At 42.7% G+C, this 118,761-nt stretch overlaps 3 protein-coding genes across 10 annotated transcripts; 2 read left to right on the forward strand and 1 right to left on the reverse strand.

The window, feature by feature from the left end:
- Positions 1-19,448: 19,448 nt before the first annotated feature.
- LOC139538801 (insulin-induced gene 2 protein-like) lies at positions 19,449-81,113 on the reverse strand. 7 transcript variants are annotated; one of them, XM_071341243.1, is made up of 11 exons: positions 80,597-80,835; positions 74,876-75,154; positions 74,670-74,763; positions 73,919-74,043; positions 73,365-73,531; positions 72,301-72,400; positions 25,463-25,585; positions 23,842-23,907; positions 23,568-23,629; positions 20,532-20,596; positions 19,449-20,361 (listed from the first exon to the last, which is right to left on the reverse strand). In XM_071341243.1, exons 2-10 carry the CDS (start codon positions 75,047-75,049, stop codon positions 20,593-20,595), a joined length of 915 nt encoding a protein of 304 aa, XP_071197344.1. In that variant the 5' UTR covers positions 75,050-75,154; positions 80,597-80,835; the 3' UTR covers positions 19,449-20,361; positions 20,532-20,592. The 7 variants fall into 7 exon arrangements, with proteins under 7 accessions (XP_071197344.1, XP_071197343.1, XP_071197342.1 ...); XM_071341242.1 differs by lacking the exon at positions 80,597-80,835 and adding an exon at positions 81,042-81,113 and having other exon boundaries at positions 23,568-23,907; XM_071341241.1 differs by having other exon boundaries at positions 23,568-23,907; positions 80,597-80,836.
- Positions 81,114-90,944: 9,831 nt separating this feature from the next.
- LOC139538803 (coiled-coil domain-containing protein 93-like) lies at positions 90,945-99,247 on the forward strand. Of its 2 annotated transcripts, XM_071341252.1 has the most exons (23): positions 90,945-91,221; positions 91,395-91,508; positions 91,666-91,760; positions 91,857-91,968; positions 92,064-92,162; positions 92,307-92,363; positions 92,499-92,599; positions 92,768-92,785; positions 93,012-93,048; positions 93,293-93,394; positions 93,504-93,554; positions 93,807-93,893; positions 94,020-94,136; positions 94,267-94,403; positions 94,523-94,604; positions 96,207-96,281; positions 96,371-96,442; positions 96,592-96,700; positions 97,808-97,890; positions 98,000-98,037; positions 98,151-98,235; positions 98,397-98,510; positions 98,685-99,247. In XM_071341252.1, exons 1-23 carry the CDS (start codon positions 91,138-91,140, stop codon positions 98,739-98,741), a joined length of 1,926 nt encoding a protein of 641 aa, XP_071197353.1. In that variant the 5' UTR covers positions 90,945-91,137; the 3' UTR covers positions 98,742-99,247. The 2 variants fall into 2 exon arrangements, with proteins under 2 accessions (XP_071197353.1, XP_071197354.1); XM_071341253.1 differs by lacking the exon at positions 92,768-92,785 and having other exon boundaries at positions 90,948-91,221.
- Positions 99,248-99,501: 254 nt separating this feature from the next.
- LOC139538802 (zinc finger protein 654-like) lies at positions 99,502-111,462 on the forward strand. Its single transcript, XM_071341250.1, has 13 exons — positions 99,502-99,676; positions 100,572-100,717; positions 100,870-100,951; positions 101,049-101,184; positions 101,289-101,491; positions 101,613-101,749; positions 103,216-103,357; positions 103,457-103,738; positions 103,988-105,214; positions 105,324-106,093; positions 106,299-106,706; positions 109,314-110,272; positions 110,689-111,462. The coding sequence occupies exons 1-13, from the start codon at positions 99,554-99,556 to the stop codon at positions 110,691-110,693; spliced, it is 4,620 nt and encodes a 1,539-aa protein (XP_071197351.1). The 5' UTR covers positions 99,502-99,553; the 3' UTR covers positions 110,694-111,462.
- Positions 111,463-118,761: the final 7,299 nt, after the last annotated feature.

The following is a 118,761-nucleotide window of genomic DNA, read 5'->3' on the forward strand; positions in this document are numbered from 1 at the left end:
TGAAACGCATAAGTACAGAGTGCCTTAGAAAATGCTTTGTTGTTAACGGACAGTGTAAAGTCATCTTGCTTTAGTTGAAGTGAATCATTAATTGGAGAAGGGTGTACTTGTATGATGCTATACATGATCAATAAAATACTGTTACAAAACATTAAAGACTCAGTTTTATGAATTTTATACAATCTATTATTAATTCATATGAATTCATTACTCAATTATGAATAATTCATAAGACAATTATAATTCATAACACAATTGTAATTATGAATTGGTAAGTTGGTAGTTGATTGGTAGTTGATTACAAATATTATATTATCCTATGGCACCTTAAACTTTTCTTTGTCTCACTGTCATAATGGGACAATAAAATAAACTATTCAGTCTAAGTGCATGACTGTTGAATAGCTATTTACAGTACATTCAGAAAGTATTCTGAAGCCTTGACTTTTTACACATTTTGTTACGTTACAGCCTTATTGTAAAATGGATTAAATAGTTTTTTACCCTCATCAATCTACACACAATACCCCATAAAGACAAAGCAAAAATAGGTTTTTAGAATGTTCGTAAAATGTTTAAAAATGAAATATCACATTTACATAAGTATTCAGATCCTTTACTCTAGTACTTTGTTGAAGCACCTTTGGCAGTGATTACAACCTCGAGTCTTCTTGGGTATGACGCTACAAGCTTGGCACACCTGTATTTGGGGAGTTTCTCCCATTCTTCTCTGCAGATCCTCTCAAGCTCTGTCAGGTTGGATGGGGAATATCGCTGCACAGCTATTTCCAGGTCTCTCCAGAGATGGTCAATTGGGTTCAAGTCCCTACGGTGAAGCATGTTGGTGGCAGCATCATGCTGTGGGGATGTTTTTCAGAGGCAGGGACTGGGAGACTAGTCAGGATCGAGGGAAAGGTGAAAGGAGCAAAGTACAGAGAGATCCTTGATGAAAACCTGCTCCAGAGCGCTCAGGACCTCAGACTGGTCTCTGAATGTCCTTGAATGGCCCAGCCAAGCCACCCCTCAGTAAAAGGCTGTCATGTGCCTTTTACTGAGGGGTGGCTTGGCTGGGCCACTCAAGGACGTTCAGAGACCAGGTGCCAGGTTTCCTCCAGACGTGACGCTTGGCATTCAGGCCAAAGAGTTCAGTCTTGGTTTCATCAGACCAGAGAATCTTGTTTCTCATGGTCTGAGAGTTTTTAGGTGCCTGTCATGTGCCTTTTACTGAGGGGTGGCTTCCATCTGGCCACTCTACCATAAAGGCCTGATTGGTGGAGTGATCCAGAGATAATTTGTCCTTCTAGAAGGTTTTCCCATCTCCACAGAGGCACTCTGAAGCTCTGTCAGAGTGACCATTGGGTTCTTGGTTACATCCCTGACCAAGGTCCTTCTCCGCCGATTGCTCAATTTGGCCGGGCAGCCAGCTCTAGGAAGAGTCTTGGTGATTCCAAACTTCTTCCATTTAAGAATGATTAAGAAGGCCACTGTGTTCTTGGGGACCTTCAATGCTGCAAAAATGTTTTGGTACCCTTCCCCAGATCTGTGCCTGGACACAATCCTGTCTCGGAGCTCTACGGTTTTTGCTTTGACATGCACTGTTTCGAGTCTCATAGCAAAGGGTCTTTAAAAATCTATTTTCGCTTTGTCATTATGGGGTATTGTGTGTAGATTGATGATAATTTAAAAAAAATGTAATCCATTTGAGAATAAGGCTGTAATGTAACAAAATGTGGAAAAAGGGAAGGGGTCTGAATACTTTCCGAATGCACTGCATATAACAAATCATTAGCCAAAACTGTTTTCTGAAGAGTAGCCAACACATATTAATTTATTTCCTATAATGTATATGTTCACTTATTTTTAACTAAATAATTTGTTTAAAGTGTCAAGTAAGTTTATTATATACAAATATTTGTTAAAATTGTATTAGTGGTTATTGATGACCTTTACCTAAATGACAGATCATGTGATCATGTAGTATTATCCAAAGAGTAATGTTTACCCTATTGGAGAATCTCAATTGGATTTCCTAAATTCCTCGCATCCTCTCCTCCGTCCTCTCCTCGCCTACTACTGAAAAAGGTCAAAGTCAAAGGTAATAGAGAAGAGGAGGCGAGGCGAGGATAGAAAACATGGAGGAGAGGAGCAAACTCCTCTGAACGAATTGACACTCCTACTGTACATATAGTATGGTGACCACTTATCAGTTTCCGGGTGACGGAGGAGAGGAGGAGGAGGAGAGGGCAGGAGAGGGCAGACGGAGGAGAGGAGTCGAGGAGAGGGCAGACTGTTGCCCAATCGCCCCATGACAGATGAACCCTGGATCTGAGAGCAGCACAGGGACACACACACACACACACATGCTCATCCCATGTGTTCTTCAAAGAGTTCAGGTTACAACTGGGAGGCATCTTGGGAATGGAGCTCGGCACAGACCGTGGATAACTGCTTTAACACAAGCCAGCATCATGTGTGGTCCCAACGGAATTCTCTCTGTGTGTATGTTTGTGTGTGTGGTGACAGATATCAGAAGCCAGTGCCAAATGTGGCCCAAAACTAATTGCATTGATATAAATGAATCTTAATATTTCATTGTCATATGAAGTTATTAGACATATTCAACTGTAGTGGGGACTACTACATTTGTGATAAAAAAAAACAATATGTGTTAGTATGTGTGGAGCAATTGGCTTTCACAGCTGGTCATGTGGCTGTTGTGATGTCATCGGCAATATCTTTTGCCCGAAATGCATCTGGGCAGGGGTGAAAAAACCCATTGGTGTGTTTGTGTGTGTATGTGTGTGTGTGTGTGAAGTCAAGGTTTTCCTTCATTAACTGAAAGCTTACGGTATACTGCCAGCTTATGGAATCAATGCCTGAGAAAACTTGTCATAATCATTCATTCTGAACTACAGTTTTTATTTGCCCTTTTGAAAAATTAATTTAACGGTGGTAGTGGCGCCTTAATTAAAGGGCCATTCCATGTAATTAGACAAGGGTGGGGATGGTCAATACATGGCTAATTAAGCATAGCTATGTCCATTCAACTTTTCACTGGGCAGTTTACTATTAAGGAACAATGCTTACAATAATTAATCCCAGTAATGACCTTGGTATATCTGATGATAATATAATTGAATGGTACCACACAACAGGTAAAAACAAGCGCTACAAAGGAGTACCCTTTTTGGCTCATGGTAGAACCCTTTTTGGTTCCAGGTAGAAACCTTTCAGATTGCATTTAGAACCCTCCGTGGAAAGAGTTCTACATGGAACCCAAAAGGGTTCTAACTTTAACCAAATAGGGGTTTTCAAAAGATTCTCCTATGGGGACAGCCAACCAATCCTTTTAGGTTCTAGATAGCACTTTTTTCTTCTAAGATGTATGGCATATTAGCAAGGGTTCGGCCTCCTCTCAGTGGCTGATACTGGTGAGAGTGAGAAATGCAGATAACTGAGGGATAGCTAATGCTCATACATCGCTCATTTCACACATCGGTTCTGGGCTCTTTAGCAAGGACTGAATGGTTCCTTTGTTGAACTACTATTTGTAATCTTCCCTCTTCTAGCATAGGGGGAAATGTGCAGCTTTACTCGAGACCTCCAGTGTGCACAGCTGGTCTGTATAATCTCATCCAGACACTGACTGATTAATTTACTGCAGGTGCATGGCCAGTCTGCGCTGCCCGCCCGCCTGCTCAAACCCAGCAGTCACTCTCTATCACCCTATTATACTGCAAGCTTGCCCAAGCCTTTACCATTCACTTTACTGTATGTTGTTCTAGATACAGCAGTCACACACAACCAAGACATGATGTGGAATTGGATGGCACCGAGCGGGGATGTCCGTGCTTTTTGGAGCGCATAGTCAGTCACATGAATGGCAGTGGAGTAACAAGCTAATTATGTTGGTTTGAAAAGTAAGACAGCACTGTCCATAGCATAATGTTGTACTGTATAAGAGTATATGACAACAAACACTTCAGACTACTCCTCTTTTTCCCCATCTGCCAAAGTGAAACCCACCCACCCAGACACTAGATCTACACTCACAGGCCGATGAAGGTCTATCACTTTCTATCACTGTGCCTTGATGATACACTCGGGTTTAAAGCCCCGATCTATGAATACCAGTACATGTGCACCTCAAAGGTTGATAGACTGCCTCAGCCTCGGTGGTGGACTTGGAGTCTGCTCACACATGTGGAAGCCATTACACAGTTGCTCCTCTTTTGGTGTTGAGGAGAGAGAGAGAAAGAAAGGTCAACTACGTGTTTATGTGCCCTGAGGTGTTTGCGTGTACACAGACTAACCATATCGCAGATTAGTTTGTGGAGTTGTAAATCATGCTTACCTATTTCTCAGAGCTGGTCTGTTGTTCGTAAATGAGGTTCTGTGTAAAATGTGTTATTGACGGTTGGACAGAGCAGAGGTTAAGATGAGAGTCTGTGTGGTCTGCTAACACCTTACATGTGTTTGAGAAGAACCTCTGCTCACAGGGCTGAGTCGAAAGGAAAAATACAAAGATATCCAATACGGAGGTCTATGTACTGTTAACAGACCTTACGGAAAAAACACATGATTTCACATGTGGAAAATCACATGATTTCATATGTGATATTTCCACATGGTTTGCACATGTGAAATTATGTGAAACCATGTGTTTTTGGAACACTTCATGTGATGATATTTCACATGCAGTTTCACGTGTGGATTTTCACATGATCACGTAATCTTTCACATGTGGATTCAAATGTTCACATGAGATTTCACAGGTCATGCCCTGCAAACAAAATTAGTTGTTATGATACACAGACAATGCTTTTAACGTGTAGTGTTCTCAACGTACATATCTGACACACATGACTACGCTGTGCGTGTTTATTTAGTATTCAGATTTTCCTACTACGCCACCATGTCTGTGTTAGAACCTGATTTCACCTATATTCCTACGCTTTGGACTTCAAAGTCAATCTCAGCTTTGTCCAAAATACACTCAAGAAAAATGATTCTATTTATATTCATCATAGGTGTAACGGCTTTCGTCTTCCTCCTCTGACGAGGAGTAGTAGGAAGGATCGGAAGACCAATGCGCAGCGTGGTACGTATCCATATTTATTTGAATACTTTTCAAGTATGAACAAAAACAATAAACTGACGAAAACCAACGAAGCTACAGTCCCGAACTAGTGAACACAGAAAACCAGGAACACACGAACAGGAACACATCACCCACAAAACACACTACAAAACAGGCTACCTAAATATGGTTCCCAATCAGAGACAATGACTAACACCTGCCTCTGATTGAGAACCATATCAGGCCAAACAAGAAACCCCACATAGAAACAGAAAACATAGACTGCCCACCCCAACTCACGCCCTGACCATACTAAAACAAAGAAAAACCAAAAGAACTATGGTCAGAACGTGACAATAGGGAGTCAGGAGGAACATTAAACAGAATAAAATGCCCCAACAAAATTAGGGCACCTATCCAGGAAACTCCTCAAATTGCTGAAATAAGTTAATAAAATCAATGATGAGAGAATAGTCAGAATAACTGATACTGATATAACTGATACTAAAATAGCTATTTTGCTAAATACAGAGATGTATGGTATGTATTTAATGTGTAGAGGAATGCTACAGACTTTGTGGCGCAGCAGAAAGATCAGTGTACCTCAAATCTAGAGGTGGGGTTATATTTTAGCTGAACAGTGTACCACTTACTTTATTAAAAGCCCCATACCATTTCATTTCATCACTTTACTTATACAAGTTTGGGATGGTTTGATCTGATGTGATGTTAATGTGTTAACATGCTACAACATGATTTCACATGTGAAATGTCCCGTTAAGTGTATCAAAAATGTGTTCACGTGAAATGTCACATGTGAAGTGTTCCAAAAACATGTGTTCACATGTAAAATGTGACTTTAAATGTAAAATGTCATAATTTCATAATTAATCAACATTATCTCAAAAACCCAGAGAAAATCCGGTGTTTCTATGTCAAACGGTTTTGTTATATTTCAGTCTTCTATGATGTATATAAAGTGTAATATTGGGATGCAAACTAAACCTTTTATGCATTTAAAATCTATATCTGACATGGTACAGGTGTCTTTTTTAAGCCCATAACCATGTGTGTGAGGTGTATACTTTTGTTTTAAAGGAGATTTGTATAAGACTACCAAGAAACTCTCTTTGTGACCCTGATTTAGCCCACTGCAGTAAAAGGTTTTAAATTAATGCAGCTCCGTGCAGCAAATGGCAATGTCCGCTTTAGGTATAACGCTGGGAGCCGTTTGCGGATTTGACAGCTGTAACATTTCCACCTCCAAAACAACTGCTATGCGGGTGTCCGCTAGTGATAGAATCTAGACCTAATTTAAACTTGCACGCTTTTGGTCTGGAGTGCATTAATGTCAGAGCAGTGCCACCAGATGGTTATTTGTTACTGAGAACATACGCTGAGTATACAAAGCATTAAGAACACCTGCTCTTTCCATGACATTGACTGATCAGGTGAATCCAGGTGAAAGTTATGATCCCTTATTGATGTCACTTGTTATATCCACTTCAATCAGTGTAGATTAAGGGGAGGAGACAGGTTAATGAAGGATTTTTAAACCTTGAGACAATTAAGACATGAATTGTGCACCATTCAGAGGGTGAATGGGCAAGACAAAAGACTCCCTTTGAATGGGGTATGGTAGTAGGTGCCAGGCGCACCGGTTTGTGTCAAGAATTGCAACTCTGCTGGGTTTTTTCACAGTCAACAGTTTCCTGTGTGTATCAAGAATGGTCCACCACCCAAAGGACATCCAGCCAACTTGACACAACTGTGGGAAGCATTGGAGTCAACATGGGCCAGTATCCCAATGCAACTCTATATTAGGGAGTTGTTCCTAATGTTTGGTATATTCAGTGTATATCCACACACTCTCAAATATAAGAGTACGGTTATGGTATAGTGTTGTTCCCTGGTGTACAAAAAGTTTAAAGGTACACATAAGGAACCTTCAGAGGTACACACAGGAACTCACATTGTACTGGTCTGTACCATTTAGGGTACATGTGCGGATAATCTAGTATAATGGTAAATTTTCTGACCCAATATATTACATTTAAATCTGCGTTCGTAACCATGTGGGGGGTGGGAATACCAGTTGGATGCATTTATGTGCTTTGAACTCATCAAGAAATGCCAATTGGAGTTCAAAACCACATCAACAGATTGCATTTTATTAATCATGTTTTGTTGTTACTCCCGAAAATGCTGTTAGTGAGGTCATTTCCTTAGTAAGTGACATCAAAGGTCAGCATGTGGGAGAAGTTGGAGCTCAGGGATAATTGTGCTTTCAAGACAACTGGGAACTCTGACAAATACGACGTCAAATCATGACGTCAGTGATCTTCAGGTTGGAAAGTCTGAGCTCTAGAAAGAGGCCCAAGTTACAGACATGGAATTCCGAGTTGGATGACCGTTCAAAAAGATTTTTCCCAGTCGGAGCTCGTTTTTCCCCAACTCTTGAATGCATTGAAGTCGGAAGTTGTTTTGAACGTGGCATGATAGACACGTTTCCAACTAGTAATTACCAGTTGGAGGGCCGTTGTGATAAATTCCCACTGTCACATTGGTATGAAGAGTCGGGAGACAGGCGCAGGAATGCGTAATAGTTTTTGTTATTATACCCCAAATTACGGCGTGCCGTGTAAAGGCACGGAGACGAAGACCAAACAAACACTATACAAAACACAGGGTTGAAACCCAAACAAAAGAGCGGGGAGTACCTTGAATAAATAACACAAGCGTACAATTATTAACACACGGGATGAGACCCGCAATCATCTGCGCAATCCACAATGGCACGAAAGCCAAAACACACAGCACTCGTACTCACAAGCACCAACAGACATTGTAATAATAACCGGCAGCCCAATGGAAACCAAAGGGCACATATATACAAATACAATCAGTGGGAATAGGGGCCAGGTGTGCGTAATGAAAGTTCCGGAGGGATCCATGACAGTACCCCCCCCTCCCCCCCCCCCCCCTCCCAGCGCAAAGACACCGTCCTCGAGGGCGATCACAGGAACGCAGTGCAGGTCAATCAGGACCCGATGTAGCTGCCGAAGTTGCATCGTCGTAGGACGGGCCAGTTGCCGCTGTCGAAGTTGCGGCGGCGTTGGATGGACCAGTAGCAGTGGCGTCGGACGGACCAGTTGCAGCTGTTGAAGTTGTATCATCGGACGAACCTATTGTGGCAACGTCGGACGGCTCAGTTGCAGCTGCCGAAGTTGCGGCTGCACCGGACGGACCAGTCGCAGTGGCGTCGGACGGACCTGTTGTTGCGTCGTTGGACGGACCCATTGTGGTGACGTCGGACGGCCCAGTTGCAGCTGCTGAAGTTGCGGTGGTGCCGGACGGACCAGTCGCCGCGTCGTCGGACTGGCCATTCCTGCTGTCTCCCTTAATGGTTGATTATTCTGTCACATTGGTATGAAGAGTCGGGAGACAGGCGCAGGAATGCGTAATAGTTTTTTTTATTATACCCCAAATTACGGCGTGCTGTGTAAAGGCACGGAGACGAAGACCAAACAAACACTATACAAAACACAGGGTTGAAACCCAAACAAAAGAGTGAGGAGTACCTTGAATAAATAACACAAGCGTACAATGATTAACACACGGGATGAGACCCGCAATCATCTGCGCAATCCACAATGGCACGAAAGCCAAAACACACAGCACTTGTACTCACAAGCACCAACAGACATTGGAACAATAATCGACAGCCCAATGGAAACCAAAGGGCACATATATACAAATACAATCAGTGGGAATAGGGGCCAGGTGTGCGTAATAAAAGTTCCGGAGGGATCCGTGACACCCACCAGGTTATGAAAGCAGTTTCAGGTACAATCATAGTGCACTTTTGGTGCATTCGTAGGAGGTGGGAATTTACCAGTTATGAAGTCATAAATATCAGTTGGATGTATTCACGGGCTTTCAACTTGTTGAGAAACAATGATTGGATGATGGCCAATAAGCTGTGTAAACCATAAATTAAAACTACATGCTTGTAAAGAACCTATAGTGTTCAAAAACCATATGAATAGATTGCTTTTTATAAATAATTGTTGTTGAATTTAACTGCCGTAAATGCTTTTATCAAGGTAATTTTCTTAGTAGGTGACTTCAGAGGTCAGGATGTGGGAGAAGTGGGAACTCAGGATGATAGATACGTTTCCCACATCTAATTACCAGTTGGAGGGCCGTTCAAGTGGATTTCTCCCAGTCGTATGTAGTAAATTCCCACTTGGTTACGAAAGCAGCATAAGAAGTGTAAGTGGGGGCAATGAGCTGGTGGGTGCTCATTAGCATATTTGGGAAGCATTGGAATCAACAGGTGCCAGCATCCCTGTGGAATGCTTTTGACACCTTGTAGAGTCCATGCCCCGGCGAATTGAGGCTGTTCTGAGGGTGAGAGGGGGTGCAACTCAATATTAGGAAGGTATTCTTAATGTTTGGTACACTCAGTGTATGTTTCAAGCAATAAGTATGAACCTTCTGGCACTGCAGAAACATTGAATGCACGCCCAACCAAGTGGTTGCAAGTTCAAATCCACAAAGAATTGATGTGTACTCTATGTCAAGCGTTCTTGAGCACTGTTACATTGGTGGTGATAATTGGACAAATATTTACTTGATTTTGGGCAGCTTTAAGCAAAGTGCAGAAATGCATTCTTGCCAAAAGTCTGTGGCCATATCTTTTGTGCACTCATAGATCTGGTGGTGTAGCTGCACTGTAGCAGGACATTTCAGTTTGCTAGCGACCAAGAGGTTATGAGTTCAAATCCCATTAAAGGTTGAGTCCCACTTGTGGTCATAGTACAAAATTACAGAAGATTTTACAGTAATTTAAGTCAGTCTACAGCAGCATACTGTCCTTTTATATAAATACCACAAAGTTGTTGTATATATTCACTTTATTTTTAATGTAACTTTAGACAAAGTGCAGAAATCTATATAGTGAATCTCCATTATGCCCACAGACCTGGTGGTGCAGAAGGAACTTCAGGTAGCTAGCAACCAAGAGATTGTGAGTTCAAATTGCAAGTGAGGTTGGATCCCAAGTAATCAGCATACAGCAGCATACTGTCCTTCAACATTAACACCTTCATTTAACTGTAAAAATACAGAACTTGTCGTAGATTTAACATGTTTTCACCGCAACTAGACAAAAACCTCCAGGGGACCATGACACAACGTCCTTGGGGACGTCCCTGGAACAAACCGGTAACTAGACAAAACCTCCAGGGGACCATGACACAACGTCCTTGGGGACGTCCCTGGAACAAACCGGTAACTAGACAAAACCTACAGGGACCATGACTATATCAATTAAATTAACTTACATTAGGCCTTTAAATTAAAATATTCAAAATGACATTTGTCACCTGGGCTTCTCAAATGTTCTCAAATGTTGTCACAATTTCATGGTATCACGTTGACATTTTGCATCCCCATGTTGTCACATTTATTTCACATGAGATCATGCTCTCACATGTTGTCACGTGTAGTTTTATGTTATCACATGATGCTTCACTTGTTTTCACATGTTGTCACGTGTTATCACATTAACTTCATATTAAATGTCTGGAACCAACAGGAGGACCCTGAACAGTTTCTACCCCCAAGCCATAAGACTGCTAAATAGTTAACCAAATAGCTACCTGGACTATCTGCATTGACCCTTCTTGCATCACATATGCAGCTGGTACTGTTTATTATTTATGCTGTTGCCTAGTCACTTTATTCCTAGTTATACAGTTGAAGTCGGAAGTTTACATACACTTAGGTTGGAGTCATTAAAACTCGGTTTTCAACCACTCCACAAATTTCTTGTTGACAAACAATAGTTTTTGCAAGTCGGTTAGGACATCTACTTTGTGCATGACACAAGTAATTTTTCCAACAATTGTTTAGAGACAGATTATTTCACTTATAATTCACTGTATCACAAATCCAGTGGGTCAGAAGTTTACATACACTAAGTTGACTGTGCCTTTAAACAGCTTTGAAAATTCCAGGAAATGATGTCATGGCTTTAGAAGCTTCTGATAGGCTAATTGACATAATTTGAGTCAATTGGAGGTGTACCTGTGGATGTATTTCAAGGCCTACCTTCAAACTCAGTGCCTCTTTGCTTGACATCATGGGAAAATCAAAAGAATTCAGCCAAGACCTCAGGAAAAAAATTGTTGACCTCCACAAGTCTGGTTCATCCTTGGGAGCAATTTCCAAACGCCTGAAGGTACCACGTTCATCTGTACAAACAATAGTACGCAAGTATAAACACCATGGGACCACGCAGCCGTCATACCGCTCAGGAAGGAGATGCGGTCTGTCTTCTAGAGATGAAAGTACTTTGGTTTGAAAAGTGCAAATCAATCCCAGAACAACAGCAAAGGACCCTGTGAAGATGCTGGAGGAAACAGGTACAAAAGTATCTACATCCACAGTAAAATGAGTCCTATATCGACATAACCTGAAAGGCCACTCAGCAAGGAAGAAGCCACTGCTCCGAAACCGCCATAAAAAATCCAGACTACGGTTTGCAACTGCACATGGGGGCAAAGATCGTACTTTTTGGAGAAATGTCCTCTGGTCTGATGAAACAAAAATAAAACTGTTTGGCCATAATGACCATCGTTATGTTTGGAGGAAAAAGGGGGAGCCTTGCAAGCCGAAGAATACCAGCCCAACCGTGAAGCACGGGGGTGGCAGCATCATGTTGTGGGGGTGCTTTGCTGCAGGAGGGACTGGTGCACTTCGCAAAATCAATGGCATCATGAGCCAGGAAAATTATGTGGATATATTGAAGCAACATCTCAAGACATCAGTCAAGAAGTTAAAGTTTGGTCGGAAATGGGTCTTCCAAATGGACAATGACCCCAAGCATACTTCCAAAGTTATGACAAAATGGCTTAATGACAACAAAGTCAAGGTATTGGAGTGGCCATCACAATGCCTTGACCTCAATCCTATAGAAAATGTGTGGGCAGAACTGAAAAAGCGTGTGTGAGCGAGGAGGCCTACAAACCTGACTCCATTACACCAGCTCTGTCAGGAGGAATGGGCCAAAATTCACCCAACTTATTGTGGGAAGCTTGTGGAAGGCTACCCGAAACGTTTGACCCAAGTTAAAGAATTTAAAGGCAAAGCTCCCAAATACTAATTGAGTGTATGTAAACTTCTGACCCACTGGGAATGTGATGAAAGAAATAAAAGCTGAAATAAATCATTCTCTCTACTATTACTCTGACATTTCACATTCTTAAAATAAAATGGTGATCCTAACTGACCCAAGACAGGGAATCTTACTAGGATTAAATGTCAGGAATTGTGAAATACTGAGTTTTAATGTATTTGGCTAAGGTGTATGTAAACCTCCGACTTCAACTGTATGCACATATCTACCTCAATTACCACATACCCCTGCACAACTTCTCAGTACTGGTACCCTGTGTATACATACAATGTATCTTTACTCATTGTGTATTTATTATTACTTATATTATTAAGTGTTATTACTTTTCTATATTTTCTCTATTTTCCTTCTCTCTGCATTGTTGAGAAGGGCCCGTAAGTATGTCACTGTTAGTCTACACCTGTTGTTCACAAAGCTTGTGATAAATAAAATTTGATTTGATTTAAATCACATGTTCCCTTTTGAAATTCATGTGTTTTTTCCGTACGGGATATGGAATTGTTTTAAGATGGTCACACCAGAAAGAGTTTAGCTATTTGATTTAGAATTTTAGGACCCCTTTAGGTTTAAAAATATTTTTACAACAATATTTTTAAAAATATTGAATTTGTCCTTTACTACTATAGCCAACGCATTGAATAACACATTCATAAATGGCAAAAAAGACCGACAAAATAAATCATAAGGAGTAAGGCTTTGAAGTGTCTGTCCTATATCTAGGAGATATAAGAAAGCTCAGGGAATATTTTTGGACACATATTTAACCCCTTATTTTTGTTGGCACAAAGCTATCTCCATACTTCCATTAATTTGTATGGATTACCTTTAGATGAGTCCCGTGAAACATTAGTTTGTAGTCCAAACGGTTCGGAAGCTACAGACAGAAGTTGGCACATCAGCGTTACCGACTTCAGACGAGTCCCTTGGGGCTTGTGGGGGAAAGTGGTCATATTAGTTTTCTAGGCCAAACCATTCGGACGCTACAGACGTTTTTCGCGAGAAGACCAATTTTCGGGATGTCTCATGGTCTGACAAACACCGCTGTAGCTCAGCCACCTTCCACCGCAGATGCAGAAGGCCGACATAGGTGGATGCGGTGGGTTGAGACCAGCCCATGCAAAAAGATCTCTAGTTTAAACTGACAGATTTGGATGGGGATTTCTTTATAATATTACTTAGACTGACAAATGGGTACATCAATAGACTCTGAATGATTTTAACACTGTCTTTACACTTTTAAAAAACAACAGTTGAATATTAGTTGTAGTGTTGAATGTACTTTAATATTTTCTTTACAGTTTCAGTAATTGATTCAGCAATTGTGATAGATTTTTCATAAATGATGAAACAGTACTTTTTCATAAAGTAAGGTTACTCACACTAACGACAATGTAACACGAGCTAAATCATTTGGCAGCATTCTGTACATTCACTAAACCTATATGTTTTGTGATGCCAAAGTTGCCTAGTGGTTCCTGACAGGAACATTGTCAGCCATATGTGCTGCCATACTGTTGGCAATGAAACTTCTGTTGAAACATCAGGTGAAGGACCTGCACCTCATTTATTTTCACAAGTAGGTACTACATGTAAACACACTGTATGTATCATTGAATCAAACCTCTTCTGACTTATTGTGGAAATTTCACATTTCGCTTTTACGTTTACATGTTTTTACATTATTTAGTATTTAGAAGTTTCATTTACAACAGAAATATACTTGAGATCCTTGTCTTTGTCAAAACATCACTCTAGGATTGATTAAAAAAAATGAAAACAATCTTCGACTTCAACTTTAGCAGTCGACCTTCAGCTACTGGGTTAAAAAGGCAAAGGTCAAACAGAGATGGAGTGAGTTTTAGGCTTGTAAAACTGGGCACGTCTTTCCCAAACCCTGTCTAGTAATCCTCAACCCTGGAGGATGGCCTTTATCTGTCTACCTATAGACCACACTCATGCATGCGCACGCACATAAACACACGTGCACACATGCACACATGCTTAAAATAGCCCTATTTTTACACACACCAAACACACCTTTATACAGTCTCAACCTAAGGTTACAGCCAGGCATATATGAGGACTATACTGTAATGATCCCTTGTTATCAAATACATGCGCACACAGGCACACACGACAGGCATTTACATGCTCACAGAGATACTCACTTTGATGGACAGCAGATAAGGCAGATGCCACAGTCTAGTTCTAACTTCACCTGACGGCTTTGAGTATTCCACTCCACTCAGTCACACAGTCAAACGCATGACAAGGGGAATGTCTCAATTCAGCTGAATAACAAAATTGGATCTGAAAGTTACCCGAGTGTACGTGCATGGTAGTAGCCTGCCTCCATTGTCGAGCAAAGGTCCCAACACCCTGAGTTTGCACTCACTGGCACAAGACCATAGTCAGTGCCACTCAGGTACAATAAGATATCTTACTGGTCTGTCTTTCTGCCTGATGTCAGCCTCTCAGAGTAAGGCGCATACGCTCCACACACACACACACACACACACACACACACACACACACACACACACACACACACACACACACACACACACACACACACACACACACACACACACACACACACACACACACACACACACACACACACACACACACACACACACACACACACACACAAAGAGAGAGTGACGGAGTGACAAGACTGTCACCTGCTCCTGAAGGATTGAGAACAATTTGCATCCCACTTACCAGTAATCAGACAGAATGATGTGTGCCAATGTAGCTTTGCCTCTTACCTGACTCACCGTCACAGACAGACCTTTGAACAGAAAATATCAGCTCAGCAGCACAGAACTCTCAGCTCACCACCACCTCTTTCAATGCTCAATCTTAGAAGCTGCTTTCCATTTAGCATAAATCAAACACATACATTTTTCTAAGTGAAAGGCATATCAATGTCCATGTCTACATTCCTAGAAAAATACAGAGAACGTATTTTATAATGAACAAAATCATTTTTAGACCACGTTCTTTTGCAGTGGTCTGCTGTACATTATGAAAAATACATCACATGCGATGTTAGTCCAAATGAACTCTGTTAATGTTTAGATACCTGATGCCCTGACACCAGAAATGCATACATGCCCCTAAACTATCTCTCTGTTATTCAGAAGCTGTAGAGGTTTGGATTCCACAGTATGCCTGGTTCTCATAGATACCCTGTTCAAAGTGAGTACTTGGGCAGAAAAAAAGACATTTGATGAAAAATGCTGCATCAAGCTCATAGGTATTTTTCATATACACCCATCATACACAGTCCTATATGAGGTAGATATCAGCAGCCTCATGTTTTACTCCCCGTGTGACTCCCCAGATAGCATGCCAGAGTTAGCAATTGCCCGAGTTTTGCCCATACAGAGTAAAAGAAGATGTAATGAGGACAAGATATATGTCCAGTTCAAGACACATTCAGAGTTAACATTGGAGAGGGAGATGGGACCAAGTGCCACTCTGCGTCCTTCTCAGGAACCTTGAAAGAAACTCTTATCACCGACAGAAGATAAGCCAATTAGGGACATAAACTGGCCAATTTCGCTTCCACAAAATTTACACTGATCTAACAGACACTTCTGGTCCGCACTTAGAGCTAGCCAATAGTAAAAGTGGACCTGTCGTTCACTGCCGTTCTCTTATCAACACATAGAACTCTTTGCCAACCATTTGCGAATTTAGGCTGACACTTATCCAAGTTACTTGGCCACATCCAGGGGACACGTCGGTCAATGTCCATAGAATAGCCATACCAGAGCCGTATATACGTGTGTCTCTTACACCTACTAGATTACGTGAAGTCATTCAAACCTGTCAGAGAGGGTGTTTAGCATGACACTATGTTGACATCATAGATGCAGAGAGCTGTTTGTAAACTGGTGAGGGCTCATACTGTGTCATACTGTGTCTGTCTTATACATACAATATATATCATCTGGTAAAAATATTATTTATTCTCTTTTTTTCTTGTACTTTTTTGTATATTTTCTCATATGGTTTCAGATTTTTGTGGTTACGACCCCTTTTGGCAACTGAGAATTGTTGGAGAGAATTTCTCAATCACATCAAGCATCATTTCACATAATGAAAAACTGCAGCGCCAGCCAGTGTTGGTTCAAGTGCACTCAATGTTAAGAGTAGCGGGGGTTCCAATAGACTGTTCTCAGAATCAATAAAAGCTCTGGCGTAGAATTCCCGTGACCCTCGCTCATGTGGAGAGAAAATATATGAAAAAAATCTAAAATGCCAGCGAACCTTTGGGGACTGTGTGTGTGGAGTCTAATAGCCAGCGTACTTTGGTGGTTGTGATTCAAAGCACATCGAACTCGAGCCAAAAGCAGCTGTGAACATCCCTTGATCGCAGTGCCGTTGCCTTTCATTAGATTTAACATTCAGAGGTAGGTCAAGAGCTCTATGTAGAGGTGTGTGTGGTAGAAAGAGATCAGGTTGAGAGGGACATGTACATTTTCTCACACCAAATATGCCTGGGGTGCGTTTGAATATGGGCTAGCTAAGTATGGCATCATATTTGATGAAAACATTATTGTACATTATCAAGTCGCAAAACGTTGGGATTTTTAATTGAAAAAATATATATATAGTAGAGTCCAAAAAGTATTGACAGGGAAAAAATACATATTGTAAGCAAAAACATGTATTTTTTCCCTCTCAATACCAGTGCACCGGTGTTGTATTGAGGTGTTTCCCATTGTGAATTCCCAATATATATATATACAGTGAGGGAAAAAAGTATTTGATCCCCTGCTGATTTTGTACGTTTGCCCACTGACAAAGAAATTATCAGTCTATAATTTTAATGGTAGGTTTATTTGAACAGTGAGAGACAGAATATCAACAAAAAAATCAGGAAAAACGCATGTCAAAAATGTTATGAATTGATTTGCATTTTAATGAGGGAAATAAGTATTTGACCCCTCTGCAAAACATGACTTAGTACTTGGTGGCAAAACCCTTGTTGGCAATCACAGAGGTCAGACGTTTCTTGTAGTTGGCCACCAGGTTTGCACACATCTCAGGAGGGATTTTGTCCCACTCCTCTTTGCAGATCTTCTTCAAGTCATTAAGGTTTCGAGGCTGACGTTTGGCAACTCGAACCTTCAGCTCCCTCCACAGATTTTCTATGGGATTAAGGTCTGGAGACTGGCTAGGCCACTCCAGGACCTTAATGTGCTTCTTCTTGAGCCACTCCTTTGTTGCCTTGGCCGTGTGTTTTGGGTCATTGTCATGCTGGAATACCCATCCACGACCCATTTTCAATACCCTGGCTGATGGAAGGAGGTTTTCACCCAAGATTTGACGGTACATGGCCCCGTCCATCGTCCCTTTGATGCGGTGAAGTTGTCCTGTCCCTTTAGCAGAAAAACACCCCCAAAGCATAATGTTTCCACCTCCATGTTTGACGGTGGGGATGGTTTCTTGGGGTCATAGGCAGCATTCCTCCTCCTCCAAACACGGCAAGTTGGGTTGTTGCCAAAGAACTCCATTTTGGTCTCATCTGACCACAACACGTTCACCCAGTTGTCCTCTGAATCATTCAGATGTTCATTGGCAAACTTCAGACGGGCATGTATATGTGCTTTCTTGAGCAGGGGGACCTTGCGGGCGCTGCAGGATTTCAGTCCTTCACGGCATAGTGTGTTACCAATTGTTTTCTTGATGACTATGGTCCCAGCTGCCTTGAGATCATTGACAAGATCCTCCTGTGTAGTTCTGGGCTGATTCCTCACCGTTCTCATGATCATTGCAACTCCACGAGGTGAGATCTTGCATGGAGCCCCAGGCTGAGGGAGATTGACAGTTCTTTTGTGTTTCTTCCATTTGCGAATAATCACAGAAACTGTTGTCACCTTCTCACCAAGCTGCTTGGCGATGGTCTTGTAGCCCATTCCAGCCTTGTGTAGGTCTACAATCTTGTCCCTGACATCCTTGGAGAGCTCTTTGGTCTTGGCCATGGTGGAGAGTTTGGAATCTGATTGATTGATTGCTTCTGTGGACAGGTATATTTTATACAGGTAAGAAACTGAGATTAGGAGCACTCCCTTTAAGAGTGTGCTCCTAATCTCCGTTCGTTACCTGTATGAAAGACACCTGGGAGCCAGAAATCTTTTTGATTGAGAAGGGGTCAAATACTTATTTCCCTCATTAAAATGCAAATCAATTTATAACATTTTTGACATGCATTTTTCAGGATATTTTTGTTGTTATTCTGTCTCTCACTGTTCAAATAAACCTACCATTAAAATTATAGACTGATAATTTCTTTGTCAGTGGGCAAACGTACAAAATCAGCAGGGGATGAAATACTTTTTTCCCTCACTGTATATATATTGAACCATTATTTAACTAGGCAAGTCAGTTAAAACAAATTCTTATTTACAATGACAGCCTAACGTGGTCAATTTGTTCCATCCCATTTGATTTTATTTCAAGTTGGATAGCAGCCTACACAATAAATAACTTTTAATATTGGTAGTAAACTCCTGGATGCCACCATGATACAGTCTACAGCTCTATGGTGAGAGTATGCTGTGCAGGCCAGTGTTGTGCCAAAAAGCTCCCCCCTGCCAGAATTCTCTGCCCCCCCCCCCCCCCCTTCACGTGAACGCACTCAATTCTTCATTGCTGCAACTTGCTTGCTAGTTGGGGTTTCTGATCACGTTAGGCTGCGTTTCATTTTTTTTAAATGTCGGTTTGATGGCGGGGGAGGCACTAGTAATGTCTGCAGTTTTTGGTTTGGCTATTTGTTTCAATTGTATTAGTCTATAAATACATATATTTTCCAAAATTCGTCATCTCTCCCATGTCTTATTCAATTACTAGTTGTTCTGGAAACGTTATTGTTTACCTACATTTTACTTTTTCCTCTATGTTTAATATAACACACATATATTAACTATTCATTTTGGTTGCCTATCCTGACGTGAAGTTTGTACTATAGAGAGTATTTGACTCTAACCACAAAATTAAGGAAATTAGAAGGGGGGGGATTTCGGCAAGGCCATTTTCTTGCCTGCCAAACCCCCTTCTATCTTAGGACTGCAAGGCCTGGCACACTTCTGAATCATATTGGTAGCTCATGTTGAACAGTAGTCTGTGCTACAGAAAGCAAAATTAGAGTATAAAGAAACATAAACATTTATTTTAGAAACATTTTGTTATGTTTAAGAAAATTAAGATAATACACAAATATTATCACAGAATAACACAAAAACATCACAGAAAGTTACGTTTGTTAACAAACATTAAAACGGAAATATAAATTTCGATCTTTGCATAATAAGATATGAAATGACGGGCCTCCCGGGTGGCGCAGTGGTCTAGAGCACTGCATCGCAGTGCTATGCTGCGCCACCAGAGTCTGGGTTCGCGCCCAGGCTCTGTCGCAGCCGGCCGCGACCGGGAGGTCCGTGGGGCGACGCACAATTGGCTTAGCGTCGTCTGGGTTAGGGAGGGTTTGGCCGGTAGGGATATCCTTGTCTCATCGCGCTCCAGCGACTCCTGTGGCGGGCCGGGCGCAGTGCGCGCTAACCGAGGGGGCGGGTGCACGGTGTTTCCTCCGACACATTGGTGCGGCTGGCTTCCGGGTTGGAGGCGCGCTGTGTTAAGAAGCAGTGCGGCTAGGTTGGGTTGTGCTTCGGAGGACGCATGACTTTCGACCTTCGTCTCTCCCGAGCCCGTACGGGAGTTGTAGCGATGAGACAAGATAGTAATTACTAGCGATTGGATACCACAAAAATTGGGGAGAAAAGGGGATAAAATTTAAAAAAAAATAAATAAAAAAAAAAAAGATATGAAATGACAATAAATCAAATAATAAAAGACAATAAATAACATAAACAAATATTGGAAAGCTGCAACAGCTCGACTGAACATTTATTCCACTTTTTATGGAAAGTTTTCCAGGTGATACCGTCGCCTGGAACTCATGCCTAACCTAGTCCTGACAGGCAGCGCAGACATAATCCTCCAATGATGTGATGGTTTTCATACAGGACTGGTGGATTCATCGTGGGCAACGGTCACAACCAATCTGAAATTTATGATGAAAAATTATAATATATTTTACACATTAAATACATTTTCTTGAATTACAATTATTTCAATATCAGACAAAGTGGATGATGCTACCTCTAGAAATATTACTACTTATACAAATTTGTATTCCTAAAAATGTGCTTTTAGAAGTGAACAAGCAAATACCCAGTTAGTGTTTTCCTCATTATTGTCCACCTCCCCACAGAAGTGGCACAGTTGGCTCAGGTCATCTGGCAAAACATAATGTCAAGTAGTTTATACATCTTTACATGTATTTTTCTGAGTAAACAGGGAACAGGGAACAAGGGAATAGTATAGGTTTTTTGTAACACAGTTATTTAAATACATGTGTTTTAGTGGCAATCTAGTCAGAAGTTGGATCAAAGATAACCTTGAAATATCCATATAAATATTTTATTTTTTTAAATCTACAATTATATTAAATTAGAAATTGAACATACCAGTGTTTTGGAGGATAGTGACTGCTATTTCTTTTCTCATAATGTTAACATCTTTGTCTGTATTTGAAAAGACAATCGACTCCTTCAGAACACATTCAGCAAACTGGGATTTTTTTTAATGGTGTTTCAGTCTTCCCCAACAATATGATGTTACACTTAAGATTCTAATTCACAAGTATACAACGACACAGCTATAATATAATTTGACAGTTTTGTTATGCCTTTTAGTCAGTAAACTTTCAGTAGGTTAATTGTGCATTTCTTATACTCTCATACTTACTTTCAAGGCAAAGACCCCACACGAAGTAAGATATTTTTGGCATGGGTGAGGAAGGGTACCACATGCCCATCTGGAGATATTACACCCCTTCTCTCTCAGGAATGATCTGAACATGTATGTTACTACAAGAACAGCATTTTGAAACACTTTTGTCACGTTCTGACCATAGTTCTTGTGTGTTTTGCTTGTTTTAGTGTTGGTCAGGACGTGAGCTGGGTGGGCATTCTATGTTGTGTCTAGTTTGTCTGTTTCTATGTTTGGCCTAATATGGTTCTCAATCAGAGGCAGGTGTTTTGTGTTGTCTCTGATTGGGAATCATATATAGGTGGCTTGTTTTGTGTTGGGTTTTGTGGGTGGTTGTTTCCTGTCTCTGTGTTTTCTCTGCACCAGCTAGGACTGTATCGGTTTGCCACATTTTGTTATTTTTGTAATTGTTAAGTGTTCACTGTTATCATTATTAAATATGTTGAGCACCAACTACGCTGCGTCTTGGTTCGATCCTTGCTACATCTCCTCTTCTCTTGAAGAGAAGGAAGGCTACCGTTACAGAACCACCCACCAATCTCGGACCAAGCAGCGTAGCAACGGGCAGCAGCGGCAGCAGCAGCAGCAGCGGTACCAGGAGGAATGGACTTGGGAGGAGGTGTTGGACGGAAAGGGTTGCTACACATGGGAGGAGATCCTGGCTGGTAAGGATCGCCTTCCATGGGAACAGGTGGAGGCAGCTAGGAGAGCGGAAGCAGCCGCGAAGGGGAACCGGTGTTATGAGGGAACACGGCTGGCCAGGAAGCCCGAGAAGAAACCCCAAAAATGTCTTGGGGGAGGCTAAAAGGGAGTGTGGCGAAGTCAGGTAGGAGACCTGCGCCAACTTCCCGGGCTTGCCGTGGAGAGCGAGAGTACGGGCAGACACCGTGTTGTGCGGAAAGGCACACGGTGTCTCCTGTACGTATGTATAGCCCGGTGCGGTACATCCCAGCTCCACGTATCGGCCGGGCTAGAGTGGGCATCGAGCCAGGTGCCATGAAGCCGGCTCAACATATCTGGTCTCCAGTACGTCTCCTCGGGCCGGTGTACATGGCACCAGCCTTACGCATGGTGTCCCCGGTTCGCCAGCACAGCCCAGTGCGGGCTATTCCACCTCGCCGCACTGGCCTGGCTACGGGGAGCATTAAACCAGGTAAGGTTGGGCAGGCTCGGTGCTTAGGAGCTCCTGTACGCCTTCACGGTCCGGTATATCCGGCGCCACCTCCTCGCCCCAGCCCAGTAACACCAGTGCCTACACCACGCACCAGGCTTCCTGTGCGTCTCCAGAACTCTGTTCCTCCTCCACGCACTAGCCTTGAGTGCGTGTCTACAAACCGGTACCACCAGTTCCGGCAACACGCACCAGGCCTACTGTGCGCCTCAGCAGGTCTGAGCTGCCTGCCTGCCCAGCGCCGTCTGAGCTGCCTGCCTGCCCAGCGCCGTCTGAGCTGCCTGCGTGCCCAGCGCCATCTGAGCTGCCTGCCTCCCCAGTGCCATCTGAGCCATCCGTCTGCCCAGCTCCATCTGAGCCATCCGTCTGCCCAGCTCCATCTGAGCCATCCGTCTGCCCAGCTCCATCTGAGCCATCCGTCTGCCCAGCGCCATCTGAGCCATCCGTCTGCCCAGCGCCATCTGAGCCGCCCGTCTGTCCCGAGCCATTAGAGCCGTCCGTCAGTCAGGAGCCGCTAGAGCTGTCCGTCAGTCAGGAGCCGCCAGAGCCGCCAGCCAGTCAGGAGCCGCCAGAGCCGCCAGCCAGTCAGGAGCCGCCAGAGCCGCCAGCCAGTCAGGCGCCGCCAGAGCCGCTAGCCAGTCAGGAGCCGCCAGAGCCGCCAGCCAGTCAGGAGCCGCCAGAGCCGCCAGCCAGTCAGGAGCCGCCAGAGCCGCCAGCCAGTCAGGAGCCGCCAGAGCCGCCAGCCAGTCAGGAGCTGCCTTCCAGTCATGAGCTGTCATGAGCTGCCCTCCAGTCATGAGCTGCCCTCCAGTCATGAGCTGCCCTCCAGTCATGAGCTGCCATTCAGTCCGGAGCTGCCATTCGTCCGGAGCTACCTCTCTGTCCTAAGTTACCTCTCGGTTCGGAGCTGTCTCCTCAGTCTGATGGGGCCCTTTGTGAGGGTTCCTAGGCCAAGGTCGGCGGCGAGGGTCGCCACTCAAAGGACGCTAAGGAGGGGGGTACTGTCACGTTCTGAACATAGTTCTTGTGTGTTTTGCTTGTTTTAGTGTTGGTCAGGACGTTTATCACTGTTTATCATTATTAAATATGTTGAGCACCAACTACGCTGCGTCTTGGTCCGATCCCTGCTACACCTCCTCTTCTCTTGAAGAGAAGGAAGGCTGCCGTTACAACTTTACTGATTACTATATAGAGATTAATAACAGTATAGCATTTCAAAGACTATTGATTCCATTGTAATTTTTTTTATTGAAAACAGTTTTTACCTTGTCACTCTTTTTATCTTTCTGGCACTTTCCCCCATTGGGTCGAGGAACAAAGCCCTCTTCTGGGATGGCAACATAACATTTCAAGTTTAGACAGACAGACACACACATACATACAAACATACATACACACATAGTACATTCACACATATTACACACACATAAATACACACATATGGCACACACATATTTTACACACGTGTATGTGTTCACATGTATATACTGTATTATGTATGCATTTCTTAGTTCTTTGTACTGCCTTAGCGGCTCTTACTGTCACAGTCCAGTGGTTGTGTTCATTGATGATGCCAATAATGTGCTTGTACATCATTGGATCAATCTGAAATTTAAAAGAGCAAGGATACAGTTGATTGAGTTCAGAATCTGTCAAATATAAAATAACTAAACAAAAAAAGAAACGTCCTCTCACTGTCAACTGCGTTTATTTTCAGCAAACTTAACATGTGTAAATATTTGTATGAACATTACGTTCCACAGACATGTGACTAACAGAAATTGAATAATGTGTCCCTGAACTAAGGTGGGGTCAAAATCAAAAGTAAAAGTCAGTATCTGGTGTGGCCACCAGCTGCATTAAGTACTGCAGTGCATCTCCTCCTCATGGACTGCACCAGCTTGGCCAGTTCTTGCTGTGAGATGTTACCCCAATCTTCCACCAAGGCACCTGCAAGTTCCCGGACATTTCTGGGGGGAATGGCCCTAGCCCTTCCCTCCGATCCAACAGGTCCCAGATGTGCTCAATGGGATTGAGATCCGGGCTCTTCACTGGCCATGGCAGAACACTGACATTCCTGTCTTGCAGGAAATCACGCACAGAATGAGCAGTATGGCTGGTGGCATTGTCATGCAGGAGGGTCATGTCAGGATGAGCCTGCAGGAAGGGTACCACATGAGGGAGGAGGATATCTTCCCTGTAACGCACAGCGTTGAGATTGCCTGCAATGACAACAAGCTCAGTCCGATGATGCTGTGACACACCGCCCCAGACCATGACGAACCCTCCACCTCCAAATCGATCCCGCTACAGAGTACAAGCCTCAGTGTAACGCTCATTCCTTCGACGATAAACGTGAATCCGACCATCACCCCTGGTGAGACAAAACCGCGACTGGGACTGGGAAGCGCACTTTTTGCCAGTCCTATCTAGTCCAGCGATGGTGGGTTTGTGCCCATAGGCGACGTTGTTGTTGGTGATGTCTGGTGAGGACCTGCCTTACAACAGGCCTACATGCCCTCAGTCCAGCCTCTCTCAGCCTATTGCGGACAGTCTGAGCACTGATGTGCATTCCTGGTGTAACTCGGGCAGTTGTTGTTGCCATCCTGTACCTGTCCTGCAGGTGTGATGTTCGGATGTACCGATCCTGTGCAGGTGTTGTTACACGTGGTCTGCCACTGCGAGGACAATAAGCTGTCCGTCTTGTCTCCCTGTAGCGCTGTCTTAGGCGTCTCACAGTACGGACATTGCAATTTATTGCCTTGGCCACATCTGCAGTTCTCATGCCTCGTTGCAGCATGCCTAAGGCACATTCACGCAGATGAGCAGGGACCCTGGGCATCTTTCTATTGGTGTTTTTCAGAGTCAGTAGAAAGGCCTCTTTAGTGTCCTAGGTTTTCATAACTGTGACCTTAACTGCCTACCATCTGTAAGCTGTTAGTGTCTTTAAGACCGTTCCACAGGTGCATGTTCATTCATTGTTTATGGTTCATTGAACAAGCATGGGAAACATTGTTGAAACCCTTTACAATGAAGATCTGTGAAGTTATTTGGATTTTTACGAATGATCCTTCAAAGACAGACAAGGTTCTGAAAAAGGGACGTGAAAAAGGGAGTTTATAATATAATACTATGATATTATGAGAATAATCCAACCAACCTTAAATGTTGATTTCTTGCTCCCCAAAATGCCAGTAGTTTCAAAGGTGTCAATGTAGAAAGTTTGCTCGGTTGACTGCCTGTTAAATTTCCGCACCAGATGGAACATGTAGGCATTGATGGTCTGACAGAAAAAAAGAAAGACAATGAAGGTAAATCTGTTACATGGAAAAACAACAATTTAGGTTTTCCTTATAAATACACAGATTAACACTAAAATTAAGCACTCTTTCACAAAAAAAGAGGCTTTAGCAACCCACAGAAAGACCCCCACGTTTATATATTGTTTTGCAAAACACATGGTGACATGTGTAAATACAAACTTATCATTACAGTCTTTATAATCCACAACTGTGACGCTGATAATATACAGTATGTTTTTCATAGCAGTGTAGCCATATTACCTTATAGTCATAGAAGAATGAGTGTGTCTGTATGTGTATGTGGTATACGTTGGATTTTGGACAAGCCACAGTGATGGAAAATAAATCAGTTCATTCTGTCTTTATTGTATATCATGATATCTGTGAGGCAAGACAATACCATATGTTATGATTAAAAAGACAAATCAAACCTGTTGTGTCATTTGAGGTTAACAAAATGTAGAAATAAGAACAGGGGAGAATAAAGAGGATCAGGGGAGAATAAAGAGGATCAGGGGAGAATAAAGAGGATCAGGGGAGAATAAAGAGGATCAGGGGAGAATAAAGAGGATCAGGGGAGAATAAAGAGGATCAGGGGAGAATCAATGTACCTTTAGCGAATCTAATTTATTTTAAAGTTATCAATTTGTACAGTATATGCTGAAACCATAAATACATGTTATGGTAGATGTCGTATTACATGATGGAATCTACCATATTCTAAAATGTAACATATACAGTATATTATATGCAATATGATGAGTAGAAAACTGCTACCTAACCTGTTCACTGCTAGAGTAAAAGCACAACAAACATATGTTTTTATTATAAACATAGAGAAACAGGTAGAAGTGTATTCCTAGTACAAAAGTAAACCAGTATCAAAGTGCTTTTTGAATAGGTGGTTATTGAATCAGCATTTACAAATAACAAGAGACTTTGCAGTTATGATGCCTGCAGCTCAACTCAATCAACCAATTAGGCAACAGTACACAGCGAAGTACTGGTGGTTGTCCACTGAATCCTTAAAGAGAAGACAACTTCAAGAATGTCACAGTTGTAGATCACAGAAAAAGAACAACAGTACAGCACTTTATCCAGGCCAAGAGGTATTAAGGAGCTGGTCATTTTCTGGCCCTATAGGTTAGAATTATAATCCTGAACATAATGTGAGCTGCAATAGGGAGCCCGTCCTGGGTGCTAATCAGTGGAGGGGAATCTGAGAATGCAGGGACTCCAGCAGGGTGTGAGATGAAGTAGTCAAATCTGGAGCTGACAAGGCTCTGACTTAGCATCTTGGGGGCATCGCTGGGTGGTGTGGAGGAAGAAGCAGAACGTCCAGGTTAGGGCTGGAATTAATGTAAATGACATATGATCATCTGGGATTATCTAACATCTGAGAATGGGCAGGCATTCCCTCGGATGAAGAGCATCTCTGTCTTGCTGATTAGGTGCTGTCATCCAGGTGGAAATGTCACCTGCATATCTGATGTAGGAAAAGAGATACGAGATAAGTTGAGTGTCCTGTAAATATGTTTATGTATATGTACTGTACATCTGGGTGTATGTGTATATATATCTTGGTATATATTTTTTATTTTTTTATTTCTATTATTATTATCTTTAGTTTGTTTTGTGCTTGAGGGGTGGGGGAGGTTGATGGGGAGGGTGGAGGTGCTGGGGGCGTCCTATTGAGGGAGAAGGGACCTATTGGGGAGGAGATTCTTCATGGAGGCACATTCAGTCATAGTTTTGTTTATTATATTATTATACATTTATTTATTTATTTTTATTTTTTATTCTATTATTATAACAGTTTACTGTGATTATGGATATGCACTTATGTTGACTTATGTATTTGAACTTTCTTTTTCGCCCAGAGCACATACTTTTGATTTATTATTATTTTATTATTACTACTGTACCTACATTCATAAAAACTAAAAAAGAAAAAGTGTACAAAAATGTAGGAAAAGCCATAACAGGGAAAAGCACGGTGGGATGGGGGATTGAGGGCTGGGTAGAGAGAACAGTAGAGGGCTCTGAAAACTGTTATTACTGAAATAACCACTTCCTTTAATGACTAGAGTCTAATACATCCTGTGGCACACATCAGAGGGCATGATAGGTCACCAAAATTATTCTGAAGTGTGCCAGGCCTTGATGTCTCAAGATAGAAGTGTGTGTGTGGGGGGGGGGGGGGGGGCTTCGGGAAACAAGAAAATGGCCTTGCCCGAAATCCCCCCCCCCTTCTAATTTCCTTAATTTTGTGGCTAGAATCAAATCATTTCTGTGGCACACACTACTGGTCAACATGAGCTACCAAAATTAATCTGAAGTGTGCCAGGCCTTGCAGTCCCAAGATAGGAGGGAGAGAATTTCGGCAGGCAAGAAAATGGCCTTGCCGAACTCCCCGCCCTTTTGTGGCTAATACCTTACCTAATAAATACTTTCTCTGGAACACATCAGGATCAAATACTTTCTATAGAACAAACTTCACATCAGGATAGGCAACCGACATTAATAATTAATGTATGTGTGTTATATTAAACATAGAGGAGGGAGTAAAATGTAGGCAATAAACATTTCAGAACAACTACGAGTCAAATAAGACATGGGAGAGATGACACATTTTGGAAAAGAGATTTATTTATAGACTAATACACTTGAAACAAATAGCCAAACCGAAAACTGCAGACATTACTAGTGCCTCCCCCGCCATCAAACCGACATAAAAAATAAAATGAAACGCAGCCTAACGTGATCAGAAATCCCAACTAGCAAGCAAGTTGCAGCAATGAAGAATTGAGTGCGTTCACATGAAGGGGGGAATTTCTGGCAGGGGGGAGCTTTTCGGCACAACACCGGCAACAAGACACCGGGGCACAGTGTCTTTCGGAGTGTCCTTAACAAGTAGCTAGGTAGTGGGTTGACAGCGTTGATGATGTGTTCTGAAGGTGTGGTTGTTGAACTGTCACTACAAATATATTGACCAATAGTAACCGATTTAGTTCGCCCCCCAAAATATGAAAGTGTGTAGAAAAAAAGATAGTAAACGTAGAAATGTGATTCGAAGGGAAGACCCGAGAAATGCAAGAGTTGGGCCCATATCCTATCAGTTTCATTTTTGATCATTGATATCGTTTCTTTTTGGTTTGCAATACCTTTTGATACATTTTTTGTTAATAAGTTTAAAGTTGTTTCTTACAATATCATTTTTTTCTTCTCAATGTCATTTTTTTTTGTTTAAAATTCTAAAAGGTTTTACAACTCATGATTATTTTATAATAAATTGGATGCCATAGATACATACCAGAGAAATAATGTAGACACAACAAATGAAACCCAGACAAAACATAAACAGCAAGCCAAAACAAAGCAGTTCATTGACCAAAGAGCAGCTAAATACAAACACAAACATACAAACAAAACTTTACCACCTTCAATCAAAACAGCGCCAAAAATAAATGTATCACATGCATGGTTTTCGTGATTGGTGGCACATATGAAGACTACCTCGGAGGACTTATCTGGGGCGAGCTGGAGGGAGGACGGGCAATGGTGGGGGAGAGGGGCTACGATGGGGGAAGGACGGGCGACGGAGCATTCAGACATACCGAGGAGGCAGACAATGGGGGTCTGTCTCCTCCCATGGCGTATGACAGTGCTGCAGAATGGCGGCTCACAGCACAGCCGAAGCCAGAAAAACACAGACAGGCCTTCCTTCGTCAGGAACCATTGGATGATATGATTAGAGCACCATTTCCCCTCGGCGCTTCTCTATCCCCATGTTGGCCTGTTTGTCTTGCATCGCTTCTCGACTGCGTCACATACATCTGTCGTGGCATTCACACTGCAGCTCATCTCTGTTATTCGATCCAATGATGCAAGTAGAGTCTGTGTGTTGCTATTTGGTTTTGGGCATTTGGGTAATTCAACTAGGTTGGGTTTGGAGATACAGCTATGGTGTCTGTCTGATATTTGAGCGCTTTCAGCTCTTGCTTTTGACATACACACTCATCAAAAATATCCACTGTCACACAACCACAATACAATAAATGACAAAAAGTATGTGGACACCTGCTCTGCAAACATTTCATTCCAAAATCATGGGCATTAATATGGAGTTGGTCCCCCCTTTGCTGCTATATCAGCCTCCACTCTTCTGGGAAGGCATTCCACTAGATGTTGGAACATTGCTGTGGGGACTTACTTCCATTCAGCCACAAGGGCATTAGTGAGGTCTGGCACTGATGTTGGGCGATTAAGCTTGGCTTGCAGTCGGTGTTCCAATTCATTCCAAAGGTGTTCGATGGGGTTGACGTCAGGACTCTGTGCATGCCAGTCAAGTTCTTCCACACCGATCTAGACAAACCATTTCTGTATGGACCTCGCTTTGTGCACAAGAGTATTGTCCAGCTGAAACAGGAAAGGCCCTTCCACAAACTGTTGCCACAAAGTTGGAAGAACAGAATCATCTAGAATGTCATTGTATGTTGTAGCATTAAGATTTCTCTTCACTGGAACTAAGGGGTTTAGCTCGAACCATGAAAAACAGTCCCAGACCATTATTCCTCCTCCACCAAACATTACAATTGGCACTAGGCATTCGGGCAGGTAGAGTTCTCCTGGCATCGTCCAAACTCAGATTCGTCCATCAGACTGCCAGATGGTGAAGCATAATTCATCACTCCAGGGAACACATTTCCACTGCTCCAGAGTCCAATGGCGGCGAGCTTTACACCACTCCAGCCAACACTTGGCATTGCGCATGGTGATCTTAGGCTTGTGTGTGGCTGCTTGGCCATGGAAACCCATTTCATGAAGCGGGTGCCGCTGATATAGCTGAACCAACTATTTTGAAGGGGTGTCCACATACTTTCAGTGATGTAGTGTATGTTGTACATCTGAGGTTTAACCCTGGTCTGTACGGGGGTAACAGGGCCAGAGTGGAAGATGTCTGTGGCTCATCCTTCTTTCCTTATCAGTACAGTATCAGTGCAGGTAATTCAGGCGTGGTAATGTCTTCCTGGTCCTGTGGTAATGACAGACCTCCAGTTCTTCTCCACAGAGGTCATGACTAATACCCTCCATCACACACCCTGACACTAAACATACACAGGAAGATAGATAGAGGACTCCTCTTGACTGGGTTTCAGGCCACAAGGTAACGTTGCCTCACACTGGCCTCTGAGGAAACTTCCTTTGCGGAAGAAGACTTGCTTCAGCTGTCTGGAATTTTCATAGAATAAGCCAAGAGAGAAGGATTGTTTCACTCATTTACTGCCCTTTTGGAATCTGGTACTTCAGTTCACTATGATCTCAGTGTTGGCCTCATCAGAGTAGGTCTGGAGGACAGACCCAAGTTGTCAGAAGGGTGTATATCAAAGATCACACCGGACAGTTACAGCCGAGCCGAGCATCTTGCCCTCCCTCCCCTTCATCCAGACAGCAGCAGATAATCGCTTTTCCTCTGTCTGCAGACGATGCCACATCCTACGCTGTTGATGTCCCATAAATCACCTGGCTGGGATTGGCTGTGTCGATGAAATGATAAACAACCTGCTCACTCAGAAACGGTTCTTCTCAAAAAATGTGATGGTTGGGGGCTTTTCTCTGTTGCTGCAGTTAAGAAATGGACCTAGCCTACAGTAACAGTGGTTTGTGTTTGAACCTTGTCATTAGGAAAGGGACCTAGCTACTGTGTGTTTGTGCCTTGTCTGTCGTCAGAGGTAACTGTTTGGAACCAACATGTTGTAATACTCTGCTGGACTAATTAGAATATCACATGTTATCTAACTTGTTGTCTACTGTCTGAATCACAATACAGCTAGTTAATCGAGCAACATGTTGCCTGGTGTCACTGTTAAATCAACAATGAACATTTATGGAGTGGAGCAGAGATGAATACACAGTCATTTCCCTCTGTGTTGTCTATATTGAGCCTCATGAGTACTTCCTATGGCTCAGTCCTCTGCCAGCTGTTGTAAGGTCATAACGATTCTGAATCTTATGAACCATAGTAGACTAACATTTTAAGAGTCAGGGTGTGTTCGTCTGCCTGTGGCACGTGACTTGACACATAGCCTGCAGCCAGTACTCTGTTCAGTGTCAAAATAGCAGCATGACATACTGTAGTGTAGGCTAGACTCACCTCACCTCCAGGGCCTGAGCCGGGTGGAGATGCTATCAGCCTTCAGAACAAGCTGAGCTGTCAGGTACACATGATTAATATTCAAGGCCAGAGAAGAGATATCCTCAGTCAGTCTAGACTTAAAGGCTGCATTTTGACATAGATGGCAACACCGTTTCTCAGGAAAGTCTACCTGGGCAATTTGAACTTACACCTTTATTTTTTTGTGTCTTCCAGGAATTGGTGTTTTGTATGTTTTCTAGAACTATGAGCTGATAACATTTTCTCAGAGATTTTACACTACATGACCAGAAGTATGTGGACACCTGCTCAACAAACATCTCATTCCAAAATCATCGGCATTAATATGGAGTTGGTCCCCCCTTTGCTGCCTCCACTCCTCAGGAAAGGCTTTCCAATAGATGTTGGAACATTGCTGCAGGGACTTGCTTTCATTCAGCCACAAGAGCATTAGTGAGGTCGGGCACTGATGTTGGGAGATTAGGCCTGGCTCGTAATCAGCGTTTCAATTCATCCCAAAGGTGGTCGATGGGGTTGAGGTCAGGGCTCTGAGCAGGCCAGTCACGTTCTTCCACACCGATCTCGACAAAACATTTCTGTATGGACATCGCTTTGTGCACGGGAGTATTGTCATGTTGAAACAGGAAAGGCCCTTCCCCAAACTGTTGCCACGAAGTTGGAAGCACAGAATCGTCTAGAATGTCATTGCATGCTGTGGAGTTAAGATCTCCCTTCACTGGAACTAAGGGGCCTAGACCGAACCATGAAAAACAGCCCCAGACCATTGTTCCTTCTCCACCAACCTTTATAGTTGGCACTTTGCATTCGGGCAGGTAGCGTTCTCCTGGCATCCGCCAAACCCAGATTTGTCTATCGGACTGCTCCAGAGTTCAATGGCGACGAGCTTTACACCACTCTAGCCGGCGCTTGGCATTGCGCATGGTGATCTTAGGCTTGTGTGTGTCTGCTTGGCCATGGAAACCCATTCCATGAAGCTCCCGACAAAAAGTTATTGTGCTGACGTTGTGGCTTATCACTTCGCTACTTCGCTGTTGTTGCTCCTAGACGTTTCCACTTCACAATAACAGCACTTACAGTTGACCGGGGCAGCTCTAGCGGAGCAGAAATTTGACGAACTGACTTGTTGGAAAGGTGGCATCCTATGACGGTGCCAAGTTGAAAGTCACTGAGATCTTCAGTAAGGCCATTCTACTGCCAATGTTTCTCTATACAGATTTCATGGCTGTGTGCTCAATTGTATACACCTGTTATCAATGTGTGTGGTTTAAATAGCCCAATCCACTCATTTGAAAGGGTATCCATATTATTTTGTATATATAGTGTACCATCTGAATGATATGTTTATGTTCATGGAGAGAAGAGAGAGAGACAGAGGATATTTAATGAAGTGCCTCCATGGTCTGAATACAAATGGGCTCTCATCTTCTCTACTCTCGCTACTGCATGGCTAGTGGAGTGTAGGGTGACAAGGCTGGCTACATGGACAGTAAGAAGCTAATCGTTAGCCTATCATTGGCTATCAATCAAAACCCTGATAATCTCCCTGTGTCTCCTCATGATGGATGTTATGGTACCTCTAATTCCAGATCACTCATGCACGCAGAGGGATAATCATAAAGGGAAGTGAACACATATCTCATAATTACAGTTAAGATCTATACCACCATATTATGACCGTGGGGATGTGTTCGGCATGGCTCTGATGTCATCCAGTGATAATAGTGGATATCCTAGTGGTGATGACGAATGAGTTATGGCAGAGAGCTGTAAGATGGATGGGGAAGGCTGCAGTATAGGAATGAAAGGACACAGTGAGGCTCCAAAAGTATTGGGACAGTGACACGTGTTGTTGTTTTGGCTCTGTACTCCAGCAGTTTGGATTTGAAATGATACAATGACTATGATATTGCTTAATTTGTTTCATTTGAGGGTATTTTCAACAATATCGGGTGAATGGTTTAGAAATTACAGCACTTTTTGTACATAGTCCCCCCATTTTAGGGGACCAAACTGAGAAAGTTACAGACGCACAAATATCATAGCACCAAGACATGCAAACCTCTCACCATTACAATAACAGGGGAGGTTAACATTTATGGGGGGTATGATATTTGTGCGCCTGTAACTATCTCACTCATCATTATTCCAGATTCATTCAGGATTATCTGTAATCATGGTAGCATCCACATTAATGCAGAAGTGTTTACAAAGATACAGTTGAAGTTGGAAGTTTACATACACTTAGGTTGTAGTCATTAAAACTCGTTTTTCAACCACTCCACAAATGTATTTTTAACAAACTGTAGTTTTGGCAAGTCGGTTAGGAAATCTACTTTACAGACAGATTATTTCACTTATATATCACTGTATTACAATTCCAGTGGGTCAGAAGTTTACATACACTAAGTTGACTGCGCCTTTAAACAGCTTAGAAAATTCCAGAAAATTGTGTAATAAAAGACAAAGAAATAAAAGTTTAAATAAATCATTATCTCTAATATTATTCTGACATTTCACATTCTTAAAATAAAGTGGTGATCCTAACTGACTTAAAACAGGGAACTCTTACAAGGATTAAATGTCAGGAATTGTGAAAAACTGAGTTTAATGTATTTGGCTAGGTGTATGTAAACTTCCGACTTCAACTCTACGCTATTCTTATTTAAAATGACACAATACATTATTTACCATTCATTTCTATTGGGCACAAAATAATCTGAAACACAACAAAAAACAAACAGCAAATACATTCAATAAGTTTTTAGTCACAAGCTTGATGAAGTCATTGTGTGCTAGGAATATGGGACCAAATACTAAACTTTTGACTACTTTAATACACACAGTGCATCCGGAAAGTATTCAGACCTTTACTTTTCCCACATTCTGTTACATTACAGCCTTATTCTAAAACCGATTCAATAGTTTTTCCCCCTCATCAATCTACACACAATACCCCATAATGACAAAGCAAGAATTGTTTTTTAGACATTTTAGCAAATGTATATATATAAAAAATTGAAATATTACATTTACATAAGTATTCAGACTCTATACTCAGTACTTTGTTGAAGCACATTTGTCAGCGATTACAGCCTTGAGTCTTCTTGGGTGTGACGATAAAAGCTGGGCACACCTGATTTAGTGATGGCGCCGATGGGTAGGACTGCCGTTTTATCGGCCCTCAACCAATCATGCTACTTTGTTTGTTTTTTCGCGTTGTTCATAACTTGTTTTGTACATAATGTTGCTGCTACCATCTCCTATGACTGAAAAGAGCTTCTAAACATCAGAGCTGGGATTGCTCACCTCAAACTGGACGAAGAGCTTTTCTTCAATGAGTCGGACGCGAGGGATATACTGTTAACACCCGACCAGGCCCCGATCCCCGTGATTCGCTGGAGAAGGAAACTGAGATTTCGAGGCAAAAGATCAGGGTGCCTTGTGAGGACCAGGTGACGAGTGGCTAATCTGCCCATGCCCTCCATTCTGCTAGCTAACATTCAATCGCTGGAAAATAAATGGGATGAACTGAAAGAACGTATATCCTGCTACACCGAGTCGTGGATGAACGACAACATTAAGAACATAGAGCTGGCGGGTTATACACTCTATCGGCAAGACAGAACAGCAGCCTCTGGTAAGACATGGGGCAGGGGCCTATGCATTTATGTAAACAACAGCTGGTGCATGATATCTAAGGAAGTCTCAAAGTTTTGATCACCTGAGGTTGAGTACCTTTTGATAAGCTATAGATCATACTATTTACCCAGAGAGTTTTCATCTGTATTTTTAGTAGCTGTCTACATACCACCACAGAGCGAGGTTGGAACTAAAACTGCAATAAATGAGCTGTATTCCACCACAAGCAAACCTGAAAATGCTCATCCAGAGGCGGCGCTCCTAGTAGCCCGGGACTTTAATACAGGGAAACTTAAATCTGTTTGACCAAATTTCTATCAACATGTTAAATGTGCAACCAGAGGAAAAATAATTCTTGACCACCTCTACTCCACACACAGAGGCTCGTACAAAGCTCTCCCTCGCCCTCCATTTGGCAAATCTGACCATAACTCTATCCTCCTAATTCCTGCTTACGAGCAAAAATTCAAGCAGGAAGCACCAGTGACTCGGTCTATAAAAAAGTGTCAGATGAAGCAAATGCTAAACTACAGGACTGTTTTGCTAGCACAGACTGGAATATGTTCCGGGATTCTTCCGATGGCATCAGTCACTGGCTTTATCAATAAGTGCATCGAGGACGTCGTCCCCACAGTGACTGTATGTACATACACCAACCAGAAGCCATGATTTACAGGCAACATTCACACTGAGCTAAAGGGTAGAGCTGCCACTTTCAAGGAGCGGGACTCTAACCCGGAAGCTTATAAGAAATCTCTCTATGCCCTCTGACAAACCATCAAACAGGCAAAGCATCAATACAGGAATAAGATCGAATCGTACTACACCGGCTCTGACGCTCGTCGAATGTGGCAGGGCTTGCAAACTTTTACAGACTACAAAGGGAAGGACAGCCATGAGCTGCCCAGTGACAAGAGCCTAGTAGACAAGCGAAATAACTACTATGCTCGCTTCGAGGCAAGTAACACTGAAACATGCATGAGAGCACCAACTGTTCCGGATGACTGTGTGATCATGCTCTCCGCAGCCGATGTGAGTAAGACCTTTAAACAGGTCACCATTCACAAGGCCGCTGGGCCAGATGGATTACCAGGACGTGTACTCCGAGCATGCGCTGACCAACTGGCAAGCTTCTTCACCGACATTTTCAACCTCTTCCTGTCTGAGTCTGTAATACCAACACGTTTCAAGCAGACCACCATAGTCCCTGTGCCCAAGAACACTAAGGTAACCTGCCTAATTGACTACCAACCCGTAGCACTCACGTCTGTAGCCATGAAATGCTTTGAAAGGCTGGTCATGGCTCACATCAACACCATTATCCCAGAAACCCTAGACCCACTCCAATTTGCATACCGCCCTAACAGAGCCACAGATGAGGCAATCTCTATTGCACTCCACACTGCCCTTTCCCACCTGGACAAAAGGAACACCTATGTGAGAATGCTATTCATTGACTACAGCTCAGCGTTCAACACCATAGTGCCCTCAAATCTCATCACTAAGCTAAGGACCCAGGACTAAACACCTCCCTCTGCAACTGGATCCTAGACTTTCTGACGGGCCACCCCCAGGTGGTAAGGGTAGGTAACAACACATCTGCCACGCTGATCCTCAATACGGGGGCCCCTCAGGGGTGCGTGCTCAGTCCCCTCCTGTACTCCCTGTTCACTCATGACTGCACGGCCAGGCACAACTCCAACAGCATCATTAAGTTTCCTGATGACAGTGGTAGGCCTGATCACAGACAACGATGAGACAGACTATAGGGAGGTCAGAGACCTGAGCATGTGGTGCAAGGACAGCAAACCTTTCCCTCAACGTGATCAAGACAAAGGAGATGATTGTGGACTACAGGAAAAAGAGGACCGAACACGCCCCCATTCTCATCGACGGGGCTGTGTTGGAGCAGGTTGATAGCTTCAAGTTCCTTGGTGTCCACATCAACAACAAACTAACATGGTCCAAGCACACCAAGACAGTCGTGAAGAGGGCACGGCAAAACCTATTCCCCCTCAAGAGACTGAAAAGATTAGGCATGGGTCCTCAGATCCTCAAAAGATTTTACAGCTGCACCATCGAGAGCATCCTGACTGGTTGCATCACTGCCTGGTATGGCAACTGCTCGACCTCCGACCGCAAGGCACTACAGAGGGTAGTGCGTATGGCCCAGTACATCACCGGGGCCAAGCTTCCGGCCATCCAGGACCTCTATACCAGGCGGTGTCAGAAGAAGGCCCTAAAAATGGTCAAAGACTCCAGCCACCCTAGTTATAGACTGTTCTCTCTGCTACCGCACGGCAAGCGGTGCCAACCATGGCTCAGGTACCAAGACTAAACAGCTTCTACCCCCAAGCCATAAGACTCCTGAACAGCTACTCGACTATACTGCCCTCACCATGCTTCACCGTAGGGATGGTGCCAGGTTTTCTCCAGACATGACACTTGGCATTCAGCCCAAAGATAATCTTTTTTTCTCATGGTCTGATAGTCTTTAGATGCCTTTTGTCACACTCCAAGTGTCGTGTGCCTTTTACTGAAGTGTGGCTTTCGCCTGAACTCTATCATAAAGGCTTGATCGATGGAGTGCTGCAAAGATGGTTGTCCTTCTGGAAGGTTCTCCCATCTCCACAGAAGAACTCTGAAGCTCTGTCAGAGTGACCGTCGGGTTCTTGGTCACCTCCCTGACCAAGGCCCTTCTCCCCCTGATTGCTTAGTTTGGCCGGGCGGCCAGCTCTAGGAAGAATCTTTGCGCTTCCTAACTTCTTCCATTTAAGAATGATGGAGGCCACTGTGTTCTTGGGGACCTTCAATGTTGCAGACATTTTCTGGTACCCTTCCCTAGATCTGTGCCTTGACACAATCCTGTCTTGGAGCTCTACGGACAATTCCTTCAACCTCATGGCTTAGTTTCTGCTTTTATGTAGACAAGTATGTGCCTTTCCAAATCATGTCCAATCAATTGAATTTACCACATGTGGACTCCAATCATGTTGTAGTAACATCTCAAGGACGATCAATGGAAACAGGATGCACCCGAGCTCAATTTTGAGCCTCATAGCAAAGGGTCTGAATACTTATGTAAATTATGTATTTGTGTTTTTTATTTTTAATACATTTGCAGAAATGTCTAAAAACCTGTTTTTGCTTTTGTCATTATGGGGTATTGTGTGTAGAGTGATGAGGATAAAAAAAAAAAATGTAATCAATTTTAGAATAAGGCTGTAACGTAACAAAATGTGGAAAAAGTCAAGGGGTCTGAATACTTTCCAAATGCACTGTAAGTGAATTTGTCCCAATACTATGTACAAAAGTTAATGTCATTTTTAAAAGGTTCACCCAATATGGATGACAATACACTCAAATTAAAGCTGTCAGTCTGCACTTTAAGTGATGGAGTAAAGAGACAAAACAACTTCAAAAAATGTCACTGTCCCAATACTTTTGGAGTTCATTGTATTTTTCTGGTTTACACTCTGTTTTGTTTTGTCTGATAACATGGGGATGCAAATTATGTCTGTCCAGGGTTAGCTTTTGGTTCATATTCTTTAGTTGGTAGGTCTTGACTTGAAATATCCTCATCCCCTCAGTAATAACAGAAGAGTATTTACCAGAGAGAGAGAGAGCAATCAAGCCAAGCAAGCCATCTCCTCTCTCAGAACCTGAGCCATGGTTGCTAGCTAATGCTAATATCCGGGCCATGCAGTTTGCTCTCTCTGTGAGCGTCTTGGGGATGCAATCGTTGGCCTTTTCATTGGCCCGTAATGATTCTGCAGCGCGGTGGCTAATAGGGCATTATCAGAGCCTGCGCCTCAGAGGACAGCTGATTAATGTCAGTGGAGAAGACAGGGGCCCAGCCGGGGCCTGATAAAAGGGTGTAGGGATTGGAGGGAGCAGGATGATGAACGAGCTACAGGGCCCCATGTCCCCATCTCATTAGGAGGGCCCGGCCCCCGGCGCTGGACGCTCAGCTAATGTAGCGAGGCAGCACTGTGGCTGTGGCCAGGAGCTCTAGGGAGAAGGATTCTGCAGGGTGAGGAAAACTGATAGCTGGGAAAGAACTATTCAGAGGTGTGACCTGTCTGATAGCAGCTAGGGGGATTGGTGCAATTTACATATAATATGAGATTATACATGAGGGTGATATACCTGACATGTATACTGACCTTAAGAGTCAGTTCTTGGTTGTGTATATTAAAAGATTCAAGACAATTCTGTCAGTAGAGGAAATGTTAAAAGCATGTCATGATCAAGCATTTACTGAACTACTTTGAGCAAATTTTTGACCAACACACTTCTCTCATTGTAGCTCCACTAAACCAGTAATGATTTTGTTTGAGGATCTGAAGAGCAAGTACCCATTATTTATTTTAATTTTATTTCACCTTTATTTAACTAGGCAAGTCAGTTAAGAACAAATTCTTATTTACAATGACGGCGTACCGGGGAACAGTGGGTTAACTGCCTTGTTCAGGGGCAGAACGACAGATTTACCTTGTCAGCTCGGGGATTCGATCTAGGAACCTTTCGGTGACTGGCCCAATGGTCTAACCACGAGGCTACCTGCCACCCCATTAGATACTGTATTATTCTCCATCCCATCATTCCTTCACACACCTTGAGTTTGGTGTGTGTGTCAGCTCAATCACTGCCACCACCTGCACTCCTCCTCTGTCCATAAAAAGTCAATTACATCCAGAGCTATGGAGCTTATTGATAACTAATTTGATTATTCTTAAGAGGGCTGTCGCCGTTCTGGTTGACAAAGGGTCATCTAACGGGGTCTGAGTGACATAGAAGTGATAGGGGGCGTTGTAATAGGCTGCCCTCCTGACCGCTTCCCTCATTTAGAGGGCCAGGGAGCAAACCAGATGGATTCAAAATGCACTGCTTGAGAGGAGAGGGGAGAGATAGGGGACCACAAACACTTTCTCATGCAAATGTGCCTCCGTCTGGTCCCCTCCACCCCCTCCTCAGCCCAACACCAGGGCTCAATAGATGAACAAACGACGAGGATGAACAAATGTTCCATCAACAACTAAATAACAGGAGAGTGACCCATCTGCCTTCTGTTTACTCTATTTTAAGTGAGGGTTAGATACAGGGACTAATGTGCAGGTAAGGAGAGGAAGCGTTTGCAAACAACACCGTCTTCTTGGAACAGGATTATCTGAAATGGGTGCACGCTGTAGAGCATTTTTCTACCCAGTTTACTGTATATTCAATCGTTTATACAAGGTTATTAGGTCAAATCTGATATTTCACCCATACAAATCTGATATTTCATTACATCCTGCAGTTAGTTAGACAGCATAATAATACTTGGCTCAAGCACTATTTGACTTGTATTACTGGAGAACACTTGTAAGAAGATAAGACAAGACTGACAAAGGTTCCTTATAATTATAGTTTATTATGTCTGAGTTTATCTTTAAGACAAGAAGGAATGTGACTAAATGTAAGACCATCATAATAGTAGGGAATCATTGAATTAGGCAAACAAATAGCATAAACAGTGCTGTGGTGCTATATAATCATGCTGGGAAAGATATATGGCCTCACTGTATAACAATACATTACAGTACACAGTATGCATGAGTGTAAATACCCACATTTTTATAGGAGAGCAGATGGTTGTCCAGTTCCACTCAACATGTGTCACGGCATTCATCGAAAGAAGAAGAGGAATCGTCAGACCAAAATGCAGCGGGGTACGTGTTCATCTTTATTAGCTTAACCGAATGAACACTGAATACAAAATAACAAAAAAGAATAGCCGAAACAGTTCTGCAAGGTGCAACCAACACTAAACAGAAAATAACAACCCACAAAACGCAGGTGGGATGAGGCTACCTAAGTATGGTTCTCAATCAGAGACAACGATAGACAGCTGCCTCTGATTGGGAACCCTACCAGGCCAAACACATAGAAATACAAAACATAGAACTACATAGAACACCAGACATAGAATGCCCACCCAAACTCATGCCCTGACCAACCAAAATAGAGACATAAAAAGGATCTCTAAGGTCAAGGCGTGACAACATGCAGTAAAGGAGCAGGGGTTAAAAGAGAGAGAACCACTTGGTACCATAACACCACTAATTATATGAGGGCTCAAGGGTATTGGGTAGAGTGCAGTTGGTGGGTGACAGAGTCTCTCCTCTCTGTGACTGTGACTGTGACAGCCAGGCAGCAGGCACTGTGGGTGGCAGGGCTGCACAGTTGTTTCGGGATATATGACCCCATGGGGGGGTCAAAGATTTATTAAAGAACCAGTAAGTATGTGTTCAAAACAGAGCCGTGGCCCTAACCCTAACCCTGACCCTAACCCTTCTCCTCTCCCGACCCCCCACCTGCTCCCTGTACAGCTGCTGTGGAGAGGAAGGGACACCATGAAGAACAGACACGAATGCACGTGAAGGCACACAGACGCACACACACTGTCAATTTGTGGTGGAGAAGACACACACACTGTACATAGAACAAACATTGCCATAAACATTATATTTTCATAGCTTTGTACCAGTGACCACAGAATGTGATTTGAGATTCATGTAGATGTTGAAAGTATAGCTGGGTCCAAATACTATTTACATTATTCAAATTACTTTTACATACATTTTTATTTGAAAATACAAGTAGTTTAATATTGGCATGGATTTGAAAATACAAATAAATACTCCCATGCATTTGAACCCAGGTCCTAGGAGTATTTGAAATAGTGTGTTTGGAAATAATTATTTGAAAATATGTTCAAATAGTAGGCTTTATGGGCATTATTTGAACATGCTTTCAAAAACTTCCAATAGAAGTAGTTGATTTTGACCATATTATTTGAAAATACTGAAAAACACAAAAAATAAGTACTTAAATAACAAATAATGAAACACACATTTATTTGAACCCAGGTCTGGTTAAAAGTCATTACAGTTTATATTTTACAAAAATACAATTAAAACGTTGCTGTCTAAAAGGGTGCTGTCATTTAAATCTAGAAAAAAGTATTATCTTGTAATTCCCTGTAACTCAAACATGCCATATGAAAACCGTTCAATCCAACAGCAGTTATTATTATTTAGCAGTGCATAGAGACAGTGCATGGTGTCACATGTAAACAAATGATAATGACTGTCGTCAGTGAACCTACATCTTGTTATACCACTAAGGTCAGGGTCTATTTCAATCCCACTGATCACTGACTCTGACCCCCACCTATATTTTCCCAGCAAAGAGTTTCTCAAAGTCATCTTTAAAAGAGGCCCTGCTCTCGTGTGGAACATTGATGTCTAGACGGCTCCTCTCAATGAAAGAGACGGAGGCCTCCGCCCTCACGCTCATCCTCTCCTCCTTTTGTCCTTCCTGGTGTCTCTCCATCTTCCCTGCTGGCCAGAGACAATCCCTGGCCTCCGCCACTTCCGAAACGTGTCGGAATAGTGAGATGCCCCGTTGACCCAGCAGCCCAGGGTCGGGGGCGGACCCCATGATCGCTCATGCAGGGCAGGAACACAAGAGAATGCCTGGCTGCACTCATAGGGCTAGCAGATGCAGCTGTCAATCATACAGAAAACAACATCATGACTGCAGACTGAATATATATTTGCTGCTATCATGGCCGACATAATGTTGACATGGCATGCATTCCTACAACACACACATTTGCCAGGGTAGTGATTTTATTGAATGCTTCACTCAAAGGTGAAATCGTTCAGGATTCTGGTCACAAATCTGGCATTCAAATGACTGCGTTAAAGTATAGTGTACCTGAGCATTAGGTTGAGATTCACTGCTTTCCTCCTATATTCCAGTCAGAGCCAGCTCTGTTCCAGTAAACATCCCCCTCTCCTCCTCCCTGCCTCCTTGTTGTCCTGTCTTATCACAAGCTAATGACTACACGGCCACACCAGCCAGAGGGAGGAGCCACAGTGTTCCTGGCTCTATTCACACTAGAGGGGCTCCCTCTACAGAGACCCCCGCCCACAAAGGCCGCTCTCATTCTCTCATTATCAACACCCATAATTGTTTGTGCTGCCTGATAATAGCTCTCAAAGCCTCTCCATATCAGCAATAACCTTCTGTCTGTAATGTATAGGAGGCCGCAGTGTATCCTCTCTCCGGTTCAGAACCATTTCCCCAAAGTGCTGAAGGACTTGGCTTTGGGCTCTGTCTGCTCTCTCTATGTAATCCGGTTTGGTGTTCTCTCTCACATTTCAGAGAAGAAGAAGCGTTCTGTGTTCATTAATGCACTGTGACTGTGATTGTGTCAGAATGGTCTGGCCCTCAGGGGCCATCTGGGTCCCTCTATTTCCATATTGTTTATTAGTGGCTTTGTACATTAGCTGCATGGGTTTGCCGTTCGCATTCCAAACCACGGCACTGCACACCGATATTGTTGTCTTATTAATTACATTGCGGGGGTGTAATGAAAATCTCCAGATACATCAGGCTTGCGGCCTTCAGTGCGGTGTTATATTATGTGAAGAAACGTTAGCCTTAATTAAACGACACACTTTTATTAACGTGGGCTGCCACTTTTATTAACGTGGGCCTTTAAGAAATGAAAACCGACTAATCCCTTTTCAACTGCTGTAATTAGACAGACTGTAAGGATCATTAGTCAGTCACAAATTAGCCGCTTACACTGGCTTCTAAATATTTGAGAGGCACTGCTTATAAATAGCGAGGGGATTGAAAGGATTTAACCTGAAAGCAGATTATTGTTTTTATAGTTGTTGATGTGGAGCCATCAGACCAATGTTATTCTCCTGGTATTCACTCACAGCTGTAGAAAACTGTCTGACTCCATGTTGGTTTGGCATTGAGAAGAGTTTACAATAAGCTTGTAATTACATCTATTAGGAATACTCTCTCTCCCCCCCTCCCTCTCTCTCTTTTCTCTCTCAAACAGACAGACTAAATGTGTCTTCTGAGTCTCGACAGTGACATCAGCATGGCTGTTATCACTCTGAATATTGTCGGTCACCCAGCCAGACAGTTCCAGCAGGGGGCCAGGGCTACTATTGGCTGCTGGACACTGGGCTGAGAAGAGAGGACAGGCTGTTGGTGTGACAAGGAGAGCAGCAGTGAACAGGTCTATTTGTGGCGTCCGGTAGGACTTTAGAGGAGCATTTCAACACTCTGAATAAGTGAAGACAATCTTCAGGCCATTCAAACTTCTCTACTCTCTGTTTAGACACTAACCAAACTATGGTGACAGCTCTGCCCACTGACTATTTCAATAACTCTGATGATAGGTGGGTGTAAACCCCAAAAATACTTTCAACAATGGGTATTGACAAGGTAACACTATGGGTAGAATGGAACCTGTTTCTCAGACATCCTGGTTTTTAGGCCTAGAGTAGGCCTAGGCTTAATCTGTGTATTGAAAACTGGTAGTAGGCCTCTGTCTGTCTGTATGGAGTGGAGTGAGGCTCACCCACTTGTAGAGTATGTGTGAGCCCTGGCCTGGCTTAATCCCTGACCTAGTCCCCGACCTCTCCATATTCTTCACTCTCTCTATGACGCCACAGTTTCCAGGGCTGCCCCTGGCCTTGCTACTCCTGTGTGCGTGCGTGCGTGCGTGCGTGGCACTGGATGACACAGCGCTGTCAGAACAAATCAGGTCATAATCTGTAAGTGTCTGTATGCATCGCCAAAGAGATGTAAGGTGCGGCTGGTCTTCCCTTCCATCACATATACTGTACATAGCACACACTGCGTGGTGTAGAGTGGCCTGCAGTCTGGACATTCCTCACATATCCCCTGCCTGCCCCTGCTGGTGTCCATCCAGACTGGATAGGCTGCTGACCACTCTCCCTGACCCTGGCTGGCTGCTCACCACACCCATAGTAAAGACAGAAAAACCTGCGCATGGTATTCATGGCAGTATATATTGCTCCCATGCTATTCCCCCTCCACAAACATGGACAAGGTTTTCAGCTGCAATAGTCTTCATCAGAACACCATCATCAAGTTTGCTGACGACACCACCGGGGTAGAACTGATCACAGATGACGATGAGGCAGGTTAGAGGAAGGACGTCAGAAAACTGGAAAATAATTAAATTTTTCAAGGAACAGAAACAAAACCTGGAATGAAAGTGATCCAACAGAACCATTATCTTTAAAAGCATGGGAACAGGTTAATAACGTTATTTTACGTTCAAGGCACTTTTTTCTAGTCCCACAACAAAACGCAACAAAGCGCTTATGCAAAGCCCTCACTCTGTCACTCATAAACTTATTCTAGTGTCTGCCTGCAAGCTGAAAGTATTTGCTTGTGCGTGTTTAGGCTACCTGCCCCTCCCCCCTCTGAAGCACAGGCTACTGTACTGACATTACAGAAGATAGGGAGAGAGATTTTTAATTAGCTAGCGAAGAATGGATTAACTTTTCAAAGCTAGTTAAGGGTACTATAGGCCTAATTATCTCGTTTCATGTTGGATTTATTAACTACAAAAAGGTAAGATGTGTTTTTTATTCTAGTGCTGCTCTGCACACACAGGTTTGTTAGGTAGTTAGCTCAAGCTTGTTGGCTAGCTAGCTCAAAGGACATTCAAAGTTCCTCCATAGAAGCGGTTCATCCTAGGTATAATTCTGTGGACCTAATTTATATAATGCATGTCATAACAAGATGCTCAGAGCTTCAAGCCTTCTCCTCAACCCTCTCTCGCTCTCTCTCCACCTGCAAAATTCTGTCGCATCTTGGGCCATAGACTACACTTGTCTGTCCATCATGCATGTAAAGAACTAGCTTGCCTGCTCTATCCGCACTGATTGGTGAAGTAATTTAATGAGCTAAACGTAATTTTTTATTTATTTCACAGGTTAAAAAAGTAACAGAAAGGAACGATATAAACCAATACTTGTTTTAGGTTCAAACCGCTTCAGAACTTTTTGCTGGTTGAAACAGTGGAACGGAACAAAACAATTGTGACATCCCAACACACACACACACACACACACACACACCACATACGTTGCTGCTACTGTCTATTATCTATCCTGTTGCCTAGTCACTTTACCACATATCTATATAGCTACTACCTCAATTACCTCGTACCCCTGCACATCAACTCGGTACTGGTACTCCCTGTATATAGCCATGTCACTTTTACTAGTTATTGCTATTCATTATTCTCTGTGTATTTATTATTTGTGTCACTTTTCAAATGTTTAATTTATTTTGCCAGACACCAGTCTAAAGGACCAGTAAGTAAGTGATGTAAGTAAGCACTAACACCAGTCTAAAGGACCTGTAAGTAAGTGATGTAAGTAAGCACTAACACCAGTCTAAAGGACCAGTAAGTAAGTGATGTAAGTAAGCAGTAACACCAGTCTAAAGGACCAGTAAGTAAGTGATAAGTAAGCAGTAACACCAGTCTAAAGGACCAGTAAGTAAGTGATGTAAGTAAGCACTAACACCAGTCTAAAGGACCAGTAAGTAAGCATGTCACTGTTAGTCTACACCTGTTGTTTACGAGGCATGTGACAAATACAATTTGATTTGAATGTACTGTTCCATAGTGAGGAGGCTTTTCTTTTAGTATCAGTATTTTTATTGTCCAGCATACAGACAGACACACACTCTTCCTGGCACATCAAACCTCCCAGACTCAGGACAGGTGGCCAGAGAGGAGGGGGAAGAGGAGGATACTACCATTATAAAACAGACTATGTGACCCCTCTGACCCCCAGCTACAGACCCCTGGCCCTTGACCTCAGAGGCACCTGCACAAGCTGGTCGTGAAATGTGGTCAACATGTTGCCATTGACTGCTGTCCGCTGACTGGTAGGTCACCACTCAGGCCGCTCTGGACACCGGAGCTCTCTGGGATGACCTCCAGAGACCAGGTGACTGAGCTGTCCATGACACCCTTAACACATTGGCATGCTCTGTATGTGTACACAGACAGTACACCTGCAGTACTGGAGCAGTATTTCACATGGACTACATGTAGCAGCAGTACCAGTCAAATTGGAATTGAAGTAGAATTTGAGGCTTAAACAACTATTTGGATTTGATGAGACATAAAACTGAATACTCCTGAAGAGTCAATATAAAAATGGTTATAACCAGTCTTTCTCTTCAGGTTCCACATATCAAATGAATAAATCCAAACAGAGAGGCCAATTCCATTGCCAAGAGATTCCCCGCTGTCTTTCTCATCCCGACTCATTTGGATGTGTGACTGAGAACGAATCAAAGAGAATTACTTTTTACTCAACTGATAGGCATCTCACACACAGATGCAAGCATGCACACACGCACGCTCACACTCACACATGCATGCTCATGCTAACACACACAAGTATGTCCACACACATGTATACGTGGTACACTACTAGCTAATGTCTAGGCTGTAAGTGGAGCCTACGTGTTTCTCCAGCAGCAGTCTGATCCCCTGCTGATAGACAGTGTATTTACCTGGCAGGCCTGTTGTCAGAGGTGGGAGGTCAGACACTCATGCTGAGCTGCACAGAGCTCTAGTTTCTAAATTACTTCTCTTCTCCTTCTCTCCTCTTTTTCTTTTCTAGAGGTTACTCAGGCAAAAAGCAAGTTTAGCTATAAAAAACGGATAAAAAAAACTTACATCACAGAGCCTCTCCTCTATCTAAAGATCTAATTTAACTGCACTGTATATACAAATATCAAATCAAATCAAATTTTATTAGTCACATGCGCCTTACAGTGAAATATGAATATGTATAGTGTGTAAATAGTGTCGTTCCTGGTTGTCTTTCCTATATGTACACTGTAACTCTTATATTATTCTTTATTTTGAATTTAATGTAATATTTTAGGTTGTTCTTGTCTATTAATGTTCTGTACTGAGTCATGTATTTGTATGTTTGATGTGGACCCCAGGAAGAGTAGCTGCTGCATGTGCAGTAGCTAATGGTGATCCTGCTAAACTGAACAAAACTTCCAACCAGTCCTCCATCTCTTTGATGTCAGGGTTGAAGCCCATACACTGTTAACATGGTAAATTGTCTGTACTCCTATCTGTGGCTAAAGCCAGAGGCAGCTGTGCTCATGCATACGCTCTCAAATCTCTCATGAGGAGTAAAATAAAGAAACTTAGCAAACACGCAAAGATCAAACGCTTGAAGACCAAACTCTTCAAAATGACTTATTATCAGGTCCATTCCAGAACCTTGTGCCACAACTTCACGTTTCCTAAAGCCATCAAACTGTTACCCGGTGTCACCTTCTCATCTCAGCCCAATGACAGACAGACTGTCACCAGCCGTAGCGACTATGCAGCGGGCCCCTTCGGAGAGAGGGCGTGATTTTCCACCCTTTTTCCTGAGATGGATTACACACCATGCATTTTCTAGAGACTTTTGGCTCCTCGGTGTGTTCCTGTTGATGAAACGGCGCTGGTAGCTATGCCGTAGGTACCCCCTTCCCTCCAATAGTGACAAATTCTTAAACCCCCCCACCCACCCACCCCATCTCGAGGTATCACAGTAGGCCCACATGCTCAGACAGGACACAAGCTGACTGAGGACACTGCCATGTGGTCATGCTTTCATTTTGGTGTCACGCTGATGTCCCTCACTCAACACTAGAATGATTAGGCACCCTCTCATTGGAAGACGTTACTGGTTTTCCTTGCTATTCCCAAACACTGCTTCATGCAGCCACAAGAAGGGAATGGTAAAATGTCCTTGAAGGAGATGAAGTCGATGTCCCTTATTAATAAGCTAAATGGGATTTGAAGATCTCCGGTCATTGACCCCAACTCATTGCCTGTTACCAGCTCATTACAGCCATGGCTGACTGCTGTTGGTTAATTGAGTAAATTGTCTACCAGTGAACAGTGGGCTGATCAGCTCAGCACTGAGCTCCCCTGGATGCTGTAGTTGTTAGAGCTGCTTCTCTTGACAAAACCAGCTTGGCCTCTCAGTGGCAAGATAACGATCTGTATGTCTGACAGGTGTGTCGAGATTAGAGAGGGCTGTTACCTCACTCCTCCTATACCCCCCCCCCCCCCCATCCCTCGTACAGTAACACCCCCACCAGCCTGCCTGGGCCTGGCCACTCAAGAAAGAAAGAGAGCATGTTTGACATAATTAATTGGCTCTCTCTATAAAGTGAGTCAAAGAGATGAGAAGGGTTATCAGGCTGAAATAATGAACTTGGTCCGAATTCACTGACAGTTGGCTTCTCTCAAATAATTCACCTTTTTACATTTTCTTCATTTATGCATTTCTAGAATGAATGGTGTAGGTCCGATACTGGGAGAATGAGAGCAATTGAATCAAATATGGCTAAAAAGGAATTTAATTAATTTGAACCTGAAGAGACGATCTTAGAATTATATATATTTTTTATATATATTATTATATTATGAGGCTAATGTATTCCAATCAATTCCAAATAAAAGAGGAACTTATGAGTTTTAATAATGGTAAGGGTGGTTACACACATCTACTCAATTACCATCCATATAGTCTCATACCCATATCTTCTCATCAGAGTAATTAACGGGTTGTGAGAAGGGCTATTATGCAAGTCAGTGAAAGACCTAGGTATCTCTGCCTGAAAAGGGATGAGTCATTCAGAATGAGAATGAAAGGAGATCAGTTAGGTCGCTGATTTTAATCATTGGCTCTATTTTGTAATTCCCAGAATTATGTGTAAAACTGAAGTGATTTTGCCAATATAAGTATTGAAAGACTTTCCAAGTATTTCTTTGTCCATCTTCCGTTTTAACTGTCGTTGATTCAAGATTCATAGGGTAAGTGTGTGTGTGTCTCTGTGTGAGTGTGCTATAACCATTAGCACAAATTATGCTCTTTGTTGAGTGGACAAAGGAGAGGTAATTGAATCCATCAGCACATTTACTGCTTGGAGTCTGCCACAACCAGACAAAATGCTGCTTGGAGCCTCTACCACAACCAGACAATATGCTGCTTGGAGCCTCTACCACAACCAGGCAATATTCTGCTTGGAGCCTCTACCACAACCAGGCAATATTCTGCTTGGAGCCTCTACCACAACCAGGCAAAATGCTGCTTGGAGCCTCTACCACAACCAGGCAAAATGCTGCTTGGACCCTCTACCACAAACAGGAAAAATGCTGCTTGGAGCCTCTACCACAACCAGGCAAAATGCTGCTTGGAGCCTCTACCACAACCAGGCAAAATGCTGCTTGGAGCCTCTACCACAACCAGGCAAAATGCTGCTTGGACCCTCTACCACAAACAGGAAAAATGCTGCTTGGAGCCTCTACCACAACCAGGCAAAATGCTGCTTGGAGCCTCTACCACAACCAGACAATATGCTGCTTGGAGCCTCTACCACAAACAGGCAAAATGCTGCTTGGAGCCTCTACCACAACCAGGCAAAATGCTGCTTGGAGCCTCTACCACAACCAGACAATATGCTGCTTGGAGCCTCTACCACAAACAGGCAAAATGCTGCTTGGAGCCTCTACCACAACCAGGCAATATTCTGCTTGGAGCCTCTACCACAACCAGGCAAAATGCTGCTTGGAGCCTCTACCACAACCAGGCAAAATGCTGCTTGGAGCCTCTACCACAAACAGGAAAAATGCTGCTTGGAGCCTCTACCACAACCAGGCAAAATGCTGCTTGGAGCCTCTACCACAACCAGGCAAAATGCTGCTTGGAGCCTCTACCACAACCAGGCAAAATGCTGCTTGGACCCTCTACCACAAACAGGAAAAATGCTGCTTGGAGCCTCTACCACAACCAGACAATATGCTGCTTGGAGCCTCTACCACAACCAGACAATATGCTGCTTGGAGCCTCTACCACAAACAGGCAAAATGCTGCTTGGAGCCTCTACCACAACCAGGCAAAATGCTGCTTGGAGCCTCTACCACAACCAGACAATATGCTGCTTGGAGCCTCTACCACAACCAGACAATATGCTGCTTGGAGCCTCTACCACAACCAGACAATATGCTGCTTGGAGCCTCTACCACAACCAGGCAATATGCTGCTTGGAGCCTCTACCACAACCAGGCAAAATGCTGCTTGGAGCCTCTACCACAACCAGACAATATTCTGCTTGGAGCCTCTACCACAACCAGGCAAAATGCTGCTTGGAGCCTCTACCACAACCAGACAATATGCTGCTTGGAGCCTCTACCACAACCAGACAATATGCTGCTTGGAGCCTCTACCACAACCAGGCAAAATGCTGCTTGGAGCCTCTACCACAACCAGACAAAATGCTGCTTGGAGCCTCTACCACAACCAGACAATATGCTGCTTGGAGCCTCTACCACAACCAGACAATATGCTGCTTGGACCCTCTACCACAAACAGGAAAAATGCTGCTTGGAGCCTCTACCACAACCAGGCAAAATGTTGCTTGGAGCCTCTACCACAACCAGACAATATGCTGCTTGGAGCCTCTACCACAACCAGGCAAAATGCTGCTTGGAGCCTCTACCACAACCAGACAAAATGCTGCTTGGACCCTCTACCACAACCAGGCAAAATGCTGCTTGGACCCTCTACCACAACCAGGCAAAATGCTGCTTGGAGCCTCTACCAGAACCAGGCAAAATGCTGCTTGGAGCCTCTACCACAACCAGGCAAAATGCTGCTTGGAGCCTCTACCACAACCAGGCAAAATGCTGCTTGGAGCCTCTACCACAAGCAGGCAATATGCTGCTTGGAGCCTCTACCACAACCAGACAAAATGCTGCTTGGAGCCTCTACCACAACCAGACAAAATGCTGCTTGGAGCCTCTACCACAACCAGACAAGATGCTGCTTGGAGCCTCTACCACAACCAGGCAAAATGCTGCTTGGAGCCTCTACCACAACCAGACAATATTCTGCTTGGAGCCTCTACCACAACCAGGCAAAATGCTGCTTGGAGCCTCTACCACAACCAGGCAATATTCTGCTTGGAACCTCTACCACAACCAGACAATATGCTGCTTGGAGCCTCTACCACAACCAGGCAAAATGCTGCTTGGAGCCTCTACCACAACCAGGCAAAATGCTGCTTGGAGCCTCTACCACAACCAGGCAATATTCTGCTTGGAGCCTCTACCACAACCAGACAATATGCTGCTTGGAGCCTCTACCACAACCAGGCAATATTCTGCTTGGAGCCTCTACCACAACCAGGCAATATTCTGCTTGGAGCCTCTACCACAACCAGACAATATGCTGCTTGGAGTCTCTACCACAGCCAAGCAATATGATGCATTAGTGAAAAGGATTCAGTACATTTATAATTCTGAAATACCTGTAAATTCTCTCACCTACCCTATCTGAATAATGAAAATGAACCTATTGATCTAAAGCTTGTAATGAATAATCAATCAATTTCTATTGTCTGCCTGACATTCTTTGCTTTTTCTTGTCTCTTCAAAAATTGAAAATGACTAAACTGAAAGTCCTATTCCAAATACAAGCATTGCAAGAAGTTCTCCTTGTCTTTTGTTTTTTAAACATTTTATTTTTCAATTAACTGCAATCTGGCACTCACTCTGTCTTTTGAGACTAAGAACAGGCCTCTTTTGTAGAGATTCAACCCCAGTCTGTTACCGTGACTCCATGGGGAGACCCAGTGCTCTCTAGGGGCCCTGCGGAGGCCCCTGGACTAATCAACCAGGACCCAATGGAGGGAACACCCTAACACCTCTCTCTCCCTGAGGACCACACCTATACTAAAATTCAATGTTCACTAAAGAGTTCAGAGCTTGTTAAATAGTCTCATTAAGTAGGATGGATTGGCCATTATAGGTCAGCAGACATGACACCTAAAACAGATGACTCCTAATGGTGACTCAGTCTACCATGACTCCCTAATGTCTTCTTGATGTGTCATTAACATTTATTTCACTGTCGAGATACGGGGTCGACATGCACACACATTTAACATTCTTACAAACACACCCCATGCATGAAGGTCCTGATATATATGGACACGGATAGTCCAATCAGAAGGGAGGTTATTGATGATGTCAGAGGTTTGTTCAGGGTTGTTTTTAAACGGTTAGTGAACACACACACACAATCAATGGGTATGTACTATGAGCATTGATGTATGGTATAGGTGGTCTGTGACACTGTATGTCTCTGTGATTTATTCATCCTGTGGGTTTTCCCCAGACCAGCCCTAAGACCCCCAGGATACCCCTGAGAGTTTGTGTGTGTTGATGGTACGCTGCTCTTCACAGCTCTAAATCACATTCTTTCCCTCCTCCTTAACAAATTAGAAGCAGAGCTTTGTCTTGAAGGTCTGCAGAGAGAGAGAGAGAGAGAGAGAGAGAGAGAGAGAGAGAGAGAGAGAGAGAGAGAGAGAGAGAGAGAGAGAGAGAGAGAGAGAGAGAGAGAGAGAGAGAGAGAGAGAGAGAGAGAGAGAGAGAGAGAGAGAGAGAAAAGAAGAGAGAGGAGAGAGAGAGAAGAGAGAGAGGAGAGAGAGAGAGAGAGAGAGAGAGAGAGAGAGAGAGAGAGTGATGGGAGAGAGAAAGAAAGAGTGAGTGAGAGTGTGAGAGAGCGTGAGTGAAAGAGTAACAGAGGACTAACATGTTGGAGCTGACCAAGCGCAAAAGAACCTCCACTCCAATATTTTTGTCTTCTCACATGGCTTATCTTTTCAGATACATCATCACCTCAACAGGGTCATTCACCACTGTATAGCCCTATCAACCTAACTGCAATCCACATCCAAGGACATTGCTTATTTTATTCAGGGGAAGTCCTGAGAAGTCCTGAGAACTTACAGTATATGTTCCCCTTCCTGTGCTGTCTACGCTGGTCCACTCTGTAAAAATAAGTTATTGGATATGGTGTCCTCTGCCAAACCAGGGACAGCAACAACATAAATCTAGATTCATAATGCATTAGTCTTCGGCTCACAATGGAGCCAGTGAATGGAGCTCTGCTCTCTGGAAGTGGCGATTGCTAAGAGAAGATAAATTATAAATTGCTCCATGCTATTGTGTATTGTCATGGTGAGAGGCTACATAGTGCGTTGGCTATGTCATCCTCAGACCCTTTGGTGTGAAATCTGAAGTTTGGGACGCTAATATGGCTGCCAATATGGCAGCTATGGCCGAAGCAGTGTTGGTGTAACCAATGTCCTGATGTCCACTGACTGGCTGAACACGCATCCAGAAGCAGTATTAACAAGACAGAGAACACATTGAACTCGAAATGAACAGTTCAAAAACATACCTCTCTCATTTCTAAACAGAGACCTTGTTCTAGACAATATTGTAACGAAATAACATTTAAAAAGTAACATTAAAATTATTCATGTACAAGACTGTGTCGAGAATGTAATTCCAGTCCTAACTCAGAAATGTAGAATGGCTCCGAATATATTTGTCCACGCAAATCAAGACTTGTACCACTGTGCCAGGCATTTTCCTTTGGTACAGTTGTCCTCAAGGGAAGAAGACCTCCCAACACAGAGAAAGAGAAAAAGAGAGAGAGATTTTCAGCTGCTGTCAGCGATGCTGTGCCAAGCCTATAAAACAGTACACATCTGCTAATTACACAGACTGCTTCTGTTCACCAGCTCTCAGATTAATATAGCTTGTAAGTGCTTACAAGAAACAACAAATCAATGAAGGGATACAACTATTTTTTGGACAAAGAAAACATGTGTATATATATACGAACGACAACTTACAGACACACAAACAATGCCTACATGTCATCTGCCCAGACCCGCCTGCTCATACCCCCATCCCTAGTGTTGTCATATTTATGAAAGATTTTTAACCATGCATTGTGAAATTATAATTTAACTCAATTCATATGGTTGGATAGTGACAACATTTCATTTTTTCACCAACAAACATAGATCTGGGAGGATTAAATAGGTGGAAGCAGCATGGTGGCATTTCTACCAAGCCAATCAGAAGGTAAAATGATGCTATTACTACAATGTTGATTTCTATCCACTCCTTTCAGGTCTAAAGTAGTGCCTATGGGTGTAAGGGCTGGGGGTCGGTTTAGAATTTAGCACTAGGCATCTATGACGTGGCAGTGTCTTTTCTTTATATTATTATTGGGAAAAAATGTGATTAGAGTAATTACATTGACGCACGAGCAGACTGAAAGTCCTACTTCTATGTATTATGTGTCAGTATATTTAGGACAAATCTTCAGATATGCTTCATCGTGTGGCACCCAGTTATTTACTCCTATTTCGAAAGGAAGCTCTGAAAATGAAGTAACACTGTTTGCCTGTCAGCCTGTACATCGTTCCTCCTCAGGTAGTCATGTAACCAACCTGCACCACAGACCCCATAACAAAAGAGCTGTGTTTCCACCTCACAGCACCACACACACGCATGCACCCATGCACACACACCCATGCACACACACACACACACACACTGTGCCAGTTAGAGAGGCATTCTCTCCATGCAGGTTTGCCTTCTAATCGGGGGTGTCAGAAAAAGTGAGAGCATCTCACAGGAGACACAGGCTGCACAGACTCTATATATGAGCAGCCGAGTGTCGCAGAGACAAGCTACCTGTCAATCTGGAGGCACCCGCCTGTGTAAGGCTGGCTGTACCGGAGGAGGAAAAGACCATGTGCTCTGAGATCGTTTACACACTCCAGTGAGAGAGACTGGTACGTCTGCAGCTGGAACAGATTGTTATATGTGTGTTCTGAAGGGTAGGAATTATTTGCAGTAGGAATATCTGTTACCTATGCAGCAGTAGCAGCCACGGTTGGTCTAGTTCAGTCCCTGTTCTGAATCAGCTAGCTAGGCCATGGCATCCGTGGTTCACACAAAGGGTTGGTCTAATGCTGAGGTTCTTCCTGGTTCAATGTTACTAGACTTCTAAATAAAGTAGAAACATAACAAGAGAGAAGAGTTCAAGTTGGATGGAGAGCTTCACCACATGTCCTCAGAGAGACAGCAGAGCAACAGACAGTTCTCATCAAGAGTGAAATTAACAAGACAATAATTAGATAGGCTTACATTTAAATCAATAGTTGTTGTGTGGCCAATCTCCAAGCTCTACACACACAATCACGATTTTCCAATTACCCATGGTCTTATAAGTGTGTTTCAGTCATCAGTCATCACCCAAAAAGACAGCACCAGTATAACTATATTATGTTGTTGTTCAAAACAGAATATGAATCAAAGCTCTTGAGTGGTCGGCCATTTTGTACAAGTTATCTGATCAAATGCCCTGTTTTGGCAACATCTGTTGAAGGGTGTATGTCTTAGGTATGATCAGGCACAAAGATTAGCCGATTTGTTTAAAATTTAGGCTACCTCATTGTAATAATCCGTACATTCTGTGAGTCAAGGTACAGATCAAGCCTAGTTAGCAGACAGATATCCCCATCTATCCATCCATCCATCCATATCTGGAGAAAATGATTGACAGGTTGGGGCTTTATTTCCCTGGTGGTACCCCTCCAAACCCCCCATCCTTCTCTCCACTCTCTACGTCTCCCTCTCACTACAGCCTTATCTCATCTCTGTGCCCTGTTCATAAGGTTTATCTTTTTAATTATGTCAAAGCTAACCGGCTGAAGAGGCTTGCTGAGGGCCTATCAGGCCTATCAGTGGCCTGGTCTCTGACCTCTCTGTCTGTTCTCACCCCCAGTCTCCTAGCACTGCTGTTTTTACACATACAGAGCAGCATCTTTGTTTTTGGAGATCTATTGACTGGAGATGATCACCTGTCTCTGTCACAACCTCAATTATACAGATTCTCTCTCTCCTATCTCGCCAAACATTCTTAATTGTTAATTTCTCAGAGGGGTGTAGACAGCATTTCAAACAACGAGGTGCGGTCAAGGTGCAGCCAAAAATCACAAGAACATCAGTAAAGATCGTCAGGACTCTCAGGCTCACTATTAGAAGCTGTTGTTTTCATTACAAGTTTTATTACACAAGTGTGTGCTACTTGAGGCATTGTGGGGGAGCTCGCGGCACTCGGCTCACAGTTCACAGCTCACAGTTCAACATCAGTCAATCCTTTCCCTTCAGATACCTCACATTTATGTGGACAACTTGTGGCTGCGGTGGCACCTGGTTGGTGTAAGGGGATCTAGAGCAGGAACTCTGACTCAGACCCTGTAAATGTGGGCTGTCCCACACATACAGAACATACGTTACCATAACAAACACACCCACACAACAACTAGTTCCTGGAAAACGTTACCTATTTTGACCCTGTGTTAATTTCCCTCTCAGCCTGATGATTTGTGGGACCTGCAAAAGGTGTTTGAGCGCCAAATGAGAGTTGAGGCCAAACTGCTTGCCCATATGTTTAGTTTCAAGGCCTTTTGCACTCACTGGCTCAACGTTTTATTAGCCTCAGCCTCATTGAAAAACTCACAACACTGACAACGGTGCGACATGACATCACTGTTGAACCGGTGCTCTCAGGGCAGACAGGGTCAATTGCAATAGCTGCAAAGGGAACATCTAAAACCCCTCGGGCCCCCAGGCCAAGACCAGTGGATCTCCTGAGGGTACAGAGGCACCCATGGGGCTTAATGTCCGGGGTTTAGAAACACTGCTGGGACTCCATGGGGCTTCCAGGAGAACACAAATCACAACCTACTCTATAGCCGTGTCTGCCACAGAGTTCCTACAATCCTCTTTAGACAATATCAATAGATAACATAAACATAATAATGTTAATGGATATATATACAGTGGGGCAAAAAAGTATTTAGTCAGCCACCAATTGTGCAAGTTCTCCCACTTAAAAAGATGAGAGAGGCCTGTAATTTTCATCATAGGTACACTTCAACTATGACAGACAAAATGAGGAAAAAAAATCCAGAAAATCACATTGTAGGATTTTTTATGAATTTATTTGCAAATTATGGTGGAAAATAAGTATTTGGTCACCTACAAACAAGCAAGATTTCTGGCTCTCACAGACCTGTAACTTCTTCTTTAAGAGGCTCCTCTGTCCTCCACTCGTTACCTGTATTAATGGCACCTGTTTGAACTTGTTATCAGTATAAAAGACACCTGTCCACAACCTCAAACAGTCACACTATGGCCAAGACCAAAGAGCTGTCAAAGGACACCAGAAACAAAATTGTAGACCTGCACCAGGCTGGGAAGACTGAATCTGCAATAGGTAAGCAGCTTGGTTTGAAGAAATCAACTGTGGGAGCAATTATTAGGAAATGGAAGACATACAAGACCACTGATAATCTCCCTCGATCTGGGGCTCCACGCAAGATCTCACCCCGTGGGGTCAAAATGATCACAAGAACGGTGAGCAAAAATCCCAGAACCACACGGGGGGACCTAGTGAATGACCTGCAGAGAGCTGGGACCAAAGTAACAAAGCCTACCATCAGTAACACACTACGCCGCCAGGGACTCAAATCCTGCAGTGCAAGACGTGTCCCCCTGCTTAAGCCAGTACATGTCCAGGCCCGTCTGAAGTTTGCTAGAGAGCATTTGGATGATCCAGAAGAAGATTGGGAGAATGTCATAAGGTCAGATGAAACCAAAATATAACTTTTTGGTAAAAACTCAACTCGTCGTGTTTGGAGGACAAAGAATGCTGAGTTGCATCCAAAGAACACCATACCTACTGTGAGGCATGGGGGTGGAAACATCATGCTTTGGGGCTGTTTTTCTGCAAAGGGACCAGGACGACTGATCCGTGTAAAGGAAAGAATGAATGGGGCCATGTATCGTGAGATTTTGAGTGAAAACCTCCTTCCATCAGCAAGGGCATTGAAGATGAAACGTGGCTGGGTCTTTCAGCATGACAATGATCCCAAACACACCGCCCGGGCAACGAAGGAGTGGCTTCGTAAGAAGCATTTCAAGGTCCTGGAGTGGCCTAGCCAGTCTCCAGATCTCAACCCCATAGAAAATCTTTGGAGGGAGTTGAAAGTCCGTGTTGCCCAGCAACAGCCCCAAAACATCACTGCTCTAGAGGAGATCTGCATGGAGGAATGGGCCAAAATACCAGCAACAGTGTGTGAAAACCTTGTGAAGACTTACAGAAAACGTTTGACCTCTGTCATTGCCAACAAAGGGTATATAACAAAGTATTGAGAAACTTTTGTTATTGACCAAATACTTATTTTCCACCATAATTTGCAAATAAATTCATTAAAAATCCTACAATGTGATTTTCTGGATTTTTTTTCTCATTTTGTCTGTCATAGTTGAAGTGTACCTATGATGAAAATTACAGGCCTCTCTCATCTTTTTAAGTGGGAGAACTCGCACAATTGGTGGCTGACTAAATACTTTTTTGCCCCACTGTATATATATATATATAGCACTTTTCCACCAGATGTTCAAAGTGCTTTACATTTTATGGGGGAAACTCCCCTCATCCATTCCCAACATGTAGCCTATAATCTACCCATACACATATGGTCATGACTCCATGGCTGTAATATTTGTTTATAATAGTATATGACCTTTCAAAGTCCACTGTAAGCCTTTCAGCACGTTTCTTTACCTTCAATATTTTTTGTACAACACCATATCTGTAGTTGATAGCACAGCGCACCATAGTTGCACACTATATAAGGGATGCATGTGGAAAGTAATTGATTTGACTTTGGCAGCGAGAGATACCCCAGAGGTTTGAACCTGAACGGAGGAGGAGCAGCCATGTGGTATGTAATCACTTGGTATCCATGACACCACAGACAAAACCCCCTCTTAATAACCCTAATATCCATTATCAGAGGGCCTGTGTGTGTGTGTGTGTGAGTGTGCGTGTGTGGACACAGGAAGGCTAAGTAAATGCAGTTATTTTATGGAAGCTAAATTAAGCAGTGTTAAAGGTAGACTCAGCGATATGACGTAGAAAGTAAACAGCATAATGGGTCAATTTTCGCAACAGCTAAGAGTGTTGAAGCGCGAGGTTCAACTTCTCTGCTGTTTTGGTCCCGTAGCTACCACGCTGTAACAGCGTGAAGCGAACCTGTGCACATGAGCAGATACTGTGTGAGAGTGAAGTCTAGCATCTCACTCATCTCAATATCTGTGATCCTGCTCGTGGCAACGTCATTTCACTGAGTCTACATTTAAAAGTTCAGGAATACCAAGATATTCATGAATGCAGGACATACACACTGCATGTCTATCTGTGTGTGGGTAACTAAGTAATAGCATGGTAACGCTACGTGAGAAAGAAGACCACTACTGCAATATTAACATTGTCCATATTTTTCATTTAGAGCTATTAAGAAAATATAACTATGAATTTGTTAAAAAATGTTGCACTGTAAGTTGCAGCAGGCCTCTGAGCTCAAGTGCTAGAGTGGACCCTGACTGCTCCTCTCTGCTGTGGGTTAGCTCATCCCATGACCTACGGCCCGGCCCACACACCACCACCGCTCATGTATGTATGGCTGCTTTAGTACCTCTGCTAGGCTGTGATATGTCGGACCACACACACAGTCTCACACACAGCTAAGTGGATTACACACTGATGATTTGTGTTTGACCAAAAGCATTTAGTCACGGAGCGCACAGCAATTCAAACCCAGGATTAGGATTCTAGCATGTCATCCGTTTGGTCAGCAACCATGGCTAATGGTGGGGGTGATTTAGCATGTCAGATGTGTCTGTCAGCGTGTAAACTAACAGGATGGGATAGATGGAGACTGTGTACTGTCTGTAATGTATGAGAGAGAGAAATATGAACTCAATCTGAGGGAGGTTGAATTGAAGTGCTCTGCTCTGGTCTTCAGTTCAAATTGACACCAGATGTAATGATGTGCCGCAAAGACAGAGTCAGTATGAAAAACTCATATAAACTCAGCAAAAAAAAGAAAAGTCCTCTCACTGTCAACTGTATTTATTTTCAGCAAACTTAACATGTGTAAATATTTGTATGAACATTACAAGATTCAATAACTGAGACATAAACTGAACAAGTTCCACAGACATGTGACTAACAGAAATTGAATAATGTGTCCCTGAACAAAGGGGGGGTCAAAATCAAAAGTAAAAGTCAGTATCTGGTGTGGCCACCAGCAGCATTAAATACTGCAGTGCGACTCCTCCTCATGGACTGCATCAGATTTGCCGTGAGATGTTACCCCACTCTTCCACCAAGGCACCTGCAAGTTCCCGGACATTTCTGGGGGAATGGCCCTAGCCCTCACCCTCCGATCCAACAGGTCCCAGACGTGCTCAATGGGATTGAGATCCGGGCTCTTCACTGGCCACGACAGAACACTGACATTCCTGTCTTGCAGGAAATCACGCACAGAACGAGCAGTATGGCTGGTGGCATTGTCATGCTGGAGGGTCATGTCAGGATGAGCCTGCAGGAAGGGTACCACATGAGGGAGGAGGATGTATTCACTGTAACGCACAGCGTTGAGATTGCCTGCAATGACAACAAGCTCAGTCCGATGATGCTGTGACACACCGCCCCAGACTGTGACGGACCCTCCACCTCCAAATCGATCCCGCTCCAGAGTACAGGCCTTGGTGTAATGCTCATTCCTTCGACGATAAACGTGAATCCGACCATCACCCCTGGTGAGACAAAACCGTGACTCGTCAGTTAATAGCACTTTTTGCCAGTCCTGTCTGGTCAAGCGACTGTGGGTTTGTGCCCATAGGCGATGTTGTTGCCGATGATGTCTGATGAGGACCTGCCTTACAACATGCCTACAAGCCCTCAGTCCAGCCTCTCTCAGCCTATTGCGGACAGTCTGAGCATTGATAGAGAGATTGTGCGTTCCTGGTGTAACTCGGGCAGTTGTTGCTGCCATCCTGTACCTGTCCCGCAGGTGTGATATTCGGATGTACCGATCCTGTGCAGGTGTTGTTACACGTGGTCTGCCACTGCGAGGACGATCAGCTGTCCATCCTGTCTCCCTGTAGCGCTGTCTTAGGTGTCTCACAGTATGGACATTGCAATTTATTGCTCTGGCCACATCTGCAGTCCTCATGCCTCCTTGCAGCATGCCTAAGGCACATTCACGCAGATGAGCAGGGACCCTGGGCATCTTTCTATTGGTGTTTTTCCAGAGTCAGTAGAAAGGCCTCTTTAGTGTCCTAAGTTTTCATAACTGTGACCTTAATTGCCTACCGTCTGTAAGCTGTTAGTGTTCCACAGGTGCATGTTCATTCATTGTTTATGGTTCATGGGAAACAGTGTTGAAACCCTTTACAATGAAGATCTGTGAAGTTATTTGGATTTTTACGAATTATCTTTGAAAGACAGACAGAGTCCTGAAAAAGGGACGTTTCTTTTTTTGCTGAGTTTACATGTACACTCTTAGAAAAAAAGGTGCTATCTAGTAATGGAAAACATTTTCTTCAGCTGTCCCCATAGGATAATCCTTTAAAGAACCGTTTTTGGTTCCAGGTGGAACACTTTTGGGTTCCATGTAGAAGGGTTCTACATGGAACCCAAAAGTGTTCGACTTGGAACCAAAAAAGGTTTCTACCTGGAACCAAAAAGGGCTACTGATAGTAGGCTAAACCTAAGACAGTTAACGATGCCAATCCATGATGAAAAGGCTGTGCTAATTACTAACCAAAGAAAATTCAAAGATGGAATGAAAGCAACAACATTTTGTCATGATGAAGTTAGAAATGGAAAACTATCTACAGGGTAAACAAAGTGTCTGGGGTGTGATTTTTATTTTTTTTAAATGGTGTTGTAATTCTAGTTTGTCATGTGTGGTTGCAATATCCCTTCTCATGTGGACCTATTGGGCTTGAAGACTAGTTTTGTAACCACTACCCTGCATGCTACCCATGTCTTTCCTACAATGGAGAGCTTTATTTTCCCTTGAAATGTAGTTTGTATCTTTCCTGAGGGAGATGTCGTATCACCAAGGGGACCATGACAGTGCTTTGAATCTTCTGAAAATTCTGTTTGACCCCGTGACAGAATCACTGTAGAGTCTGTGTAAGTGCAGGAAATCACTGTATGATGACAATGCCATATGTGATTAGACATAAACTCACTGTCTCTGAGCTACAGAATACAGCCTTTGTCCTCAGACAGTAACATTATTGACTGTTATAATGGTGGTATGCCTCCCTTGAAAAGGGGATTTTAGTAAAGTATTTATATAATTATAAATAATAATCATTAGTGTTAGTGTGAATGTTTTGATAGTGAATTTCCCATAGTATGATTGGTTTCCCATCAAATTCTTTCAATAAAAACAACATTTGCATAATTATTTATATTCTGTGTGTAAATGTGTGTGTGTGTATACATATGTGCATGTGTGAACCAAGCGTGGCTGGAGAGCCACTTCCCCCCCCAAACTGTTAACCTTGGTCTTGATCTTAGTCAAAGTATCCCTGCCTGTTGGCCTCTAGCAACTGTGTTTCCATGGAGACTCAGCGATTCACATCCAGCACAATACACAGACCCTCATGTGTGACGCCGATATTGTTCCTCTCACACAAAGTGCTCACTTTGATGTGCGGTCCTCTTTGCTCAGTGTCCGTCTCAAAACCAACTGGGCTCTCCATACTATGCTGAGACCCAGCTATCACCATGTTTTGTGAATGGGACCTTACCTTAATAAAGATAATTCATTCGATATTAAGGGCTGATTCTCTGTGAAATGTTAGGGTGGATTTAAAAAACACACCAAAGTGCTACCCAACTTTGATCATCATCTATGTTGATTTGTGTTGGGCAAATACATTCAATTCATTCAAAGACCTCTGAATTGTTTCAGCTATAGGGGTGGAGTAGCTAGGGCCCCCTTTTCCCTACAGCGTTCCAGATGCTACCCAGTTGCCATGACAACATGGTGCCACATACAGGAAAGCCTTTGATTGACAGACATGCTCCCTGCCAACGGCAGTTAGCGGCCACAAAACAATACAAGGAGGAAGTCAGCCATTAGTCTGGTTACAAGTCTTTAACCTCTCCTTGATCTCTCCAGGGATGCAATGTTTAGATCTAGCTATGCTTGTGTGTGTGTGTGTCAAGAGCAACACATTTTGGTAAGCTATATTATATGACAGCAGCCAATTCACCAGAGTGGATGTGTAATTTATTGATAATGATGATGACAGTGAGGGGAAAGAGAGGGAGGAGGGGGAGGATGACTTAAGATATTTCAATCCACACCATTGGAAAATGTATGCTTTCAATATATGTTATATTATTTTATATATTTACAGAAAAATATTTTAAAAAGTGGAACAGGGTAGTATGATTTTCATCTAAGCTCATTTTTTTGTGTAGCCCTGAACAAATGTGACATTTTAAATAAATGAAATTACCATTCTATACATAGGCCTATATACATCTATAATAAAAAACTAGATCTACAGGGAAACAATACACACACGAACTTGACCACAGAGCAATTGAGTATGATACAGATCAAGGTTGGTGTAATAATCCTGTAGTTTTGTGCCCCCTTCTGGTCATTCAGGTCCCATTCACAAAACATGGTGATAGCAAAATGAATCACTATAATACTAATGGAAGACCATAACATGTATCAATATATGTGGAATATTGTAAGACAACCACACTTGTATCATCCCAACAATGTGTTAATTTTGTGCTCAGATATTTTTGCAGTTGACTTAAAAGCCCTTGTATCCATAGCATAATGAAATCAAAACAATTAGTTGCATTCAGAACTAAACATCAACCTATAATGTCCCACTTGACAAGGCCAGTTTTCATAATTTCACTCCCTTGGTTCAAGGCCTCCTACGAGTCTTTCTTTCACTGCCTTTTGTGTCACCTTGAAGAGAAGCTGACTAAGCAAAGCCATTAAATTCCACAGCTGTAAATATGATACGCCACAAAACTCCATTATTACCTGTGCTGTCTTTGCTACAGAGCTGATAGGTAGATGGGAAGAGTGGATCAAGACACTGGTGAAATAGTGTGATTATGATTGATGGCTTCCCATTAGATAGTGTGTTATCGCTGCAGGTGGAGAGAACCATCCAGCCACTGGGTTATAACACAACACATTACCTGCTACAGTCTCCAGCAACCTCAGATGTTTAAATAAAATATAGACCCTCAAAAAGAAAGGAGGACCAAGGCACTCTTCATATAATTAATTAAAATGCCTTTATTAGTATGGCATGTTCAATAGAAACAAAGTTGTTTAAAAACCGACGCGTTTCGGCTGCATGGCCTTCGTCAGGGAGTACAGAAAAAGGAGAATACAATGTCCTCTTTTGAAAGGCTTTTCCAATTAGCCCTAATTAGAAGAGGGAGTGGTTACCAAATTGGACACACCTAGTAAGCAATAATATACACATGAAAAGGTGAAATACTGTAGCTATGTTATCATGAGCATACAACTCCAAGCTAGAAGCATCAGAACACCCAGAGAGGCAGTTCCAACCCTAACCATGACTGGGAGAAGTGTCCAGAACAAGAAAGCAATATATTCCACAGTACTCCAGACCACAGCAAAACATGAACAACAGTCCAAACATAGCTAGAGGGCAATTGAGCAAAATGTCCACTAGATGACAGCAAATGGACCCATCACGACCCTACAGGAAGGGTGAGAAATCCATATCTTCATTTAAACCAGGGTACTTAGTGGCCTGTAGTTTGTAAATCCAAAAACTTTCCCTTTGGTTTAACTGTTTAAGACGGTCCCCTTTTCTAATAGAGGCCGGAACATGATCAATACCCATAGCTTGTAGGGAGGCAGGGTTACCATGGTGTAAGGACTTGTAGTGCCTTGCCATGGGGTAGTCTTCATTGCCTACCCGTATGGCGTACTTGTGTTCCGCCAAGCGATCTTGAAGGCGTCTCTTTGTCCGTCCAATGTAGAACACCTTGCACTGTGGACATTCCAGTCTATAGATGACATGAGTGGTTTTGCAGTTAATAAAATGCTTGAGGTAATACTCCATTTTAGAAGCTGTGTCAACAAAATACTTTTTCTGTGCAATATTACTGCAATGGTTGCACTGGTAACATTTAAAAGAGCCCTTGGGTTTGTGGTCAAGCCAAGTTTTTTGAGAGTCACCCGGAAGATAACTGTGGACTAATTTGTCATTTAGGGTAGGACATCTCTTAAAGCTTATGACTGGTGGTTCAGGAAAGACTTGGCGTAGTAGCGTATCACTTTGGATGATTCCCCAATTATTTTTAATGATTCTTTTAATGTTCTCTGCTTCAGTGCTGTATTTTGTAACAAAATACACTCTCTCTGATGTATCACGAGGCACTCCTCTTCGTAACAAGTTCTCTCTGTCAAGTAATCCAGCCCTTATACCTGCATCTTTCAGGACCTGAACGGGGTAGCCCCGATCCAAAAAGCGATTCTCCAATTCAGCAGATTTGACACTGTAGTCTGTTTCCTGATCGCAAATTCTACGGACTCTTTGGAATTGGCCATATGGAATATTCTCTTTTAGCCTTTTGGGGTGAAAGCTGTCTGCCCTCAGAATGGTATTCCCATCTGTAGGCTTCCTAAAGATTGATGTGTGCAAACAACCTTTGTCATTTTTACTAATGTCGAGGTCCAAAAAATGAATGTTATCCTTGCTGTATTCCATAGTTAGTTTGATGTTAGGGTTAATGCTGTTAAGGTATTGGTGGAAGGAAATAAGTTCATCTTCTGAGCCGGACCAAAACAGGCAAACATCATCAATATAGCGTCCCCACCATATAATCCGGTCAAAGAAATGGTTATTAGAAGGATCCAAAATGAAGTCATTTTCCCATTTACCCAAGTACAAACCAGCGTAGGAAGGGCTGTAGCAAGCTCCCATGGCACATCCTTTGACCTGTTTGAAAATACGGTCCTGGAAGATAAAGATGTTATGATTAAGAGTCCATTCTGTAGGAGGCATCTCAGTTTCAGGCCGGGTACTCAAGAAATGGTGCATCGCTGCCAAACCTTGTTGATGCTCAATGGTGGTGTATAGAGACTCCACATCCATGGTGACTAAAAAGGAAGCTGTACCTATATTCTTCAATTCCTTAATTTTGTTCAACACATCTTGTTCAACACATCTGTGGTATCTTGAAGATAGGCTGGAAGTGACAACAGAAAAGGCTTAATAAAGTAATCAATGTACTTAGAGATGGGTTCTGTCAGACTTTCATTACCACTAATGACTGGTCTGCCTGGGGGGTTTTCAAGATTTTTGTGGATTTTTGGAAGAAGGTAAAAAGAAGCCATACGCGGACTGCCATTGAAAAGAAATTTGAACTCATTGTCTGAAATGTAACCATTTACCTTAGCTTCTGTGAGGATCCCTTTCAATTCAGTTTTTAGGTCCTCTGTAGGGTTGAAGGTAAGAGATTGGTAGAATTCGTCATTGTCTAATTGACGGTAGGCTTCTGTCACATATTTGTCTTTACACCACACTACTGTAGCACCACCTTTGTCTGCTTTTTTAATTACAATCCGTTCATTTTTGGACAATGATTCAACTGCATCCCTCTCTGTCTTAGAAAGATTACGTCGTGTTTTGTTGGAATCAATTTTGCCCTTAAACAGATTCTCCACATCAAAATTAACTTTCTTGGCAAATGTATTTAGTGTGGCATTCTGGACTATAGGACAAAAAGTGGACTTGGGCTTAAAAGGTGTTTTTGAGGGAACAGAAACTGCCTGACCTGAGACACTGGCGTCTGTAGTTGGAGAGATGGTTTGCTTGTACCAGGCCTTCAGATGTAGATTCCTGTAGGGTTGGAACTGCCTCTCTGGGTGTTCTGATGCTTCTAGCTTGGAGTTGTATGCTCATGATAACATAGCTACAGTATTTCACCTTTTCATGTGTATATTATTGCTTACTAGGTGTGTCCAATTTGGTAACCACTCCCTCTTCTAATTAGGGCTAATTGGAAAAGCCTTTCAAAAGAGGACATTGTATTCTCCTTTTTCTGTACTCCCTGACGAAGGCCATGCAGCCGAAACGCGTCGGTTTTTAAACAACTTTGTTTCTATTGAACATGCCATACTAATAAAGGCATTTTAATTAATTATATGAAGAGTGCCTTGGTCCTCCTTTCTTTTTGATGACCAATTTACACCTTTTACCAAAGAGCACCTTCTATCTACCAAAATATACTATAGTGTACCTTAGTAGCGCTTCCCTTCCTCCTCTTTCTAAAATATAGACCCTGTCATGAGATCCTCGTTCCCTGCTCCAGGCACTCTGACTAGCTGATTTCATGTCAGCCTTGATTTTCACAACATTCCCACTCAACAAACACATCTAGTATTCATATTATCTAGCTGGAGTTTCAGTTCCCTGCAGGAGCTCTCAGCAATGTACTGTAGCTCTCTGTTCAATCATCTCAGTCGTGGATAATATCTGATGTAGCCTAGCAATTGTCAATTTTTATTTATTTTCTTCCTGGTGCTCCCGGTCAAAGTGATAGACTGTGACTGGTGCACGGTGTCCTGCATTACCTCAACAAATAATCTGGCCCTCGATGGCAGACCTTGACCACAGAGAAATCAATATCTCACCATTAAAATCTATCAGAGTTAGGGCAGCAGCTGTCAGAGGTTCCACTATCACGCGGCCACAACATTAAAATCTTACACTGGCCGTACATGAGTAATCAATATACAGTGGTTCACAGATCATTTGTGGTCACTTTCGCAGCCGTGATGGATGTCTGTGGAGCCCGTGATTCATGTGACACCGTTTAACAGGATTCTGCTCCGATTTAGATGGTCATTCCTCAGAGACATACAGGCGACGTGGCAGTGGAGCCCACACACTTTCACTGAGACATTATGGATTTTGTGCCCTGCCATCTGTGAAAACACCTCAGTGTGCAAGGTTAAATCTTGTCCTACAGTTTTCAAGCGATGAGCAAATGCAACAACCATAGTTAACAGCAGTCTTGCTTTGAGGGGTGTTGGACACAACTGTACCATACTGGATCAGTGCAATATGGTACTACTGGGTTCAATACCAGCTACACTGGTGTCAGAAGTGGGAATAGCTAATATGTGGGCAACGCAAGGTGAACGTTCCAAAGGAACGTGTTATGACAACAGCTCTCTACTACTCACTATCCACTACCATGCTAAGCCTGTTGAATGGTTGGAAAAAGAGCCATCTTACTTTTTCCTTGCAGTGTATCGGATTGCTCTCAAACTTGCCTCCTGACCCTCAGTCTCTGAGAGGAGATAATTACTTGTCAGGAATAGATAGATATTAATGAATTCATTAGCAGGAAGGAGTTTAGCTTTCACAGCACCACTTTCTGCTATGACACATCACACCTATTGTTTTAGCTAGTAAGCCTTGAACAATAACATTCACACAGTAAATTGCCTCATACAGGACCGTAAAACCCAAGAAAAAAATATCCATAAATGCTGGAATTTAGCAACCATGCAAACGAAGGATTCTTAACTCCAGATTATTCCTTTTGTATGTCTATATAAGCCTGTTATTGTGGGAGGCTGGTGAAGACGGGAGACATCCATCCACATTAGCAGTATACACCACTTAGATTGGATAGCCTTGCTATAGCAGGCACTGTATATTTGGACTGCAGCACTGGTACAGTATTTTCACGTCAATACACATTTATCTAACCATGTAGAATAGCCTAAGCATCATGATCAAGTGTTTCTGTTAGAGGTGAAAACATCCCAGTTCAAACAGTTAAACCCTCCACTTCCTGAAGAGATGCATTAAATAAAACCTGTTCCATCATATTTATAGAAACATTCACCATAGCTTTAACGCTGACATGCTAGGACATTCAAGTTAGTTATTGTAATATTGATCGCGTTCTTAGTCATTGGCAGGTTGTTCGCATATTATCATATCCAGTAAATTTAATCTTTTACAAAAACACTGCAGACACTTATTTCTAAAAACATTGAGCTTCCTTTAAATCAACCCTTCGTGTTAAATATTGAATGTTAAGGTTTTCCAAAAGTATTATTAAAAAAAAAATCTATTTCTTGCCACAATTTCGAGATATAGGAAGCCATCCCTTATTTATTGCTGTCTATTTCCAATAAGACTTGGAAACAAGAAGTGAGGTTCCTCAACTCTAATTCAAGTACAACTGCATACAGGAACGTAACACTGTATTATATCCTTATAGTATATCCGTTTAATGAATCAAATGTTCTATTTTTTCAATGCAGAAGTCAGTTCAATTATTGTCTGTGTGCTCAATGCGCAGTTTTTCTAGAGATAAATCAGATCAAGCCCAAACTGTGCTATGTAGTAGGGAGTTGTAGTTTCCAACAGGCCAATATTTTACATAGTTTAATGCAGAAAACTTGGTAATTAACTACAATGACCCATTCCACACCTACTTGTCAGGTTTGTGTGTTTATTTTACCCGCTATGCTATGTTAGTGTGGGGCAGACACGGAGGGAGAATGGCGATTGAGAGGGATAGATAGCAGTTGCTTCGGGAGGTATCTTTTCCTTAAAATACATGATCTAAGTGACTGATAGTTGGTATTCAACAGTCATAAAAGTATGCCTTATTTACTTTGATGAACTACAAAAATTGTGATTTTGTTAGACATCAGCTCTATACAGATGAGATGATGCTTGGAATGAAATAAAAGTCATAAAATAAAACAAATGCAATATACACAACTAAAATATTATTGTAAAGTAATGTGGAACTTTTTTAATATGCAGTAATGGGCAGCCATCAAGGGACATTTAGTATTTTATTCTGTGTTGTTACAGCATTCAACCAATAACGCATTTAACATTTAAAAATAATCATCAAACCCGAAAACTTTGATTTTTTTTTTTTTTTAAACAAACAAACCAAACTCAATAAGTACTAATAGCTTATCAGCAGTACCTCTGACCCAAGAACCCACTGCTGATGTGGATACTTGTGTGCACCTGCTGGATGGACAATGAAATGGGAAGCCTGGTCTCTGACTTGAACTGATCAGGGTTTAGGTCAATTCGGTTTTCAATTCAGGAAGTAAAATTTGCCCATAAACTTCTATGAGCATTTTTTTTAAACAAAAGAACCATTTTAATTTAACATTGAATGGACCCAAAATGGGCAGGTGTAGAAAAGCAGGGGCAGGTAAGGCTGTTTGAAATACCAACTGGACCCTGTATGCCAGTTGCCTTGATATCCCGCTAGGATGTCACAAATAAGTACAACAATAAACACTTCACCCCTTCTCATGTGTGCCAGCAAATAGACATTATCCACATGTAACAAATTAAAAAAAACTACTATATGTATGTATATAATTGTATATTTTAAAAGCATGAAATAAATGTATCTACACATATATTGGCTATATAGATTCTACTAATGTATCACGGATATAAGGAATGGATGAATAAAGAAAATAATTCAGATAATCCTGTGTGTAAGTCTGTTTGGCACAATGGAGCCAAAGGTTTCACACCACTGGTGCTGAGGTGCCCTGAACAGCAGCAGAGCGACACTAATATTGGTGCCTGTTGAGTTGCAATCACAGATTGCGTTGTAGATTGGGCCTACCTACCACACACGACATCGGCAATTCTTGTTATTCCTCTCATTAGGCCAGCCATTGAATGCTTATAATAAAGCTAGCTGTTGTCCGTCCACCTAGGCCCTAAAGAGGCACAAAGGAATCAACCAATCGAAACAGTCTTGTCCTACAGCACTCAGCAAAACAGTAGCACATAATTGTGCATGACTGCTCCGCCTCCGCCAAGATTGACCAATCCCCATCAATGCTGCATACAGACGTCCTTTTACATCCTCCTTTTGGCTTTTTGTTGCAATTTCTTTTTTTAATATTTTGAGCAACAGTTTGATATAACCAGAAGTTATTTTAGTCTTGATGAGTCTTTCCTGACATACGTTTGCATTCATACTGGAAAAAAGAACAGGGATAATGTAATGTGCCAGTTGAATAGTCAGAGTAAAAAGCTCTGGTTTGAATGAATATATACAACCTATGACAAACTTCTTAATTCAGCATAAAAAAGATCCTCACCAGGGCTAGCTGCCGTCCTATGTTCCCCATGGTTATCACACCAGCGAAGAAGATGCAAGGCAACCAGGAGCGAATGTACAGGAAATCTGGAGAGGTATACCTGAAACAAAACAATAGAACAACTATTAAAACATAGTACAATCCCAAAATGAGCATGAAAATCAACAGAAATATCTCCCGTCTCTTGAAAAACAAAAACATGAATTGCAATTTTGACTCTAAAGAAAGATTATTCCATTTAAAATGCAGTGTATACCATGCTTTGATTGTAATGGAGGAAACAAAATGCTCCCAATGTTTAAGTAGGCCTACTCCCTCTGATCAATGTTCTTGAAGTTTAACACACACACACATTTAAAGCTTCAGGCATTCTAAAAAAAATAAAAATAAAAATGATTCGCTCTATGGATACAAAGAGCATTTAAACCTGTCCAACAATATTATGAATTTAACAGAAGACAATAGCTCAGCCAGGTGTAAGTTCATGTAATACAGCTATTAGATTTAGCTTACTTAAACATGAACAAGTTACAAGCTGCTACTACTAGACTTGGGATCATTTTCTTAACTCTTTAGACCTGTGAAATAAAACAGTAGCTAAATTGAATGGATGTCCTAGTCTGATTAAAATCATTGTGGGAAGTTAGCTAGAGTTAAATCAAAAGGCATTCAGCCATTGCATTGTAAACATTCATTTGGATAGCTAGCTAGTTACTTCTGTACAAAATGGTGTTTTTGCTGTTATCCAAAGAAACATCTGGGAATGTGTTTGTTGTTGAATTCTGTTTTCCTTCAAAATTGTTTCTCTGAGCTGGCGCGCAGTGGATGTTTAAGAGACAGACAAGGTTACATAACATCAGCTGCCACAGACTGCAGTATCCGTGCGGAATAGGGTCCGTGCAGAAACAAGTGCGATTAAAAAGAGAAATGGAGATCCGATTAACGGCGTCAAACTTTTTTACGGCATAAAAAATGTAACGCGTTATTAATTAAAGTTAACAGCCATTATTATAATATATGTATGTCCTGTAAATTGTATTCTAAGGTATTGTAGTAGTACTCACTGAAAGACTCCGTTGTAGACCAGGAGCTGAGTGGACAGAGTGGCCAGCAGGGCAATGACCACCCCCAGGCCAAAACCAGAGCGAGATCGGTCAAACGTCCACCACAGGCCGATGGACAGGGCCGCCAGTGTCAGGGACAGCTGCACGTTGTTCGCAAAGTCCACTTTCTGAGAGGGCCTGGGTTAAGGACAGCTGAGCTTGTAGTAGGATAGTCCACACAGGAACTATGGTTTCTACTTAAGAGTAAGGCGCTTTCTTGTAAACAGAATATCACGTTTAAAACCCCACATTTTTAGCTTGGTAATCTTATTGTTTTACACATCCTTTGTGTTTATGCACTTTATTCATCCCCTTTATTGCTTCATTTGATTTTACTTCTTTAATTTGATTGTAAAGTGTGTTGCAATTATAAATACACTTAAAGTTTTATTTGAATGTGGAAGTGTCATGGGATACTTTTGCCCCATGGTTAACAGGTTTTTACACACATCTTGTATTATGGTATGCACATCAATTCAGTGAGTGTCAGACAGGCAGGTAGGCCTAGAGGATACAGCACTGGCATGGTTGATGCCTACGAACACGGCCACACAGCGCATCACACTGGACCACTCCCGCTTGAACTTGTGGGGCTCGCCGAGCCTACTGTCAATGCACGGATACAACAGACCGATCATTGCTGGGAGAGAGCGGTAGATGGAGAGAGCGGTAGATGGAGAGAGAGGAAGGGGATTGCAGGGTGAGATGGAGCAGAAATAGGGAGAGAATCAGAGATCAACAATCAACTTTATTGCTACAGCAGCAATCCGTGCCGTACATTCCTGTTAGTATTGTTGTGGAGAGAAAGGCTGCCATGCCAGCCCATCACATAGCATCAAAGCTATTCTGACGACAAAAGAAACAAAAAACACTTCAGGTTGGCCCCCTTTGAAAGTTATAGGTTCAATAATACACAAGAACTGTACAGACAAGTTAAAGTAACTATGTACAGTAAACATGAAGTGCTGCTCTGGTCTTGACTAGTCAATAAAATCCAATAGCTACAGCATGATGCAAACAGCCCAGTGTGCAGTAACAGCGGAAACCTCCAACTCCCCCAGGCTGAGCAGTGGAGCACGGGAGTCTCAGTCTCAGGGGGAAACGGGCCTGGGGCTGTTGTGCCCTTCCACTGGTCCACTAGGGAACAGCAGCTACATCTAATCTCTGTGCTGCAGACCCAGGGGACAACAATTTAATTATTATAAAAGTCAAGTCTGGCGGGCAAAAACCTGTGTGTGTGTGTGTGTGTGTGTGTGTTCGCCCTACCCGAGGCGGTTCCACAGCAGGGCGGCACCCACCAGGCTGATGAGAAGATGCTACTGATGACATCAGGGGGGAACAGAGTGACGTTCCTCTGTACCTGCAGCAAGAGAAAACAATCAGGAGCTACTTTAGTACTCTCTGTCACCTTCTCCTTCAATGTTTTCTTGCTCAAGAGATGTATCATTAAAATAAAAACAAACATGGTCCACCTGCAGCAGATTGAGCACCAAAGCCAAGAACACTCCTATAGAGAACAGCATAAACCCGCGGATCCCCAGATTGGTGTTTCTGTTTGTGATCACCGCGATGTACGGTCCTCTGGAAGGAGTAGTCTGACCGGACCCGGGCGGCTGCTGGTCGCTGACCACTGTAGAGTCGGCCATGGCTGCCAGGGCCGGGGCAACCGTGGAAGCCAGGACAAGAGGAAAAAAAGGAAACGCTAACTCTATCCGCAAGTGATCGTACTGTCCACTGACATCACCAACACCCTGAAACACAAGAACATATTTATGTATTCAAGTATGGCTACATGATCCAACAACCAACCACAGACAGCCCAGAGGTGTGGACTGTAAAAACAGCGCAGATGCAAAGTTTGGTAACAGAATGACGGTTTGTGCTGTTTATACCATCATTCTGTCCACCAAACGTTGCATCTGCACTGTTCAAATGTGTCTTTGTGAGAAAAATAATAATTACAAATTAAAAGTCGTCCTTGTGCATAGAGTTCTATGGTTAGTTGTCCCCCAATAAGAAATTGGGGAGGGCACTGTGCATCTGTCTCCATCCAGTCTTACGTTAGTCACACGCAATCTCATAGCACTGGCACGATGACGACGAAACTTGGGTGAATGATGCATCTTGCCATAGAGATCAGGCAATTACAAAATTACACTGATTGGCCAGATGGTGGCACTATAATACGTTTTAAAATGCTACTTTTGAAAGGTCATGCCCATCACCCTGATTGACCTAAGTCATGAAATTCAGTACATAAGTCCCTATCACAATGAACAAATTTGCCCCGGGGACCCCTGCATGACAGACTTTCACCATTTTGAATTGAGAAAAAACACTTAAAAACGCTACTCTTCTGGCACCGAATGACCAATCTGCACAAACCTTGATATGTTGTATCTAGGTACAAAGGTCTTAATGCAATTTTTTCTAGACAAGTACCTAAAACAGCTTCTATTAACCAATAAACATTCACATGGGGGTGTGGTCTGGCACATAAATGCATATAAAGCAGTGAAGGATATTCATATTGTAACACCCTTTGGTAGACTCAACATATGCAAGAACATTCTTATCGACCACCCGGTGACGCTCTAACGGACATGTTCATCTCTCTTGATCTGTTTGACTCAGAGCGCTGAAACGTGGCACACACGCTAAGGGATATGAGTGTATTTAATCCACTCGGTATCAGACACCACTGCCCCGATTTTGACTAAACTTGGGTAAATGATGCGTCTTGTCATAAAGAGCTGGTATTGACAAAATGACATTGATTGTCCCAAGGGTGCCTTCAGAAGTATTCACACCTCTTGACTTTTCCAAATTTTGTTGTGTTACAGCCTGAATATAAAATGTATTAAATGGAAAATTGGTCACTGGCCTACATAATACCCCATTATGTCAAAGTGGAATTATGTTTTTAGAAATGTTTACAAACTCATTAAAAATGAAAAAACGTACATGTCTTGAGTCCATAAGTAGCAACCCCTTTGTTATGACAAGCGTAAATAAGTTCAGGAGTAAAAATGTGCATAACAAGTCACAGAAGTTGCATGGACTCACTGTGTGCAATAAGTGTTCAGCATGATTTTTGAAAGACTACCATCTCTGTACCCCACACATACAGAAAATTGTAAGGCTCCGCAGTGGAGCAGTGAATTTCAAACACTTATTCAACCACAAAGACCAGGGAGATTTTCCAATGCCTCAGAAAGAAGGGCACCTGCTGGTAGATGGCCAAAAAAAGAAGAAAAAAGCTGACATTTAATTTCCCTTTGTGCATGGTGAAGTTATTAATTACACTGGATGGTGCATCAATACACCCAGTCACAACAAAGATACAGGTGTCCTTCCTAACTCGGTTGCCGGAGAAAAAGGCAACTGCTCAGGGATTTCACCACAAGGCCAATGGTGACTTTAAAACAGTTAGAGTTTAATGGCAGTGATAGGAGAAAACAGATGATGGATCAACACTGAGTACGTTTACATGTGCAGGAATAATTAAATATATAGTCATGTAAACTCCTTATCTTTAAATCGGCGTAAGGTCAAAATCAAAGTAAGCATATGCCGATTTAAACACCTGGATTCTGAGCAATCTTTCAAATTATTAGGACATGTAAACACCTTAAAAATCAGCATTCCAGCTGTGTATTTGATCTGCAAATGTGCCAGCACTGGTAGCGCAAACCTCCCTCTTTAGCGAGACTGAAGTGAGTTCGGAACAACTGAATGTATGCATCTTAGAAATAGTTTCGCATACAAACGTTATATGTCCGAACTCAGAATCAAATATACATTCCAAAAATAACATGGTCTCTGTGGTAGAACGTTTATTTTTTGGAGCGATTTTCTGCATTTATGAAAGCGCCATCAGGCAGCTGGATTACAGATGTGTTCATATAAAAACAGGATTATTAGGAAAATGATTCTTTGTGCAAAAATCTGACTATCCATAATAAATCACATTGTGCATACAAAAAATGTGGGAAAGAAATTAACTTTATGTCCTGAATACAAAAAGTTATGTTTGGGGCAAATCCAGAAACACATCACTGAGTACTACTCGTCATAATTTCAAGCATAGTGGTGGCTGCATCATGTTATGGATGTGCTTGTCATTGGCAAGAACTAGGGAGTTTTTTTTGTTGATAAAAATAAACAGAATAGAGCTAAGCACAGGCAAAATCCTAGAGGAAACCCTGGTTCAGTCTGCTTTCCATCAGACACTTGGAGGCAAATTCACCTTTCAGCAGGACAATAACCTAAAACACAAGGCCAAATATACACTGGAGTTGCTTACCAAGACGACATTGAATGTTCCTGAGTGGCCTAGTTAAAGTTTGGACTTAAACCGTCTTGAAAATCTCTGTCAAGACTTGAAAATGGCTGATTATCAATGATCAACAACCAACTTGACAGAGCTTGAAGATTTTTTTAAATAATGTGCAAATAATGTACAATCCAGGTGTGCAAAACTCTTAGAGGCTTACCCCAAAAGACTCAACTGTAATCACTGGCTAAGGTGATTCTAACATGCATTGGCTCAAAGGTGTGAATACGTATGTAAATTCGATATTTTTGGTTTTCATTTTCAATACATCTAAAACATGTTTTCATTTTGTCATTATGGGGTATTGTGTGTAGATTGGTGAAAGAAAAAAATTCAGGCTGTAACACAAAATGTGGAATAAGTGAAGAGGTATGAATACTTTTAGTCACACGTGATCTCAGACACCACTAGCCCGATTTTGACGAAACCTGGGTGAATTATGCATCTTGCCATAGAGATATGTAATAAAAAAAATTACACTGATTGCTTTTTCAAATTATTTTTTAAATATATCATACAACCAGCTGTCATAAGACACAAAACTTACTTCCCATGCAGTCACAAGCTGCATTATTCCTGGGGGACAACATGTTTAATGTTGCCTTGTTTAAAATGTGTAAGTCATTGGTTTTTGTTTGACAAACATTTTAAAGTGAAGAATCTGAGTCTCAGCATCCCTCTAACTGTGGAATTTCCCCTGGCTAGCTAGTCAATTGAGCCCCACAGTGGAGGAGTCGTAATACCCGTAAAATCTAGCAGTCAAAACAGAGAAATGTTTCCAATCGTTTTTTCCACCATTCATTTTTAGAAACACTTAAAATAAAATAAGGCCTGTATTTCGTGTAGGTTTACCCTGGCGTGACGTTTTGATAACCATGTAAATCTCTCGGGAAAACGTGACTTTAAATCAACATATTTCCGCTTTATTTACTCTCAGATTTGAAAATGCTATTAGCGTCAAAGTAGACATCATGCAAGACTACAAATCCCTGTAAGCACCAGCATGTCATCTCTCACAGACAGCTTTGCTAACAAGTATTGTGTCAATTTAAAACTTGCACAAGACAGTTCACAGAAATGTCATTTTAAAAGAAACGTACCACATTTGGCTAACAGATAGTTAATCCAGAGATTCTTACCATTGCCTCAATTTGGCAGTCTCATCCAGATCATTATGGCATTTGTAGTTATGATAGCCACATTGGCAGCTAATTAGCATTTCATTTTTGGGGGGTAAATACACACAAATATATTGATAAAAGTCACCTTGTCCTAGAGATTTACAGGGTTATCAAAACTTCACGCCAGGGTAAACCTACATGGAACACAGCCCTTATTAAGTGTTAACATTTTTGGGGGGAGAAAATGTATGGTGGAAAAAATGACTGGAACCATTTCCCTGTTTGACCGCTAGGTTTTATGGGTATTATGACTCAATGTGGTAATCTATGTTAATGCCTTAACTAGAGTATTCATATTCTACAGTTAATTTCTTTATAGTCTCAAGAAGAGGAAAATCTAATTGCATTGGTCACATGCACAGAATACGACAGGTATAGACAGTAATTTGGCTTTACATACACCAAACCACACACACACTACATGGCCACTGGTATGTGTGGACACTCCTTCAAATTAGTGAATTCTTCTATTTCAGCCACACCAGTTGCTGACAGGTGTATAAAATTGAGCACACAGCCATGCAATCTCCATAGACAAACATCGGCAGCAGAATGGCCCGTACTGAAGAGCTCAGTGACTTAACGTGGCACCGTCATAGGATGCCACCTTTCCAACAAGTCAGTTCATACAATTTCAGCCCCGTTACAGCTGCCCTGGTCAACTAAGTGCTGTTATTGCCGAGAGCTTAAGCGTGTAGTGTGTAAAAAGTATCTGTCCTCGGGTGCAACACTCACTACTGAGTTCCAGCAAAATAACTGTTTGTCTGGAGCGTCATGAAACTTCCATGGTTGAGTAGCCGCACACAAGCATCGGCTGGAGTGGTGTAAAGCTCGCTGCCATTGGGCTCTGGAGCAGTGGAAACGCGTTCTCTGGAGTGATTAATCATGCTTCACCATCTGGCAGTCCGACAGGTGAATCTGGGTTGACATCAACCCCATCGAGTACATGAAATGGGACGACGACTGCGAGCCAGGCCTAATTGCCCAACATCAGTGCCCGACCTCACTAATTCTCGTGGCTGAATGAAAGCAAGTCCCAGTAGCAATGTTCCAACATCTAGTGGAAAGCCTTCCCAGAAGAGTGGAGGCTGATATAGTAGCAAAGGGGGACCAACTCCATATCAACGCTCATGATTTTGTATTGAGACGTTCGACGAGCAGGTGTCCACATACACTACATGGCCAAAAGTATGTTTAGCCTCAAATGATTGCACACGTTTGCCATATTGTTCGCTACTTTAAGACCTAGCTAGCTACCTACCTACATGCATGTATAAACGTTTCATCTACGAACTGAGAGCTGATAACAGTAACGTGTGTCAGTATTTGCAGAGCAACGTAACGTTAGTAACTTTGTTAGCTCGTTGTGATGACCGTAGCTATCTAACGTTAGCTACTATAATGCTAGAAGATAGCCAGCCAACTACTGTAGCTAGCTGGCATTATACTTTTCAAAACACAATGTTGGATACAAACAATTATTAACTTACTATATCATATAAGATTACATAAACGATTTTGTTACTTAGTCATTTGTACATAGTTGACTGACGATAATCACATTTTGTTGATAAGCATAGCTAGCTGACTAGTTAGCTAGCCAGCAAGCTTCGTAAGTCAGCTGATGTGACTGATATCCACAAGCTATTTGCCTTTAATTAAATAAGAAATCTTACCTTCAACGTTTAACAAGTATATTTTCTAAAATTGTAAAGTACACATTCCACGTTATGTTTTTATGTAGTTAGCAGGAGTTTGAGACCTAGCTTCGAAATTAACCTTCTCGCTAACTTCCGAATAACCGGCTTGGCACTGGCTAGGTGCCAAACCAATCAGCTCCTAAAACCAGAGATACTTTCAAGGAGATGAGAAACTTAATTGAAATCATAATAACATCAACTGTGTGCGTTGCCCGTGCTTCATCAATGGGCCACACAATGCATTCTGGGCTATTCTGGCACAAGGAGAGCTGTTCTCTTCAAAGGTTGAATGGGAGTCAATTGGGTGCAAGCTCAAAACCCCAACAAAAAGTACAAGATTACACATATTTTCCAAGATATGAGACAATTAACTTGTTCTCTGTAATATTTGATAGCTTTATAGAATCGTTTTATTACGTACCTTTGAGGAAAATAGTCAGATTTCCCTGACTTTGAGAAGGCACTGCGTGACGACATGCTTAGCAACCTGGTGACGTAAAATGACAATGTCAACGCGATTGGTCGACAGTTTGCTGGGTGGGGCGTTGAACGTTCCACCAGTCATTGCTCAATGAGATATCCATCTCCTTTCTCTAATATCTCTGCATGTGTACCATGACGTGTCCTCATGTACACATTGACCAACCGACACGTTGTTCTTAAACAATGTTCAGCGCACAGGAGGTTGGTGGCACCTTAATTGGGGAGAACGGACTTGTGATCATGATTGGAGCGGAATAGGTGGAATCGTTCCATCTGCTCCGTTTCAGCCATTATTATGAGCTGTCCTCCCCTCAGCAGCCTTCAGTGGTTGAAGTACTTAAGTATTACTTTAAAGTATTTTTTACTTAATTAAGTAGTTGTTGGGGGTATCTGTACTTTACTTTTACTAAACTACATTCCTAAAGAAAATGTACTGACACCCAAAAGTACTCATTACATTTAGCAGGACAGAAAAATTGTCAAATTCACATGCTTATCAAGAGAACAACCCTGGTCATCGCTACTGCCTCTGATCTGCTTTGTTTGGAAATTATGTCTGAGTGTTGGCCCCTGGCTATTGATAAATAAAAACTAGACAATTATGCCGCTTGGTTTGCTTACCATAATGCATTTGAAATTATTTATACTTTTAATTTGATATATTTTAGCAATTACATTTACATTTGATACTTAAGTATATTTAAAACCAAATACTTTTAGAATTTTACTCAAGTAGTATTTTACTGGGTGACTAACTTTTACCCGAGTCATTTTCTATTAAGTTATCTTTACTTTTACTCAAATATGACAATTGGGTACTTTTTTCACCACTGAAAATGTTCATAATCAAGCGGGAATGTGTAAATTCATCTTCTTCTTTGGTATTATGGCAAACAAATATTATAAGTGCATGTATTATCTGTGTATCAGCTTATTATTCTGTAGTATGAATTCAGTACAATTTGTGAGAAAAAACAAACATATTTGAACTCTTCTGCAGTAAAATCTCGTACACCCAATATCTTCTCTGTAGATACCACCACAACATCTATCCTCTGTGATTTACAATCCATTCCATGCGGTACAATTGACAACCATGGCCATGAACGCCAAAAAACAACCCTACTGAAGCACATGTTATTCCTATCACTCTCTATTGGCCTCTGCCTCTGCCTCTTAAATTAAGAGGATCCCTCTCCCTGGACCCATCCTCTTCTACTACTCTCTTCGGTGCCTCAGCATATGACACCTTCTGTACTACTCCTATCCTGGGAACCTCAACCTGCTTTTCTCTCACCTGACACCTCTGATCTCCAGCACCATGGGTACCCCTACAGTTAACACACACACACACAACTTTTTCCACCGATACTACACAATCCTTTGTCTCATGTCCTCCTGCACACTTCTCACATCTCGGAACCTCCCTCCTACACACTGCTAGCACATGACCATAAGCTTGCCACCTAAAACACCTTAATGGATTCAGGACAAAAAGCTCGCACAGGATAACTGACACATCCTAACTTGACTTGATCTGGTAAAGACTGCATCAAAACCCAGTAGTACAGACAGTGTCTTCTCTGTTTGCCATGCTCTCCACCACGTTTGTGTCGCACGAAACAGCAGACGTCACAGACCTCGGAAATCTTCAATTTCAGTTGATCCTCCTCAACACTTAATGCAACTCCAGTTATCACTCCTTTCAATGGAACCCTGCTCTAGAGAGGAAAGCAAGTCACAGTTCTTGTCCCCAGTTGCGTGGTGTGGTAAGCACGCTCCCTCTGGTTGGCAGAAACGCAAAAAATCACCAAGATCCACTTAGTTTCACTTTCATCGACCCAACATTTCCCAACCTCTTCTCCACCCAACATGACACCACATATGGATCTGCCAGAAGGCAAGGATCCATTCTCTCCAAAAATCTCACTCCCACTGGGCCAGAATCATCTTTGTCATCACCAGGACGAGGCTCAAACTTTGCGGTCTTTACCACACCTGCCACCGTAGTTAATTCATCCTCACTCTCGTCACATTAATTTTCCTTCTGTAGCTGTTCCTAAGTCCTGTGTGATCCACCTCTCCATATTCACTGAAAGCATGTTTCACTTTTTTCCTGTCCGCCATATTCTCCATTATCAGATATTCCAGAAGGCTTGTGCATTCCCACATTCCATTTTTACTTATATGTTCCACTTTTCTTCTTTTTTTCCTGTCCACCATCTTATCCACATCTCATAAGGTGGAAATGACCAGTTGTGAAGTCGTAAATACCAGTTACATGCACATGCTTTGAACTTGTTGAGAAACGCCGATTGGCTAATGGCCAACAAGCTCCGTCGTCAACCATAAACTAAAAGTACAGCTATCATGTTTGTTATTAAATTACAGTGTTCAAAAACCATATTAATATAATGCTTTAAAAAACATTTAACTGCCGAAAATGCTGTTATCGAGGTCATTTCCTGAGTAGGTGACGTCAGAGGTCAGCATGTGATGCTAGTGGGAACTAGTAAACTCATAAATGTCCAACTTGTGATTAACTACAACCAGTTAGCAAGTCAAACATTTCCCAGTTTCCTAGTTCTGACTAGCGCGTGAATGCGGCATTAGAGAAATTGGAGCTCAAGGATGATAAACGAGTTTCCCACTAGTAGCTCATTACCAGTTGGAGTGGTGTTCAAGTGGATTTTTCCCAGTCTTATCTGGTAAATACCACCTTCCCACTTCGTTTTGAATACAGGGAAAGTCCAAACTCTGCCCAGGTAGGATAAAAGCAAAGCCTGTCTTTGATATATCACATTATAAAATACACAAAAGTGGTTTAAATTAAAATACATACAGTACCAGTCAAAAGTGTGGACACACCTACCCATTCAAGGATATTTCTTTATATTTTACTATAATAGTTCAGCTATGAAAACTATGAAATAACACATGGAATCATGTAGTAACCAAAAAAGTGTTTAAGATTTTAGATTTCTTAGATTTTAGAGAAAAATATATATTTCAGATTCTTCAAAGTAGCCACCCATTGCCTTGATGACAGCTTTGCACACTCTTGGCATTCTCTCAATCAGCTTCACGAAGAATGCTTTACCAACAGTCTTGAAGGAGTTCCCACATATGCTGAGCACTTGTTGGCTGCTTTTCCTTCACTCTGCCATCCAACTCATCCCAAACCATCTTAATTGGGTTGAGGTCAGGTGATTGTGGAGGCCAAGTCATCTGATGCAGCACTACATCACTCTCCTTTGTGAAATAGCCGTTACACAGCATGGAGGTGTGTTTTGGATCATTTTCCTGTAAAAAAAAAAAAGTACAGTCCCACTAAGCGCAAACCAGATGAGATGGCGTATCACTGCAGAATGCTGGGGTAGCCATTCTGGTTAAGAGTTCCAGCAAAGCACCCCCACACCATCACCCCTCCTCATGGAGGGAACCACACATGCAGAGATCATCCGTTCACCTACTCTGTGTCTCACAAATACACAGCGGTTGGAACCAAAAATCTCTAATTTAGACTCATCAGACCAAAGGACAGATTTCCACCGGTCTAATGTCCATTACTCTTGTTTCTTGGTCCAAGCAAGTCTCTTTTTCTTATTGGTGTCCTTAAGTTGTGGTTTCTTTGCAGCAATTCGACCATGAAGGCCTGATTCATGCAGTCTCCTCTGAACAGTTGATGTTGAGATGTGTCTGTTACTTGAACTCTATGAAGCATTTATATTGGCTGCAATCTGAGGTGCAGTTAACTCTAATGAACTTATCCTCTGTAGTGGAGGAATCTCTGGGTTTTCCTTTCCTGTGGCGATCCTCATGAGAGCCAATTTCATCATAGCACTTGATGAAACTTTCAAAGTTCTCAACATTTTCCTAATTGTGTCACGATCGTCAATGGGAGAGAGAGAGGACCAAGGCGCAGCGTGTGGAAAATACATCTTCTCTTTATTAGAAGAAGGACAACGAAACAAAAACAACAAACGTGAAGCTATCAAAGACTAAGTGCAAACATGCAACATAGACACAGACAATTACCCACAAAACCCCAATGCCTACGACTGCCTTAAATATGGCTCTCAATCAGAGACAATGAACCACAGCTGCCTCTAATTGAGAACCGATCTAGGCAGCCATAGACATAACTATACAACTACACTAGACACTACAAAAACACATACATTCCCCATGTCACACCCTGACCTAACTAAAAAACATAAAGAAAACAAAGAATACTAAGGCCAGGGCGTGACAAATTGACTGACCTTCATGTCTTAAAGTAATGATGGACTTCTCTTTGCTTATTTGAGCTGTTCTTGCCATAATATGGACTTGGTCTTCTACCAAATAGGGCAATCTTCTGTATACTACCGCTACCTTATCACAACATAACTGATTGGCTCCAACGCATTAAGAAGGAAATAAATTCCACATATTAACTTTTAACAAGGCACGCCGGTTAATTGAAATGCATTCCAGGTGACTACCTCATGAAGCTGGTTGAGAGAATGCCAAGAGTGTGCAAAGCTGTCATCAAGGCAAAGGGTTGCTACTTTGAAGAATCTCAAATGTAAAATATATATTTTTTTGTTGAAAACTTTTTTGGTGTTAAACACATTTAGAAAATAACAAAAATAAAGAAAAACCCTGGAATGAGTAGGTGTGTCCGAACACAACAAAAGTTCCAACCACCGTGTGGTGGTGCTTTGCTGGTGACACTGTCTGTGATTTATTTAGAATTCAAGGCACACTTACCCAGCATGGCTACCACAGCATTCTGCAGCGTTACGCCATCCCATCTGGTTTGCGCTTAGTGTGACTATCATTTGTTTTTCATCAAGACAATGACCCAAAACACACCTCCAGGCTGTGTAAAGGCTATTTGACCAAGGAGGGTGATGGAGTGCTGCATCAGTTGACCTGGGCCCCACAATCACCCGACCTCAACCCAATTGAGATGGTTTGGGATGAGTTGGACCGCAGAGTGAAGGAAAAGCAGCCAACAAGTGCTCAGTATATGTGGGAACTCCTTCAAGACTGTTGGAAAAGCATTCCTCATGAAGCTGGTTGAGAGAATGCCAAGAGTGTGCAAAACTGTCATCAAGGCAATGGATGGCTACATTGAAGAATCTAACATCTAAAATATATTTTGATTTGTTTAACACTTTTATTGTTACTACATGATTCCTATGTATTATTTAATAGTTTTGATGTCTTCACTATTATTCTACAACGTAGAAAATAGTCAAAATAAAGAAGAAGTAGGTGGGTCCAAACTTTTGACTGGTACTGTCATTCAATTTATATATCATAGCAGTGTTGATTAAATAATGTATTTAATATAGATCACATCTGACTTGTCATTAGAGACTATTTACATGGTTGGTCTATCCATTGCATAAAATCCATTGCATGAAATCCAGAGTTGTACTATTAAACATAACAATAAATCATAATAAACTGAGTGAGTGAGGATGGTCTGTGAGACTTTGAGAAGGCATCATGTGAGGTGTATAATCCTTTAAACCCCAGCATGAGCACTAAGCCATGAATACTGAATACCAAATTCAAGTGTAAATGTGAATGGGGATTAACTATGATCCACTCCACACTGTGACTGCCTCACCTCCATAGCATACGCCTATTAGATCACGTGCTGGAGCAAATCGAATGTGTTGAGTGAACAGTGATAAGAAACTTGAGAGGAGATGTCGTGCAGCCATCGTGAATGAAAGATGACAGGGGAAAGAAGGGGATCATGTTACTGATTGAGTATGCAGTGAGGAGCAGGACAGGGATATTTGTCTGTTATACTTTTGGGGGACACAACAGCCTTTTGACTTATTTGACACAGAGATAGTTGAAAGGATATTTCAATTTTTTCTCACACAGTAGGAAAAGCTGTCACTAAACTACTTTCCAGCACACCAGTGTAAACACTTTCAACATCCACAGTATATTTTTCCACTGGATGGCTAGGACGTAAAATCACATAGAGTAGAAGAAGAGCACATGTGGTTAATTCATTTAGAACTGTTATCATCTTGGGTTTTCTGGATTCAACTGGGTGACTCTACAAGTCCCATCCACTTCAGCAGTACCAACAATCGCCAGGGAGATATCCTTAACCCTAATAATCAGAGTTATAGAGGGAGCCTGCTAGGTACAGGCAGGATGCAGAGGGGGTTTCAATTAGTTGTCCATGGCTATTTGGAGGCCCCGTGATGCTGAGAGAAAATGGCTGGGGACCCAATTCATCATCCTGACTGGCTTAATGTTAAGGACATTTTCATTACCAGTCCCGTGTGTCCCAGTCAGACACAACCATGGTATAAATGTGACTGATGGGGAAGGTGCAGGGTGGGGTCGGCTGTCGCCTCTCTTTAAAGTCACCCCCTATTGGCCCGTTACAGATCTCAGCTCAGACATAATAGGCCCCCTGACCTTTCTGTTGTCTCTAATTAACCCCTAACCCCCTCCCTCCCTGACTCGCCCACCAATCCCTAGACAGGGATAATAGATGCGTTTTGCAGTGCCACCGTAACTCTCAGCCTCTCAGAGGTGTTATTTAATACTGAAAACCACTGAGGGCAACAAAGTAAAATGGCTGAGTATATGTGTTTCACTGGGGCTGCCTGACCAATAAATACATGTAACATATTTTATGCCGTTGCGTGTGGGGGACGATGGTGGTTGTCTTCAATCATTTGAAACATAATATTACTAAAGTTGTTGTCTAGGTGCCATAGAGAATTGAGAATATTATCAAACATAAACTAAATTAATGAAACGCCTTATTTGAAATTCCACCTATGCACATCTGTGCCAAGAAAAGTCTGTGTTTTTGAAAACATGTTTGCATGTTCCAGCATGTCCCCAGGTCCCCAGGGCTCACAGAGTGGATCAGGAATAACCCATAAGGGCTCGACATATTGTCTCTCTCTGTGCCTGACTGACATTCTGTGAGTCTCCATGAACATCTGTACTGTGTTGTGTTCAGAAGACAAGCCAGGAATGAATAGAGAAACGTGCAAGTACCTCCCTCAGAAGGTTTATTGACATTTACAGCAACAATGAAATACCAACCATCACATTTGTGGTATTGCCTAATGAACCAGAGTAATAATGGAATGTAAAATTCTCCAAAGTTGCATGATTAGACATTCCGTGAGGTTTTTAAGAAGCAAGGTATGCAGGCACACAGGGACACACAGTGCCTTCTATCATTCTAAATAAATGAGAAAGAAACACAGGATGGGAAAGAATATATACTGAAACTTTAGAAACAGAGGGTAGTTATTTGTGGTTCCAAGTCTACTAATTCATCATTGTCGAGGAAAATTATTGCGACTATAGGCAAAATGCTAATGTCATTTAGCTGGCAACACAGAAGCACCAACACCAGCATGTGTGTGGCATCTTGAATGATAATGACAAAGCATTCCGTATACCTTGTGAGCAAGTCTGTGGAACGCTGATTACAGATTGGCCAGTGTGTCCTCACCCCTATCAGGACCAGGATTCTAATGCTAATCACTGTTGGCTCCCATTGAAATATAATGTTTTCCATGTAGCTTTAAAGCACGGAAATAAAATGGAATACACCAGTTACACTATTGTACAGAGCTCTGTGTGTTTTGTCATTTTTATCCCTACTGCATTTTGTATCACTTACTCACTGCCAATTTTAACCAATTGCACCATCTACTGGCCCCATAATAGAACTAGCCTGTTTTTGTGATGAACCAGTCACTGGCCAGACCTTTCAAGTTGAATGTATATGCTCAGATTCTAACAGGAGGAAAGTTAAGAGAATATATGAGGAGTGCTATATGATGATGTTTATTCACGTCTATAGTATATTTACCAGTCATCATACAGGTATCATCAGTTCACTCTCAATTTGAAATGCCCTACATGGGATTCATCATCAATTACAAACTGTGAGACATTCCATAAATATCAGACAGCAGACACTTTATTTTCATTCAGGAGAAACATGTCGGAGCCGAGCCCAGTGATGCTCAGCCCAGTGATGCTCAGCTGCACATCTAATATAGGTTAATTGAAAGGAGGGAGATTCAGTGCATCTGTTCTCATTGGCTGGCTGTGTGCAGCTCCTCTGTAGCACAAAATGTCTGTATTAATCAGCAGCCATCTCTTAAACAGCGGCCATGGCTATCAGTGAGGTGAGTCCATTGCTATTCAGGACCGAACAGATGATAAATCATTTGTACATAATTAGTGCTCAGCAAGGTTACAACTGACACAGATTTTCATCTTAATTAGGTGGGAGATTTGTTCCATTAATTTAATTTGGTGCGCATGAGCGGGTTAGTGCCTAACTAAGTTAATCTTACACCTGTCAGTGTGGGCGAAAAGAGGGCCTTGGATGACGGGTAAACGGAAATTCTTCTTCTATGAACTGGCTTGTTTCATATGTATGCTACCATTGTGAATGTCGTCTGTTTTCAGTACTGTTTCACAGTAAGCCATAATAGTATAATCACCCTAAGAAAAACATGTAGCCTATTTTGTTATTCTGTTATAAGTAACTTGCGACATGGCTCCAATTTATAAGAAAAACCTTTGGCCCAAAACCCTGTTTTGAGATGGCTGCAGTCCGTACACCTCTTGTCAGGTGATGTACTGTTGTAAGCGTCTTATGTTTGAGTGAGAGACACTGCCTGTAATGGTCTCAGCCGGGTGGGCATGGGTAAGTCCAAGGACTTGGTTTCTTTTCATTGTTGAGGAGGCAGGGGAGTAGAGTGTATGAAGCTGTAGTAATTACCTGACAGAAGCAGTTCGAGAGAGAGAGAGAGAGAGAGAGAGAGAGAGAGAGAGAGAGAGAGAGAGAGAGAGAGAGAGAGAGAGAGAGAGAGAGAGAGAGAGAGAGAGAGAGAGAGAGAGAGAGAGAGAGAGAGAGAGAGAGAGAGAGAGAGAGAGAGAGAGAGAGAGAGAGAGAGAGAGAGAGAGAGAGAGAGAGAGAGAGAGAGAGAGAGAGAGAGAGAGAGAGCGAGAGAGAGAGAGAGAGAGAGAGAGAGAGAGAGAGAGAGAGAGAGAGAGAGAGAGCGAGAGAGAGAGAGAGAGAGAGAGAGAGAGAGAGAGAGAGAGAGAGAGAGAGAGAGAGAGAGAGAGAGAGAGAGAGAGAGAGAGAGAGAGAGAGAGAGAGAGAGAGAGAGAGAATGACTGATTTAGGAACTGTGGGTCTCTAATGGAATCCTCCACCTGGGCGCTTAACCTGACAACTGTTACCTGAACTGATGCATAGACCATTATGGGAGCCTCCACTTTAATAGAGTGTCCATCATGTGAAATACAGAGATGTCGGGTGCCAAAGGACTCACACCTATTTGAAGGTGTAACCCGCTCTGTAATGGTGTTCTTTTAGACAATGGTGAATCTATTCTTTGTAACAAAAAGCATACTTGAGACAGAGGCAAATGGGAATTCGAACACAGGTTTTTAAATGTGAGTGTTGTAGTGTTCTCTTTCTCTCTTTCTTTCTCTCTCTCACACACACACACACACACACACACACACACACACACACACACACACACACACACACACACACACACACACACACACACACACACACACACACACACACACACACACACACACACACACACACACACACACACTAATCTCAGGTTGTATGATTTTGTTGTCTCCAAGAAGATTGACAACCCTGTTCAAGTGAAAGATACTGATGTTGAAAGGATTCAGACCTAGATCTTCATCTTGTGCACGAGAAGACTTTCCCATGGAATCTTTAGTGGCATTAGCTCCCTCCACTGGACAAAGGTAGTATTGCAACATTTAGAACAGTTGCATCGCCTCAAATGCACCATTCGTGTTACCTCAATACTCACTTTATCAACTCTCTCATCACTCTACTGTGGCCGTGGTACAGTCGATATTTAGCTGAGGTTACCCTACTTGTTGTATAGAAATCGTAAACACAATTTCTCACGGAATAACCAAAGTCATATGCTTCGTCATGTGACTACACACCACACCAGTCCAACATGGCGGCCACGTCTGTTTTCCAGAGAGTGAGAACAGGGTCGAAAATAGGAGCTCAATATGATCAAGAAGGAAATCTTATTCAGGTAACATAATTAAATGTTACGCTGTAGTCTTTCGTTTTTCCAAATATGGTGCGGTTTGTGTCATAACAATACAACATTGCAAGGTAAACATGGCTGGGTTTGCCAGTTAGCTACGTTAGCTAGCTCACCGTTTGCTATATAAACCAACTGATGTTAGCAACTTTGGCTTGCAGGTTGAAACACGGGAGGACGAGGAGCAGAGTGTCAAGCTAGCAGAAATCCTGGAACTTCTGCTTGCTGCTGGATACTTTAGAGCCCGAATCAAAGGACTGGGACCTTTTGATAAGGTGAGTACTAACAACTTACGTAGGGGTGGCCAAGGCCAACACTCCTCCTTGTTAGCTGCAGACTCATTTCGATTCCCGGTATATCATCTCCTTGCTACCCTGTAAATGACACATCCATATTTCTTAGTCCACTTCCCTGAACCATATATTGTAATAGGTGGTTGGAGGGATGACATGGTGCATTACAACATGTAACTTCGACATTGATGTGGATCTACTGTTCCAGGAAAATTCAACTATTGGACAGAAAATGTAAGTAGTTCACAGCCAGCATTATTGTGTTTACTGTTAGTGATGTTGCTGGACCAGTGTAACTGATGTATATTGACCCTGTGTTTCTCATTGCAGAGCTCTCACAGAGAAAATTGTGTCTGTTCTACCCAAAATGAAGTGCCCTCACCGCCTGGAGCCCCATCAGATCCAAGGGCTGGATTTCATCCATATATTTCCAGTGATACAGGTGTGCATTCCTAGACATTAGAGTTTTGTAGTAGAGTACTGCACTTAGTTTGTGATCTCATGTCTGATTCATTGCCTATGTTGTATGGTATTCAGTGGCTGGTGAAGAGAGCCATAGAGACGAGGGAGGAGATGGGAGACTATGTGAGGGCCTACTCTGTCTCTCAGTTCCAGAAGACACACAGTTTTCCTGAGGTGAGCACTGTTATAGTAGGGTGGCTCCATGGCAGGGCTATTAAACTCCAGCGCTACTCATTACATGTCTAAGTGCAACGTTCTGAACGTTTCACTGAATAAACCCGTCTTATGCACCCTGTCTGTATTGTCCCTCCATCCTAGGATGAAGACTTCCTGCAGAGAAAGGAGAAGGCTGTGAAAGCAGTCCTAGATGTATCAGTGAGTGACTCGCTGACACGTAATTTCTGGGTCAAATTATCCCATGTCCCTTCACAATACAGGCCCCCCTTGTTATAGTACAAAAACATTAAAATCACACATACAGCATTTGTTTTTCTCCTATGGTATTGACAGGAAGTGTATAAACCTCAGAGAAAGTACAAGAGACAGGTTGAAGCAGGAGAGCTGCTGGATGAAGAGTCCAGGGTTCACTCCACCTTGCTGGAGTATGGAAGGTAGGCTACCTCACTCTTTCTTTCTCGCTCTCTTTCTCCGTATTCAGTTCTTCATATCCAACTTTCTCCACAGTTCATGTCATTTTCACATTGATTATCAGTGTTCCTGATATTGTGTTCCTTCCATTTTCCTATCCTTTTCCTGCTTATCATCCATCCTTGTATTAGAATGTCAGATTACCTTTTGTAAGTATGTAAATGGATTCGTTCACTGCAGGGAGTGCTTTTCACATGAATGCTTGTTATGTGTGTTTGAATACAGAAGAGAGTACAAAACACTTAATATAAGCATGTAGTCTGTGTGTGTGTGTGTGCGCGCGCATGCATGCATGCATGTGTTAATGTGTTCCTTATAATGTACCAGTATATTAACAGTGATTTAATATAAGCACCTATTTCTCCTTGATTTTAGACGATATGGATTCAGCAAGCAGACAAAACAGAACAAGGTGAGCCTCATTGAAATCGCATCAAGTTACAAAAATCTCTTTCATCCTTGACGTGAAGTTAATTGTAGAATTCTATGAATTGAAAGCCTAACACTACAGCCTTCTACAGAAAGATACATACAGGGACAGTAGGTTGATCATTACAGGGATGGAGACTGGTGGATTATAGGTGTTCTGTCAACTGTAGCTGTAGTAGAAAGTGAAACCTTCATAATGAAAGATGGTTTCCCCCTGTTCCTTACAGACAGAGGATCGGAAAGCCTCGTTGACCCCGGGCTCTCAGGCCACTCCCCAAGGGATGACAGAGGTGTCGCAGGAGGAGGAGGACCTGCAGGCAGCAGAGGAGGTGAGGTCACGTCCCACGTGTATCGCTCTAAACCCAACCGTAGCCACATGTCCAATACTTCATGAATGCATCCCTCTGTATGATGATGTCCTGTCATATTTCCTCTCAGATGCGCATCAAAACACTGATGACCAGCATGGCTGCCATGGCGACTGAGGAGGTAGGCACGACTTTAGTTCTTCTCTTTGCCTGCGCCTTTACTGTGTGGTTGATTTGTGTCAAGGTTTTTTATTTAATGTGCGACATCAATATATTGTGGTCATGTGTGGCTGTTGGTAGAGCATTGCGCTTGCAACGCCAAGGGTTGTGGGTTAAATTCCCATTCAGGCCACCCATAATCATGCATGACTAAGTCTCTTTGGATAAAACGTCTGCTTTATGCCATATAATATTGCATTGTGTTTGCCTGCAGGGGAGGCTAACAGCTAGCACCGTGGGCCAGATAGTTGGGCTACAGTCTGAGGAGATTAAACAGATAGCATCTGAGTACGCTGAGAAGGTAAGCGACTCTCACATCAGGGCTCACTTAAATGGTTAACTGCAATCAACAGGTTTCTGTCATATTTTAAAGGATAAGTCAATGCCACATTGTGTAGTTAATTTGTTCCCACACATGCATTTCCAGCAGTCAGAGCTGTCTGCAGAGGATCGTCCAGAGCGGTACGGGCCAGTCCAGCAACACCGAAGGATGGTGACCTCTCTAAACAAACAGATCCAACAGAAAACCAAGCAGTTGGAGGAGGTGAGGACTGGACTCTGTACTTTACTGTACTTTATTGTGAAATAGCCATGTATTTCTCTAATGGAAGGATACAATGCTCTTTCTTTTAGTGACAGAAGTAAATAAAAGTATGTATTTTGTCTATTTTCAGCTACAAGCCAAGCGCTTGGAGGTAAAATCAGGGTGTGAGCAGGCTAAGAGCAAACTGATGGAGGCCACAGAGCAGACAGAGAGACTGGAGAAAGAGCTGAGTGCCCTGGAAGAGGCTGAGGGCCAGGCTGATACTGGGTGAGTACTGCACATGCAGGCCAACCATTGGGCATTCATTCAGAGGTTGTTAGTATAGAAAAACCCTGAAATGATAAATGTGCTTTGGACATTTCTCATCCTCCCTGTGTGTACCACAGTCTGTTGGAGAAGCTGAGGGCTCTGGTAGGCATGAATGAGAACCTAAAGCACCAGGAGCAGGAATTCCGAACACACTGTAGAGTGAGTCTGCACACTTTCCCTAATACGTCATAATAGTCCATATGACTTGTTAGACATACTTCATAGATGTACAGTTGAAGTCGGAAGTTTACATACACTTAGGTTGGAGTCATTAAAACTCGTTTTTCAACCACTCCACAAATTTCTTGTTAACAAACTATAGTTTTGGCAAGTCTGTTCCAGAAAATGATGTCATAGCTTTAGAAGCTTCTGATAGGCTAATTGACATCATTTGAGTCAATTGGAGGTGTACCTGTGGATGTATTTCAAGGCCTACCTTCAAACTCAGTGCGTCTTTGCTTGACACCATGGGAAAATCAAAAGAAATCAGCCAAGACCTCAGAAAACAAATTGTAGACCTCTGGTTCATCCTTGGGAGCAATTTTCAAACGCCTGAAGGTACCACGTTCATATGTACAAACAATAGTACTCAAGTATAAACACCATGGGACCACGCAGCCATCATACCACTCAGGAAGGAGACGCGTTCTGTCTCCTAGAGATGAATGTACGTTGGTGCAAAAAGTGCAAATCAATCCCAGAACAACAGCAAAGGACCATGTGAAGATGCTGGAGGAAACCGGTACAAAAGTATCGATATCCACAGTAAAACGAGTCCTATATTGACATAACCTGAAAGACCGCTCAGCAAGGAAGAACCCACTGCTCCAAAACCGCGCTAAAAAATCCAGACTACGGTTTGCAACTGCACATGGGGACAAAGATCGTACTTTTTGGAGAAATGTCCTCTGGTCTGTTGAAACAAAAATAGAACTGTTTGGCCATAATGACCATCGTTATGTTTGGAGGGAAAAGGGGGAGGCTTGTAAGCCGAAGAACACCATCCCAACCGTGAAGCACGGGGTTGGCAGCATCATGGTGTGTCATGGTGTGGGGGTGCTTTGCTGCAGGAGGGACTGGTGCACTTCACAAAATAGATGGCACCATGAGGAAGGAAAATGATGTGGATATATTGAAGCAACATCAGTCAGGAAGTTAAAGCTTGGTCGCAAATGGGTCTTCCAAATGGATAATGACCCAAAGCATTCTTCCAAAGTTGTGGCAAAATGGGTTAAGGACAACAAAGCCAAGGTATTGGAGTGGCCATCACAAAGCCCTGACCTCAATCCCATAAAAAAATTGTGTGCAGAACTGAAAAAGCGTGTGTGAGCAAGGAGGCCTACAAACCTGACTTAGTTACACCAGCTCTGTCAGGAGGAATGGCCCAAAGTTCACCCAACTTATTGTGGAAGGCTGCCATTAAATTGTTTAACTTGGGTCAAATGTTTAAGGCAGTGCTACCAAATACTGAGTGTATGTAAACTTCTGACCCACTGGGAATATGATGAAAGAAATAAAAGCTGAAGTTAATCATTCTCTCTACTATTCTGACATTTTAAATTCTTAATATAAAGTGGTGATCCTAACTGACCTAAAACAGCGAATTTCTACTAGGATTAAATGTCAGGAATTGTGAAAAACTGAGTTTAAATGTATTTGGCTAAGGTGTATGTGAACTTCCGACTTCAACTGTATTTGATATATTTCACTAATTTCCTGCTAAGAGCACCACAAATAATATGGAGTGCTATTTGATTCCAGGAGGAGATGGTTCGCCTGCAGCAGAACATTGAGAACCTGAAGATTGAGTCAGGAGATGATACGGAGGATGAGAAGGTAGCACACTGTCCCTGAGAGGAGCCCTCCCAAGACCAGCTAACTCTTCTTTGTCTATGTGTAACTCTCTCTCTCTCTCTGTCTCTCAGGAGAGGAGTCAGCTAATAGAAAAGCAGTACAACACAGACAGAGAGAAGCTACAGAAAATCAGACTACTGATGGTAAAATCTCCAACACACACTGCTGGAGCAGGATTAATTAATGCTTATTCAGTTTGAATTGAGTTAGGCATTTTGTTTAGATCATGCAAATAGTGGTCCTCTTACCACTTCCATTATTTGCTCATGACCTGAGGTCTACTCTCTGATAGGCTCGTAGGAACCGTGAGATTGCCGTCCTGCAGAGGAAGATAGACGAGGTGCCGAGCAGGGCAGAACTGACCCAGTATCAGAAAAGGTTCATTGAGCTCTATGGCCAAGGTGGGTGTCTTTGCCTCATCCTCTGTTTTTGGCATATTGTTTAACAAATTCTTGCATCAAACGCAGTTATAGACAGTGTACAAAACATTAGGAACACCTTCATAGTATTGAGTTGCACCTCTTTTGCCCTCGAAACAGCTTAAATTCGCCAGGGCATGGACTTTAGACAAGGTGTCAAAACCGATCCACAGGGGATGCTGGCCCATGTTGACTCTAATGCTTCCCACGGTAGCTTCAAGTTGGCTTGATGTCTTTTGGGTACACACAGGAAACTGTTGAGCGTGAAAACCCAGCAGCGTTTCAGTTTTTGACACACTCAAACCGGTGCGCCTGGCACCTACTACCATACCTTGCTCATAGGCACTTAAATCTTTTGTCTTGCCCATTCATCCTCGCAATGGCACACATACACAATCCATGTCTCAATTGTCTCAAGGCATATATAATAATTATTTAACCTGCCTCCTCCCCTTCATCTATAAGAGACCATAGCTTTCACCTGGATTCACCTGGTCAGTCTGTCATGTTTTATACACTGTGTATATATTTTGTGTTTTCAAGTTTATTTGTCATATGGACAGGATACACATAGTATACACAGTCCAACTAAATGCTTGCTTGCAGGTTCCCTCTCGTTAATGTGACAACAATGAGAAATAATAAAAGATAAGAATAAAACTTACTAAGTAAATGAGATCAGTAGAATATAATAATTTTTTTGCATAAGTATAAATATAGGAAGGCACTCATCAATTTACAGTACAATATTTGCACGTATCGGGGAAGGGTGACTGGAGGGCAAGTGTTTAAATGGTGCAGTATTTAGCAAAAATAAATAAGTCTAGTAGCAGCAGTCATGATGTGTATGTAGCATGAATGTATATGTGTGGTTGCATGTGTGCTAAGGGGCAGAGAATCAGTGCAGGTGGTCAGTCCAGTTCAAGGGTTCAGCAGTGTGATGGCTTGTGGATAGAAACTGTCTCTGTGCCTGTTGGTTCGAGACCCGATTCCGTCTGCCCTGCGGTAAGGGAGTGAACAGTCCGTAGCTGGGGTGTGTGGGTTCCTTAATGATGCTGTGCTAATAATGTTTGCTTTTTCGTCCTTTAGTTTCAGCAACACATAAAGAGACCAAACAGTTCTTTACCTTGTATAACACATTAGATGACAAGAAGGTTTACCTGGAGAAGGAGGTAAGAGAAGAGGGCAAACTATCTCAATCAATTTCATAGAGCCATTGCAGTTGAAATCAGCGGTTTACTCATCATAGTCATCCTCCTCTGTCTTGATCTGTTTCTTTAGGTGAACTTGCTGAATTCCATCCATGACAACTTCCAACAGTAAGTATTGTCACAATTAACCCTCTCTAAACCTATCCTGCATTTGGTATTATGGGTAATGGAGTCCAGCAGATTTACTTCCTGTCCAAGCTGTGGTTTTCTGTCTTGCTCAGGGCGATGGCGTCTTCGGGGGCCAAGGAACAGTTCTTGAGACAGATGGAGCAGATAGTCGAGGGAATCAAACAAAGCCGCATCAAGGTAACCATCTATTATTATCTTTACTGTCTACTGCGTAATGACAGCTTTCACTGAGCATGCCAGGTGCTCACCCCCTGGCCCTAGTGACACATAAATTAGACAGCGATGTGGAAGTGGAAAAAAATTAAGCAGAGCATATTGGTAATGTGATGTGTGTACAGATGGAGAAGAAGAAGCAAGAGAACAAGATGAGGAGAGACCAGCTGAACGATGAGTACCTCGAGCTGCTGGATAAACAGAGGCTCTACTTCAAAACTGTCAAGGACTTCAAAGAGGTGAGGCCTGAGAGAAAACAGTGTGCTGGGTCTGTACAGTAAAACATAAAGGATCTAGTTAACTGTTTTATGAATGTATTTTATTGTAGTCTCCCAGAGCTGAATATTGTTTTCTAAACTGTTAAAGAAGAGAATCACTGAGGTTGTTTACTGATCCAATACTCTTTCTTACAGGAGTGTCGGAAGAATGAAATGCTGCTATCCAAGCTGAGAACCAAGGGTGCTTCGTAACTCAAATAATCTCTTATTGTTTATAAAAACTAATCTCAAAACAAATCTCATCAGTCAATGACTTTGTCTTGCTGTCTGCATTATGTATTCTCCTCTATTGGAGGTCATCATTGTTTTGTCTTATTCTGCCTATTGTGCTTTGAGATTCCACGTTTATTTGCAGCATGTGGTTAGGGATGTCACTCGTGGCAGGGCAGAGGGATTCTTGAGAGAGGGACATTAACTGCCCTGTGCACTGTGACATGAGGAATGTTCGCTCTACTTATGTGCCAATTACCTGTGCCCGGCCCCTGTGGCATTAGCCATTGCAGTAGACCTAATGTTGTAGATAGGTACTCTGTGAAATCCCAAGTGTGCAATTGGCACTAACGTGCAGGGCTATCTGTACAGGTGTATTCATTAGCTTTCTCAGATGTTGATTGAGTGTAACAGTGCAGAATGAGGCATGGTTGACACTGTTACTAAACTACAGCATTTCAAATTAATAAATGCTATGCAGAAATATGGTTCACTTTTATGCTGACAATTTTTTCAACCAAAATCAAATGTTTTACCTGTGTCTTATTCTCTTGTCTATCCTTTCCAACAGTTTACTATCAAGTTGGCACTTCCAACTTGATAGTAAACTTGATAGTTGAACAGATTTCCTGCTGTTCAATTCCTGATAATTTCAGAAGCTACATTTAAAATGCCTTATCTTAATACAACGGGATGTAGCTTTAATCCAATCAAAATCCAGGATATGAGTTGTTGTAGTAAATCAATGTACCCGCTAGTTGGTTCTTTGATAGGCGCAAGGTGAACAAGCCAGTATGGCGGAGGAGGAAAGTGATTTGGAAACAGACAGACTAGAATTGAAACTGGAGACTTTGTACATATACTCTAACGACAACTGTTCAGTACAAAGCAAAGAATATTGCTCTGAGTTTTGTAAGGTAAGCTAAACCAAGGCAATTTCTGGTTTTATCTGGGAGAGAGGCAAGGAGTAGTGTGCTTCCGCCAAGCTAACGTTAGCTAGCTAGTTAGCCAGTTGCTCATCAGTACAAAGCAAGGTACAGTAGCCCAGCTAACTATTTAATGTCAGTAGCTAAAGTAATTATCTAACTTAATAGTTAAAAGCTACATATACTAGCTAGCATTAATAACAAATTCAGTCAACCCACGCCGGCCTATAGTTACTATTTTATTTAGCTAACTTAACTAGCTAACTTTAGCTTGCTTAACGTTCCTATTCCAATGTGAAGTTGCAAGCTACTATAGTTAACTAGAATTACTAGCTAGCATGCAAATGCAAAACTGTTTGCCTATTAGTGTGAAGTACCGTTAGTCTACTTATTGTGTCTACTAGATAACAAACTGGAATAAATTATAGCTAAGGCTCTAATACGTTTTTCCTCGCTAGCATGCTAAACCAGTGTTTACATTTAGCCAGTTGGCTAATGATAGGCTAGCTAGTGCAGCTGTCGCATTGAATATAATATCGTATACTTGTTTGCAGAGAGCTAACTAGTTAGCAAGTTGTGTTTAGCACTCAGGAGGACCGGTTGAAATCTGCAACTATCTAGCTAGCAACAAGCAATGAACCCCAATTCCAGCTAGCTACCATATAACGTTCCACGACACTTCACCGAAGCGTTCCTGTGACATTTGGCTTCAAATTCAGATAGCTAGCCAGCAGCCACACAGGTCTGCGCAGATCTCTACAATACCGCACCTGGAAAAAGGTTGATCATATCAGTATTCAGGAACCACATCAAAAATAATCTGGACAGGAATTTGTATCTGAATCACACCCCCTGTATCTGTCGGACTGTCTCTCTCCCTGTCAAGCTGGTGGAGGAGCATACAGAGAGATGGCAGGTGCCGCTGCCCCAGCTGAAGGTGCTGCGGACAGCTCTTACCTGCTTCACCAGAGCCACTGCTGCCTACCCCGATGACTGTCAGCATGTCAGTTACGCTCTCAGCAGTCTGGCCTTGTAAGCACTTATTTATATGGTTCTTACACTTTCATGCAGACTCAAACTGTACTGTGTTGACTTGGATATTTATTTTCTACATTGTACAATCCTGCATGACTCGTCTCTAAAATCGAGCTGAACTGGCCCAATTGCATATGTCACATTTTCAGGAGCTTCTTTGAGCTGATGCTGTTCTTCGGTAAAGAGGAGTGCCAGGAGGCCCCCTTGAAGGACATACTAGCCTCTTTTCAGGTGAGGCCAACCGTGATGTAGCCTATTTGTTCATACAGAGTGAAACCATGCTGATCCATGTGGTGTGTTAACATGAGTCTCATCTCCTCCTCTGTAGGCCTGCCACCGCCGCCTGCTGAGACACAGGAATGTCTACCTGCTACAGGTGAGGCAGGTGATCAAAGATGGCGGCCCCTGGGAGAGACCCACTCTACAGGCCATCCTGAAAGATACAGTCCTCACACAGACAGAAGGTACCTTCACTACTTTTTTTAGCTTGTGAGTTCTCTATGCATTTCTTATTCTCTCTCATCTCCCCACTCTCTGCTCTCAATTTCCCTCGCTCTCCCCGGTACAGTGGAGAAGTATCTGAGCTCGGAGAAGCCAGTGTTCTTTGAGCTGCGTGTGCGATACCTGCAGGCCTGTGAGCGCGTGCAGGAGGCCATGGCCCTGGCTAAGAGTTGTCTGGAGCACCCAGAGGTGGGGAGGCACCTGTTCTTCCACCAGGCCTACCTCACCTGCCTGTACAAGGCCTCGCTGCATGAACACCTGCTCAAGGAGGTACAGTCACTACCTAGAACTACCTTTCACTCTGTATCTTCAGACAGACTCTCTAATCAGAGTGGACTGAAAGACAATACACATAATCGGAGAGGATTCATGGTTGTGTTTCCTCCCTTAGGTGGCTGAGATAGATGGCAGAGACGCAGTAGAGATAATCTGTAACGCAGAGAGCCAGGAGAAAGAAGAGCTGCTGCTGTCTCTTTGCAAAGCCTTCCTCAGTCAACAGCTAAACAATGGAGACATGTACTACATCTGGTCAGTAACACTGTGATATATATGTACTACATCTGGTCAGTAACACTGTGATATATATTCTACATGTACTACATCTGGCCATTAACACTGTGATATATATATACTACATCTGGTCATTAAGACTGTGATATATATGTACTACATCTGGTCAGTAACACTGTGATATATATGTACTACATCTGGTCAGTAACACTGTGATATATATGTACTACATCTGGTCAGTAACACTGTGATATAAATGTACTACATCTGGTCAGTAACACTGTGATATATATGTACTACATCTGGTCAGTAACACTGATATATATGTACTACATCTGGTCAGTAACACTGTGATATATATTCTACATGTACTACATCTGGCCATTAACACTGATATATATGTACTACATCTGGTCAGTAACACTGTGATATATATGTACTACATCTGGTCAGTAACACTGTGATATATATGTACTACATCTGGTCAGTAACACTGTGATATATATGTACTACATCTGGTCAGTAACACTGTGATATAAATGTACTACATCTGGTCAGTAACACTGTGATATAAATGTACTACATCTGGTCAGTAACACTGTGATATATATGTACTACATCTGGTCAGTAACACTGTGATATAAATGTACTACATCTGGTCAGTAACACTGATATATATGTACTACATCTGGTCAGTAACACTGTGATATATATGTACTACATCTGGTCAGTAACACTGTGATATATATTCTACATGTACTACATCTGGCCATTAACACTGTGATATATATGTACTACATCTGGTCAGTAACACTGTGATATATATGTACTACATCTGGTCAGTAACACTGTGATATATATGTACTACATCTGGTCAGTAACACTGTGATATATATGTACTACATCTGGTCAGTAACACTGTGATATATATGTACTACATCTGGTCAGTAACACTGTGATATATATGTACTACATCTGGTCAGTAACACTGTGATATATATGTACTACATCTGGTCAGTAACACTGTGATATATATGTACTACATCTGGTCAGTAACACTGTGATATATATATATATATATACTACATGTACTACATCTGGTCATTAACACTGATATATTTTTTTATTTAACCTTTATTTAACCAGGTAGCAAGTTGAGAACAAGTTCTCATTTACAATTGCGACCTGGCACACAGGCAAGGCCATATATATACTACATGTACTACATCTGGTCATTAACACTGTGATATATATATACTACATGTACTACATCTGGTCATTAACACTGTGATATATATATACTACATGTACTACATCTGGTCATTAACACTGTGATATATATATATATATACACTACATGTACTACATCTGGTCATTAACACTGTGATATATGTACTACATGTGCTAAATCTGGTCAGAGCTCACCACTTTAAACAGGGCTCCATGATAACACAGTATTGTAACATAATGTTGCGTTGATACAGGGATCTGGTGTTCCTGTGGAGCAGACTGCACCTCAGGGCCCATCCCGCTAAGCAGGGCTTCCTGTCTGAGTGTCACCAGCTGATGCTCTCCGCCATCAACACCAGAGCCATCTTCCCCTTCATCAAAGTCATCACAGCAGAGGTGGGTGTATAGCCAACCACCAAGTTTACCTTGATTTAGAAACTTTGTTCTGTCATTTACACAATTCAATGTAACACATTGTTCTTATTTCTTTGCCAGATGGGTAGTGAGGGAGTGCCGCTGTGTGTGGAGCTGTGTACTGCAGCGTTGCAGACAGACCTCCAGTCTGACCCTGTGACGCGCAGCCTGTTGTGTAAGACCATTGCCTTCCTGCTCCCCCGCGACCTGGAGGTGTGTCGCCTCTGTGCCCTGCTGGTGTTCTGTCTAGAGCGCAGTGTGGAGGCCTACAAGACCGTGTATCTGCTCTACACACACCCAGACGAGGAGCCACACCCCCTCCACACCCCTGTCAAAACCAACATACGCTTCTATATCTTACAGGTCAGAGAGGCACCGGGTAGCTCGGAAATATGATGCCAAAGACTTTTGCTCAATTGCTAAATACGGTATCTAGAAAATACAGTAGGTTATTGAAACATATACTTTGTCATAAAAAATACTTTTCTCTCTTGTCGAAATGACATAACGATAGACTGTTGGCCTGTATTTTGACCTGGCATCCTCTCATTGAGGATGCATCTATTAATAATGTTATGTCTGTAACTGAAACTGTGCCTATCCCTGGTCCAGGTGCTGAAGGAAGGGCTGTTCTTCGACCCAGAGTTCTGGAACCTCCTGACCCTGAGAACCCACTGTCTGGAGCTTATGACTGACAAGGCCATGAGGGAGGCTCTCAACGAGGTGAAGGAGGAAGAGGAGTTGGAGCAGGTAGAGGAGGAGTGGATACCAAGTTACTGGATGGAGGAGGAGACATGCAGGATACACACAGACGCCTCCCACCTCCAACCACACACTAACACAGCACTGGAGAACTCTGAGACTGCAGGGCAGGAGCATGAGGAGGGAGAGTATGGGGATGCTCCTGAGTCACAGACAGAAGACTTCCTAGTGAGGAGGAAGAGAAGGTGTAGGTCTGATGTTGACTATGCTGAAGACCCAGACATTAAGTACTCCCTCAGACACAATCACAGTTCTGAAAGCTCCACCAAGCTACCGGCCAATCGGCAGAGGGAATACCTGGCCAGACACGTGAAGAACAAGATCCTGAAGAGACGCGGCAGGAAACCAAGATGGCTGCTCCTGGAGATGACCAGACAGACGGAGAATGTGTCCCCGGGGAGAACAAGGGCGAGAGGGAAGGGAAGGGAGGGAATGAGAGAGAGGGGTGAGGGTAAAAGAGAGAAATGGGAAAGAGGAGAGTGTAAGAGTGAGAGATGGGAGAGGGGAAAGGGGAAAAGAAAGCAAGGGGACGAGGGTAAGAAAGCGAGGAGGCAGGGAAGGGAAGGTAAGAGACCTTACCGCAGAACAATACGTGGCATGGAGCTGTCCTTCCCTGAAAATGAAGTGCCTGTGGACCAGGAGGTGGTAGAGAATCGTGTAGAACCCAGTATTAGTGTTGCACTGCAGCACAGTGACGCGGAGAACTATGTCAACATGGGACTGCCTAATGGCCTACATGGTGAGAGACTGTTTGAGTATGAACCAGAGACAGAAATAGAGCTTTCAGAAGTAGAGCCTTCAGACATAAATCCTTTAGACTTAAAACCTTCAGTAGTAGAGCTTTCTGTTGTAGAGCCTTCTGTTGCTGAGCCTTCAGAAGTGAAGGTTTTCGAAGGTCCCAGTGAGCAGACCGACCCAGAGCTCGACGGCCCAGCCTTGGACATGGAGGATTGTCCACTATCACTGTTCCACATCTATGCCAAATCCTCTAAAGGGACAGATGCTAAGGAATTACAACCTTTGACGGAAGGTAGTGATGTCACAGCGTTGGAGGCGGGACCGGACTCAAACACTCAGGTTAGTGTTATCTGAGGCAACGTTGTTTTGAGAAATTAATAATTGATGCTTAGCTACTGCAACTGTCCTAAGAATATCACCTGTTAACAGCTTGTTTCTCCTACTCCAGGGTGAAGACACAAAGCCAGACAAGGCTCCTGTCCGCTCCAAACACCTGCGCTTCCACTGCAATCACTGCCAGAAGCTCTTCAAGGGAGGCAACGTGGTGAGACACACCCTGGCCCACCTGAAGCTGAGGAAGACTAGGCTCAGCTGTGTCTTCTGTGGCAAACACTTCCAACGGTACAACCGTGCCAAGGAACACGTTCTAGAGCACGTAGAGGAACTGAGAACCACCACGCTCAAAAGTAAGATCAAACCTGCTGTCAATGGAGATGCAGAACCGTCGGAGAACGTTAATCAAGCTTCGGAGAACGTGACTAAACCCACTGAGAATGTGACAGAGCCCCCTGCTCTGACGGATCAGCCTCCCAAACCTAAACGTGTTAAAGCCAAGCCAGTGGTCAGCAAGCAGAGTAGAATCATTCAGAACCTGAGAAACCTGATCAGAAAGTCCCAGAAGTGGAAAACGGACACGGACAACCAGGTGTCAGTGGAAGTGAAGGATGAACAGGTGACTGTGAAGGATAAAGTGGTGATTGTGAAAGAGGTGGTGCCTGGGGAGGAGACTGAGGGAGGAGAGAAGAATGAGTATGAAGGAGGAGAGCAGGAGGGGAAGCAGAAGCAGTACCACCTGTGTCCTGCGGAGGGCTGTGACAGCATCTTTATGAAGATAGGCCCATCAATGCTGAGACACGCAGTCAACTACCACATGGAGGATGCAGCTGTCCTGGAGAAGACCTTCCAGTGGGGGAAGGGGAAGTGCCAAATCTGCCAGAGGTAAGAAGGGTCTTTCTCCACATATTATTTTCCAGGTCAGGTGCGAAGGCACTCTGAACAACATGTAGGCCCCACCTAGACCAAAATTGTCAATTGGAACCAATAGAAACTCTAAGGTGGGCTGCAACTGATCTCGGTGGGGGCGGGGGGTTCTTAACATACAATGGTGTCATTTTATGTCTCCATCTTTTTTGTTGTGCCCCAGGCACCTGCTGGTGTTCGAGCACTACAGAGACCACATGAAGCTCCACGATGCTCCTCTGAAACAGGCGTGCCTCCACATGAGCTGTGGCCAGTGCTTCAAGACCTCCCAGGAGCTCAAAGACCACATGGACACCCACCGGCCACTCCAGGCCCCCTGTGGGTACTCCGGCTGTAGGGAGATCTTCTTTACCCTCCCCTCTCTCCACGGCCACGAGTGGAGACACTACACCCAGCCCCAGTCTAAAGATGAGCTGGAGCAGGGCGCTACCAAAGAGCTGAGCCCTGAGGGTGAGGCCTCCTGGAAACAGAGGGTGAAGAGCCATAATGTGACAGTGCACGGGTGGAGGGAAACGACTATTCCCAAATCCAGGCGCTCTGATCCTCATGTGAAGTGCATTTACTGTAACAGGTAAAAGAGTGAGACTCTATACACTGCTGTCAAATGATTTTTATCACAGCAACATTTCAACCATGAGGTCTTCATCATGCTAGGCCTGAGACACGACTTGCAGAAGCTAGTGAGAACACCCAATTTTTACTGCTCTCCAGTATTAGGTTTCATCTGTGTCTGGGGAACTAGCCCATAGATGGTTTAGCCGGTAAATTAAATAACCCCCTATGGGCGATGTCTGTGCCCCTGTGGAAATCTAATTAGCATAATAACAAAATCCCCAGAAAAATCTGTCAGTTTAAGATAGAGATTTCTGCATCTCAAGCCACCACAACCTCCTATATAAGACTTCTGTATCTGTGGAGGAAGGTGATAGGGCTAGAGCTGTGTTTGTCAGACCATGAGACAACCCAAAAATAGGTCTTCTCACAAAATCGTCTGTAGCGTCCGAACGGTTTGGCCTACAAACTATAATGACCCCTCTATGATGAGACTCTCACTAAGGTGTTCTCCGTTTTGCTTTACGACCCCCACAAGTGTCTTGGGACTCGTCTGAAGTTGGTACAGCCATTCTGCCAACTTTTGTCTGTAGTGTCCGAACAGTTTGTGCTACACACTAATACGACCCCTCTGTGTAAAGGTGAGACTTTCACGAACACGTACAGTACCAGTCAAAAGTTTGGACACACCTACTCATTCCACGTTTTTTTTCAAAGTAACCACCCTTTGCCTTGATGACAGCTTTGCACACTCTTGGCATTCTCTTAACCAGCTTCATGAGGTAGTCACCTGGAATGCATTTCAATTAACAGGTGTGCCTTGTTAAAAGTTAATTTGTGGAATTTCTTTCCTCCTTAATGCGTTTGAGCCAATCAGTTGTCTTGTGACAAAGAAGGGGTGGTATACAGAAGATAGCCCTATTTTGTAAAAGACCAAGTCCACATTATGGCAAGAACAGCTAAAATAAGCAAAGAGAAACGACAGTTCATCATTACTTTAGGATATGAAGGTCAGTCAATCCAGAACATTTCCAGAACTTTGAAAGTTTCAAGTGCCGTCGAAAAACCATTTAGCGCTATAATTAAACTGGCTCTCGTGAGGACCGCCGCAGGAAAGGAAGACCCAGAGTTACATCTGCTGCAGAGGATAAGTTCATTAGAGTTAACTGCACCTGAGATTGCAGTCCAAATGAATGCTTCGCAGAGTTCAAGTAACAGATGTGAATCAGGCCTTCATGGTCGAATTGCTGCAAAGAAACCACTACTAAAGGACACCGATAAGAAGAGACTTGCTTGTGCCAAGAAACACGAGCAATGGACATTAGACCAGTGGAAATCTGTCCTTTGGTCTGGAGTCCAAATTTGAGATTTTTGGTTCCAACCGCCGTGTCTTTGAGACACAGTGTAGGTGAATGGATGATCTCCGCATGTGTGGTTCCCACCATGAAGCATGGAGGAGGTGGTGTGGGGGTGCTTTGCTGGTGACACTGTCAGTGATTTATTTTGAATTCAAGGCACACTTAACCAGCATGGCTACCACCGCATTCTGCAACGATACAGCATCCCATTTGGTTTGCACTTAGTGGGACTATCATTTGTTTTTCAACAGGTCAATGACCCAAAACACACCTCCATGCTGAGTGAGGGCAAAAAAATCAAGTTTTCTTTATTTAACGAGGCAAGTCCGTTAAGAACAAATTCTTATTTACAATGACTGCCTACCCTGGCCAAACCCTAAACAGGACGATGCTGGGCCAATTGTGCGGCGCCGTATGGGACTCCCAATCACAGCCGGATGTGATACAGCCCGGGATCAAACCAAGGTCTGTAGTGACGCCTCTAGCACTGAGATGCAGTGCCTTAGACCGCTGCGCCACTCGGGAGCTTCAAGGAGAGTGATGGAGTGCTGCATCAGATGACCTGGACTCCTCTAATCACTCAACCTCAACCCAATTGAGATGAGTTGGATCGCAGAGTGAAGGAAAAGCAGCCAACGACTGATCAGCATTCGTGGGAACTCCTTCAAGAATGTTGGCTAAGCATTCCTCATGAAGCTGGTTGAGAGCATGCCAAGAGTGTGCAAAGGGTGGCTACTTTGAAGAATAAAAAGTATTTGATTCCATATGTGTTATTTCATAGTTTTGATGTCTTCACTATTAATCTACAATGTAGAAAACAGTCAAAATAAAGACAACTCTTGAATGAGTAGGTGTGTTCAAACTTTTGACTGGAACTGTACATGTCGGTTGTTTTGATCTAGGACACCCACAGGCCTCACAACTCGTCCCCCGGTACCAGTCAAATTTGTTTAGATTTTTTTTTGGGGGGGGTTGTTGTTCCATGTAGTGCATCTGTTATTCAATGTGTTTGTATGGGCTAATAGCAGTATAACCAAATAAACATTTGCATAAAATAATGAAAAAATGTTGTTGTGGGGATACTTCAAGGAGTCTTAAAATTCTAAATCAGATAGCAAAATTATCCTTGGTTTGACCTTCTTTAAACAATTCCATATAGCTAAGTAGTACCCACCCCACCCCCTGCTCAATTTAGACAGTGCTTAGTCTTATGGGTTAAGGCCTGGTGAAAATGTTGTTGCTTATGTCCATATCTTTTTTTGTTCCAGGTACCTGTGGAACTACCAGCACTTCCTAGACCACATGAAGATCCATGATGATCCTCTAAAACAGGTGTGTCTCCATCAGAACTGTGGCTGGCGCTTTTCCAGAACCCACCTGCTCTGGGAGCACATGGAGACCCACCGGCCTCTCCAGGCCCTCTGTGGGTACTCCGGCTGTAGTCTGATCTTCTCTCGCCTCCCCTCTCTCCATGACCACGAGTGGAGGCACTACACTCAGGGCCAGCCTAAAGATGAGCCGACAGAGGAGCAGAGCGCTACCAAAGAGGGGCAGACTCTGGAATCAATCACCAACAGTAAAAACAATGACGGCCCTGTGGCGACTCCAGGCACTGGTGCTGTCACCAGACCTCCCAGTGACTGCACACACAAACTAATCAATGGCCATGATGGAGAGGACAAGAAAGCCCAAGCCCCTGAGACAGATGTCCCTGCCACCACTACCACTACCACCTCCCCCACACAACCCCATCCCAGTCTCGTCCAAAACCTCACTGAGCCAATGACCATGAGGGATGTGGACAATATCGTCACTTTGGCTCAGGTGATGCCTTGCGGAGAGGAACCAGTTATTGCGGAACATAAGACCTTCAAACCAGAGGATCCTTCCTACTTACCCCTGGCCAAAGCCCCCCTCATCCGCCCTCCCCCCTCAACATACCTGACCGAGGCAGCCCTCAGCATGCGCAAGCGCAGGAAACCCAACGAGGTCACTTCCTGCGGGGCTGGCAAGAAGAATAAGGCTACAGTAAAGAGGCGTGTGGTGGGGAAGAAGAATGCGTTGCAGAAGGAGGTGGCGGCTGAGAAGGAGGTAGAGGAGGAGGCCCCCCCTCAAAGACAGCGCTGCTCCAGGTGTTTCTCCTCTTTCCCTAGTCCAGAGGAACTGAAGAGACACCTCTCCCAAAACACCTGCTCCTCCCTCTTCAACTTTGACTCTGATGATGACAGTAAGTAGCACACATAGGAAAAAGAAAATGTATTTTTTGTTGGTATGTTAAAGCTTTATTCAGAAATTAAGGGAATTGGGTGGAGGGAAATTAAAGAAATTAGGTGAGGAGACAGGCGAGTGGAGGAAGGGTGGATGCAGGGATTGAACCCTGGTCTCCGGTGTGAGCTTAGACATGTGTTGCATGTGCCAGGGAGTGTTACCAATGCATCACGGTTTTGCACAAGAAATCTAAATTCTTACAACAGAATATTGAAAGGAAGAGTTTTGAAATGGCATCAACTTGGTCAACAAACATTTCCGCTTATTTGTAGCAGCTGCTTATATAAATAGCATTTGCATAGTGATGTGACACCTTTTGTTTGTAATGCAACTATTTGTTTATGTTAATATTTATTTAAATATTTTCCTTTCCAGGTTAGTGGTAAAGAGGAATGGGAGTGAAATGTTCTTCATGATGTTCAGAAAAATGTTTTGTTGGTGTTCGAGCACTACAGAGACCACACGACACTCCAGGATGCTCCTCTCAGAAAACAGGTGGAGACACTTCTCTATTTGTACTCTCTGAACTGGACCTAACACAGGCACTGTTAGCACCCAGTCGGCTCTGAGAGCTGTAGGGCCAGTGTCATGGCACACTATAATACTGGCAGCCGGTAACAAAAAATACAACACACAACTCTGGAGTAAGTGTTATTACCACAATACACTGTACATAGGTCTAGACCGGACAGTATTGCATTTCAGTCATTGCCATGACTTTGTTTCAATAAGTCTTATTTGCTTTAAAATCATAGTATAAAGAATCACACTAGGTTACTAATAGTGTTTCAAAAGTACTTCTAATTATGTTCTGTTTGGCATACATTTTTGTTCAGTATTTTAACAGAATTTTTCTAATGACAAAAGAGATGGTTTCACAATGTATTAGAAATTGGTAATCTATGCATTTGATGACAAATATTTTGTAAAAGAGCATCAAAATGAATTTGAGAATAAAAATCACTGAAGAACCCATAATGTGATAAACGATGTGCACTTACCTGCATTGGTCGTTTATTTATAAGAACTAATGTTGATATATTTATTAGGTTTGTACTTAATGTAAATATCCTTCTCAATTCAACTCTATTTTTCTTAAAGAAAAATGTATGACTTGTTTTCAATAAACAATTTACAGTATGAACCAAAGAAGTGGTTAACTGCTGGTTATTTACTAACAAGTTAATACTATCTGTGTCAATAAGGGAGAGAATAACAACCAGTGAACTATAAGAAATTATTTATTTAAGATGACAAATTGCATAATTTCCATCTTAAAATGATTGCTTTAGTTTTTGTCCATAGTTCGATCCAGGCAAAAGCCATGACAGTGTTGATCTCTACAGGTTTGCATCATATATTTTTTTCTGACAAGTGCAAAGACAGATGAGTTGAGTTTAGGGAAGTAGAGTAGTGAGAGTAGACTGAGCTCTCCTTTTAGGGTTTGCTCCAGAGGTCAAGCTCATTGCAGATACATGAACCACCACTAAAGCAGTGTCCATTACTGCTCCTGGAGCTACTGTAATCAAGGTCTTGTTAAGAAGCTCGAACAGGTATGGCAGGGCTAGAACAAAAGCTAGTAGTATGGAGTACTAGTAGCTGTGCCACAACAGGCTCTGTGGTTAGGAGTAGTTGGAATAGGAGAGCTAGCTATAGATGTGGCCAGGGTCTGAAATTCTCTCTCAGGGTTAGAAACAAATTGGCTAGAGAACAGGGTCCTAACTACAGGCTTCATGATCAGAGCATACAGTAATACATGCATCAAACAAACTAACACATTCCAGTCATTGTAACATGCATTTCAGTGAGTGAATGAGACACTAAAAGTAGTAACGCCTAGTAATAATTATAAACAGTATCTAGGGTTGGCTTTGACCAGTTGAGTTATTCCTCTCACTAGACTAAAGACTGTTTCACTAGAGGTACAGCAAGTCTCTCACAGACAGAAACCCAACAAAGCCAAACATAGGAGTGGGAGATGGAGCAAATGTTTACGCTACATCAGCATTTCACATAAAAATAGTACAATACTCTCTGCAGGTCTGTGAATGGTACAGACAGTACATGTTACAGTGATATCATGTTTTCCAGATTTTTCTCACACAGGAAGTCCTCCTCCCATTGCAACATTGTGCAGCTGACCATAGATAAAAACAAGTGCATTGTGTGAAGCAAGGGAGACATACCACTCTGGTGTTGTACCGTGGGAGAGTTCTCGAAACAGATGGGCTTGAAGAGACAGTGCTGCTACACAGTACAAAGCTCTTTCTAGAGAGCAGTGTACTGACAGTGAACTGGTACCTGGCTATACATAAAGCAGCAAAATCTGGTGTGCATAAAACAATTTGGGATAAAAGTTTTACTAAACAGATATTTTTTTATAGATAAATAGTCAACTTTTTTATCTTGTTAGAAAATGTACAATTGTGTCCAGTAAGTGTTCAATTGGATCATAGACACGCATTGAATTATTCAAGCCTTCCTATCAGATACAGTATCAAGAAATATATTTATCATCAATGCTAAAATTAATTGATAATAAATAGGTGCATGCTAAAATGCAACATTTGCACTTTAAATACTTAAAATGGGCGACCCATTAAGATGAGGAAGTAAAACCAGGATAAAAGTATGCAGTGCATTCGGAAAGTATTCAGACTCACTTTTTCCATATTTTGTTAAGTTACAGCCTTATTCTAAAATCTATTCAAAAAAAATTCCCCCTCATCAATCTATACATAATACCACATAATGACAAAGCGAAAACAGGTTCTTAGACATTTTTGCAAATGTATTAAAAATAAAAACAGGAATACCTTATTTACATAAGTATTCAGACCCTTTGCTATGAGACTCGAAATTGAGCTCAGGCGCATCCTGTTTCCATTGATCATCCTTATGATGTTTCTACAACTTGATTGAAGTCCACCCGTGGTAAATTAAATTGATTGGACATGATTTGTCAGGGCATGTCAGAGCAAAAACCAAGCCATGAGGTCAAAAGAATTCAAATCAAATTGTATTGGTCACATACACATCTAGCGAAATGCTTATGCTTCTAGATCCGACAGTGCAGCAGTATCTAACAGGTAATATCTAACAATTCAACAACAAAACCTAATATCTAACAATTCCACAACAAAACCTAATATACACAATCTAGTAAAGGAATGGGATAATAATATCAAATTTTATGGATGAACAGTGACAGAGCGGCTAAGACGCAATAGATAGTACAGTATATACATATGAGATAAGTAATGCGAGATATGTAAACATTCTTAAAGTCGCTTTATTAAAGTGACAAGTGTTCCATTTATTAAAGTCGCCAATGATATCAAGTCTGTAGGTAGGCAGCCGTCTCTCTGTGCTAGTGATGGCTGTTTAACAATCTGAAGGCCTTGAGATAGAAGCTGTTTTTCAATCTCTCTGTCCCAGCTTTGATGCAGCTGTACTGACCTCACCTTCTGGATGGAAGCGGGATGAACAGGCAGTGGCTCGGGTGGTTATTGTCCTTGATGATTTTTTTGCCTTTCTGTGACATCGGGTGTTGTAGGTGTCCTGGAGGGCAGGTAGTCTGCCCCTGGTGATGCGTTGTGCAGAACGCACCAACTTCTGGAGAGCCTTGAGGTTGTGGGCAGTGCAGTTGCTGTACCTGTCGGTGATACAGCCCAACAGGATGCTCTCGATTGCGCATCTGTAAAAGTTTGAGGGTTTTCAGTGACAAGCCACATTTTTTCAGCCTCCTGAGGTTGAAGAGGCGCTGTTGCACCTTCTTCACCACACTGTCTGTGTGCGTGGACCATTTCAGTTTGTCGGTGATATGTACACCGAGGAACTTAAAACTTTCCAGCTTCTCCACTGCTGTCCCGTCAATGTGGATAGGGGGTTGCTCCCTTTGCTGTTTCCTGAAGTCCACGATCAGCTCTTTTGTTTTGCTGACATTGAGTGAGAGATTATTTTCCTGACACCACACTCAGAGGGCCCTCACCTCCTCTCTGTAGGCTGTCTCGTCGTTGTTGGTAATCAAGCCTACCACTGTTGTGCCGTCTGCAAACTTGATGATTGAGTTGGAGGCGTGCATGGCCACGCAGTCGTGGGTGAACAAGGATTACAGGAGGGGGCTGAGAACGCACCCTTGTGGGGCACCAGTGTTAAGGATCAGCGGAGTGAAGATGTTGTTTCCTACCTTCACCACCTGGTCTGCCCATGCTCTGAGGACGCAGCCTTGCGAGGGTTAACACGTTTAAATGTTTTACTCACGTCGGCCACGAAGAAGGAGTGCCCACAGTCTTTGGTAGAAGTTTGTGTCGGTGGCACTGTATTGACCTCAAAGCGGGCAAAGAAGTTGTTTAATTTGTCTGGAAGCAAGACATCGATGTCCGCGACGGGGCTGTTTTTCTTTTTGTAATCCGTGATTGTCTGTAGATCCTGCCACATACGTCTCGTGTTTGAGTCGTGGAATTGCGACTCCACTTTGTCTCTATACTGACACTTTGCTTGTTTGATTCCCTTACGGAGGGAATAACTACACTGTTTGTATTCAACCATATTTCCAGTTGACTTGCCATGATTAAATGCGGTGGTACGTCCTTTCAGTTTTGCGTGAATGCTGCAATCAATCCACAGTTTCTGGTTAGGGAAGGTTTTAATAGTCACAGTGGGTACAACTTCTCCTCTACACTTCCTTATAAACTCACTCACCGAGTCAGTGTATACGTCAATGTTGTTATCTGAGGCTACCTGGAACATATCCCAGTCCATGTGATCGAGGCAATCATGAAGCATGGAATCCGATTGGTCAGACCAGCGTTGGAAAGACCTAAGCACGGGTGCTTCGTATTTAAGTTTCATGGTCACGGTCAGATTTGCCAAAAGGAAGGCGGGGGAGGGCTTTGTATGCATCGCGGAAGTTAGAGTAGCAATGGTCAAGCGTGTTACTCGCTTGTGTACTGCAGTCGATATGCTGATAGAATTTAGGTAGCCTTGTTCACAAATGAGCTTTGTTAAAATCCCCAGCTACAATAAATGCAGCCTCAGGATATATGGTTTCCAGTTTGCTAAAGTCCAGTGAAGTTCCTTGATGGCCGTCTTGGTATCCACTTGCGGGGGGATATACATGGCTGTGACAATAACGGAGGAGAGTTCTCTTGGGAGATAATACGGTCGGCATTTGATTGTGAGGAATTCTAGGTCAGGTGAACAAAAGGACTTGAATTCCTGTGTGTTGTTACAATTACACCATGAGCCGGTAATCATGAAACATACAGCCCCTCCCTTCTTCTTACCGGAGAGATGTTTATTCCTGTCGGCGCGATGCACTGAAAATCCTATTGGCTGTACTGACTCCGACAGCATGTCCCAAGCTAGCCATGTTTCCATAAAACAGAGTATGTTACAGTCCCGGATATCTCTTTGGAAAGCAACTCTTGCCCTAATTTCATCGACTTTGTTAACTAGGGACTGGACATTAGCGAGTAATATACTCTGAAGCGGTGGGTGGTGTGCGTGCATCCGAAGCCTCACTAGAAGACCGCTCTGGCACCTTCTCCTCCGGTGGCACTGACAGAGCTCCAGAGTTCCTCTGTGGAGATGGGAGAAACTTCCAGAAGGACAACCATCTCTGCAGTACTCCACCAATCAGGCCTTTATGGTAGAGTGGCCAGGCGGAAGCCACTCCTCAGTAAAAGGCACATGACAGCCCGCTTGGAGTTTACCAAAAGGCACCTAAAGGACTCTCAGACCATATGAAACAAGATTCTCTGGTCTGATGAAACCAAGATTGAACTCTTTGGCCTGAATGCCAAGCGTCACGTCTGGAGGAAACCTGGCATCCTCCCTACGGTGAAGCATGGTGGTGGCAGCATCATGCTGTGGGGATGTTTTTCAGCGGCAGGTACTGGGAGACTAGTCAGGATCAAGGGAAAGATGAATGGCGCAACGTACAGAGAGATCCTTGATAGAAACCTGCGCCAGAGTGCTCAGGACCTCAGACTGGTGCGAAGGTTTACTATCCAACAGGACAACAACCCTAAGCACACAGCCAAGACAACACAGGAGTGGCCTCGGGAAAAGTCTCTGAATGTCCTTGAGTGGCCCAGCCAGAGCCCGGACTTGAACCGATCAAACATCTCTGGTGTCATGACTTTCCTTCCTGGTTGAGGATCAAAGACAGTCCCCACTCTCACCCACCAGAGAGGAAGGGAGGGAAGTAGGCCAGTCTTATGACTTTAACAACCGGTCGTAAACTCTCTCTGGACCTGCAGTACTGAACAACGGAATCTGATGTGTGTAGAAAGATTGGGCATTGGAACATTAGTTTTCAAATACAAACGTCTGGAATGGTTGGTTCAGATCCAAACAATAAATCCGGTCAAAAGTTTGTTTTCTGATATCATTGAGGACGGTATAACTAAATAACTGTAACTCTGAAAATATACGTCCCAGTTATCAGATTTACATTTAAATGTTGTAAATCTTATATGATTAAATATGAAACTATTTGTGAGAAGATGAAATGTGATTTTAGCCTTCTAAATTAGATAATTGTTTTTCATGTACGTTTTTGCTGAGTCAGTGACCACACCCACGTGGGCATAGACATTTTGGCAACGTGATGCAACCGCCCTCCAAGGAGAGTGCCTTAAAGGACTCGCCGAAGAATTAACATACCAGACCAGAAAGCATGGAGCGGTGGCCACATGTTAAAATGGTTTAACTTTTTAGGGATAGGGGGCAGCATTTTTACTTTTGGATGAATTGCGTGCCCAAACTGAACTGCCTCCTACTCTGTCCCAGATGCTAATATATGCTTATTATTAGTAGTATTGGATAGAAAACACTCTGAAGTTTCTAAAACTGTTTAAATGATGTCTGTGAGTATAACAGAACTCATATGGCAGACAAAAACCTGAGAAGAAATCCAAACAGGAAGTGAGAAATCGATTTTCAAAACAGTGCCAATTGAAATCCCTGTTAGTTATGGATGTGCATGCACTTCCTAGGGCTTCCACTAGATGTCACCGTCTTTAGATACTGGTTTTAGGATTCTACTATAAAGGAGGGGCTCATAGGAGCTCTTTTACTGAGTGGTCTGGCAGAGAGCCTCGGTCTCATGACGCGTGGTCACGAGAGAGTATGCTCTCGTTCCAATGCTTTTCTTCAGACAATGAAATTCTCCGGTTGGAACCTTATTGATGATTATTGATGTGAAAGAAATAAAAGCTCAAATAAATCACATTCTTAAAATAAAGTGGTGATCCTAACTTACCTAAAACAGGGGATTTTTACAAGGATTAAATGTCAGGAATTGTGAAAAACTGAGTTTAAATGTATTTGGCTAAGGTGTATGTAAACTTCCGACTTCAACTGTATATAACTACGCTGTATTGTTTGTCCATGTTTTTCAGTATAAAGTACTCTGCACCCACTTATTGTGAACACCAGGTGAGGCCACACACACAGATTCCTGTTGAACACTATCTCTTTAACTACCGTATTTAATAAAGCTCTCTCCTTTACTTCATCCCTCTCCCCCCTTCTCCCTAATTCCTCTAGGTTATATCAGCTGTGTTATGAACCCCTCCCGCATCTGAACTGGCTTCATAGAGGGCACAGCATGATCAGAAGTCACTTGGTCGGGTCAACAGGAAGTATTATTAAAGAAATGCTTTACATTGAAATGCAGATAGAGATGTAGTAGTCCCAGAGTTAATGATCCAAGGTCAGTTTTAGAATTAAAAAACAACGATTAATCATGCTATTGCTCTCTCCACTCGTCTGCAAGTATGTTTTGATGTGAGAGAGGCCACCTCACACATTCTTAAGATGACCTTCGGGCCGACTAGGGGCCCAAGGCTGGTTAGGAGACACCGCTAAAGATACTATGTAATTGTGATGACGTGAGAGAATAGTAAGTTTAGTAGCACTGTAATTCATTAATCACATGCTGTCTTCACTGCTCCTCTGTTCTTACGGTACCTCTTTCCATTTGTCTTTTATACTCTTTCTCACACAACTCTCCCAACCTCCTCTTTCTTCCTCTGTTTTTATAATGCACGCCAGATGTGCATTGAAGCACAGATTGAACTTGTATTTATAATATTAAAATTATAATATTTCTAATGCATGCATTATGTATTTATAACATTTGAATAATGAACTTCTTTCAATAAAGCGTTTCACATTCTCTACTGGTGTAACGATTCTTGTCCTCTTCGTCTGAGGAGTATGAAGGATCGGACCAATATGCAGCGTGGTAAGTGTTTGTCATAATTTTAATAGAAAAACTGAACACTACACAAAATAACAAACGATGAGAAAACGAAACAGATCTTCGAGGTGAACAGACACTACACAGAAAAAAATCACCCACAACACACAATGGAAAACAGGCTACCTAAGTATAGCTCCCAATCAGAGACAACGATAGACAGCTGCCTCTGATTT

This window comes from Salvelinus alpinus, chromosome 14, assembly GCF_045679555.1.
Source record: "Salvelinus alpinus chromosome 14, SLU_Salpinus.1, whole genome shotgun sequence".
In the NCBI taxonomy this organism is placed as follows: Eukaryota; Metazoa; Chordata; class Actinopteri; order Salmoniformes; family Salmonidae; genus Salvelinus; species Salvelinus alpinus.

What these genes read in the sequence shown, in the direction of transcription:
- LOC139538801 (XM_071341242.1), bottom strand. Translation starts at nt 75,049, where the DNA reads ATGGCCGACTCTACAGTGGTCAGCGACCAGCAGCCGCCCGGGTCCGGT. An exon ending in CTGCTGTGGAACCGCCTCGG is followed by an intron (nt 74,044 to 74,669) that starts GTAGGGCGAACA and finishes GCTCTCTCCCAG; the next exon opens with CAATGATCGGTCTGTTGTAT. An exon ending in TAGGACGGCAGCTAGCCCTG is followed by an intron (nt 25,586 to 72,300) that starts GTGAGGATCTTT and finishes TTTTTCTGTCAG; the next exon opens with ACCATCAATGCCTACATGTT.
- LOC139538803 (XM_071341252.1), top strand. Translation starts at nt 91,138, where the DNA reads ATGGCGGCCACGTCTGTTTTCCAGAGAGTGAGAACAGGGTCGAAAATA. An exon ending in CTGCCATGGCGACTGAGGAG is followed by an intron (nt 93,555 to 93,806) that starts GTAGGCACGACT and finishes GTTTGCCTGCAG; the next exon opens with GGGAGGCTAACAGCTAGCAC. An exon ending in CATTGAGCTCTATGGCCAAG is followed by an intron (nt 96,701 to 97,807) that starts GTGGGTGTCTTT and finishes TTCGTCCTTTAG; the next exon opens with TTTCAGCAACACATAAAGAG.
- LOC139538802 (XM_071341250.1), top strand. Translation starts at nt 99,554, where the DNA reads ATGGCGGAGGAGGAAAGTGATTTGGAAACAGACAGACTAGAATTGAAA. An exon ending in GACCGGACTCAAACACTCAG is followed by an intron (nt 105,215 to 105,323) that starts GTTAGTGTTATC and finishes CTCCTACTCCAG; the next exon opens with GGTGAAGACACAAAGCCAGA. An exon ending in AAGTGCATTTACTGTAACAG is followed by an intron (nt 106,707 to 109,313) that starts GTAAAAGAGTGA and finishes TTTTTGTTCCAG; the next exon opens with GTACCTGTGGAACTACCAGC.